This window comes from Colossoma macropomum, unplaced genomic scaffold, assembly GCF_904425465.1.
Source record: "Colossoma macropomum unplaced genomic scaffold, Colossoma_macropomum, whole genome shotgun sequence".
Lineage (NCBI taxonomy): Eukaryota > Metazoa > Chordata > Actinopteri > Characiformes > Serrasalmidae > Colossoma > Colossoma macropomum.
Genome location: NW_023494810.1, coordinates 24,131,738 through 24,264,838, shown reverse-complemented (window position 1 = coordinate 24,264,838; position 133,101 = coordinate 24,131,738). Strand labels below are relative to the sequence as shown.

The 133,101-nt window shown below is 39.4% G+C and overlaps 4 protein-coding genes across 12 annotated transcripts; 1 reads left to right on the top strand and 3 right to left on the bottom strand.

Annotated features, from left to right (window-relative positions):
• Positions 1-2,602: 2,602 nt before the first annotated feature.
• Positions 2,603-27,344, bottom strand: dido1 (death inducer-obliterator 1). 7 transcript variants are annotated; one of them, XM_036560224.1, is made up of 17 exons: positions 27,220-27,344; positions 23,301-23,382; positions 20,610-20,712; positions 19,309-20,209; positions 18,573-18,954; positions 15,757-15,978; positions 14,864-15,104; positions 11,445-12,033; positions 11,048-11,207; positions 10,804-10,920; positions 10,547-10,708; positions 9,943-10,096; positions 9,327-9,834; positions 8,501-8,648; positions 8,285-8,374; positions 7,971-8,166; positions 2,603-6,802 (listed from the first exon to the last, which is right to left on the bottom strand). In XM_036560224.1, exons 3-17 carry the CDS (start codon positions 20,689-20,691, stop codon positions 3,174-3,176), a joined length of 7,581 nt encoding a protein of 2,526 aa, XP_036416117.1. In that variant the 5' UTR covers positions 20,692-20,712; positions 23,301-23,382; positions 27,220-27,344; the 3' UTR covers positions 2,603-3,173. The 7 variants fall into 7 exon arrangements, with proteins under 7 accessions (XP_036416117.1, XP_036416116.1, XP_036416121.1 ...); XM_036560223.1 differs by having other exon boundaries at positions 20,610-20,709; XM_036560228.1 differs by having other exon boundaries at positions 10,595-10,708; positions 20,610-20,709.
• A 3,277-nt stretch (positions 27,345-30,621) lies between these two features.
• On the bottom strand, positions 30,622-47,525 carry zmynd8 (zinc finger, MYND-type containing 8). The gene is made up of 20 exons (XM_036559331.1): positions 47,418-47,525; positions 42,824-42,894; positions 41,847-41,998; positions 40,280-40,501; positions 39,729-39,842; positions 38,264-38,356; positions 38,077-38,164; positions 37,932-37,987; positions 37,752-37,829; positions 37,520-37,635; positions 36,949-37,445; positions 36,317-36,454; positions 35,731-35,901; positions 34,983-35,534; positions 34,309-34,797; positions 33,698-33,897; positions 33,383-33,463; positions 33,194-33,272; positions 32,761-33,000; positions 30,622-32,563 (listed from the first exon to the last, which is right to left on the bottom strand). Exons 1-20 carry the CDS (start codon positions 47,429-47,431, stop codon positions 32,388-32,390), a joined length of 3,627 nt encoding a protein of 1,208 aa, XP_036415224.1. The 5' UTR covers positions 47,432-47,525; the 3' UTR covers positions 30,622-32,387.
• Positions 47,526-55,160: 7,635 nt separating this feature from the next.
• On the top strand, positions 55,161-120,274 carry ncoa3 (nuclear receptor coactivator 3). Of its 3 annotated transcripts, none has more exons than XM_036559269.1 (24): positions 55,161-55,265; positions 95,410-95,490; positions 96,988-97,036; positions 102,207-102,311; positions 103,377-103,537; positions 103,948-104,048; positions 105,539-105,713; positions 106,466-106,651; positions 107,068-107,154; positions 108,019-108,162; positions 109,675-109,822; positions 110,261-110,811; positions 111,320-112,317; positions 112,487-112,616; positions 112,756-112,914; positions 113,509-113,739; positions 113,916-114,030; positions 114,269-114,440; positions 115,054-115,422; positions 116,847-116,948; positions 117,212-117,443; positions 118,006-118,183; positions 118,276-118,456; positions 119,503-120,274. In XM_036559269.1, the coding sequence occupies exons 4-24, from the start codon at positions 102,226-102,228 to the stop codon at positions 119,512-119,514; spliced, it is 4,518 nt and encodes a 1,505-aa protein (XP_036415162.1). In that variant the 5' UTR covers positions 55,161-55,265; positions 95,410-95,490; positions 96,988-97,036; positions 102,207-102,225; the 3' UTR covers positions 119,515-120,274. The 3 variants fall into 3 exon arrangements, with proteins under 3 accessions (XP_036415162.1, XP_036415160.1, XP_036415161.1); XM_036559267.1 differs by having other exon boundaries at positions 117,212-117,455; XM_036559268.1 differs by lacking the exons at positions 55,161-55,265; positions 95,410-95,490; positions 96,988-97,036 and adding an exon at positions 97,890-98,033 and having other exon boundaries at positions 117,212-117,455.
• A 4,135-nt stretch (positions 120,275-124,409) lies between these two features.
• id1 (inhibitor of DNA binding 1, HLH protein) lies at positions 124,410-125,888 on the bottom strand. Its single transcript, XM_036559935.1, has 2 exons — positions 125,418-125,888; positions 124,410-124,971 (listed from the first exon to the last, which is right to left on the bottom strand). Exons 1-2 carry the CDS (start codon positions 125,781-125,783, stop codon positions 124,939-124,941), a joined length of 399 nt encoding a protein of 132 aa, XP_036415828.1. The 5' UTR covers positions 125,784-125,888; the 3' UTR covers positions 124,410-124,938.
• Between the last annotated feature and the right edge of the window lie 7,213 nt (positions 125,889-133,101).

The window sequence follows — 133,101 nt, the reverse complement described above, 5'->3', positions numbered from 1 at the left end:
AAAATTATGTTTTTTGGGTACTATTTTGTCCTTACAACTCGTTTGTGTTGTTCAAAATGGCTCTACAACATTTTGGAAACAGATCTTATCTAAGTCCTCCACACATTTTGCCATCTTCCAAAAACAGGTAAGAAAACTGTAATAAATAGTAAACAAAATCTGGTGCCGGTGTTGTATCCGATTCAGTTCCCTCTCAAATTCACGTTCCATTTAAGAAATCAGGTCTTCGAGCACTCATTCACTGAATAGAAAACAACACCAAGCAATAAGGAAAATGGAAAGGTTCAAATAGACTGAATGGCCGCGTTTTCACTCGATCCCCAATATAAATTCACCCAAGATAACACAGCATAATTGAGATTCAGTGATAAATATTATTTTCAGTTCGAGTAAACAGTAAACAATCGTACTGATAAATGCTTTTTGTACTGTTCTTTTGTACAGGTTTGGTGAATACAGCTGCTGTACAAACCTTTTTTGAACCTTTTCGCTTTTCGTAGTTCCAGAGTTGCTTGGCGTTTTTATCTCTTCTGTGAATACACGCCCAAGGACCTGATTTGTCAAAGGGAACGTGAATTTGAGGGGGAACTGAATCGAATACAACACCGGTGGTAGTCGTGTTGAGCGGCTGTAGCTACAGGCAAGTAACTACAAACACGGTTTTGACAGAAAACAAGGAAGGAGTAATAGTTTATATTCAAAATATGTTTTAGGGCAAAACTTTATAACAAAACTATCACAAAACAATGTCTCAGGTATCAAGCAATGCATCTATAACCATTTTGTGTAAAAACTTAATGGGATGTAGCTTTTAGAGCCATTAAATGCTTCGGACGTCTGGTTCCTAGTACTATAATGGTGAACAACTTTGACTCTGTAAAATTCTTCAGAAAGGCACATTTCACACCAAACCACTAAGTGATTTTGTTTACATCTAAACCATTGAATGATTAACGAATTTTGCAACATCGGTTCCCCTTTAAGTCAGAAAAACTCTTGGTAGGACTTTAAAATAAGACTAACCTTATAAAGCATTAAAGAATGGTTTAAATTTAGTTTGTAAATGATTATGTGGTGGCAGATGACACTACAGTTATTAGTTAGATCATAAACACTTTAAAAATCATTAACATTAATAATAAGTAGTTACATTAACAAAAAGGGTACAAAGAGAGCTGTTATATCAGATGAATATGAATACATGATGAAGCTGATGAGTTTAATGCTGAATGATGAAGACAAAGTAAGATCAGTCACCATCAAAATAAATAAATTCACCATTCTTTAAATGGTTTGATTGATTTGAAAAACTTTTTCAGATTCAGACATGCTCAGAGAACATATGGACCAAAGGAAAGTTCAACATTTCAGATAAGGCTATTTATGGGCTAATAACATAAGCAGCAACTAACATACATTTTAGTGGCCACATTTGTCCTGCCAGTTAGAATTCCAGATTTGAATCTTCAAACAACCTCATTTAATTCATTTTTGTAGAAGTGTGTGGCAATGCACTTTACAGTAGAACAACACTTTCTCCACTTGAAGATGGAGATCTTCCTCATAGAGCTTCTTTTAAATCTTCATTTTTCAGATGTCCCTTTTTTCATGTCATGCACTTCTTACTCTGCCTAAATAAATGATGTTTTGCACAGAGCCTGCAAGCCTGTTCTGTGTTACTGCAGCATAACCTGTTATTTTAGCATTCACTATATCAGTATTGCAAAATCAGGTTCAAAGGTTTCATGGGGAAAACAGACCCCTGCTCACAAAATTGTGAGCCTAATTGTGAATGTATTTATTTGAGGTTCTGTCATACAAGTCTTTCTGCTGAGTTTCATTAAACATAAAAACACAGCCTTCTCCAATTGCTGTAATCTTGATAGATTTAACCAAAAGACCTATTTGTAATGTTCAGCTTCTACTCATTACTGATCAAGTCAACATGAATACAGAAACGGGGGGTGGGCTCATTGCTTGTGTGTCAACGAATTCAATTATTTTTTTAAATGTGCCAATATCATGGTCTCTTAAATCAATATAATTGTGTGTGTGTGTGTGTGTGTGTATATATATATATATATATATATATATGTATGTATGTATGTGTGTGTGTATATATATATATATATATATATATATATATATATATATATATATATATATATATATATACACACACACATATATACACACACACACACCTACCGTACATCAGATGTTTAGCTATGGTATCATTTCTATAGAATCAATAAAACAAATCTAACCAAATTGAATTCATATACTAGCGAAAAAGTGTATTACCATCTCGCCTCATCTCATTACAAGAACCAAGACAAACGTGTTGCTGCTCATGAAGGGTTTAAGGAGCACTGGTGGAAATACTACTTGTAGGCTTTGTTATTCTTTCTTTAACCACAAGATGAAGCTAACAGAGAGGGGTCTAACAAACTGTTTGTATTCTTATCCCAATACTGTCTTATCAGACTAACCCTTTTTCAGAACTGATTTATTTTAAGACTAATGACATACTAAAATTTTAGCTTTCATACATTGTTAACTTTAATGGTTAATGCAGTGATAAAGAAAGGAGAGGCTGAGGTCATACAAAGAGGGGTTTAATAGACATTTAAACAAAATCTGACAAGCTTAGTGGGAAGCTGATTGACAACAGCCTACACATATACCCTTTCAGTGCTAAACAAGCATTACCATTCAAAGACCTTATTCAGAAAGACAATTTTTTCCATTTACATGAATTTTTTAACCTATATGGCTTTACTTTTCTAGTTAGAAAAAAATGTAGTTAAAAACATACCTGTATATACACAAATACATATTTACATGTCTTTGTTTATTAAACAATGTTACTTAATGTACTCTTAAAATATATTTTAACAGGGGGGAAGTACATGTCGAAGCAACAGAATGGTATGACATTGCCTCTCTAATGAGATTCTCTAACTGAAATCAAGACCTGTGTCCTTGAATGTAATACAAAAGCATAAAATATGCAACAAGACCAGGAAAAAAGGTACCAAAAAAGCTTTGAAAAGACTTCAACACATGTAGAATACTTTGAAATCCATGCAAGTCTGTTAAAGAAAAGAAAACTCCAGGTATCAAAAACTGTGAAACATTTGTAATTATGAAAAGATACAGACTGAAGAAAATTAGGATGCACTCTCAGTATCAGCAGACTTCTCAATGTCCTTGGAGGTCTCAGATTTTTCTTTTTTTTCCTCCTTTCTATCTTTACTCCTGCTCCTCTCCCTCCTATCTCTGTCCTTTTCTCTTTCCCGGTCTCGGTCCCGCTCTCTGTCCCTCTCTCGTCTGTCTCTATCTTTTCCACGGTCTCGTTCGCGACTCCTTGAGCGTTCACGTCTTTTGTCTCTATTGTCGCGATCTCTGTCACGGTCTCGGTCCCTTTCTCTGTTCTTTCCTCTGTCTCGGTCATGGTCTTTCCTGTCCGATTCTCGATCCCTGCCACGGTCTCTATCTCGTTCTCGGTCCCGATCTCGCCTTTTGTCTCCATCTCCTTCTCTGTGTCGATCAGTGTCTCTGCGATCCCTTTCCCTGCTGCGGTCTCTCTCTCTCTCCCGCTCCCTGCTACGATCCCGATCCCTTTCTCTGTCCCTACTGCGGTCTCGCTCTCGTTCCCTGTCCCTGCTGCGGTCTCTTTCACGGTCTCTCTCCCTGCCACGATCCCATTCACGGTCTCTGTTCCAGCCCCAAGGCCGGCCCCCATGCGACCCATCCCGGTCTCGGTCTCTTCTCCTGTCCTCTGACAAGTCTCTTTGCCTCTCTTCGGACAGCCTTGATGGGCCATCTCGGTCACGGGGACCACTGTCAAATCTACTTGACCTGTCCTGAGGTTCAGAACCATCTCTAGCAGAGCTGCTGCGCCTCCTCACTTCAGGGGAGTGTCGTCGCCAGTGTTCATCACGATGGGACTCTGGGCTGTGTCCACCTATGCGGCCTGGCACTGGAAGCGGACCTTCAGGAGGCGTAGGTAACAGAGGCCCCCGTATAGGTCTAATGTCATTTGAATGGTCATCGAAGTGGTAGCGTGATGTCTGACCTCCTGCATCATTATCGGAGTACTGTCCTGGCGGAGGACCTCTTGGCCCTCCAAACTGCTGTGGTGCTGGTCCCCTATGCCTTTCAAAGTCTTGGGTTAATCCTCCCCTTGGTTCATCAAAAGATCCTCTATGCTGAGGTGAGCCACGAAACTGGTTTGGGGGAGGAAATCTGTGTCCTGACATATCCCCTACAGGACCAGGAGGGCCTCTTCGTACATCAAAGTGGTTTGGTGGAGGGGCCCTGAAGGCAGGTCCATGTGAAGGACCCTGGTTCTCTCTGTAAGAGTGTGTGGTTGTTTGAGTCTGAGGCTGCTCCATCCCCTGTTGGTATGAACTTCCACCATCATTATCATACTGATCACCAGGCCCTCTTGTGATGTTAGGTGGTGGTCCATGCTCACCAATATTTTGAAGTGGAGGTGGGCCTCTTGGCCCAGAGAAGTGAGATGGTGGTGGCGCTCTGCTATCAAAGTGGCCAAGAGGGGGACCTGTAAATGGTGGAGGTGGGCCTCTGGGTCCAGTAAAGTTGAAAGGTGGGAGGGGCCCATTAAATCTTTGTCCATCAAAAGTCGGCGGTGGTGGCCCAGCAGGTGGAGGACCGGGAAGTGGGCCTCTGGGGCCAATATGAGGCTGTGGTGGAATATTACTATTATATATCTGAGGCGGAGGTCCTCTCTGACCCATTGGTGGCACTGGTGGAGGGGGACCTCTGGGTGTAATGATTGGTGGGGGTGGTCCTCTTGAAGCATCAAACTGTGGACTATTTCCCCACTGATTCTGATAGGGTGGATATGGTCCAGGTGGTGGATACTGGGATAAATCAGTTTCTCTGTGACTTGGAGGTAGCCCTTGCATTGGTGGAGCCATCTGCATTGGAGGAGGACCCTGCATTGGAGGAGGACCCTGCAATGGAGGTGGCCCTGACACTGGAGGAGGAATATGCAGGGGTGGTGGAACAGTCATTGGTGGTGGACCAAGCATGGGCGGAGGTACAACTGGTGGTGGAAAAGACACTGGAGGTGGAATGTCTGGTGGGCCTCTGTATTCATTTTGAGAGTTCGAAGAGGTCATGTGTGGCAGATGGGAGCTATGTGAATCCATGTAAGATGAACTTACTTGAGTAACATCTTGCGACACTCCAATAGAAGTTATTGGGGTACTAATTGTTGAGATGTTATAATATGTCGTTGGAGTACATTCCACAGGCTCTCCAACAGAAGAGACAGGCTCTCCAACAGGTTCTGCTTTTAAAATGCTGGCAGAATTAGGCCAAATCTCTTCAAAACTCTTGCTTTCTGATTCAATAGGAGCATCCTTCTCTTCAGGTTTTGGTTCAGGTTCCATGTAACTATCTACTAACTCAAGGTCTATCTTCTCCCCTAAAAGTGGAATGGAAACTTCTGTGCTGTCTGCTTCTAGAAAAAGTACCTCTTCACTTTCTGCCTCCTCTTCTGGCCTGGACGTGTCTAGTTGAGAAACAGGAGTATGCAATGGTTCAGACTCCATTTTGGCCTCATCTTCTGATGCTGGTATTTCTGCGGTTGCACAGGGTTCCGTTGTTGTGTCCTCAGAAGAATGCTGTGTGGGAGTGTCTATGACCTTAGATTGCTGTGATTTTAATGTGTCTAGGATTGCAGCAATGTCAAGTGGTGGTTTATCTGCTACTGCTGTAGTAGCAGCAGCAGCAGTAGTAGTAGCAGTAGTAGTAGTAAAAGTAGTAGTAGTAATAGTAGATGTAATGTCAGATGATTCTTCCTTCTCTGCAGAATCAGAGGTTAGCCTCCTAGTAGCAGATGCCTGTCTAGGGTCCCTGCTCTGCCTTGGATCCCTTCTTTGATTAATAATTGGGTTGGCTGAGCTTTTACCAACCAACTCCTCAACCTTTTTACCAAGCTGAAGAAGCTGACTGTTGGCTAGCAGAGATTTAGCAGGCTGGGAAATTAATGCATCGGGCAGTTGTGGGTGCTGGGATTCCTCTTGCTCCTCTTGTTGTTTCTTGGAACCTGGATCAACTTTAACATCCTCAAAAATTGAGTCATCTTCAGGGTCATAAGCAATATCATCCACCACACCAGTCATGACATCTGGCTGCTTGATGGTTGCAGGTACTATGGGATCACTTGGCTTCTCTGTACCATAGCTAACACTAGGATCATACTCCTCTTCAGGGTCATAGGGTCTGTCATCCTCTTCTTCGTCTAGTTTTTTCCCTTTGGTAATTCCAAATTGTTGGACAATTGGATCTAACAGAGGGACTGAAATATCTGAACTCTGGTCTGAAGGTGACTGAGAAGCTTCAGAATCTTGCTTTTTCTTGCCAAACAGTGTCTTCAGGATGGTCTGAAGGGGGGTGGCAGAGGCGGCAGGTACTGCTGATGAAGTGGTAGCTGATGGGGAATTACTACCTGTACTTGTGACACCAGGTGCCTTGACAGAAGACAGAATAGAAAACACTGACGATGTTGGAAGCGGACCCAATGAAGACTCCAAGCTGCTGAGGGGAGGTGGAGTCCCTGGTGGTGTTGTGCTTACAGATTCCAGACTGGCTCGTATAGCTTTGTCAGTTTTGCTAACAGCGATTGGTTTTGGGAGACCAGTCTCGTCATCTCGTAGAGTTTTGGAACGTTTTTCCTCATTCTCTAGCGGGGCTCCAGTTCGTTTCTTGTCTTTCTGACAAATCAAAAGTCCAAGGAGGAGATTGGGACGAGCTGGCTCCAGCCCTGTCAAGAAAACATTAAAATATGATGCATTAGTTAATCATTAACCACAACACACTAACATTTTAAGTAGTCTTGTAGCATTATTTGCATATGACATGAGAGTTTGATCCAAACTTTCTCTCTCTCACACACAAACACACGTTTTATATATATATATATATATATATATATATATATATATATATATATATATATATATATATATATAAATATAAATATATATAAATGACAGAGAGGAAGACATGTCTAAAAGCCAAAACAAATTTGATTACATTGTATTGTATTTACATTGTAAATTATTAATCTAATTATTTAGTAGTGTCTGGTCATTATTATCGAGAAGATATCATTTCCATTTGACTTCAAATTACTCAATTTGTTAACATAAGCATTTTAATTTTAAGACAGTCATAGTTCTAACACTTTTTTCTAATCTTTCATAATTAATATCAGGTTCTTTCACTCAGTCAACTTAATACTGACTGCAATTTCATACTCTAGCAGTCATTCACAGTTAAATAACAAGTACAGGATGAAGAGGCAATCCTCTGGGCAGGCACAGGATGCAGGAACATGTCTATTAGTTGGATGATTCCTCTCAGCAGCTGCTCAGGTATTTTTTCTCCTCCTCTAGCCCTTGCTATCGTCCCTCGGATATTTTTCCATGGTCAGCTTGTTCTTATGGCTATATTCCAGCATGTGGCTTAATGTGAGTTTATCACTTTTATAGTGTAGGCCTATTGTTTCTTTATCAGTTCTATTGAAATTTTAAAAATTCTCCACGGTTCCAATGTTATTAAAAAATTATTACAAAGGAAACTATGAAACAAGGTTGAGACACATATCTACCAATTTGTTATGCATATGTTTTATTAGAAATTTTAATTACATGATTTACAAACAGGAAAGAACACAAGCCAAGTTACATATCAAACAATCATGTTCACCAGAGAACACATGCAAAAACCTTAGAAAACCATTAATTTCATGGAACAAACTCTTATTTCATATACAAGTCACCAAAAATGGTGTTCATACCCATACTTACCTGTTTCTGGAAGGATATGGAAGGCATTTATGAAACATTTAGTAGGGATAGCCATGATAATCCACAATTAAATATGGATTTCAAACAATTCTTCTGTCTTTAACATAACCTTGTTCTTACCTGGCCCATCAAAGGGTAAGAGTTTAGCAGGCAAAGGGTCCTTTGAGCTCAATGGGATGAGGTAGAGGTCTTTGATGCGCTTGTTGCTGTTAGCCACCACGCCAAAACGCTTGCGGCTGCTGAAATAAGAAAACAGGGAAACATATGCAACTTCCTCCTCTTCAGTTGCTGGATGAAAACGAATAAGACACAGCTCCTAGAAAAAAGACAGACACAGACAAGAAAGTTAAGTGTTTGGAATATTAAGCAGTAAAATGTATATACACAATGGAAAAAGTGCAAATGTCATTTTTTTAAATTCTGACTTCACATACTTTTGACAGTGAAGTCTTTAATTTGCCTACGTAGTCCCAAACCGTGTGGGGTGATATTCTACCACCAATGTGAATGGTATCAGGCAAGTCCTGTGAGACAGTAAGAAATGTGCTTCAGCATGAAGTATAAATCACACTTGACAACAACTCCTACACATACCACATTTGAGCTCTGTAACAGTAAGTATTTAGCCAGATAAAGCACAAAGAACGAACCTCTTTAAGATGCTCAAAAGACCCAGAGACGAGATATGCTTTTGTGACAAACTTTGCAACAGTATGCATATTGATAAATCCTTTCCACATCATCTCCTGTCCTGATAGGAACAGAGCCGTCTCGCCTTCTGGAGGGGGTTCAGATACGCTGCAGACACAAAAAACTGTTATTAATGATCTTAATTATTATCTTACCTTCTAACATCACTCACTGAAAGATGTGCCTCTGCAGTTACAACTGGCAGTTTCACTCTGATTATGTGCACTTAGTGCTTAGGCATGTTCAATTTTATTTATGAAATAATTACAAACAAAATTTCCTTTTTACTTGTTTTCTTAAATCCAGATCATACTAGCACACCAACAACAGAACTGCTGAGGAATTTTGTGAACATGTTTTTAACTTCACGGTAAAATTTCTAAAATGGAATTGAGAGTGTCTGCAAAGTTGCAATTTAATGCAAGTCTGTGAACTTGCTTTCAAGTAAAATGCATTACAGCCCTGCTGGAAAAACCACAGAACCCACTAAGTGTTTCGGTTGGTTCCTGATGGCTTTGTAAAGTGTTTTGGCTTTTTGAATGGGTTGATATCACAATGTAAAGGATCCCATTGGTATAGCAGGTGACCAGCGGCTGATTCTAAATGCAATTGATGGTTTCCTAGAGGGCTCTAAAGGCATTCTACAGGAAGTAGAATTAGTGATCTCTGTTGGAAACTGTTAAGCCAATTCCCATTAGAAGGCAAAACCATTAGGTTTTAATCCTACTGGTTTCTAATGGTCCCTTTCCAGCAGGGAGAACAATAAAAACTGCTGTGAAAGCACACCTGGACGTGCTGGCCCCAAAGTGTCGGGTGTCTGTTGAAGAGACAGGCTTTGGCACTGTGGATTTTGATACAGACACTGGAGCTGGAGGTGGCATGGGCAAAGGGCACTTCATCTCCACCACAGGAGGTTCAACGGATACAGGCACTCCAGTAGGCATGCTGACTGGTGCAGCAGCAGGATTTGCAACATCAGGACCCGTTTGAGACAAAGGTGCAGAAGAGCGGTGGCTGGCAGTACGGGGATCACGTCGCGTTATAGTGACAGAGGAGACAGCAGGGATAGCTGCAGGGGTATGAACAATGGGCAACATGCTGCTTGGCTCTTCCATGACACTCTGCTGGTATGCTGGCACTGGGGTCTCACTGCCAGAGTAAGAGGCTGTGGACGGGTCTGCAGGCACCTTGGATGGCCGTTGTTCTGCCTTGGGCTTTTCTGGTAGGTCTTGTTTTTTAGGAACAGACATTTTAGGTTTTTTGGCAGCTGGTTCATCATCAGCTGGTCTCTGACCTGAAGGAGAGTTGGTGACAACATGTACTGTAAATATAAAACCTAAAGCAGTATGACTTATTTGGATAATATCTAACTGTCTGTAAAACACTGTTATGGAGGTTCCACCTGTACAAATCTTGCAGTTGAGATCAAATAGGTGAGCCCTGTGTTCCGCTGTGGTGTCTTTCAGCATACTGCTCAAGATGTCTGGCACTGCGCTGCTCTTTCCTGCCAAGCCAGAGTCCTGGGCTGCAGCAGGAGGATGTGAATCCTGATGATCCTAAAAGGATAAAGATGGATCTCCAAAGTCACTCCATACAATCCATTTAATATATCTTGTACAAAGGTTCATATTCTTATTTATTCTGCTCACATGAAAGTCACAAAATGTAGAAGAAAAGAACAAATGAAGTAGTCACATTTTACAGGTTTAAGAAGTAACAATCAGTCTGAGGTATAAATTAAGTGTATAAATGACATGAGCCAACAAAGCATGCAAAAAAACATCAAACTTAAGCATTCTGTGCCGCAGCAATTAAAATTTAGAAACACTGCAAGGGTGAGTTTTGCAAAAGCATTGTAGCACCTTAGGACAGCAGTTTTTAAAGGATTCTAAAGAAGACATTCAGCCTTAAGCAGAAATGCTTTAGAAAACTGAAGTGAAAAGGAATGCAACAGAAGGGAAAAGACCAAAGGCTATGGAAAGGAAAAAGAGAAAGCCACCACTTACTGCAGCAGAAGCCAAGCGGGGAGATTGGGAAGAAGCAGAGATACATACATCTCCATCAGACATAGAAGGGGCGTCTTCCATGTCCACATCAGGGGGTGCGCCCTCTTGCTTGGATCCAGCTTTGGGCTGTCCTGAATGAGATCTTCCACCGCTATCCAGAGCCTTAAAACAGAAACCATCAGACAATAGTACTTACAGGGCTCAGCTCTTCTAAGTTTAACATTTTTCTGCATTCTGCAAAAGTATTACTGCATTACCTCAGAGGTATCTGATTTCCTCCAATCAGAAATGTCTTTAGAGAGCAACTCTTCAGGGCTTAGTCTGACCAATCGAAATGGACTGACCTCTCCACCGACCACACGATAGAAGAGGCCCTGTTAAACACGCCCCGGCAAACAGAAAAACAATTCTCAGACATAACTTCTTGATAAAGCTACAAAGATTACCCGAAAGATATTTAAATATTTTAATGCTTGATTATAACACACATTGTTGACTAACCTTATTTTTAGGGTCTTTCAGGTTGAACATGAGAGATCTGTACTTGTTCTTGTACTTGCTGTCTGTGTTCATATAGAGGTTGAACATCTCTTTCTCAATGCTAACAGCCAGCCTGCTCACCTCACCCTCAGTCATGGAGAGATCATCACTGTCACTCACCCTATGGTACAATGACATTATTGATGAATAATATAACCAGCCATAGTCACAATTGATCTGTAATTGAATCTGAATCAGTTAGCTTATTCCTTCTTCAATAACAGTTTTAAACTTTTTTTCTGATCAGTTATACTATACATATTACTTCTAAATGCCTTTTCAGAACACTATTTCATAACTCAGTGAGAAAATAAACATCACAATAACACATAGTAGCAAGTTTTTACTGGTATCTCACCTTTTGTAGAGAATGTCAGTAAGTGAGCGTCGGATGTTGGATCTCATCTGATTGTTCGGAGGTGGCAATGCAGGGGCTGCAGGCTGGGCAGGTTTGGAGGGAGGTGGGTGACCCTGGAATGTAGAAGACATGGGTGCAGAAGGTGTCCTTGTGGTGGGAGAGGGTCCAGAGCCTGCAGACTCCTTTGACCCACCCTGCGGCTGCTTTTTAGGGATGGTGAAGGTGCTTTTAGCCACACTCAAAGCTCCAGTCGCATGGATCCGTGATCCAGGTGGGCCAGAAGAAGAGAAGACTGGGATGGGGGGAGGGGGTGGCCCTGGTTTCTTGGCTTTGCCCATTTTGGTCTGGGGAGGGGGATGTTTTTTCAAGTCTTTGGCATTGCTTGCATTAGTAGTACTTGCTTTGCCTTTGGGTGTGGCTACAGGAGCAGACTTGACTGACTTCAAGCCTGGGGACTTCTTGCCTCCTTTGGGGGATTTTGTCATAGCCGGGGGTTTCTTCTCAACAGGAAGAGGGTCTTTCTTTTCTGGCTCAGTTACTTCCATTTGTTGTTCCTCTTTTTCTTTTTCCTTATCCTTCTGGGTACCTGCTAAACATAAAACACAAAAGTACATATGAAAACAAAATCTTAAGACAAAGTGAAATTAAGTAAACCCATCATGTAATCAATTGGAAAAAACACTAATGTGCATCCATGTGGTCACATCTGTTCATGGCAACACAATCAGTAACCATTTGGTTGAATTCATATTTTTTATAACACATCTTTGTGCCTTGCCTTGATTCTGTATTCACTTTCTGAAAATTTAAAAAAATGTCTAAGAGCAAAAAGGTCCATAACCATATATCTGAGGAATGGTAAGTGAAAGAAAAACATGAATCAAAAGGATCAGAAGAAAAATCTTTATTTTTGAGAATAAGATGGCACACAAATCTCAATGAGCATCCCACAAAAAGGGGATACATATGGCAGCTTCATAAATGATCAATTTAAAAAGGATTTGTTCATTGCAGTGTGCAACCTTTATGAAATACACAAATGTAAAATAAGCAATCTGAGATTATATGCCATATTGTCAGCATACCTGCCTCTGGCAGGTCAGTTATATTCATTATTACCTTCAAGGGCCTTACACTTCAAAAATATGCATACAATATGCTCTGTTGGTCAAATGACACAAAGAACATAATTAAAAAAACAGCATATTTTACAAATTCTATTCAAAATTGCCACAATGGTGAATTTGTTTGTCTCTGATATTAAACTGACAGGCTCCCCTGTTTCTGCATGTTAATACACAATACACAAAACCTAAGACAAAAAAACTAAACTGTGCCCAAATGCAAATACCTTTTATAAATTTATGCTGCAGTATGAAATGAAGCTCACAGGCCAAAAAAAGGCATGTGCAAAAAAAATGAAGACATTATTTTGATCATATGCCTACTTAATCTAAGAGAAACTACAATGTAATGTTTCAACAGTACACTGTGTGGTGCTACTTAATGCAAGTGTAGAAACCCAACCCAGGGGAGATGCCTACCTACAAAACATGCTCACATATATCCACTTCATCCAAGGCCCATCAATCACTGGTCTAAACAGAACTAGTTTTTCTCCCCCACACCTATTATGATGTCATAATGCATTTATTACTTCAATAAGGCTTGTCTTTTGTTTTCATTGTGAAGCAAGTGCTGCCATTTTAGGTTTATCCACAGGGCAATCATGTCATCCTTTGGGTTTAATGACTCTTTCATCTCTTGGACAGACAAAATTCAGGCATATCAGTATGAAGCTCATTCAAAGTCCAAAAAAACTCTTCATGCCATCTTAAGCTATTGATTAGAACTTTAATTCCCTGATTAGGTACAGTTTTCAGCAAAGCCTTTGATTGAACACCAAAATATTCTGCTACCGACAATGAAAGAGAAAATCAGTGTCATTCAGAACTTGTCAGTGAGCATCTTCATATTTTCATTGCCCAATCCAATATTACAAGGCAACAGTTTCTATTTAATGACAAAAGGACAAAAACTTTAGTCTACTGAGCTAACTCCAACAATGTACTTATAAGCAACTACTCACTTTTGTAACTAAAGCAAAGAAACACAAGTATATGAAATTGCCTGCATGTTTTTATAATCTTGGCTTGGCATTTCCTCTGTGTGTGTTGCAGTAATGAGGGCAGTGGGCTCTGCTTCTGGGTGCTGTCTGGCAGACTACCACATCTTCAGTTTTCATTTGTAGTCTTCGCAGCTTCAAACTTCATAAGCAGAGTGTCAGCTCTAGTGTCTGGACCACATGATGCGTTTCTCCCCCTCTCAGGTCAGCAGGCAAATGTTATTCCAACTGCAATGATCTGTGGTGATCAGTGGCTGGCTGTCTAGCAATGGCCAAAGCAGGCAGAGGCCATGAAATCCAAAACAAATCCATAAAAGACTTAAAATTGAAGCACGGGGCATCAGAATATTCTCTGTAATATCACTTTATTTCAAAGTCACTTGTCCAAAGTGAATTTCATAAATGCAGGGCATGCAATTCATATCAAAAATCTGTTCATTAATCATGGTGTTTATAGCAACAAATTTTGCAACGGTTGCCAAAAATGTCCCTGAGATGATGCTCTATTCTTAGAGAAAAGTGGGCACGAGATAAAGACACCGAGACCTACCTGTTCAGATGAGTGGTCAGCACTTCCATTCTTATGAAGATACTACTCCCAGATCAGAGCAGTTGGAGAGGAGGTCAACATTCCAGCATACACACACACTCAAATGCATACTCTCACACTCCACATACATGCTTATAGACCTCAGGCAGAAAGTGTAAAAGATACACATCATGGCAAGGCACGCATTAGGTATTTAAAACTAACAACTAACTCTGAACCTTTTGGGGTGGTTTTCTCAGCACAGTTTTAATTTAATTTTAGATGAAATTACCAAAATGAAGCTGCCATAGAAAATACCATACTCAATTGTGAAAAAAGTGCCCAGAAAACCCACCCTTTAAATGTGTAATACATTTTTTTCCTGGATATAAAGGCAGACTTGCAACTTCAATCACTAATACTTACCGTTTTACTTATACCCACCTGTTCACAAGCTCCTGCTTTGTATATATTATGCAAGTACTGCTGAACTTAGCAGAATTTAACCTGCCCTATTATGCCAAAATGCTCTTAAAACAGCAAGAAGTTACAAACTGTAAGGCTTACACAAGCTTACATTGTGCAGGAACAAATTTTTCCAAAGCACGTCCGAATGAAGGTTTCAGATTAATTTACAGTGTAGCAGCCTGCTTGCCTTCCTGACCTAGGCAGCAACACCAACATATTGCTCATCTGATCAGTTCTACACCTCAAGACACAAAAGGAGATCATATAAATGTGGAAAACCTTCAAAGAGATACATACACGCTTTGTTTAACACAGTTGGTGATATGGGTGTAGTCTTTTCTGGAGTTACTGCAATGTAATTATGGTCGCTGGACCAGGATGACATAGCTGGGGGTGGTGGATGTTCCTCGGCAAGTTTATCTTCTTCATCCTCATCCTCTTCATTTTCAAGGGCCTCTGACTCCGATGATTCCTCTTCAGCTTTACTGGATGATTCAGTGGACCTCCTGCTGCTCCTCCGCTCTGGGGCTGAATTCTTCTGAAGAAAAGAATATACACGTTAAAAATCAGAACAAATCAAGGAGACTTCAAAATCGCTCTTTCAGAAAGCACAGACGTACTAAAATGATCTATTCTGATTTTTCTAGTTAAACCCGTCTGCTAAAGGGAGCTGGGGTGGTGGCTCAAAGACTGTCATCACAAGTTCAAACTTTGGTCCTGGAGTAACCCCTATCTTGCACAATTTAGTGTTTTCCCTGCTCCCAACATATCCACGTCAAGTACTGAAGGGCCTGTTAATAAGCTGATTATTTTGAACAGGCATGTAGAGAGCAAAGAAAACACTAAAATATGCAGAGCACAGGCTACTCCAGGACCACGGTTAGGAACCACCGATCTACATGATGTAGGCAAGATTTCATGGTTTAACAAGAATTAACATCAAAAGGGCTTAAATTAACAACATGAATTACAGACAGAAAAGATCGACACTGTACCTGTTATTTACCTGCCATCACTACTGGCACAGCCACCTTCACCATTTACAATTCAGCACAATAGCAGTTTGCTTGTTTATGGTTCACAATTGATGCAATGCACTGCATATAAAGACATACTACTAATGCTTTAATAAATATGCCCTACTGCAGTTCCTATGCAACCTCTTGGTTATCTTGGTTGCAGTATAATACCTTGGGTGTTGACTTGGTTGCAGTCTTTTTCTGTGCTTTGGTCTTGGCCTTCTCCTTGGGTTTCGTCTCCTTGCCGTCAGTCGTGATGGTCTTCATGGCGGCAGCAGCATGTTTGAGGATGCAGTCATTTCCACAGTACACAGAGTCAGGCAGAGCATCCCTCTCGCAGCCAGGACCAATGCACTTGGGTAGAGAGGACTCCTCTGCAGTCACGATTGCCTGCTGAAAACTCGGGTTGGTAAGACCTACTGAGCTTTGCAATTATTAGAACAGTTGCTTTTGATGATGCTTCCTCTTTAGTAAAAGATGTAGGACTGCAATGCTTCCTTTCAGTAATCCTACACCAGCTCTAGCACTGTTTAACAAGTCCAAATATGGAATTTTACAATTGCTGTGCTATTGCTGTTTACATCCTAAACACCATTACAAAACATGTCCAATCCTCCTACTGGAGATCTTTCCTGGAGTGTTCAGTCCCGACTCAAATCTATCTCGCTCCCAAATATAATTGCTAGATCAAGTGCCATCAAAAATGTCTCATGGCATTTGGCTCAGGTAGGTGTGGTAGATTGTGTCTGGCACCATAAAGGACTGGGTCAGGTGATCACTGATCTTAAAGGAGCAGGTTTGATGATCACTGATCTTAAAGGTGTGGTGTGCAAGATTTAGAGAGATTTATCAGCAGAAATGGAGTGTGGCATGTACAAAACCATGTTTCATTAGTGTATTATCACCTGTAGCTACGAATCACTATGTTTTCATAGCTTTTAAATGAGCCCTTCTTATCTACATAGGGAGCAGGTCCTCTTCCAACTAAGGCCACCTTGTTGTACTGCCATGTTTCTAGAGGAGCCCAGAATGGACATACCAAACACAGTGTGCCTTTCATGTTTTATACTGATTTGACAGCTTGAATTTGGTGGCGCTATAGCACCACTTGGAAGAAGTAGAACAACCCATGGCCGCTGCTGGCTAACTGTTTTGTATTGTGAGAAGTTTAAGCACCCAAATTTTGACAAATGGAGGATCATACTTATTTAGCACAAGAAAAGGCAACGTAGGGTGAATCCTCATCGTCAAAGTGAAAACCTGACTGCCACCATAGGTTCTATTACAGACTTGGAAAGGGAGGGTGAAGGAAGGGTATTCAATTTGTTGCAATCTCGCTACTAGATGCCACTAAACCTTACACACTGCATCTTTAAGTCTGCTACTCAACTGAACGCATCATGCAGGTGTTGCATGTAATAAAACAACTGAACAACTGAGTCTTTGCATTTTTACAGCAGCACTGTCTTCATTTGAAGAAAACAGAAAACTTAAGTGACTATTTTCTGATGACAGCTTAGATCTGTACAAGTCCACTGTCTGCTGTTATATACCAGCTCAAATTATGTTTTGATCAAGGGGATAACATTCTGGCTTCACCTGCAGTTAGTCGGCTTTTCAGATATGCATCAAAATGTACAGACAATGATGAGCACTCAAGCCATATTCCCACATTTAGGCTAAAGTCCAGAGTTACAGCAGATCCACCTACCTCTTCAAGTGCAGACTTCTTCCTACATTGTCATATTTACACTACCAGTCAAAAGTTTGGACACACTTGCTCATAGAGGGGTTTTCCTAATTTTACGGTTTTGATGTCTTAGTAGTGTTATATAGTACTACAGTAGTTTCAAAGAAAAGAATAAGGGACGTGCAGAGCCACCATCACAGGGCAGACATATGCATTCACACATACATTTACATCTAGGGGCAATTTAGCATCTTCAATTAGCCTGACTGCATGTCTTTGGACTTCCATCCTTTACACAGAAAAATCCCTGGACACCCGGCCGAGGAATCAAACCTGGGCCCTTCTTTCAGTGCCGTGTAGTGGCCACAAAGTGCTACATCAAACTATCTTCTATCACAGATTCTTATAGAAATGAGGCCCCTTGTCTTGACAGTTTTACACACCTGAGGAGTCACCTGTGCCGATTTTCCAACACTTAAGATATACATTTGCTGAGACCTTGTTGCTGCTGAAAACCACCTGCTGGTGGCATTTCAAAACAATTTTCTTCATTGAACATTTGTTTTAAATCTGGAAATAAAGGTCAATTTGATCAACTTTACTGTTTCTAAGTGTCTTGGAAACAATTTTTTTTTGCATTTAAGCTTAAGCATTTACACAAAAAAAATGACAAAAATATGCATATTCACAGTTGTGTCCAAAATTCTTACTGGTAGTGCATAACTAAGAACACCATGTCCCTTTTTGCTAGTTAAATATTTAGCATTTCTTTTAGCATTTCAAATGTAATGGCTTACTGGATGACAAAGTTTACTACTATTTTAGAATGAAGGGGTGAATTTCAGAATGTAAAAGAATGAGATTATCACCAGTCATTTTCACTGGCTTTTCAAAAAAAGAAAAGAAAAAAAAACAAAAAAAAAAAAACAAGCAAATAAATCAAATGTAGATTTGCTTTTTTTTTTTTAAATACTACAAACTACTTTTAGAACGCTTACATTTCATGTTGTAAATAAATATTTCAGTAATTCTGTATTATATTGTACCTATTCTATTTATAACATTATTTAAGATCCACATACCAAGCACACGTTCACTGATTGAAAATGATCAACATTCTATTGGAAAACCTCAGACGACCTTAACCAGTGTGGTACAAAAGATTAAGGATTTACAGATTCAGGAAGTAACGTTGACGTTTCTGTGGTGTTTCTTATACACAAAATTAATAAAATATGTGAAGGACTTCAGCAAGAAAAATACTAATACCAATAAATGTACCCTACAAATAACCTACCGGCTGGAAAATCTTTATTTTCTTTTTGCCGCTTGGATTGGTGGCCTTCTCTATCCTCCCCTTAATGCCCAGGTCTTCCCCAGGTTTCTCTTCTGTGGCAGGAGCTGTATTAGCAGGAGCAGAGGTCGAAGGTGTTGGTGTGGTGGGTTGGGTAGCAGGTGCTGGACCCAGCTCTACTTTACGAGCAGTAGGGGCAGGGCGTTTGCCATTTTCAGTCACTGCTGTAGTCGCAGCAGGCTTTGGTGTCTGAACTTTCTTGCCAGTGCAGTTGGGACAAACATAATCCTCGCCATTACGTTCCATCAGACGTCCACGTGCCTCAGTAATACCCACACAATCTCCATGGAACCACTCCTCACAGCGGTCACAGCATATCATGAACCTGAGCACATGCCGCACACTTCAATCAAATACCTTTATGACCAGCTACAAGGAACTATTTCATTAAATTACTGTAAATACATTACACTAAATAAAGACACACTAAATAGTATACTAAATAGTAAAACACCACATTAAAAGTACATTTCACTCTCTTCAACTTAAAATCAAAATACATGTTGCTGCTCATGCAAAGTTTTATACAGAAATCTGATCACAAAAGATTACTCAAATGGAATGCTCCTCAATTTAAACTGCAAAAGCTATTAAATTAATGAAACTTAGATTAAGTGTGCAGTTAAAGACAAGTTAAAGCATATTATAAAACTGACATTTTATGAGCACAAATAATTACCTTTTGTTGTGTTTCTGTCTACAGATGCAATACAGTGCATTGGGGTCATAGCCATCGCTATCAGACTCGCTAGACGAAGTCTCGTCCTCATCTTCCTGTTCTTCCTTTCTGGACTTTGTTCCTGCTTTCGGCCTGGCTTCTCTCTTGGGGGGAGTGGAGTCCTTACCAGCTGCTTTAGCAGGGCTTCTAGAAGGTCGTTTGTTGGTAAGCTCCTCTGGAGGCTTCTCTTTGATCTCCTCACTCTTCTCTTCATCTTGCTTCACAGCATCCTCCTCTTCTTTCGGTTCTGTCACAGTCTCCTCTATCTTGCAGTCCTCTGTGCTGGTACTTGTTGCCTGTTCTTCTTGCACCTCTTTCAAGGTTTCACTGCTGGCCTCCTCTTCATTTTCAGAGCTGCCATCATCACTGACCGACCCACTTGGGCCTCCTTTGGGCTTGGCTGCTGCCTTCTTCCTACCCCTCCCTCTAGTCTTCTTCACTGGAGAAGGTGTTTTGTTCTCCACCGCTTTGGCCTCCACATTCCCATCAAAGCTGGCCTCTGAGGCAGTCTCTGCATCTGTTGGGGTCTGGGACGGGGGATCCCCACCTTCCAGCTGAGCGGGAGCGCTCCGCCTGCCTGCTCCTCTTCCTCGCTTAACCGTCACCAGGAACTCCTCCAGCTTGTCGGTACGTTTGGCCTGCCTGCCGCTGCGGCGCACAGGCGCGCCCTTTGCCTCAGGGCTCTCCACTGCTGTGTCTCCAGGCATGTCCCGTTTGGCGATGGTGGTTCGACGGAAACCCCAGGTTTTCTTGAACTCGCCAGAAGTCTTGGCAGATTTCTCAGCGTCTTCTACTCTGTCTTCTTGAGCAGCATCCCCTTGGTCTTTGTTGTCTTCTTCCTCCTCTGGAACAGCTGGCAGAGCTGTGGGCAATGTCAGACAAACCATTTGAAAATTTCAATGGAAAACATGTAGTACAAACTATTAATTTTGACTTTTAATTATCACAGTGACTTGATTTGAACTGAATCAATAGGAAAATCAAACAATGTGAAGCAAAGCAAGATGTATTAGGCAAGCAGCAATTATTTGATACACCTAAATGATTCAGAACCATTTGGTTCATTGTGCCAATTTCCATGAATCCAATGCAATAACAATTAATGACATCCCAATTCCAAATCCAGGGCAACAAATTGATCAGGTCTCCCATCTAGAACCATGTTCACTGACAAACAATTGCCACACTTAGAACTCCACTAAGACGCCATGAATTAGTAAAGTGGTGCTCTCATTAAGTACAGCGGTCCAAGCTGTAAGTACCTTGTGAGCTGGTATCCAAAGGATCCTGGCTGGACTCAGGCTCAGGAGCTTGAGCTAGCTCAGGACTCACACTCTCCTCCATAGCTGATGGAGTCACTCACTACTTTTCAAAACAATATTTACAGTTAAGAGAGAAGCACAACATATAATGCAGATCTGAGCTCTCTGTTGCATTTTACCACCTCGGCTAAGGCAGCAAATGTAGTAATGACAGGTAATTTAGATTTCTATGTGTAACCTGTTAGGAAATTTTTACTTTTCACACTCTTTAGTTTACTTATTGTCAAGTCTGAAACCAGTGTATGACTATTTTCTTACTTATCACTAAAACCTGCAAAAAATGCAGCCAGTTGCAGGCACATGGAAAGCAGTCATTATTAGTCAACCTGACTTAAAGTTGCTCTAGAATAATCTGTAAACAGTAAGAATGGGAGAAACCCCAACATACAGGGCGATTCATCCGATTTCAAAGCACCATATCTTTACAACTGTGAGGCGCCTACGAACCAATCACATACCAATTGAAAGAGGGGGTCACAGAGTTTCTGACTGTTAGTGGAAGATGGCTCCCTTCAGTCTGCGAGGAGACGGCCACCCCTGAAAGCGTTTTGCGTTCTTCACTTCAATAAGAGTGTATCTGTCATAACTGTGCAACGTGATTTTCGGCGGCAGTGAACCTCCAACAGCTCAGAGCATTCGTCTTTGGTTCCAGAACACTGGATGATCTCCGAAATCACATTAAGAGAGCTGTGAGTACAGTGACACCAGACATGCTCAATCGAGTATGGGATGAATTTGACCATCGTGTTGATGTCTGTACAGCTGGAGGAGGTTCATACTGAGCGCTTGTAAAATTACATAAACTTTATGCTCACTTAAACCATTGACAATTTACTCTAATGATTTACAGGTGAAACAGATCATTTTGAAATCAGATAAATCTTTTTTAATCACCCTGTATTTTAAATGATCTCCCTTAAATAAATAGAAAATAATTACCATGCTACATTTTTTCAGTTATCCTATTTTGTAAGGTAGACAAGTAACATAGAACTATTCTGCCTAAAAGTTTACAAGGTTGAAAGTGAAACCAAAATTGAGCCTCTCCTGAAATGCTGACCTCGTTGACACCTGGTCATTTCATGTGACTTGTATCTGGACTGTATCCTGACAAGATTTTAGCCACATGCATTTTTCAGGCTGACCGAAATCCGATGGCTGCGTGGGATGAAATATGCAAATCCGCTTGTTACACGGCAACCAATTACCAATTGTTTATCCTTCAGTCTCTTCCTGTGCTATGCTAAAGAGGTCTGTCCATATGGCTATTAAGCATTAAGTTTCATCCGGGCAAGAACATTGTGCATAATTATGTTCCTCACAGGCACAGATCACACACCCAGTGACGTACTGCAAGGTACTGTAAGGAGTTTCGGCTGGAGTGGGAGGGATTTTTTTTTTTTGTCGAATGTGTCTTGGAGGCACGGATGCGTTTACACTCTTCTAGCACGTGGCTCTAATGCATCTCAGAACACCTCCTAAAGTGGTTTGAAAAATCACATTTGCATCTGTTTTAAATGCGCCATGGGTGCGTTTACACTTGCACTTTTATACGTCTTGGCCTTATCCAGATATAATCCTAATACTCAAGACACATGAAGCGACCAGGTGTAAACAGACACACTGACGAATGTAGTTCATGGAATTCTTGGAATAATGGAACTCTTACTTTTTAAAAGGTAGCACCTTTGAGCATAAACCTGTGGATTGGCCATTTCTCCACACGTGAATCAATGAAGCATGCAAAGTGTGTTGCAGCTGCTGCCACAATAAACCCGGTTAGGTGTAACACTGTAAACTGCTCTAAGCCTACCAAAACACTTAGGTCCTAGAATATTTACATTTCTAGGAGTGACTGTGTGGCATCAAGCAAGCTGTTAAGGACTGTGTGGCATCAAATTAGCTATTATGGTTAAGTTCATTCATCCACCTCGAGAGGCCATCAAAATGTGAAACATTTTTGACGGATTCAACTGTTAGCCTAACATGAAAATGCATATATACGTGGGGAGATCTCTCACGAGAAATGAGAGCTAATCATTAGAGACGGCCTCTTTAGAAAAGCACTTATCTTAGTGGTAGTGTACATCCCATGAGAAGGAAGACTGTTCTTCATGCATTTTAAATCTAAAGGTTTTAAAGGTTCAAGTATAAAAATGTGCTTCAAGGTCCCACTTTCAAGCTTGTTACAAATTGGGAAAAGACATACTCCCATTTATTTCACCCCCTCAGTCCCAATTCCAATACAATCTCTCTACAAAACTCAGTATTTATCTCAAGTGCCTTTAATGTGGCCTGGTGTATTTTCAGTCTAAACATGTATGATACTGCAATGTACATTAAGGATTTCTGTGCTTAGTAAAGGTATGAATGAGGCAAACTTTGCACTTAAAAGAATCTAAAGCTGAAGAAATGTGACCTTAATTTAGTGCTCATTCACTGAAAAGCACTTGAGAGTCCGACTACATGTGCAGCCAACCTGCCTGCAACTGATGAGTGAAGGAAATTCGCAATTTTGTAACGATCAATTAATTTCTAAACACAAGGACTCCAGAACAACCCATGTTAACCTTTTGCAATACAAAACGTGAAATAAGTTGAATCAGGTGAAGCAGAACTGCTGCACTGTACCTGTCTGTCTTTCAGGCTCTGCTGAACTGGAAGCAGTGTACGATTACAGCAGGTCCTGATCCGTACACATCACAAAAGTAATCTGTGAAAGGAGAGATCAAACCTTATTAGACTATAGAATTAAAAAAAGAAGCCAAGATTATTAAAATAATCATATCCACATTAGTCATAATAGATGAACATATAGAAAAAGTAACTTTCCAAACACGTTTATTTTGGTTGAACATATCAACCTGCTTGAGAAAGAATTCTAGCTAGACTAGCTGACAGACCAACACATCTTGGGATGGATCTTAGTTCAAACTAGGAACCAGTTTCCCTAACCCAGATTAAGCTTGAGTCTAGACAAAAAACTATTTCTGATGGTGACTCAACTGTGTCAGTGCTATTTAAACCAAGGCTAATCGATTCATGAAAAGGCCATTTCAGATGTTTAGATGCGTGTCAATGTCCAAATCATCTGTATCAGGGGAGTTAAAATCAGACCTAGAGCTAAACTCTGCAGACTAGAACACAGTCTAACAGGGAGCAGAGTTGTGTATCCCTGACCTAGATCGTATCATGTGGACTGTGTGCAGCAAAACGGAACCAGTCATTCACTTTTAAGTGGTTTCCAATGGGAGCCTCCTTCCTTGAATCATTTGAACAAAAAACTACAAGATGGACAGTGAAGCATACCATCTCAATCAGCTGTTTCCATCTGCACACGCAACCCCTCCTATACTTAATTAGATCCAGGGGTCATTGCCGGAATCAAAACAATGCCTCCTTAAATACAGTATCAAGTTAAACCAGGCCTGTACATATATCAATATAAGCAAATTTTGTTTTGTCTATTAAAACTAGACAAAGCTTGCACATGAAACCTAAAACTTTATTATATATCTAATATACTGAAGTTGTAATTACATCTGTTTATCTTCATCCTTACACAAAAATATTTTAGCTAAATTAACAGAGAAGTAGAGAATCTGAGATACTCTCGAGCAAAAGAAATGGATTAACCTTTACTTGCATTTTTTTGGAAGACTAAAATAATTCCTGTAAATTCTCACAAAGTCAATATCTTAATCAAATCTATAAGCAATTTTATGATCACGTACCTCCATCCATTACAGAACCTTGCTCATCTGTGTATGAAAATTACAACCTTAAACTTCCATACAGACAAAAAATATGAACAGTGGCAAATAACTATCACTTTAATCTCATTATCTAAAACATTCTTTCCCTTTGGCTATGAAATATGCTGCACCACAAAGCCCCAAAGGCTGATCATTCCGTTGTCCCACATGCTAACTAGATAATCTACAGGATTCACACACATAACTAGACAACTACCCAACAAGATGTCGGATGTCATAAAACCCATATCCAAAAGCTACCTTCAAATCCTGCGCGGAACTCCCTACTTATGATTTTGGCAGTCGTAAGTAAGACTTGTGTTCAAGTGGTTTTGGCTGAAAACAATATAGATGCACTGAAAAAGACGTTTTTAGTTCACATTTGTTTTTGTCATTTATTACATTTATTTTACTGCAATAAAGTGAAGAGCAGAGGATGCTTTTTTAGATGAGTAATGATTTTATCTAGTTAGAAGCATCAACTGTTTTATTTTCACATGGGAATGATTTTAACCTGCATTATTCATGTGTGGCTGCTGAGTAACTGAAATACAACCAGTTTATCAGGAGCTACCACTGCTTTTTCATTGACATGCACCCAATTCAGAAACCCTGGAGCTCATTGTAAAAATTCAAGTTTCCCCCACTACAGAATACGACAATGTGGTGGCGTTCATGTGCGCTCAATATGATATTTCCAAGACGACTTGAAGGCAGCATAAACTACCTTAAAGGGGAACTCCACCGATTTTCTGAAACTGCTGCATAATTAAACAATTAACATATCAACAAAATCATCAGAGCAGATTGGTGTGAAATGCTTCAATCTAGAGAAACTTACCACTGTTTTACAGTTTTGTGATAAAGTTTTGATCTAAAACGTATTTTGCTCAGTTTATTTTAAGGGTGGTCTAAGGCAAAATAGTTCTCCAAAGAAAACTTTTTCCCCAGATTGACCATTATTTTAACATTTTCAGCATTATATATAAAAACTCAGAAAACCTGTTTAGGTTCACTGGCGGTTTCAGATAAACTGGCTATATTTGCGCAGTAGACATTGGGACGCCTGGTTCCCATCACCACCACTGTAAAGAAATCTCAGTCTGTATGTTTCTCTACTAATTAACCAAAATACTTAAGTGATTTTGTTTACATCTCAACCAGAGAATTATGCAGAAATTCAGAAAAATCTGTGGAATTCCCATGTAAAGCTAAAATAATTATTAATACACACTCAATGTGGATTAGGTGCTAGTACAGCGAGGCCCTATGCCATCAAAACATTAGACAGCTCTTGCAATGCAACTGTCGTGCAACATATATGGCTAAAACGTCGCCTTTCGACTAACTATTGGGATACAACGTATATGTACGGTTTAAATTAATAAAATGTTAATGAACATTCCTTCCTGGTGCTTTGGTTCAGTGTTCTCTCACACCAGAGCCACGTGAAATAACCGAGTATGCTGGTGGTATTATTAAAATAAATGTCTCAGCATGAAGAAACACGATTCTGAAATTGGCGTCGTCTTCGATTTTTCAGTTCCACCTTAAACGGTGCAGTAGTTTACGCCTCTGGCGCGTGTGCAGGCGCCGGAACGTAAATCCTGCACCGTTTAAGGAGGAACGGAATAGATCAATAAAAGCCCATTTCTGCTTGCTTTCACACAGCTGACCTGTTAATTAATATCTTGCGATCAAACGACCAATTTAAATGAGTTTTCACTTTAACGGATGTAAAAACGTTTGCGGATTAATACACACCCCGCTCTGTCTGCATACGCTGGAGCCTGAGCTAGCAAGCTAACGATGAAGTTAGCTTCATCAGCCGCAGTCAAATTCTTCCGCGACATGTTATTGACCCTGCTTTACATGTATTTCAGTTTACTAACGTTAATATGTAATTTCGACAGAACAAATAACATTGTTTGCCAAACACACGTCCCAGAAGCGCATTATGTAGCGTTACGTACCGTCAATGACGACGCTAAGGAACCAAACATGCACACCCCACAGAGCACGTTTAGCTAGCTGGCTAAAGGTGGCTAAACAAACAGTCGACTATGACTTCGGTGAGGACGCACAATTTACTGACGTTAACTCATAGGAAAGCTGCATATACACTGTACAACATGACGCTAAAGCTTTAACCATGTATATACAGCGCCGCAACAGCCAACAGTAGTCGCGTATTTTAAAATGGCAGGCAAATGTTTGAGATCCATCGCGAACAACCGTCGTGCTAAGACGAGGCTGAGGTCGGCTGAATTCACCAACTTCTTGTTAGTTTTCTCTTTCCACCTTAAATGGAGCCGCAGTTACATTCTTGCACCAAAATGTAAGGTGGATCATCATTTAAGGTGGAAATGGAAAATCTAAAAAGAAGTCAACATCAGCCTCGTCGTATTAAGTCTGGTAGGTTCGAGGCCAGCGCGAGCGACTACGCGAGGATCACCATAGTGACACAAACTGAAGTTCGCCAAACCCAACTGTCCCTTCAAGATTTTAATGCAACGTGACAAGCGCAGCTGTACTCCGACAACAGAGCTATTTCCAACTCCATGACTATTACTATTCGGTTCTAAACAGACAGCAAGGAATGTTTTATCCCTCATGCTGATGATAATATGGTGGCCTTCGTCCGAGGCGCCATTACCGACGTCTGGGCTCGCGTAGCTGCTCAGTTAAACCCGAGTGCGATGTTAGAGAAACGCTCACAGGCAATGAAAGACACCGTCTGAAACACAGAATTACACTTCATGCATCCATCTGCGTTCATAGTGGTGCAAACTCACTTGTGAATCTGGCGTGTCTACAACGCGGTCACCGCCACATTCTGTCCTCCATTTTCTCTCCGTGCTGATGGGGCGAATGCAGACAGACATGAGCGCCTTTCTCAGCGCTAGTGGAGGGCAACCACACAGAGCTACCGCCGCTCCTGCTACAGCACCCCCGCAGGACAGGGGGGGAAGTGCAGGCAGCGCCTAGGTGAAGATTTTGGGGACGGTTTCTATGGAAGACCAAACGTGAATGTAAACGTACATACATACATACGTAAGTAAGTAAGTAAATAAATAAATGCAGGGTAGAAATTTTAAATAAATACATATTTTTAAATAAAAAATAAATACATATTTTCTGAATTTATTTCCATTCATTTCTTTCTGTATTTCTTCTAGTTCATGCTAATAAGGTGGGCGACACTAAAAAGCTTTATAGAAAGTGAAAAGCGAAATACCCTCTGGTTTTCTGGGGGTCCCATGTTGGCTGGCTACTCCAGCATTGGCTGCTAGCTATCTCATTCACCATAGAGGCGCTAACTGTTAGCTCTTCCTCTGAAAATGCTCTTTTCAGGTCTGGTAATGCGGTCTTCCACACAATAATTGAGCTCTTACACATCTCTATTTTGCCTTCAGTTTGAGAAATGCGTAATAATTCACTCTATCCACCAAACTCTTGGGAAATTGGTCAAGCTACTCCATACTGTAAAGCTTTTCAGAGGAATCCCGCGCAGAGCATCAGTTGCTCTGCAGGCTGTGAAAGATCAACTGGGTGAACCAATTTGCTACAGCGCCACCCTGAGGCAGACCAATGCTGCATAGTGTTTTAAGAATACCACAGACAGAAGCTCGCTGATTGTGGATGAAGCAGCTAAACAATGACCTTCCCCTGCATTTGTATTTGAGTGTCTTAAGGGAGAATTTTTGACAATATGGAAAATTCTTAAGGTTAATTAAAAGTAATAAATCATAACCAATCATATATTATACTGTATGGCTCTCTTTCTGTGCATGTGCAGCTTTTCCCTCTGTGTGTGTATCTGTGGGTGACCCTGAGTATGTTGCAAATTGTAGTGGTGTGTAAACAGGCCTCATCTAGGAGAGGCACACGAGCAGAGACAAACCTGTTTGTTCCATATAAGTATTAAAATGTCTTTGAAGGAGAAAATCACAAACATAGAGATACTTAGTTGTAACCATATTGAATAAAGCAATACATGGAGTGAATAAAGTTTGAAGGCCTAGGCCTGACTGTGGCCTTGGCCTGTGATTATTTTTTTAAAAATATGTTACTGTTTGGTTTGGAAATAATGGTAGAATTCTTAAAAAGAAAAAATGATGATGTTAATGATGACATGAATAATGATGTGAATAATGACGTGAATAATGACGTGAAAGATAATCAAAAAAACAATGTAAGGTTTGGAAATAATGGTGTAAAAATCAAAAGATATAAAATATTTGGGAGGGACAAGGAGTTAGGTGATGAACCCTCCTTGCCCAGAAATGAGAATAAAATTATGGGTTTTTGTGATGGTCAGTTTTTGCCTGGGCCAACTCAGATTAACTCGTTTTTTTTAGGAAAGCCTTAATCTTGATTAAAAAATTGTGCCTTTTCCTGCCAATCCTGGTGTTTTAAGCTTTATTTTAATTGTGAACTTTTGAGCAAAGCTGCCTATTTTTGCCACAACAGTCTCTTCCCCAGCAGCATAACATTATAATAAGTTTATTTTCAGGGACCCCCCAGTATTTTGATTTTGAGACATTCAGGGGATCCAAGAGGTTCATTAGGAAGCCCTGGACCCCCCCAGCACCCCCTGTATTTTGCATCTTGTATATATACAAGACTTTGGAGCGTGAGGAATTTTTGCCCATTCATCCAGAAGAGCATTTGTGAGGTCACTGATGTTGGATGAGAGAGCCTGGCTCGCAATCTCTGTTCTCGTTCATCCCAAAGGTGTTCGATGGGGCTGAGATCAGGGCTCTGTGTGGGCCAGTCAAGTTCTTCCACACCAAACTCACCCAGCCAGGCCTTTATGGACCTTGCTTTGTGCACTGGGGCTCAGTCATGCTGGAATAGAAAAGGGCCCCAAACTGTTCCCACAAAGTTGAAAGCATAGAATTGTCCAAAATGTCTTGGTTTGCTGAAGCATTAAGATTTTCCTTCACTGGATCTAAGGGTCCTAGGCCAACCCCTGAAAAACACCCCATAGCATTATCCCTCCTCCACCAAACTTTACAGTTGGCACAGTGCAGTCAGGCAGGTAACGTTCTCCTGGCATTCACCAAACCAAGACGTCCACATCAAATGAGTAAGATAGAGAAGTATGATTCATCACTCCACAAAATACATTTCCACCACTCCAGAGTCCAGTGGTGGTGTGCTTTACACCACTCCATCCAATTCTTGGCAGTGTACTTGGTGATGTAAGGCTTGCATGCAACTGCTCAGCCATGGAAACCCATGCCATGAAGCTCCCAGTGCACAGTTGTTGCTGTGCTGATATTAATGTCGGAGGAGGCTTGGAATTCTGCAGTTATTGAGTCAGCAGAGCATTGGAGACTTTTATGCACTATGCACCTCAGCACTCAGCACCCGCTCTGTAACTTAACATGGTCCGCCACATAAGTGCTGAGTTTCTGTGGTTCCTAAACACTTCCATTTTCTTAATAATACCCCTCACAGCTGATCGTGGAATCTCTTGGAGGTAAGAAATTTTGCAAACTGACTTGTTTCAATGGTGGCATCCTACTACAGTACCATGCTCAAATTCAGTAAGCTCTTTAGAATGACCCATTTTTTCACAAATGTCTGTAAAGGCAGACTGCATAGCTAGGCACCTGATTTTATACACCTGCGGCAATGAGACTGAATCTATATAGATTAAACTTACCGGTCTGACGTGACTTCAAGGTGCCTTTACACTACCCTAAAGCTAAGATAATGATTAATGCACACACACGCTAGTATAGTGCCTAAGCCCAAAGCCACAAAAACATTACATAGAACCTGCAATGCAACTTTCTGGCTACATCTGCACACTTAAAAGAGTTGGTTCTTCAAGGATCGTTCAGTAAAGACAATGGTTCTATTTAGAACCATGGGTTTTATGTAGAACCATTTCATGCTTGAATGGTTCTTTGCATGGTGAAATGGTTTATCAGATTGATTGAGAATGTGTTGTATATGGTGTTATACAGAACTTTTTTGAAAATGGTTTTGTATAGCACCAAAAAGCATGAAAGTTGCTTTGTAAGTGCCATCTAATGTTTATATATATACATATATATAAAAGATATATTTGGAGCACAAAAACAGCCTAAAATCTACAGCGCTATATTACATCACTGTCTGTGTCCAGCAACAGATATCAATTCATATCCTCTGACCAGAAACAAAATTTAAAGACAAAGAAAAACAGTAAGACCACCAAATCTTTATTTATGTACAATATGTAAACATTTGTCTTTTCTTGTAATATATACAGCGAATCCTCTGTATAGTTTTCTTTCTTTTTTTCTTTTTTTTAGAGTTAAGAATAATGTATCCATTGTCAACAGTCAACAGTCAATGTTAAATTATGGAGGCTGCTGAAAGGGTGATATCGTCTGTGTCCTGTAATTATTCTTCAAAATCTAAATAACGGCATTTAAAAATAAACAACAGACCAGTATTTTACAGTTTCTCAATTTTGGTAACAAGATTGATCAACATATAAGCCCAATGGAAAATAAAAGGTTACGTTCAGAATTGTAACGGAATGATAAATCAGGAGTTATTTAACAGGACAGTAAGACTGCTGGCAAAAGCAGTTTTGAAATGTAGTCACTGTACTGCAATGGTTAAAACAGTATAATGTATCTGAAAAAAAGGAAAGAAAAACACAACAACAAAGCAGCCTGGTCAGATGCCATTCAGTCAGATGCGTAACATTCAAAAACAGAACACCAACATGGGCACATGAAGGAGTGCAGATAAAGGCAAAAAAATGTTCTTAGGCTTAAATGAAAAAAGATGCTTTGCATTCTGAATTATGAACAAGAATCAGACTGTTATCCAGTGATACAGTAAGGTTGTATCTTGTTGACCATATTAAATACAGTTTGGTTCAAAAGATAAAAACAACCCCCAAATAGTTGGAATCCTAATGGCCAATCTGTTCAGACAGTGGTGAAACATTTTTTATTTTCTTCAAAGAGATTTCCAAATGGTCTTAGTGATGCATAGGCAAAATAAAATATAGTCTTTAGAGCTTCATATTACCAAAAATGTTGGATAAATTAACATAAATATGAATATAAACCAGTATTCTTTAAAATCTATCAACTGTAAAAAATAAAAATAAAAATGAAATCCCATACCTTTTTCTTTGTTATCCACCCCCATATAAAGCTTATAAGGAAAGAATAGAAACTGTAATGGAAATGTAACATTAACGGTAACTGCCTCTTCACCATGACCCCTTTCACAGTGAAAGACATGACTTGTTTTAGGTCTTTATGATATAAAGCCACCTCAGTAATGGGTCTTAATTATTTGACACAGAGACATTTTTTAACCATATTTTTCATATCTGATGCTAGGTGTTCAGATCTCCACAACTTCACTCTTGCTGGTGAGGCATTAAGTGACAGTAAAATTAAGATTTATGTTCTGAGAAAAAATAGTTCTACATCAGTGAAGCAATTAATGCTGAATAGGGTTCAAATAACGCTACAAAAATCCTACTTTCATGGAGTAAGCACCATAGAATTATTACTCTTTGTGTAAAAATCAGCGATCTTTGTATGGATTCATTTTGACATTCAACGCTGGCTTTATGTGGAAAAACAGATGTAATATATTTGGTTAATGTGTACATGAGGTACACATTTGAATCAAGTAATTTCAATTCAGTACTATTTTCAGAGTAGTTAGAATGAAGTTATGGAGTCTAAAATATCCAGAATCAGTTAGGCCTCAGAAATGCTTTGTGTGGCACATGGGAGATCCAGCTGACTTCTGTTTGGAATTGTTATTGATACAGAAAAGTAAATCAGCATTCTCAAAGTTCCCAAAGCACAGACTGGCAAGACGAAAACACAAAATAAAAAATACTTTGCTGTAGTGAAGGATTCAACTATGATTTTGTACAGTTATGCAGGTGTAAGTGCTGTTCTAAAGCAGAGTTTGTGTGTCTGAGCTAGGAGAGACTGACAGTAACATTGTCCTTAGGCTTGTCCACATCGCTGTCCTTGTCTGCGGAAGGGGCTGTTGTCATCTCTCGTGGCGAGTCCTGACCATTGTTAGGATGCCCAGAACCTTTGGGAATGGTGTCTGTGCTTGATTCTGTCTCGGGCTCTTGCTGTGACGATGTTGCTGAAAAAACGAAGGGATCTTAAGAGTTATTGCCTGAAACACTTTGCAACTGTTCAATACAAAGATGTATCAGACACACTTATGCTGAAAGTATCAAAGTATAGCTGCACACATATTTAAACAATTCTGAAATGTCAAGATATGATTAGTGTATAGTTTTTAAACTGGTAATCAATGCAAACTGTGCTTTATCCCACCAGACTGTGTGCAGGACTTCATGTGTTCTGGCCAGTGGGCTTGCTGGCAGGGGTAGTCACAGTAGCTTGTGTTCCAGCAGCAATAGAAAATGGCCTCCTTCTTACAGTTGGCACACCACTGCTTCTTCTTGGTCTCATCCACGGCCTGCTGCTTCTCCACCTCCATCTGCTTCTTTACCTCCGCAACCAACCGTTCTCGCTCCTGCTCCAGACTCTGCCTCATCTCTGCCATGGTCAGTTCTGAGTGAAAACATCCACAAACACATACGCACATTATAGAAAAATAAAAAAAACCATAAACATTGTACTTGGTAATTTAGTTTCTGCTTATCATAGAGTAGTCCATTATATACAATACTAAGGAAAAAAGTGATTCTTTAAAAAAGAAGGTTTACTTGAATAAAATCAGCTTCACAGTTTGAAAATAACAAACCTAAATTGTGCTTCATCTCTGATAACTCCTGTTGATGTAGCCACTGCAGTTTTTCAATCTCAATCCGTAACCGTCTAATCTGCATGGCAAAAAAAGAGGACTTCATCATGTACTACCAGTGAAACTTGGACAACAAGCGAATATCTTATAAATATTAAATTTATTTGTCAGAGTATCAAAAATACCCACTTCTGCTATTGTATTTCCTGAGGTGCTCTTGGAGAGGTCATTGTATATTTCAGTCATCGTCCCCTTGATTGCATCCATTATCTGTAAATACATACCAAATTTACTTTCTCAACCAGTGTCATCTCAATAACACATTAGTAAGACCAGAGAGACCACACCATGAAAAACATTCATCCTCTCACTGCACACTTAGATCACTCTCTAAAATCTGAAAATAAAATATATACAACCAAATCAACTACACAGGTTTAATGTCCTAATTCCTAATAGGTCCAAAGATTCTTCATTACTTGTGGAAAAGAGAAGTCATCTTACTTTATTAGTATACTTTGCAATGTCAGCTGCCACATCAGCAGAGGTGGTGGGGATCTGGAGATCTCCTGCCATGGAGGATGCTGATGATGAGGAAGAACTAACTGTAGCACCTGCCATTATGGCTGCAGACACTGGCGCGCTGGTAACCAAGGTGACAGCAGAGGTGGAGGTGCTGTGTTGGGGGTCTTTCTGCTGCACAGCTGAAGGAAGTAAAGGCATTTTAGCTTAATTCTGCACATGGACGCTTAAAGGTCTGCTGAGCTTAATGGTGCAAGTCGAAAAGCTAAAAAAGAATGGGTAATTACATGTTAATTACAGATGCGATTGAAATACTAGCACTCAGTTACATGCCCTTAAAGACAACAGGATGGATTTATATATACTTTATTGAGTATTTTCAAATGATAACACTTTTACTTTCCACAGATGTTATGGGGATCTCAGTACTTGAGGAGTGATCGGATTATACTTTAATTCTACTTAAGTTGTTTTTCACTAGGATACATTTACTTCTACTTGAGAGTTGTTTTAATTTAAGTAACAAAACTTTTATTTAAGTATGGGTTTAGGCTACTCTACCCACCTCTACTAATGCATTGTAGTCTACCTACCTTTAACAGCCTGTCGAGTCAGATATCGTGTGCTGGATGAAGGCTGCTGTGCTGAAGATGAAGACTGCGCTTGCTGAAGCTGGCTACGCTGTGCCTGAGATAACACCTGCGTCTGAGTTGCTGGCTGTGTCTGGTTCTGCTGCTGCCGCTGCACCTTCTGCATGTGCCACTTCTGAGAGGAGGTCTGGAACTTAGCAGTGGGATTCCACACCACAGCCCGCTGCACCACAGGCACAGTCTCCCGGGGCAGCAGGGGTCGCTGTTTTTTGACTGTGCTGGTAGGGGTGGAGGAGGAGGCCGGGGCTGTTGATGGAGTGGTGTTGAGGGATGCAGAAGAGGAGAGGGAAGTGGTGCTTGGAACAGCGGGGACAGCCACTACATTTAGAGGAATAGCCATGGGAGACTGCAAGGGGTCTTTGAGGCCTGTCGTGGAGGAGGGGACTACAGGGTTTTGAGACTGGGCAAGACTACCTGTCGCAGGGGCCTTACCTATAATATAAAAGGAAAAAAAGACAAAAACACAAGACATAATAAATAAATGTTATATAAATTATTGTAAAATCAAGATAAACTTAGTCCCTAGTTACAATAACCTGTCTCTAGTTTGCCTGCCATTTTGACAGAACACAAAGTCATGAATATAATGAGAATCCAAACAGTATACAGTGACTTACCCTCCGTCTTGGAAGCTGTTGTTTCTTTGAGTGCGGTGACAGCGGCTGCGTCTTTTCTGCTTCTTTTCCTTTCTCTTCCTCCTGGTTCTTCCCCCAAATCAATCACTAGCTCTCTCTCAGAGTCTGAGTCCATGTCTACATCAACAGATGCAGATTGCCTGGCTTCCTCTGTAGCCTTGGACTTGTCTCGTGCACTCGGAGAGACTGGTGCTGCTTTGGGCACTTCTTTCTCTGAGTCGACAACTGGTTTTTCTTTCACTGGAGTGATGCTAGTTCCTGCTTTCTGCAAAGTCTCACCTTTGGTCACTGTGCTAGGAGTCCCCGAAGCTTCCATGCTGCTGTCCTTGTCTTCACTAACAGGTGGCGATGGTTTAGACTTCTTTTTAGATGGTTCTTTCTCTGTTTTATCGTCAGCACAAGTGTCCTGGCTAATTTTTGGTTTCTGTTCGTCATCGCTGGCGTATTCGGTATCGCTGGAGTCAGACTTGTCCGAGTCGTCAGAGTCGCTGTGTTCTACACCTTTATACACATCCTCAGATATCTCATCTATACCTGTGTACAGGTGAGCAAATGTAAAGTAATTTGAAGTTCAAACATTTCTAATATTATAATTTCCATTGTTAGCAATCATAATTAAAGTACTGCATTATAATAAATTCTACCTTTTCCTAATTTAATTATTCTTTACTGCATGCAAAAATAACAGGCTGTGACCTGTGAAAAGCTTTTCTGATGCCTGTGAGCTCACCCAGTTGTGCTTTGCAGCTCTCAATGGTCTTGTCGAGATTGAGCTGAAAGCGGCTTCTGATTTGCCTCTTGGGTGAAGTGAGTGAGGCCTGAGGCCCCTGCTGCTGCTGCTGCTGTTGCTGCTGTACGGTCTCACTCAGCTCTTTTAGGTCCATTTCGGCTTTACTACGGTCTGAGTAGAGTTATAAACAAAACACACATAAGTTTAAACTACATCGTTGCTGTCGGGACAAAACCTTGTATCTTCAATCTGTCGATTTTCATTTTGTTACGTAAGTGAAAAGGTCAGTCGCCCTTTATGATGTGTCCAAATTTCATGATGAACAGATCAACAGAAAAGACTCAAACTTACTTGGAATTTACTTCTATTAAAAGTTCAGAACATTTGTATGTCCTGTAAAGTAACCTTTTTGGAAATATGAGGTTTTGTTGCATACATAAACTATGACAGTCATCTGTAAAAATAAAAGTCTTATTGAAGTCTGTATGAAAAGTCTATCAGCCCTGAGTTTACTTATTACTAAGGTGTTGGATGTACACATTCATTTTACAGTATTATTCATAAAGAATCACCAGAATCAGCGTACCTAGGTTAAGATTTAGGATGCTGCCTGTGGTGGGAACTTTTTCCTGTTTAATGGGCGTGCTGGGAGCAGTAGAATGGAATGGTTTAGGGCTGTCCACTGCACTTCCCGCAGGACCCGGTCGAGGAGCAGCAGGGGACGCTGTGGGTTGAAGACCAGTAAGTTGGCTAAACTGGATGCCGACTACTTCAAACAAAAATGTTAACATGTGGCTAAATGTGGCTAAAGGTGAATGAACAGTAGAAGATATTCTGCTGTTCTCAGCCTCTGTAACACCCTACCCATCACATTTCAGTCTTTCCTGCTCTAACACAGATTCAGCTCATCAGGTATTTAGCATGTTGAGCCAGGTGTATGTATTGTGCACAAAGTATTCAGTGTAAGTATTTCAGCATAGTTAATGTTCTTGTATCTTACTGTAACTTTCTTTTATTGAAATACATAACTTGAGACAAAGCAGTCCATTATACTGCTTGTCACTGTAGATGCTACAAAATTATGTAGGATGGAATTATCATTCTAGTAGAGCTCAGATTAGAATGTGATATATCAATATGTTCACAGGTCAAACAATGTTCATCAGTTATGGAACAAAATGGCAAAGTATAGTTCAGAATCATACAGCAATCTACTACCTGTGCTTTCCAGAGGCTCTTCTCCTCCAGTGCGATGGGGTAGGGAACCTTTGGCCTGGCTCTTTTCTCCACCTTCTTGCTCTCCATCAGAGCCAGTGTGGGCTGAGGAGTTGGTGCTCATTGGTGAACGAGGTATGTCCGTCATAGAGATCCGCCTACCAGTTCCTCCTCCACCAATCCCTCCTGACATCATGCTCTTGCCCACCAGCATCTTTGGTGATGCAGTCATGTCAAAGCTGAATTTGATCTTCTCTTGTTTTTCGGGTTTGACCGAGCCGGCACCTGGATTTGCTGGGTCGAGAAGCATTTGGAACTGATTGTCGGGTGTGTAGGGAGTGCGGAATGGGGCATAATTGAAGACGGCAAATTTTTTCCGAATGTTTTCAACGTAGACTTCCATCTCCTGCATGGCACTGTTGAAAATGCTCTTGGTCTTCTTTACAGAGAAAGGAATCTCCTTAGACATGAGGTAGCAATTGTTGATCGGAACCCAGGCTCTGAAAAGAGAATAGAATAGAATAGAATAGAATAGAATAGTTTTTCTTTGTTAAGTTAATGCTCTGCTTCTCACCTGTCATGCTGCCCAAAGAATCGAGCATCCACTTGTCCATCTTTGTCTCGCAGAGCTTTGGCAGGCCAGAATGGAAACCCCTTAAGTTTGGCCCACACTAAGGGATGGGGGTTACTCTAATATAAGAAATAAGAGAAACAAAGAACAAATTATTTTAACTGTAGAAATTACAGTAAAAGGTATTCTGTATTTACAGGGAACAAGCTACAACTGGGAACTATGAACAACTTACACATGGCTCGCAAAACCAGTTGTCCCTCTTCTGACACGCTGAAAGATAGCACTCTGGACAGACCTCAATTTCATTCATCTGAAGAACAGATGATGTCTGAAACAACTGGCACCAAACTCTGTATTTTCATTTTTTTATGTTTGGATTTATAAAACAGTTCTTAAAATCTGTTTTACTCACTTCATGTTCACAGATTTTTACAATAACCTTAGCTGTTGCTGTGAGTTTATGATTTCCTGGAAGAAAATAAAACACGATTTACAATGTTTCCAACAAACCATTAACAACAGAAGATCAATATAATTGTAGGGGTGTTATGTCCAACCTCCATTGTAAATAATGCAGTTGTGCAAAATCCACTTCACATCAGCCAAGAAAGCTTCAGTAGAACCATACAGTTTCTTTTTGATATTCTAGATGAGAGTGAAAAAAAACCTTTAACATATCCAATACAGAAACAAATGCAAACCACTGCGAGATAAGTTTTTTGGAAGCTGCTGTGCTGCTCTTACCTTTTCTAATGTGCAGAGATCCATGGGATGAAAAATATACTCAGCATAATCTGGATGTTGCTCAAGACACACTGGCTTCTGAAATGGTTCTGTCTAGAGAGAGAAAAAGAAGACAGTGAACAGAGAGTCTCAGAAAGATGTGGCATTTACAGGAAGCCTTGTCTGTACTTTTTACACTGCAGTGCAGCAGAATCAAAAGGGTGTCAAACAGACCTCAGCTCCAGAGCTAGTTTCATAAAAAGTATTTGAGCATTAAAATTATCTTGCTTGTGGAGAGATTATTTAATATTAAATAAAATCCCAGTTATCACAAAGTCCAATTCTATTCCATGTAAAACAAAGTGTTATTCTGTATTATTCATTTGTCATTGAAAGTGCATTAAAACAGAGAATTTCTGTTGGAAGTTCTATTAGCAACTATCAATTGGTACTACGTTTGTGTTCCTAAGTAAAAGAACGTCTTCCCAACAATTATTCTTATTTGAATTCCTTGACGTTAAACTGACAGAAAAAGGCTGAAGTTTGATACAGAATGTTAAGTTTAATATAATATATAATAATGTAATTACAATAATTAACCGTTATCTCGCCATGTAGTTTATTATGTAATTACATAAAATGGATTAATAGTAATGTATAGCAAGTGCAGTAACTATCAATTTCCAAAGGTTAAAGCAATGCTGGTAATTACACCGTAGAGCAGGGATGCTTTTATATAACAAAGTCATGGCCAGTTACATTTTTAGTGACTTTTGGATGGTTGCCATTGCCCAAAAAACTTCAGATCACAATCCCACATAACCCATAGAACCCACAGGCCCACAAGTCTACATCAAGAACAAATGAGAACACCCTACTCAAAATGTATTAAAAGAGGAGGGTATAAAGAGGAGATTGGTTGGAATACAGTAGTGGGTGCTTTTCTCAGGGTTTGTTTACTCAATTATAAGCTTTTCTCTGAGAGCTGACAGCATGGAAGGACAGAGATGAAGTGCGTTGTTGATGCTAAAATAAAGTACGACGGTGAAGGCGTTCTGCATATTCAACCAACACATGCTCTGATACAACCAGCACCACTCTTGGCTGAGTTCCTCACACAAAAAATGCACATGGAGCTCAGCAAGCATCTAAAGTAAGAGATCAAATTTATGTTGAGGAAAACATAACTTAAAAATGCTACAAAGTTGGAGAAGAAAAAAGCAACTGGAAAACTCTTAGCTGGACTGGAACAAATAGCTAGGTTAAAAAAAAACTACACAATCCTGCTCAAGAACTGCAATAATAGAGGGAAGAAAATGTTAAGAGATTTGGGATGGAGGGACAGGAGTTAAGGGACTCCATTACTGCTAGTTAATTTGTAGAGTATTTGGAAAATGATACGGCTATCAGCAGGCAGTTGCCAAATCAAGAGACTAGCTTCCAAATGCAATCATCAATCAGTCTGAGTGGGAGACAAAACCCTTACACCAGGCTGTTTCATCTTCTGGAGAGCAAACTTGAGTAGATAAGACAGCTGGTCCAGAGTGAGCATCGTCATCGCTTTGCTCTGTGTCTCAATGCACTCTGCGACAGTTATTTTCTGAAAGGAAAAACAGGAAAGTGATGTGATTATACTGTAATGTATTTAACTGATTAAAACCTAGTGGTTGGCAATATGGCAAAAATATAATATCAGGATACCTAAAGACATTTTCACATGACATATGGCAATATTTCATTTTTTGAGAAAATAAGGTTTTGAGTTCAAGCTCTTTTAAAGTAATTTTTATCCATGGAAACAGGCACAACACTGCCCATTTTCCCATTCAGTGAGCAGTTTCAAATCAGTGACTTTTAAAAGTGAATCATTTTTATATTTTGGCTCACATACATTTTCTTAGATGGCATTTCTCTTAGGTCAACAATTCCATAGTATGCAAAACAATAACATTATGTCTTTAAATAGCACCAGTTGTCTTTGGCCTCAGGTACAGCTATTTCTTGTGTGGCAGTAGCAGTGTTAGAGTGAGCTGGTACCTCACATTCAGGGCAGAACCAGTCCCCTTCGGGCTCTGCGGCCAGTTTGAGGCACTTAGCGTGGTAGACACGCGGGCAGAGCTCACAGCAGAGCACCTGGCCCTCACGATGGCACACCCAGCAGTAGAAATCATTCCTCCCGTCCTGCGGTACAACATCAACAGGGTCTGTGGTGAGTGCGGACTGCTTCACATAGTAAAAGGGACCATGTCTTAGTTCGGACTGGAATGCAGGCGAGAAAAACACGAGAAGTGGGGTTTCAAAATACATGTACTGCAGGTTACGACACAAACAGGTAACACGCATGAAGGATGTAATTAAATGAATAATGCAGAGGATACTCCCCAGCAGAGGTGGCTAGTAACTAGTTCCATCTACTCAGTAATATATACTCAAGTAACATATTGATGGATTTATATTTTCCAGAGAATATACTTTTACTTCTATTCCTACTCCTTACTAATTCCTTTGTTTGTAAGCAGTTTCAATACATTGGTAGGAACATCTGTAGCGTTATGCGATTGGTCACACCACTGATGTTTGAAGTTTATCATTTTATTTTTTAAATTTATTTACATTCAAGCAAAAAAGAGAAAAATTTAGCAAAACAAACATCTGTTTCTAAGCTGACAGATGCTGGACATACTAAGAAGTGCTGCTGCAGTTCTTAAAGTTACTCAGTACTTAAGTAGTTTTTCTGACCTGACACATTTGTTCTTCTGCTAAAGTTGTTTAACTGGAAAGGTACTTTTACTTGAGTATAGGTTTAGGCTACTCTACCCATTTCTGCTCTACAGCATATGTAGTTTGTAATTATTTGTTTTCAGATCATAAATTCAAATTAACTAAGTATTAAGAAAGCATGATATAATATGTGAAAAGTCCACAAGAAAATCTCTCATTTTTTTCAATGACAGTTTCAATCAGTTATAATAAATATCTAAGCATGTTCTTTTATAGCATTGCAGCAACACTGACCTCACTTGCCTTATTGTGAAAATCTGCCAATCTTTATTTGGTCTTTGTAAAAGAAAAACAACCCTACACCAGGGCTTCAACTAAAAGAATAAATCAATTGCAGTTATTTTTTTATCTCTGAGTTGGCCAAGGAATTTGCCAGCCCTTTCAAAGTACAACAGACTCTCTTATCCACACACACAACTGAGAGGTATTCCAATTTAGAACTGAGGAGTATCACTAAGTACATGGAGATCCTCACAGTACTCTAGAAAATGATTTCACATATGCCCATAAGTGTGTTTCTGTTTCTTCTAAGGTTCTGAGGTGTGACTAATTGGGGAGCTAGAATACAAGCTGTCAGCACTGCTTAAAAATTAAGACAAGATTAATCTGGCATAGTGACAGAATAAATAACTTTCTTTGACACCTTTTTGTGTTTGGTATGTTTTATACTTCCATCTGCACTGGCTAGGCACAGCATTAGGATAATGACTAATATGACTGATTATAGCTTGAGGTGGTTCTATATCACCACTGAACAGTCAAGCAAAAGACAATTTAAGTAAGTTTGAACTAGTATTTTAGAGGTGAGTTAAGCAAGCCGTACCTGATCTTTGCTGTTGTTGACGGCTCCTGGTTTCTTCTTCTTTTTTACAGGGCTCGGAGACACTTCTGAAGGAGAGTGTCCATTGGAAGAGTGAGGCGGGCTGGGCACTTTGCGTTTAGTGGCAGTGCGCTCTGCGGATGCTGAATCAGACACTGTACAAAGTAAACATACATGGAAGGCTAAGATAAAAATATGTCAGGACTACTTCTGCACAGTGATATAAATATATTTCTTTAGTAATTTTAAAGAGATCGTTCAGCCAAATATCTAATTTGCACAATTTTCCTCTTACCCAAAATGTAGTTGATCAGCTAAAATTGTTGTGATTAAGTGGTTTGTGTCTTCAGTTTTGTACTAGAGCTACAGGGCTAATGTAGCTAACAAGTAATAGAAGTATATAACCACCAGTTTAGCACTGTCCAAACTGCATGCCTAAATCGTTACACACTTGTCATAAACCACACTGAGCTTGAAAAACTGACAAAAATATGAGCAAAATGGATTTTAATTGATAAACTACGTCATACAGTGTCAAAAACCACATAAGCAAGTCTGTTTGATACAACATAACTCCTTGAAACCTGAGGTTATTAATCAATTATTAACCTACTGTAATAATACCTACTTTATATTACTGTTGTACACTATAATAAATGATAAAGTCTTACCAATTTGTAAGTATTTATAAAAGAGAAAAATTTGTGTTTGCCCATATATGGTCCCTTTGATTTTATAGACAACTTGACGTTGTCTGAGCCAAGTGTGTGATGATTTAGGCATGCAGTTTGCACACTGATAAACTGTTAACTATAAGTTTTTTTACTTGTCAGCTATGTCAGCCTTGTAGCTCTAGTGCAAAACTAAAGAAGCAAACATCTGGCACCAGACATGTTCTTGTGGATCAACTGCATTTAGGGCGCAAATTTGATTTCTGGTCCAACCACATCTTTAAAAAACTGACCACATGGTCTCCTCACCTTTGGATCGTGTGGCAATCTCCATCCCTTCATTCACATCTGATTCTGCCTTCACTTCTTCTTCAGCCAAACTGCACACAAAAGAGAACTTACTCATTATAAGAGCCTTTTATTGTAGTTTTTACCATGTCTATTTTAAATAAATGTGTAAAAACCGCATTTGCTTGACTGTGCTGATCAATTAACTTTAAGTAAAATAAATAGTAAGCAATGTGATTTCAGGTTGAAGACCCAGCTGTGCCATTTTCTAAAACACAGGTGGCTGTGTTCTCACAGGGATAAAAGAATTACAGCTTTTTACATGGTCAGAATACTTGAATGCTTAGTATTCTCCTCTAAACATGTTGACACACTTGCCAATGCTTCATTACTATTACTATTAAAAGCCATATGAGGAGTCATGCGCTGACCTTTGCCCTCCCAATATCTAACTTTACTTATTATAGGCAAGGCAATTTAACATTAAATTTTATTTTCAGTGTGGTAAACACCATTATGTTACACAAAGCTTGTGACAAAATGTTTGCAAACCAGAACACAAGTCAGTTTTGCGCACTGTAGTACTTTCATTCAGAAATTTCAGTTTCACCAGTTAAGGAAGTAGGGGTACAGGAGGGGGCAGGGAGACTGAAGCTTTGATGCAGCCAAGATGTCTCATTGAATTTGTCGTCTCCGGTTTATTATTTCCACTGCTTTGAATGTGGGAGAGAGTGAAGTTTCTCAGTGAAAGAGCTCCTTTGACATAAGCTCATGGTCTCCCTCAGTGCCGTTGCAGGAGACCATTCACAGAGGTCTGTAGTCCGTGAGCAAATACTGACAAAATGAGTCCTAGTGCACAAATGGAACAATTACTTGTTTCCCATGAACAAAAGTAAATAATCCACCATCAATGAGAAAGTCTCTATTCCACAGTTGTGTCATAGGAAGGAAACCTTAGAGCCAAAACTAAAATAAAACAAACAAACAAAAAAATCCAAACAATTACATCTCTGATCCTACAGACAATTTATATGGCATAAAAATCCGGTTTTCAGATGATTACAATTTTTCATGTGGTCCACAACCTTAAACCGATAAACATAAACAATATAAACGTCAACATTATCATTAAAGTATAGAGCAACAGTGGATTTAACTGGAAACAGTACGAATAATCGCTATAGGTGATAGAGCCACTGTTAATTTAGCAGCAAAAGGCAGAATTCCCAGTGAAAACTGAATAATGTATCCAGTGGGTGGGGTTGAAATTGCCTTCTCTCACTCCAGAATGCCACCAGCAACATACAACCTAATCACGAGGACAGCCAGGGAAAAAGAAAGGTGGTATATACATAGCACTGTATTGATCTACTGTCAAAAAACATCAAATACATTTTGTTAATTCTTTGTATTGGATGCTTCCAAGCCTATTACCAAACCCAGGGATGGCCTTGCGCATGATGTCATTATTATGAGTATTTTAATTCCCTGTCCAGCATAAAGGTATAAAATCTTCAGCTATACAATTTCAGCCATGTAATAATGTCCTTGTCTGTGTCACTCTGCAGGCTGAATGGTTCCAAAATGACAGTCAGCCACCACTGCTCTGCTGTTTTTTTCCTCTTTCTCCTCCCTGTGCCCTGCTCCCTGCCACATATGCCCACCATTGCACTGCTCCATCAAGAAAACAGCCATTCGCTATCTGCAGTCAATCAGTCTAAACAAAGAATAGAAAAAAGGAGTAGCAATGTCTATTTCCACACGTCCTCCAACGACTCGGTGAAGCTCAGAGATAAAAATCTCATTCGATCATAATTATAAATATGGTATTATACGGATCAGTCGAAGGTATTTCAGCTACAGGATCCCAAATCTTGAAAAAAATAATAATATTCCTGTTGAGGCAGCAGCATCTTTGCCTTCCAAGGCAGGTCTTTTGGTCTGATTCTTGCAGTCTCTCCCCCTCTGTGCACCTTTAGGGGAGAAAATGAAAGCACACACACAAGACATCTGCAGAGGCTGTGCACTTGCCATCTTGGCCTCCTCCTCTATCCTCTTCAAACCTGCATCCACCATCTATCCTTAGCAACAGCCATTTCCCTTGCACAATCGATATCACTGCTGGCACAAAACCCTCATACAGCAAGACAGCACAATGCATATATAATCATTTTGCTCTTCCTTAAATCGCATAACACACTGACATCGCAATAAAGTTCAATGTAAAACAATTGACACATAATAACATCATACCTTATTTTTCTTTACGTGCACAGTACACAGATTCTTCAGGCAGGGCCCTTGCCTAATATCTTTTTTTCTTTTTTTTCTCAATTGCAATAGCTTTAAGGGATGAGACAAAGATGGGTGCAGAATTTTCCAGAAGGGCCTTGCTCTCCCTGCTGCTCTCAGTGCGATTGTCAATCTTTAACCTCAGCTGTGGGCTGCCGATTGGTTTGAGAGCCACACGGAGGCGCGTGATTGGGCGGTAGATGCTGTGTGGCACACTGGCTCTCCCTGCTCCTCTCTCTCTGCTCTGATCCGCTGCTGCAATGCAGGGAGGGCTGCTGCTGCCATCCACCATCAAAAATACTCTCCAAACCACACTCCACTTCTCTGTTCAAACCTTCACACAAGGCAAGCGTGTATGAGCACAAGATATGTGCTGCTGCACTACAACAAACATGTATCAGGTTGCCTCCTGTCCCTTTTTTTCCTGCTCTCTCTCTCTCTCTCTCTCTCTAATGGTTAAGAGCAATCTCGGGCGTCCATTTTGTAGATGTTGTAAGCTCGCCGTGGCAACTGTGAGAACACAAGCTTTGCCAGTACAGCGGCTCGCAGGAATGCAGAGAGGGCCTTGCGCACACACATACAAACACAGACATACAAACACATGCAGAGACAAACAACGTAACCAAAAAGAAAACATAACACGCCTCACCGACAATCTTGGAAAATACCCTTCAGCCCTTCCCTCAGGATTATTTAATGTATATACACCTCAGTAGCTATAATAACTTGGCCTACATGGATTATTATTTTTACTATTATTATGTGTAACTTCATATGGTACATTGTAAAACACAATTACTAGTGTATATTGTAATAATTAACCAACTAAGACTATTGGTGCTCTTCCTATTGCCGGGTCAAATGACCAGAGTTTCGTTATCCACTAATAAAATACAGAATGCTCTAGGAATATCCTCAAAAGGGTTAGATTCGTAATCAACTAATGAAACACAATGCTTACTTTCTAAATCATTGATTAAATGTAAAAATACAACATATAAGCGAATGTAACCTTCAATCAGGTAAGGTCAGATGATTTGCCAGGATCAGCAGCTTTAATCAATTAAGGCAACTGAGGCATCGTCAAACAGAATTGACTTGAGTCTGGGGCACCAGTGATTTTGAGGACACTCGCCATCTGTAGCTTGAGGGCTAAAAAAAGCCCAGGCTGATATTTTGGCCCCAGAGTATGCATTAAGGTTTGCATTATTTCAGGGGGATTCCCTGCTTTCTGCTTCCACCAACAGCCAAGTCACATCAGCCAACTATAAACAAAACCTTGAGTGGTGCCAGTCCAAATACTTCTGATATAAACCTGTAAAATATTGTAGTGTGCTGTTAATATCTTAGACAATCTGAACACAGTATACTGTAATATACTTTCAATGTGTTTAGTTAGTATGGATGTGTCACCCACACGTTGCAGTGTGCTCCTGTTTGTGGCCACCATGATTCAGCGATTGCATGTTTTTTATGCAAAATGATACAGCCACTTGTCCTCAATGCATGTGTACAGTACACAGGACAAGGCCTTTCAGCTACACAGCCAAAAAGGGAAGCTGTCTGAAATGGCTGCCAACTGCTACAAGTACCATGTTGACAAAAAGCACTGTATCACACAACCTACAAAGCCTAAATCAATGCAAAGAACTCTAGAACCCTATGTTGAACCCAGAAACCTCTCAGACTGAAACTGAAACTAAACACGTACAAAGATACACTATATCTGTGTGAAGAATACAGGCTACAAATTTCTATTGTGTGGGCGAAGCAAATCTATAAGCTGAAGCAAACTGTCATTGTTTTTTTTTTTTAAGAATCAGCATACATTCATGAGCAAAAGACACCGTCAGCAGTAATCTAACAAATCCAGTAGCCTATATAATGCAAGGCAGTCAATAATGCAGCTGAGTTTGGGTTTCCTCTTACAGCCTCGGCTGCTGCTGCCTGACCCACAAGGCCTTCCATTTTGAGAGGGCTGGCCTGTGACAGCACTTCACACTACTGTATTCCTCTCTCAGCCCTGCTCCCTCCAGCCTGATCAACATTACAGCTGAGAGAAAGCACAGAAGGCCACTTTTGTCATGGTCATCTGTGTACACTCACAGCTTAACCATGTGATCCAAAGGGCTCACAAATATTGCAGAGACATAGAGAGAGACTGCTGAGCCCTGTTCCTGTCAGGATCCAGCTCTATAGTGTTGGGACAGGAATCTTTCTTTTCCACCACCCCTGAATAAGAACATTATTCCTGTGTTAAGGCATTAGTCAACATTAGCAGGTATGCTAAAGAGGAAATGAAACAATAGAAAATCAACCTTACCTCTGTGGATGCATGGCTAAAAAAGACTTGTGTGAAATGTCAATGCTTATTAAAACATGGAGGACAGCCCTCAGCCCTCTCTCTCTACAGAGAGCACAGCCTCGGCACTCCAAGCCAGCCGAGCCAGCATGTTGATAAAAGCTGCACTGCGATTGGATGACACTCTCCGGCAGGATGGAAGACAGCAGCTGATTGGCTGAAACGTTTCCTGACTGAGTGCCTTTTGTTCAGCAAAGGCAGCCTATAGCTGGGTTAAGGACAGAGGGAGAGGAGCTAGGCCTTGACCAAGAAATCCACGTTTAAAAACCCAAAACAGGTCCAGAGACAACATATTTTCCAACGTCCAACATAAGAGGGAAATGTTTTTCCAACTTAATTTAACATGGGTGTTTAAAAAGCAAAGCAACAGAAGGGTTTCTCAACACAGGCCCAAAGCCATCCAGTTAAAAAGGGCCTTTGTTTTTACGGTCTTTTAAGTTAAATGAGCCACCAAGAAAAAGTCAAATACAAAAGAGTAAACAGACAGAGAGGCTACTGATCAGCTCAGTGTTACATTATGCAGACTACTTCAATGAGGCAATAATTTAATGGCTTATTTAATGGGTTATAACTGCCAATAACCTCAATATTTCACAGATGTCAGGTGTGTCAGTATAATTTGTTGTGGCAGGAGTGGTAGTTGTTACGGAAGGCAGATACTAAATGATTAAGTTAATATAACATCATAACTGAAACACTGTAACACTTTGGGGGGGGGGGCTTGAATGCACAGCCAAAGAATACACTCATTTCATAAAGTATGTACTTCACATTCTACACTTTCAAAGCCCACTATTAACTCAACATTGACAAACCAAATCTCTTCACCCATCGGTGGTAAAAACACCAGTTTAAGAACAAGAGGCAATCCGGATGACAAGCAATAATACACCAAACTATAGACACAGAACAAAATGCTACCCGCAACCTGGTAGATTTTGTGCCAGCAAACATATGTCTTCTGAACTTCTACTCAGTTTACCCTCTACTCTTTGATTTTCCTTATATGTTAAAAATGCAGCCTTTAGTAATATATATATATATATATATATATATATATATATATATATATATATATAATTAATATACATATATGTCTATATCTATCTCATCTCTCTCTCTCTCTCTCTCTATATATATATATATATATATATATATATATGTTAGTAAATAAGCACGTTTATTTACATAATACAATTAAAACTAAAGCATGTTACAATTAAAGAACGTTTGTCCACGTGTCAGTTCTCCACTTACACCTGTTTCATTTACACACAAGGAAAACACTGACAATGCTACACAAAGTCCTCAATAAGAGCAAAACTTTCAACAGTTACTAAATTTATTTAATCCTGGCCTTAAAACCAATCATTGACGGCGCTTTTTGTCTGCTAGATTGTTCCAAATTCATGGCACAGAAACAGCACAGGCAGAATCACCCTTCATTTGAACTGAGACCGCAGAACAGTCAAAAGTAACTGACAACCTAACCTTAGGGACCTTGTAGGAGCATATAGGCAAAGGATAGCAATATACATAGGTGTGAATCCATTTAACGTTTTAAAAACAAAGCCACTTGCTGCATGTTTTTGTTTGTTGCATAGCAAACTTGGGCTCTGTTCAACTTACAGGCATGATTTTACATTAAACATAAACATTATATCCAAATATACTGATAAATCCCTATTAAAATGTTCCAGCCCAAGAGTCAGGAGGCCACCTCAGTATGCAGAAGGAGCATTACAGCCAACATAACTCTTAAAAGTAAGTCACAGATTATGAATGTGACCTTAGAGGCACCAATCTGTCTGTTTGGCCACTCATCTGAAAAGACTGTTGTCAATTAACACTGCCCAGATATTTATTAACCATAACCAGCACAGTGACTAGCTATTTTAATCAGAAGTAGAAAATCAACACAGCAATTTCTATTATGCAATGCAGAAAGGAAACGTGCTTTAAGTGACATGACATGCTGTTTACGTTTCACGTTTACTGCGCCATCCAATGGTAACAGAAAGAAATACAATAGACACGTAGATCACATTTCAAATGAATGTTGGGTTCCAAGTGACCTAAAAAGCATGTTTTTCGGGTGTTGTTTTCGCCTGTCTCGGTTTATGGCTTCAATATTTCTAACTGCTCAGTCTCAAATGTACATGTTTATGTGCATTCTGCCAAATCATATTCAGTCCGCAGTATGAATAATACTTGTTTGCTTATTAATTAATAAATTAATTAATTTCTTAATCTGTCCTCTCCCTGTTAAATATAAACTTCTTGACTTTTACCAATTAAAAGACTTTTTTGTTTAACTCTTATGAGAGTGGCAGCCCATATGGGAAATTATATATGACCATATTTGCACATATATCATAAAGGATCAGGCATATGTTTCAGAACATATGTACATATATGTTATGTATGATGTAACGTTGTTGCGTTATGTTGATAGATGACTGAAATAACGCTACATGTCCCGTACTTGAAAATTGCCAATTTCAAATACGTTGGCTTACATGTCACATATATAACGCTAACTGTTGTCCATATGTAACTATTATAAAACGGATATAAGGGAAATCCATATATGCCCATTTATGTCTTATATTTGAAATCTACAGCTATATTGCCATTTATCAGATTTCCGTATGAGAAGTGAGCTAATATATGAAGACTTTGAGCCAAATTTCTGTAACAAAGAAAAACGTGTGGTAAACTATGTATGGGTCACTGAATATGGCTACCCGGCACAAAATTATCTGGACAAATGGCTGTCAAAACATTATTTAAACCGGACACATCTCTACAGCTCACGGTGCGGGTTCTGTCTACCCTAGCGTTAGCTAGCTAGGTTAACTAGGTTAGCTAACAGTGAGGTACGTTAGCGAGTTAGCTCACTTAGCCTACCTCTCGCACGTTACCTGTGAGAGACAACAGCTTAGCCAGTACAATGTAGCTACTTAAATAACTTACAAGCCTAATATGCTTTCTCTGCGTACATAACGGCAAAAATAAAATAATTTCAGTATTTGGGGCATTAAAACTTGTTTAGGTACGTATTGTGAATCTGCTCGCTAACTCTATCTGCTAACGTTAGCATACCTTATCTTTCCCTCAGAGTCCAGAAACTTTGAGCAGGAGCGCTGGAGAGAAACTTACTTTATTTTCAGACGCCAGACAGCCAGTCTGCCTATACGAGGTTTTCCTAATCTCACGAAAGGCTGTTTAATATTAATACTGTCCATAATGAGGTGAAGTTTTGAGGGTGTTACCACAAAAGCGGCTACTCCAACGTTTAGCTACCTCAGTGCACGTGCCGCGTTGGGGTCACACTAGAACTGCTGTAGAGAACTGCACATATAGCCAACGTTACCGTATTTTACTGTAAGATAATTTACAGTCAGGGTGTTTGAGAAACTTAACCAACTCGGATTTCTTTACAATCGATGGTGATAATAGGAACCAGGAGTCACAATGTCTACAGTGCAAGCAGTCATTTTATATACTATCCAAAATAAACAGTGTTTTTGTGTAATGTTATGTTAATAGCGGTAAAGTAAAAAAAAGTCAATCACTTTAAGGTTGTCTGGGTACGTTTTTGCCTTATAACGCCCTGCACGCACCTTTCAGCCATTAATGGCTTATTTTAAAAATAAGTTTTAGGCCAAAACCTAATAATGCATTAGGCATCAGGCAACATATTCATAACCATTTCAAGAAAAATACTTCTGCGGTATCTTTTAGCCATTAAACGCCTCAGACTTCTGGTTCTTATCACCACTGCTTGGAATAATTATAGCACTGCCCAATTTTCTATTATTTCTAATCTATTTGAACTTTACATATACAGTAAATCATATTTTCATTAAATCTTACTTATTTTGTGTTAATCTTGTAGAATTTCAAGCTACCATTGTACTTCTTTTACATATATTTTAAAGAAACTTACTGTAAATTAGCAGAGTTAAGATTAGACATCAGCTCGCAAAATACATAACAAGCACTGTTATAAGGTAAATAGTGTTATTGTAAACTTTATTGTACATTTACTGTAGAATTATAGCAGTTGTTTCCAGCACAGGGCAAATGCAGACCCTTATTCAGAAGATCTCAAATTGCAGTGTCTGACCTTAGGAGCTGGAGCTCAAGTCTTGGTGACTCCCTGGAAACCTTGGATTTCCAAGGTCAGATGGCAGCACCACCACAGGCCTGGTCACAGCACAACGTTTACTTCCAGAGGATTTCGCTAGACAAACTCTCATCGCAAAGCATAATATCACTGGACATAAGACAGTTTGGATATGTGGCATCAGAATTTGAGAGTCAGACCACAAACGTTTATTCCACTGTCACTGATTCATGCATGTGTTAAGCTTTGGTGCCACCCATCTTAATCTTTTAGTGTCTCTTGTTGTTCTAATGCAATTTTAGTCCAGGGTTAAATCTCTATTTCAGTGTCAGTACCTATTAGTGGCAGACTATAAGAGCATCTCAGCTCAGAAGAGAAGCTCAGCCTCTAAGTGATTTTCACTTGAGTAGTGTTGGTTGGTCTTATTTGTTAGAGTGAAGAGAGAGCTGCAGTGACATCTGTACCATGCAACAGATCCTCCAGACTGTACAATGAGAAACTCTAAGATTTCTGTAATGCTATGTAATACTTCTGTAATTATATATATTTTCATCGTTGTAAAATATTTTTGTCATAATATCTAGTAATCTATACTACTCGTGTAGTACCTTGTAGTAAACTATACCTATTGTCCCAATTTACTTTAAAATTTCTGCATAATTTACTCATTAAGATGTAAGTTAAGACATTCAGAGTGGTTTGATGTGAAATATTCAGTTCTCGAGAACCTTACCCAAGTCAGAATTATTCACACCTGTGGTGATAGGAACCAGACGTCTAAAGTGTTTAATGCCTTTGAATGCTGCATCATAGAAAGCAATTGCATGAAGTGCTTATGAATACCTGATGGTATTCATGAGCATTCTGTTTTGGCCAGTAATGTATTTTTAAAAAGCCAATCATTGTCGACGGGTACATGCATGGCATTGTGAGGCAAAATATTACTTTACCATTATAAAGATCACAAATAAAAACACACTCAGAAGACGTGTAGATTCACTGGTCGTTTTTGATAGTAAATAAAATTTACTGTAATTCATATTTGCATTGTAGACATTGCAACGCCTTGTTCCTATTACCACCATTGTAAAGATATCAGTAGGTTTCAGTACAAGGCACCATTTCACATCAAAATCACTCTAAATGACTCGATTCTCAGTTATTATTTTAAAAAATGTATTGAATTCCCTTTTAAGATTCCAATAGATCTTCTACAGAAATTATTGTAGTACTTCTGTAGTTCTTTTCAATGGGGGCAGAATTGTATCATTCCAAGCTGAGCAGTCACTAGAAAAGATGAGTGGTGAAGATGAAGCTGATGTCTTCAAATCTCCCTGCTGATCGGAACAAGCCACACTTATAGACAGAGTTAATGTGATCCATTTTACTACAAAACAATGTTTTCCTGTTGAGATTTGTGCTTGATTGCCTTCTCATGTTCTAAGAGGACCACTAGAGGGAGCTGTTCAGCTTGCTGGCTCTTCTTGCTCCTGAGAGCTTTGCTGAGGACAGCTGTCTGTGAGGCTCCCTGCTGCATTAATAAATCAAAATACACATACACAGGAGGAGTCTAAGCCAGGGAAACATCTTGATGATAGACAGAGCAATGTGTTACATACTGAGCATTGGTTTTTACCCACCCATACGTTTAAGAAAATATAGAAATTCAAACAAATTAACACAAGGAGTGACTTTCTAGTGATAATCAGAATCTGCTCCATTGTGTTTGTGTCAGGTACCTGCAAGGAACTCATAGACAGTAAAGGAGAACAAATTTGATTTGTTTACACTGTTGAGGTTTTATAAAACATATACTGTGGGAAAAAAACAATAGCAATGGCAATGCCTCATTTAAATATCTAACTTTGGACCGATCCTATCTTTACAATTAGTCAGGGGACTTGACTTGTTTTCTCAATGGTCTTTTTTGCATATTAGGGCTAGATGTGATCCTCTCTCAGACTCTGCCAATCACTTAAGCCGGTTGGGGGGATGGGTGAGGAGAAGAAGAGCCGAATGATTGGGTGTTTGCAGGTAGGCGATGTATAGGCGCAGGCGATTAGGGGCTATCTCCTGTCCTTTCAAACTGCTATCTCCTGTCCTTTTCAAAGCAGGGTGGGGGGTTGGAGGGGAAAGCATCTCTCACTCATGGGGGGTTTGGTAAGGGTTTTTTTTTTTGCCGGCAAGTGGGGGGAGGGGCACAAACAGGTCTGTGGGCCTCTGTTGGGTCTCTGAGGAATGTTATTGAGGCGTTCTCATTCTTTTTTCACACATACACACACACATTGAGATCCTCACGCACCAGACATGGAGCTGATTTCATATGAATGTCACAGAACTGATAAATCAGAAGTTCTATCTGAACTCTCTTTTAATCTCCTGTCGGATATATAGTATAAATATGATTTATAGTATAAATCACATGAAAATGAAGCTCTGAATTTAAGAGGAAATAGAAGTTTTTTTCTGCTGTAGATCGGGTTACTAAGTTTAATGCACCATTTGTATATCCACATTCTTGCTGAGATGAGATTAGAGGCCTGTGTTGCAGTCATGACAGGAAACAGCAAGCAATGAGCTAATTACAACAGCTCCCCACTCAATTCTTTCCCTTCCCCCTCCTGCCTCCCTCCTTCCACCCATGTCCATGCTCTCTCTCTCTCTCTCTCTCTCTCTCTCTCTCTCTCTCTCTCTCTCTCTCTCTCTCTCTCCCCTTGTGTGTCTCTCTCCCTTCCTCCCTCTTTAGCACTGTCTCCTTCTCCAACAGTTGAAATTCAACACTGGTATGCCTAAGAGGTCACCATGGAGACGAGTCTGAGTCTGGTCTCTGGAGGCCATGGCATCTGCAACATCAGTGGATCCTGTAGATATCAGTGATCTTTACCCAACATGCTTTGACAAATGAAAGAAAACAAATGCACAGTAACATACACATGCCTCCATAAGGCCAAAGTCCATGTTGCCTCTTGTATAAGGCTTACCTTATGTACTCTTTTGACTGATACTGTGCAACATATTATTGCTGTTTTTATTACTTGGCTAGTAACTTTGCATTAAATGTTCATTACAGAAAGTTGTATATTTATTACTATGTAACTTCAGCAGAGACAATTCCATATTACTTGCATATAGTTAATTATTATTATTATTGTTGTTGTTGTTGTTGTTGTTGTTGTTGTTGTTTAAAGGTATATTTACATTTCTAATAGGTGGAAAAGTGACCAAATGATAGACTAGGTTTTATTACAACCAAGAAGTTCAACATTCTGCAGTATGCAAATTCGCGCATAGTCACTGTGGATAGGCTGTCCTACGAGACGATTCTCTTTACGAGCTAAAAATAAACCCACGTTAAATATATATCTACATAAATATATTTATATATTCTGTGATATCGCTACAACTTCGCATCTCCTAGTGGCTATCTGTTTTCATTCCGAGGGGGTTCGTGAACTTGTAGTTTTTTTGTCCCCGAAGCGCTAACGCAGACGGAGCGGCTCTGCTGCTATGAAAGACGACATTACCCAGAATGCCAAGGGCCGCGGCCGGAGTAAGGGCTTCTCTGCGCTTTGGGAGTGTTTCCCATTTAAACAAACACAGCTAGTGCTGAAGATGGCGGAGCTTTCAGAAGTGGCTTAAAGGAGCTGGCGTGTTTCGGTGGACGCATATTTTAACCGGTAAGTGTTCGAGGTGGCAAATGAAAAACGTCCAAGCTGCAGCGACGTTGCCATAACAGTTTAAAGCCGTTCGGGATGTGCTTTTCAATGCGGCTGCTCTTGTTTCGAGCTCGACATCTTGATACTCAGTTGCTGCTGGCTGAGACCGAAAGCCGGAGTAGTCCGACAGTGTTAACAGACCTTTACAAACACGGTTGTCTGTTTTTGACGCTTTGTGTTTCACCACAACACCGCTTGTTGGACCAGGCTGAAGTTGGCTTCTTATTTGAATTTTCCGTTCCACCTTAAATTGTGCAGTAGTTACATTCTGGCGCCTGAGGCTCCTGAATGTAACTGCTGCACGGTTTAAGGTGGAACGGGAAATTCGAATAAGAAACTAACTTCAGCTTCGTGCCTGTTGGTTCCTGCTCCTGGTTTTCTCTCGCCGTTATGTCGTTTTTTAAGTTTTGGTCTTTTCGTTTTCCAAATAGCGGAGTCACTAACACTAAAACAGGGTATGTAAAGTTCATTGCCGTCAGGTAGCTACCCGCTTCAGCAACACGAAGATCGGAACTCAACTCTTTTTTCATATCTGCATTCGAGGTTGAATTTATTTTATTCAACGATAGTTTCCTCCAGATGTAGCTCAGTTGACTGTGCCGCCTGCTTTTCTGTTGTGGAGCAAGTTAAGGATTTAAAGGGCAGTGCTGTGTTTTGAAGTTTTGAATGGCAGATGACTCTCTGATTGGTTATAGCTACTGTAATAACCTCTTGTCCAGCTCTGTACTATCATCGCTTTACTTTACAAGTTCAGACAGTAACGATAAGTAGAGAAATCGGTCTTGGTCACAAGTCAGCTGCCTAACGAGCCACATTACTTATCGTAATGTAACTTATCGTAATCGTCTTATCGTCAGTGTGACAACAGCTCAGTCCAGCTTTTTGTGCTGGGAGTGCTTTAACCAGCCATTCTTAAAGGGGAGTTCCACCGCTTTTTCAAAAATATCAGCAGAATTAAGTAAACTCATTCAGAGTGTTTTGATGTGAAACGCTCAGTTTTAGAGGAACTTGCCGGGTCAGATTTGTTCACAGTGGTGGTGATGGGAACCAGACGTCCGAAGTGTTTTCATGTCTCTGATCCCTCACAGAAAGTTATTACCTGAAATGCTTATGAATGCAGTACCTGAACATTGTTTTATAATAGTTTTGAGATAGTTTTGGCCAGAAAGTGATTTTTAAGAAGCCATTTAAGGCATAAAAGACCTAAAGAAAATAGTCACTAAAGCAATTTTTTTTCAGATTTTCCACTATTTTACCATCATCAACATTACATATATAAAACAAACTCAGGAGCATAGGTTCACTGGAGTTTTGGATAATAAATAAAATGGCTATATTTGTTTAGAGATTGCAGCTTCTGGTTCCTATAACAGACCACTCTGAATGACTTTGTTTACATTTTGATGATTGAATTATGCAGATTCTAAAAATGTAAGGAAATTTGAAAATAACGGTGAAATTCTCCTTTAAAGCAAATGGACATAAATATTAAAATAATCAATAAATTAGGAACTTTTGGAGACTGATACCTATGCTTATTTTTGAAAAGCAAAAAATCTGACCCTGCTTTTCACTAAAATTGAAATGATTCAGAACTACATTGCACTCCCTTCAGTTATGCAGATGCCAAATAAATAAATAGCAAACAAACTAAGCCCGTAAACTTGATTTTTATTTATTTATTTATTTATTTGCACTTTTATAGCTAATATAGCCATAAAAGTTGTTGGATGATAATTGGCAAGAAAAGTTGCTGTGAGTTCTTGTGGGAGGGGTAAAAAGGAAAAAATCAATCACGTGTCTGAGACTGTGGCTTTGAGTTCCGCTTAACAGAAGCACTACCATTGAGAAAATGTTCAGTCAGATAGGTTGAGTGTAAGTTTGTGTCTGGGAAACAGAAATCTTATTTAGACTGAAAAAAACAGCCTGAATTTGCACAGCATGTTGTATGGTGATATTGCTGTAAACTGGGAATTCTGTGTAGAGGAAGTACCTCGTTATCGTTTGTTTATTAAATAGGGTTATTTGTTGACCTCTTTTCATGTGGCGTGTGTATATACACCAGCAGTAGCGTGGGGTTAGATCCACTGCAGTTCTTTGGGATAAGGTGGTTTATATTCAAGCCATTCTGGATCTATATTGATACATATATACACTATATGTTCAAAAGTATACAGACATTCCTTCTAACTTTAAGATGCACCCATTGCTGACACAGGTGTTCAGTTGTATACATAAAGCTTGTATATTCTCCATAGAAAAGCACTGACAGTAGAATGAGATGCTCTGGAGCAGCCATACATGATCCTAAGGCCACCATACCAAGTGCCAAGCGTCTGCTAGAGGGGTATAAATCCCCCATCACTGGGCTGTGGAGCCATGGAACTGCATTCTCTGGAGGGATGGAGCTCACTCCTCTAGCTTTGGGCTGAGTTGGAGTGGTGTTTGGGATTCAGAACATCAGTACCTGACCTTAGTAATGCTATGGCTGAATACAGTTGAATCTTCACAGCAATGTTACAACAGTTAGTTTAAAGCTTTCCCAGAAAAGTAAAGGGGACAAACTCCCTATTAATACCATTGATTTCAGAAGAAACGTTGGATGAGAAGGTGTCTACAAACTTTTGGACATGTACTGTATCTCTCTCTCTCTCTCTCTCTCTCTCTCTCTCTCTCTCTCTCTCTCTCTCTCTCTCTCTGATTGCCTACCTTATCTGTGACACATGGAGGTGCAGATAGATGATGCCTCGGTTTTGATGTGACAGAGGCCTCGTCAGTAAGATGTACAGCTCTGTCTGTTTTTTGTCATAGATCTTGATGATTCACTTATGTTTTAAGGATCGTGTGGAGCAAAGGATTCAAACAGTTGACTGACTAATATGGATATATTTATCACTTATTTTTTGCCGCCTGTAAGAAAAAAGCCTGCCGCTTCACCCGGCCTTGAAGCTTTAGCTACAGAGGAGTTTATTTTTGGCGCATTGCTGTTTGTTTACCTGAAAGTTAGAAAGTTTAGGTAAGCATATGTGTAGTTGATACATGACAGCCTTGATACTTTAAATCCTTACTACATTATAATTTGTGCATCTGGCTGCCACGTCTAGGACTGTCACAGTCATTATGTAATTAGCTGATAGCAATTATTTAATGTGATCAGTTTTTTTCCACAGTTGTTAGCTTTTTTATGTCACATCAAACAGAATGTGAATGAAGTGTTTTCTCATCAGCTGGGTATGGGATGTTCATGAAGGATAGTTTGTGAACACATATCTGTTTAACTGCAGAGAAGGAAAGAAACAACAGCAAAAAATAAAAAAGGCTTTTGTCTGAAATAACATAGGGCTGTAGTTTTATCTTTTTAGGTGACAGCACTGGTGTTGCTCAAAAAGCAGCTCACATGAAACCATCTGTTGATCAAAAACAGCCAAGGGGCATTGGTACATTTTTGTGTTGGATTAGTAATGGAGGCTGCCTCTTCAGATGAGTTAACCGGTGCGACACTGGATGCTGAAGAAGACTTGGAATATTTTCCAATCAGCAGATGACGTGCCAACATGTTTCTTGTCAAAGAAACTGTTTGTGGACATAGCTAACCTCAGCTAGAGTAGCTAGCCTAGTAAATGATAGTCTGTATCTCTGCCTTCTCAGTCACATCCTTAACAACACGTCCTTGACAGTGCGCTCACGTTTCAGCGCTCGGGAGTAGCACAGTTTAACAGAACATGCTTACTCACAAACATGAACAAAATCAATGTTTCCCTGAAGTGTTAGCCTGTATATTTTCTATGCCTTGCCATCATTAAATGTAAAGGATACCTGAATACTGGTTTTAGTATTTGAATACTGCTGCCTTGAACGGTTAACTGAGCACTCAGGTACCTCTGCACATCTTTAGTTGAGGCAAATACATGTAAATAAAGAAAAGGAGAAAACACAATTATTAGGACATATCATGAGTCTTCCAAAAACTTCTCACTGGTGCTATAACACCATTAGAGAGCAGTGATGAGTAATGTTTGTTTATCTGAGCTTGAGCTGTGTCTGTCGTTAAGGCGCTGCTAAGTATCAACAGCTAAGAAACAGGATAGCTAATCAGCCAGTTTGGCCACTTATGTTTGTACTTTAATAGCTGCACATAATGAAGAAAAAAAGGAATTGAAATATTGTGATTATTCGTATGGCACAGTCAGAATCAGTGTTTAAATCCTTTTTCACAGAATTTGTAAAACACCAGCGGCCTTTGAAAATTTATTGATTTCATGATGAATAAATCGATAGAAATGATCCAGAACTATTTGGGGAAAAAATAGTCTTGTTCCATTAACTTCCCACCACAGGTAAACTTTTTTTTCTCCTCCCGTGAAGTTACTGTTTTGTTTTGTCACGACCACGACAAATTAATCGTTACAATTTTGTGATTGACAGGCCTAGCCACATCACATCTCTTAGCACTTGTCCTTAAAGAAGCAGTACTAACATGTCTAATCGATGTTAGACAGTAGAATTACGAGATTTGTTCTGCGAGAGTCAGGTCCTCTTTCTGTCTGTCCCAGCTTTATCTGTTGATGTCTGCGCTCACTGAGAACTAAGCATCTCTCTTTCTGTTTCTCTTTCCTCTCTCTCTCTCGGTGTGTGGGAAAAGACCTTCTGAACTCTTCCTCGCACTGACCGCAAGCAGAGCCCCCTCCTCCTTCTCTCTCTCCCTTTATCGCTTCTTTTCTCTGCCTCCCTCTCTCACAGTCATAGGGGTGTCAGGCTGCATTAACTATGAATCAATCTTGTGTCGGACTCTTTGACTGTAGCTGGGGGTCGTGGGGAGAGGGCATTCGTGGATGCTTTGGCCTGAGGCAGCTCAATATATTGTTTGTTAATTGTTATCGCAATATTGGCTTTTTCAATGTGATGTGACAGAAAGCTGTAATACACAAATGTGCTTTCTAAGAAGTCGCTAAATGTAAGCATCTTGACCAATCACAAGCCTTCAAGGCTAGTGGTTTTGATGAAACGAGGCATTTGCATGTTGTTGTGATGTCAAAAAGATCAACATGTTTTCATATATATGCCTATTTAGCCTACAGCACTTTAGTTCCGCCCATTCCTATTGAAGTTATAAGGGTTGTTTTTTAAATGAGGCACAATACAGGACAGCCTATCAGAGGAGAGTCCACTTGCATCATTCTGTCTTAAAGGCACAGTAAACAAAACAGCCTATTTAATTCTAAAAGATCAATAGAGGCTGGGAAATGGTCATGTAAAAATGAATTAAGACAGTTTTTGGTGCATACACCTGCACATATTTTATAAGTGGAGCTCATGGTTAAAGAATAATAGAAAAAATGTAGGACATAGGACCTGTAAAAAATTTCAGACAGATGTTTAGTTTTGACTCATATCTCAAACTGGTATTTGATGATGTATTTATTGTACACTGGAAGAGCAAAATGTTTAGGTGGTTGTGTGACTGCTAAAATATCTGTACTTTATTCATGTGAACCACTACTGATGTTATATTTCTTATATTATTTTATAAATGTTTATGTGTCGGCATCCAAAGATATGTATGTGAAAAATATCGGTCAATGGCAATGACCCACAAATCCCGTATCGGGGCTTTCCTACCACTAAGCATGTTTTATTTCACAATGTTCGATAACTTTTAACCAGTTGAAGACATCCTTACATTTGCTAACTTGCTAAATTTACCCTTTAGCTTGTCATCCTCCTCACTTCAAGTAACTTCTGTTGCTTGAGCACTCCATGGGTTCCATTTTAATGATGATTTAAAACAGTTACGTTCGAATACTGAAATCACTATTTGGGTATTAGTGGCGATGGCAAAAATGCTAATAATTCAGTAAAATGGTAATTTTACATTTTAACCTAACTGTAAAACGTGAAGTTTTGTTTTGCGAGTAAATATTTTACACCAGAGACGTTATAAAGGAGGAGACAGGTTGCTGGTTGAAATATGAATGGGAAAGCTTGTACCGCTCAATATGGCGTCTGTTTGCGGAGAAAGTCCCACCCTTCAAGTAAAAGAGCCAGTCGGCTTGCTGGTTACGCAGTGAGTGCGGAAAGCCCCTCACCCCCCCCATCGTTGTCGAGCTCTGTGTAAGCTCAGTAGCAAGAACAACCAGAAAAAAACACATTTTTTAATGTGTTATGGAGCCAAACACTTCAACCTGTTTGTTAGGTTTTTGTCAGATTTTTACAGTGATTTCGAATATGCTTTTGAAACGGTAATTTGGCTTTTAGTTTCAAGTTTTTTGGGTCTCTTCCCATTCACAGAGATAAGAACCTGGTCTTGTATGACTGGAAATAACTGCCTAGGTCTGTTGCAAAGATGGCTGCCTGTATGACTTTCCTATAAGGATTTTGGTTATACTTTGCTACTCTGAAACATGAGTGCCTTAACATTAATGGATTGAGAAGGACGTGTTGTTTTATCAGAAACAGTTAAAATATGTTTCTCTGACAAAATAACATATTGGCACATCATCCATTTAAGAATTAAAACAAAAAACAAAAAAACACTGGTTGTAATATGACAAATCCTTTTTAGCATCCAGTGTTTGCTGTACTTTTAGCTCATTAGCTCATCTGAGGTAGTCTCTGTTATGTTGCTCATCTGACACTGTTTTCACTATTCGCTATTTTTGAATAAATAAACATGTTTTAAAATGTATTCCCCTGTGCGATGCTAAATGTTTGTCAGGAAAAAAGAAATTAAGCCACAGCTTTACATTTTGGCTGAAGTCAGGCAAAATCTTTTGTTTCCAAAAGCCAAAAGCCTTTTTTTTTTTCCACCTTCCCTGTGGTTAACCGGATATCCGTTCATAAACTCTTATGGATACCCAAATCTCAGAATTAGTTGGAATGCGCATCTACATTAGCTATAACATTGGCTTTCTGGCTTCCTTCTACAGCAGCCCAATGGCATTAGCTAGTGAGCCAGCTAACAACAAATTAAAGTAGCCTATCCCGAAGAATTAACCCGAAAGAGCTTGTAGCCTTTAATAGTTTACTCAGAAGGGGGCTTTCCAGAATTCAAACAAGGAAATGCTCTAGAGACTACTGCGTCACCACTGTAGGAGTTGAGTAGGCATGTTTCCAACAGATGTATCGATAGTTATATTTTTAGACATTGGCCAGAGTGTCGCTTTTACCATGACACATCAAGGTTGTGTTTATGATGTACCGTGATGTATATCACAAGTTCGCAGTTGCAGTGTGTAGCAGTGAAGCTGCGATGTGGTATTTTGTCCTGCCCTGTCTTCCTCAATGCTTCTGCCAGTCATTAATGCTACGTTTCTCTCTCTCTCTCTCATGCTGGGGACAAGGTGCCTCTCTTGGTTTCAGAGTTAGTTTCAGTCTGGTAGGGCTGCAGCTGACAGACCAGTTTTTTGGTGTTTGCGTCAACATCACAAGAACACGCCCGCTCGAATTGTAGCAGACGTGAGTTCAGAGCGCTGCACGGTACTAAACTCGACTCTGGTCTTGGCCTGATGTGGCGGTGCGCTGCGTTGTTGAGTGTTTTTAAGCTGATTGTGTGTTGGAGGACGCTGTACAGTTTGAGTATTGATTGGAGCATGTTGAGAGCAGTAGCAGCAAAAAGAGCTGAGTGAAAAGTGGATGTCTCATCATCCCTCTTTGGCAGACTGTCTGTCTGCGTAAGCACCGTTCGAGAGCTTGAATCGGTGGCATTCTTTTGGTGTGGAGTCAGAGCTTTCGTGTCTGTGTATGAGTGAGTGAGAGAGAGAGGGAGAGAAAGAGAGAAAAATATGTGTATGGGAGACAATTGGTTGGAGAGGAGGGAAAACGTTTCAGGCGTATGAGGTTTGTGTGTTAAATGTAGAAAGTGCAGCGTGGCTGTGTGAGGGCTGCTGATGACAGTCTGCTGAAACAACAGCTTGATTGTTGCCCCAATTGAAATCTGATACTCTGGCCTTGGGGGTGGCGTTTTGCCTCAGGCAAGTTAAAGGTGTCGATGCAGACCACTGTTCTGGCTCTTGGAGTGTTCTGTGATGTGGGCAGTAGAGGTGGACAGTAAGGCAACATGTAATATCGTGATACTTCAGGAAAGTTTTTGCATACACAGTATGTGACCATATATATTTTTTCTGCGTCTGATAAGGTAGAACTGAAAAATTAGTGCCAAATTTAAAAAATCCTATCATAATTATGGATGTTCTTATTTACATTCAGCATTTCACACACTGTGCTGCACTAAATCCAATTAAACAGCACTAATTATGTTCTTTTTTTTAATCAAACATGCAGTTGGGAAGTGGTTTGTAAGTACTAGCACAATATGCTTAGAAAAGCCAGTTGTGACATATTGTGATGGAGTTTATCATGATAATGATAAACATTGTCATATTGCCTAGCTCTAATGGGCAGTGTAGCATTTAGGTATGTATAGTGTATGTCAGTATGTAGTGCTGAACAATTATTATTTTTATTTAAAATTGAAGGCAATTTTCAAAATGCAAAACTGGCTATTTTAATTATACCTTACCTTATGTTAAGTTGTCTCATCAAGATTTAACTTTGAAAATGTAACCTAGTAGTGCAGAGCTTGTGAACCTGCAGTCTGGCATATTGCATCCAGCATTCAAGTCTGAAAAAATGGATGTGGTAGTCTTCGTAGAAAACAACTGCATTTAAATTGCAGTATTAGGTAGAAAATGTAGTTATTTTAGGTAATTTAGGTATTAAGTGAAAGTAAGTTTTGAGCTCAGTTTTTATTTGCTGAATTTAATAAAATAAAACGCAATGCATCCAATGTGACATAACTTTTGCCATGTTATGTTTCATGTTTTATTTTTGTTTTTTCCCAATATGTTAAATTTAGCAAGAAACAGTGTTTGTGTATTTAAATATGTGGAAGTATGTAGAATATGTACTAACTTATTTTTACTTAGAAAATCAATAGACGTGGAATTTGGCCTGTGCAGCAAAAACATTTGCAGGCTGTGTCAATATGTTCACCACCTTTGAAAAGTTTGGAATCACTTGTCATAATAAAGGGCCATTATGAAATTTGTGTAGTTTTATGTACCAAAAACAGTCGTCATTCAAATGACCATTTTCCAACCTCTCTCTATCTCTCAGAATTAAACAGGCTGTTCTTGTTACTGTGCCCTTTAAGGCTATTTATATGTACATTACCTCTGCTCTGATTGGATGCTCTATATTGTGTCTCATTTTAAAGGCAGTCTGAGCTGAAACACTCCTTATCACTTCAGCATGAACAGGCAGAGCTAAACTGTTGTAGGCCAAATAGTTGGATATATGTAAACACACTGGTTTTTGTGACATCACAAAAGCAGTGAAGTCAAAACTGTTTTTGCTGCTTAGTTTCCATGTATGGGAAAGTACCTTTAACAGTCTTCACACACTGCGTCAAACGTTTCATTTCACAAAAATGAGGTGAGGTTTTTTTTATGATAGACAGTAGACCCCAGAAAGTATTTCAAAGCTAGATTAGTTTTACCTGAGTAGATGCTGGTAATATGACCTATTAAAGATGACATTCATGATCTGAATCCCGTACAAATCTGTAATGTCTGTAGTTTTTACAAGTCTACTAAATAATAATTCCAGAAGGTATGACCTTCTGAAATTTGCCAAACCTGGAGCTCCCTCAATAATGGTAGTCTTGTTCGACTCAACCTCACAGTAATGTGATAACAAAGCCTGCTAATAGACAACAGCACCTCTATTTTTAGCAACCGGAAGGCAAGGCTAACCGCTAAAATGGAGCTTGACTTGGCGCAGTTCCATTAACCTCAAGTTCAAAACAGGACTACTGTAATCTACTTTTTATATGATGGCCTAATTAGACGGCGACAGAGAAGGTGTACCTCTCGGAGCAATGGGATTTCTGTCTTGTTTGTGGCCATTTGGTAGATTGAATGAGCCCATTTTACTAGCCTAATGATAATTTAATATCTAGCAGTAACTGGAAGTTATTTTATTGTTGTTTGTTTTTTTGGAGCTGTTTCATTTTGATCTTAATGCTGAAGTGAGCATTCAGGCTATAGCACATCGATCTGGGCTGTCTGAGGAAATTTGGGGAAGTTTCACAGTTACTTTATCCCATACAAATCAGGCAGTCAGATTACTTAGAACTGACATTTTTAGATCTCATGTGGAAGCACTAGAGGTAATCCAGCGCATTTAGAGCTTAATATGATTTAAAGTTTTTTTGGAACAGCAATGATACATAATATACTGTAATCATCTGTAATTTCTTGAAGGTTTTTGCCTGGAGATTCGTTCACCACATTTCAAATACAAGGCGTTCTAGATCAAAGTTTCATTATTGTTATAATGTTATTTTTGTGAACAACTAAGACAACTAAACAACTAAACAACACCACTCCAGCCAATCAGCAACAAGGGGTGTTCATGCTCATGCATGCAACCCACAACCAAGCTAACACAAGTTACATTACTTGCTGTATGGTTGTTTGCTCCGATGTTATATCATGGCATTAGTCTGTACCACATTTGCGAAGGGCTTTATTCTGAAGGAGCACTGAAGGGAGGGTGTATTTATTTTGCTGTTGGGTTCAAATATCAACATCCGTTCTCCAGAATCACTTACTGTGCCTTTAAGTGTATTTGTTTTTTAGTCTTTTTTTACAGTCTCTGAATTCCTGATTTTGTTGCATCATCAAAATGATCAGTACTGCAGACTTGATTGCTAATATAATTGATAGTGATGACCAGAGATGGGGACTCGAGTCACATGTAGACCGGCTCATAACTCTCCACTTGACTTGGACTCGTCATTTATGACTTGAATTTTTAAAAACGCAAAACAAGGACTTAACAAATACTAAGAAATTGTAAAATTCATGGTAAAATCCTACTTTTCATTTAAATTGTCATACTGATAGTAGAATTTGTAATGAAAATCTCTCCAATAATATGTTATAACATATGTTATTCAGCTTTCTCAGACATTGAGAAATCATCTACAGCTCTGTTTGTCATTCTGAACACATCTAATTGCTTCCTTTTTTTTTCACCACTTCCTACTAATTATTTGAGAGCTATAAAGTTGTAGAGTGGTAGAGTCATAATAATCACTTAATATATTTATTTGCAACAATATTAACGAAAACAGTGATTCCAAACTTTTAAATAATTGTGTATAATATACCAAAGTCTTCAAAACCATTGGTTTTTGACCATTTTTGATGAGTGGACCAATAGAAATGCTCCAAAATGATGTGGATTAAAATTTCTTCACATCAATGTACATTAATTTTAAAAACATACTTTTACTTCTCCTGTAAAATTACTTTTTCTGAAGTGAGAACATATGTGTATATTTGTGTTTAGATAAACATGAAAGTACTGGTTCAACTGTATCAATTTTAGAATGTTAGACTAAGGGCTGTCACGATTGGGCCACTTTAACTGACGATTAAGTGTCATAAATAATTGCTATTAAACATTTATCTGTCTTTTTTTTTGTTAATTGTCTACAACTATTAACGTACAAGTGTAAAGTGACCAAATTGGCTGATTATCCATCTTACGTCTTAGTTGTTCACAAAAATAAATGTCTATGGTTACACAGAGTCACGTCAGAGCTTAAGCAAAAAGTACCCACTCATTCTGCTAGCATACTTGCTTAGAAGTTATAATTGGCTACATAGCTAACAAATAAACAAACATTACCTACACTACCCTCTAAACATGTTACAGCACCAAGTTAGGTCTTTTTTTTCTTAAGTCCCTGATGTCTCAGTGATTGTGTTTACTGCTTTCTTTTATGTACATTTATTTGCCTCAACTCAGTTCACGTTTTGCTTGCTGCGGCATATGATTGTAAAATATAACGACTGTGGGAAACGATTCTAGTCAGCTTCAGTAATTGCAGTCATCTCAAATTGGCTGTTGTGTAATAATGGTGACAGGCCTTATAATGTTATTCTTTAAAATATGTGCTGTTTAGCCAAAGTAAAAAGGCTACTTTTCAAATGTGAAATATTGATTAGTTTAGAAATTTCACACTCAGTTTGTCCCCACCCTAATAAGTCTACATTCCCACCTACATTCAACTCTACATTTCTCGTCTGGTCCCGCAGGACTACCAATCCTGTGACAGAGCTGTCCCGAAATAGCACACTCTCATGTTGTTGTGTGGTGTGATGTCATTAGCCATGTCTTTCTTCCTGTGGGGTAGTAGAGTGATTCAGTAGTTGGAGCATGATAGCCTACGTTTAGATGCTCTGAAGTGAAGTCCTTTTAATCAATTGAAGCTTAGTAGTTTTATAGAAAATTATGTATTGAAAGGAGAAAAAAGTGGTATCATGCCATCTTTAGTTACAACAGTTTCTATGGTATAAATCAGGGGTGTCAAACTCAACCAGTAAAAGGGCCTCATTAAAAAAATATCACCAAATCTGTAGGCCGGAGAATTTTTTTTTATTTTCTTTCATTTTTAATTAATGTTGTGCTATAACCCAAACTGGACATTGTATATTCAAAATATGCTAAAACATCAGCAGTAAAATACAGGCACTTGTAGTAGACCTTGAAATATTACAGGGACATTTGAAATATTCAAAATTTAAATGCCCCCAGGTGCTCAGTCTTTTTCTTCCCTATTTGCTTGAACTAGATACCCAGCATCCTTTCTTTGATGCAAGTTCATTAAGACTTGGGCTCAGTTTCTGAGCTGCTGAGCTGACGTTAGGTGTTTTTATTGGTTGAACTGCAGCTGACATGCAGCTAGTGTGTTTGGGGATATGACTGGTGTGGAGTTGCACAGAATTGTGTAGAATTTAGGTGTAACCGCTGTCCCAAAGATTGTTGCTGGGGTAGGAGAGTCAGAGCGCACGCTATGTTGCAGTGTATGCTGGGGACTGTAGTGCAGCACATTGTGAAACGGGCTAATGTTAATAGAAAATTGAAATACTTTTGCGGGTTGATAGGGTTGTGTGGCGGGCCTGATCTGGCCCGCAGACCTTGTGTTTAACACATGGGGTGTAAATGGTCATTCCAGTCACATTTGTGTATCCAGTGTATTTTTTTGCAAATAATTCTGAAGTATACCAAATTAATGGAATCACATTGTTGCAAAATTTGAGATGCCATGATGCCGTGAGTCATGTCCCAGAGAGTCATATTCAAATCGTCGAGGTGTGAGAGAGAGTGATAGTGAAAATGGTTAACTTAGGCAGTTTCTTAACATGAAAATTGGCTGAATCTTGACAAACAGCTTGCTCAATCACTGGTTGTGTTTGTGGTTTTGCACAAGCTAAACAACTCTGCAGATGCAGGAATCTTCAGTTCACAGTAGAGTACACAGTGTATTCAAAACAGTAGCATGTATTGTGCATTGATGTGTAAAAATCATGTTGTATGATCACGATGTAAAAAATGTTAAAAAAGACTTCTGATGTAATTTTACTGGAAACTTTACCTAAATTTCTTTACCTACCTCACTGCAGTCGTGTGTAGCTTGTAATAATGTGTTGCATCCTTATTGTGCCCTCTGACTTTTTACTTCTTGTCTGTACAGCAGGTGAGAGAAAGGGGAAATGTTAATAGTCCTGAATGAAGTCTGCAGAGGGTGATAAATTCAGTTCCTTTGCCATTCTTTCTTCCATCACTGTACACCTTCAGGCAGTGCCGTGAATGGAATCCAGATGGGTTTTGTTCCTAAGTTTTGCTGTTTGGCTCTTTGAAGACACCTCTCTACTTCCCTTTCTGTCACTTTTTGTGAGTGGCTTGTCCACAAAATGTTCTTTGTTTTTTTTGTTTTTTTTTCAGGCCTGGATCTCTGGTCTAAAAAGTAACACCACTTATTTAACTTTTTAATAGACTGCTGTTGATTAGTTATGAATATGCATGATAATGCAAAATTTAAAAGGCCCATATCCTGCATTTTTCTTCTATTTTATTTTTTCCTTCTAAATTCCTCTTATAAGGTTTGTATGGGTTTAAGAACCAAACCAAACCGTTTTTAGCCCTCAGTAATACTAAGAATGTTTTTGTTACTATGCCTATATGTATGTAAATTATCTATGTTCTGATTGGTTGTATTGTGCTTTATTCAAAAAGTCCAGCCTGAAACTTCTTTTCAGTGGTTAAAGGTGCAGTAAGCGATTTTAATCCAATACACTTTTTGTAAAATTTAGCAAATATCTCCTCACGGTCTGCTAGCTATCTGCTCTGTGTGCACGCTGGAAAAAATCTGATGTTTGTAGACAGCCCTGCCTCATGGGAAACAAATAAAGTGGCTCGGGCCGAGCCACACAACACCACTCCAGCCAATCAGCAACAAGGGGTGTTCATGCTCATGCATGCAACCCACAACCAAGCTAACACAAGTTACATTACTTGCTGTATGGTTGTTTGCTCCGATGTTATATCATGGCATTAGTCTGTACCACATTTGCGAAGGGCTTTATTCTGGAGCACTGAAGGGAGGGTGTATTTATTTTGCTGTTGGGTTCAAATATCAACATCCGTTCTCCAGAATCACTTACTGTGCCTTTAAGTGTATTTGTTTTTTAGTCTTTTTTTACAGTCTCTGAATTCCTGATTTTGTTGCATCATCAAAATAATCAGTACTGCACACTTGATTGCTAATATAATTGATAGTGATGACCAGAGATGGGGACTCGAGTCACGGCTCATAACTCTCCACTTGGCTTGGACTCGTCATTTATGACTTGAATTTTTAAAAACGCAAAACAAGGACTTAACAAATACTAAGAAATTGTAAAATTCATGGTAAAATCCTACTTTTCATTTAAATTGTCATACTGATAGTAGAATTTGTAATGAAAATCTCTCCAATAAATTAGAAAGGAATGCAAAACAGAAGCATTTTCTCTAGCGGTCTCAGAGTTTTGAACACCACTGTATGTAGGACAAAACATATCTGGTTGGTACCGTTTGTTTATCACAGGGGGCGATAGCAGTGATTTTTGAAAATGCCATTCATTTCCCCCATAGAGAAATCTACTTGGACCCGGAGTTCCTAATATGGGCATGATGCCGACTACAGAATGGTGCTTGACTTCAGAGGTCGATATCTAAAGGCTTGTTATTCAGAGCCCACTGGTTTTTAGTGGGGCTTTACTTTTGTAAAAAAAACAATGACTGCAGGTAAAAAAAAAGCGACTAAACCATAATTCTCTACTAAACTCAAGACTTGACTCACACTAGCATTAATCGACTTGCAGGCATCTCAGGTGTCAGCTCTACTTGTAACAAAATTCATCCATGGTTGTATATGTGACAAACACTGGTTGGAAATTCAAATGTGTGACTCACTGAGGCTCTGCATGGCATGTGTGAAGTGTGAGTGTGTGTGTGCGCGCATTGAAGTTTATGGCTCCCGTTAGTGTACTACAGCGCAGCTCAAATTTAAGAGGAATGTGTAAGTTGCATCCAGCTGTGGTTGCTTGTGTAAAGCCACGTTGCCATGACGACACTCCTGTATGCCCCGCTCAAGGTCACGTAGGCAGTGACGATAAACTGGATGTGCCTGAAGACGTCTGTACATATCACAGACACAAGGAAACACACAGTAACATATGTAGAACAGTGCACGTCACACACATGCTTTGTTTTGGTCCGGTCTGGTCAGAGAGCCTCACTGTTCAGCAGTTATAGTCACATGCTGCAAGCACATACATGTCTGTGACTGAGCTGCTGAATGTATGTTTATATTTGCAATGCAATATTCTTGTGAGTATCCGGTTACCTTTTACTTCCGATTTAGCTCTTTATTTGATTTGTGTTATTTAAATAGGCAACTGATTTTTCATTTAAGAATTTAAAATGCCAATTTGGCCAATTAAAGAGCAAATAATGCAAGTATTGTTAGTCGTATGCAAAGGTTTGAACATCGCCAGTCAAATTGTGTATAATTTTCTAGGTGAAAATAAGTTGATACGTCCTTTACAGGGAACTAAATTTGACATGTTTCTGCAAATGTTAGTGCACGATTTCAATTCATTTGCTGAGTTTAACATATTGGACAAAAATAAAACATACAAAATGTGGCACATAACTTTTGCAAAGGCCACATTTTATCTTTTACATCACATTTTATTTGTTCCTTTTTGTCCCCCAAAATAGTTAAATTCAGCAAATTGTGCATTGATTCTGCATTAAAGCTGCACTGTGTAAGACTTCTTTTGTTAAAATTGAAAGGAGTAGTATGACTGAGTCAGGAGGGGGGACACGCTAAAATAGAGGTGTCGGGTCGGATTTTTGGAGTTTTTCGGATCGCGACGTACATCTTTGTGTTAACATCACAAGCACAGAGTCAAAAGGGAGGTTTGGCTCAATGTTTAGGTCTCAAATCCAAAATCAGCATTATACTGATCAAGATAAGATTTCAAAAGTAGATAGCTCACTCACATCCTCTGAAGACACGTCCTTCACCAAGTTTTGACTGAGTTTGGCTGCTTTTTCAACCCAATTATATTGGTGCATTGTATTGAATTAAGTTGCATGCCTTAGCGGTAAAAGTGGGCAATATGACGATATTTTATATAATAGTAATACATTTTGGCACATAATGCCACAGTTTGCTTTTCTGAGCTTGTTGTGAATATAGTCAGTACTTAAGGAACACTGATCAACTGCATGTTTCATTATAAAAGAGCATAATTTGTCCAATTTAGTATGTAAAACAGTGATTAAGAATCATTGTACTCAGTTTTTGATAGTATTAGTACATAAAGTGCCTAAAAGCATCATGTAGTTAGTTTTGTTTGCTATGTTGCAAATCCCTGCTTAAGATCATGGTCAAGTTCCGCTGTAGTAGATTGTAGGCTGAAGTGTTCTGCATCTGCAGGGTTGTTTAGCTTGTGCAAAACCACAGACACAACCAGTGATTGAGAAAGCTGTTTGTCAAGATGCAGTTGATTTTCCATGGTACGAAACTGCGTAAATTAATCATTTTAACTGTGTTTTTTTTGGTTGTTGTTAATCTAAAGCACAGAATGTTCTTTACAGTTAGGTTTTTATGGCTGTCAGAATAGACTAGTTTAAATTCTTCTTTATTTTTTCTTTTTGCTTTCTCTCTTCTTTATCTATATTTGTTTCTGTCTTTCAATTTCTGTTTCTGCTTTCTCTCTCTTTCAATTTTTTCTCCCTTCTCTCTCTCTCTCTCTCTCTCTCTCTCTCTCTCTCTCTTTCTCTCTCTCTCTCTCCCTCCCATATTTTCTGCTTTCTCTCGCTCGGCTGAAGAATGCTCGTAAAATGGGTTCACCTGAATGAGTCCCCAGCAGTGCAAGGTTCTGGCCTGGTCCTGTTACCGTTGTAAAAAAGGTAGCAAGGCTCGCTGTGTGTTTGTGTTGCGTTTAGGGCCCCCTTGTATAAAAGGAGAGAAAAGTTTGGAGTACGGGGCTAAACGTTACCAGATGCTTTCTTTGTCTGTCAGTCCGCATGAAGAGAGAAGAGAAGGAGAGAGAAAGAAGAAACGAAAAAGAGCGAGATCGTCAACTCTGGGTGAACTTTTCAACTACTTAGCAGCCACCTTGTTTTCATTCTGCTAACCTCCCCACCCCCTTCTTGAAGCTTTGCTCCGCCCCCTTCTACAGCACAAGCTTGCTATACAGAGGAACTCTGAATTCCACTCAGCTTGGCTGGAAAGTTCTAGAATGCGCTTTTGGAAGTCCGAGGCTGAAAAGTTCTAGAATGCACTTTTGAAAGTCAGAGGCTGGAAAATTCTAGAATGCACTTTTGGAAGTGCTAGACTGGATGTGCAAGGCTAAAAGTTCTAGAATCTTTTGGAAGCGTGAGGCTGGATAGTTCTAAAATGCGCATTTGGAAATGTGAGGCTGGAAAGTTCTAGAATGCATTTTTGGAAGTTTACATTGTGTGTGTGTTTATAATTGAATTTGAGGAGTGTTTTAATTGTTTATTTTTATTTATTGATTTATTTGTATTTATATTTTTATTTAGCTAGTGCGAGTTTTTTTTTCCTCCGATAATTCCCTTTCTTCTTCCTCTTGTTTTATTTCAGTGTAATCTAACTTTGTCGTACTGAAGTTTTCTCTCCCTCTTTCTCTCTTTGTGTAATTGCCTTTCTCTTTTTACCTCGGGGTCCATATTTATTAAACGTATCTGTGCAAGACTGCTGGTATAGTATCAGCCTATTCCTGTTATATAACACTGAACAGAAATGCAGGAACTGATGAAACTTGGGCCTGTGTTCATTAAGTTCCTCAGCGTGCTGATCCAGGATCAGATTCCTCTGTTATTTATAATTCCCTTACTGACAGTAGCAGATCCTAGGTCTGCACTTCTACTCTGGGAAGCTTTATGAATATGAACCCTGATGTTATGTCAGTGTTCTCACTTTGAAATACGTGATAAATAGGCATCTTCTTTTAGCTGGAAGTCTGTTGGTTTTTCTATAGAACCACAGCAATCTGATCTCACTTTTCTGGTTATGTGTGTTATCAGGTTAGTATTGAGGGACACATGCACATAGAGTGTGGTGTTTCTTCCAGAGGTTCAGGATGTACTGGTAGTTTTTTTCCAGGTCATAAAGACATCACTTTATAATCACCTGCAGTTCTCAAAAATCATGCACTCAGAACTCCACCTTTTCAGTGAAGATGTACCAGCAGTCCTCCTCTGCTTCTGTTTCTGTCACCATCATTAAAGGTTAGGCTAGATGAGTTGAGGAGTTGTCCAGAAATTTCCATAAATAATTCCTGAGCCTAAGGTGCTGTTTCACCGATTGCCATTCAGCCAGTCCTGACCTCAGAAGGCCTCTCACGAAAGAACACACTGAACCCACCAAGTGCTGGAGCAGCACAAGCCTTAATTGAATCTGAAATTTCATAAAAAGAAGTCAATAGTTTACGGTAATTGAATTGCGTAATATAGCAATATGACCTACATTGCCGTCAATAGGGGAATTACGGCCACTTCTGCGTAATGGTTGAGGTGCAGTGGTAAGATGTAAACAGTCATTCAGAGTAGTCTGATGTGAATTCATGTGATTAATTGTAGAGAAACTCTCCAACTCTGAATTCTTTACATTGGTAGTGATAGTAACCAGGGATTGCAATGTCTATAACATGAGTATGGCCATATTATTTACTACACAAAGCAATCAGTGAACCTATGTGTGTCTTTTGAGTTTTTATGTGTAGTTTTGATAATGGTAAAAATAGTGGTAAATTTGATAAAGTTCTTTGGGGGGCTCTTTTGCCTTAGAATGGCCTGCATGTATCCTCCGCCATGTATGAGTTTTAAAAATATGTTTTAAGACAAAACTTTATCAATTTTTGGTGTAGCTTTTAGTAGAGGCATTAAATTCTTCAAACGTCTGGTTCCCAGCATCACCGCTGTAAGGCTTTCTGACTTAGTAAGTTTGTTTCACAGCAATTAGAATGACTTTGTTTACTTCTTAGTATTTAGTTATGCAAAGCTTAAAAAAAATTAGTGGAACTCCTCATTAACTGTCCTATGAGTAAAGTTCACAGAATATGAATTTTAAACACTAAAAGTGAACTATTTGGCACCAAGGATGATTTTATTTTATGAATATTACAGCATGTTATTACAGTTATATTATATGAACAATATTACAGTTCGTATAATAACTTTATAAATGTAATATTATATGAACATATCATAGTGCTATTATCACTAAATCTGAGAAGCAGTGTCATAATGTTCCCATATAGGTGGTAGATAGGTGACCACCCAGCCCTGTCTGTTATGACAGTGACATGAACAAATAAATGTTTTGACGATTTTTGGAGCGAGGAGTCTAGAGACTACATGCACACATAACGCACATAACTCATTCCACTGACTGGCTCTCAGTGCTTTGTGGTAAACTAGATTATTTCCTGGTCTTACGTCTGTCTGCCTGTCTCCATGGCGTCACTCTTGTTTGTGGCCTGTCGCCAAGGCAACGAGGCGGGCAGTACACTGCACTCAGTCGTGATAATTAAAAGAAAGGTGGTGCGATGATCACCCTCCTCCCTCTGAACGTCGGGACGTCCAGTCGGCTCTTTATAGCACAAAATGAAAAATAGAATGAGCTTTTTATCATTACCTAACCTCAATCAGGAGATACGATAACCTGGACTGAAAGAACCACTGCAGTGGAATGAGTCCTCCTTCATTTTTTCTCCCCCATGGGCAAATTATGGTCATATAGATTGTGATTGGATTCAAACAAGGATTGGTGTTTGTTTTGAAAAATATTTCCTACAAAATATGATTTGAAGGAAGCTGTAAAAAAGTTTTTTAGATGTGTCCAAAATGGACAGAGCAGTCAACGATTGGTCTGATTGACCTTTTTTCTCTAAAATTGCTTATTATGATCATACAGATTGACATTTGTATCAAATAGCAGTAGTTTAGCTCTCTACACTTTCACACAATTCAGCACAAGTTCTTTACAGCTCACTGAATTTTTATTGCCGCAAGTTTTAAGGATATAAACTCGAATCTGAGTGGGTAAACTTGTGTTTTTTTGTGTCTGGAACTGTTAGCTTATGCTGCTTTTGCCTTAATGTCCTTGTTAGCACTGGACTGGAATGGGGTGCCCAGTCCTGGTCTTGGAGATCTGCTGCCCTGCAGAGTTTAGCCTCACCTCTAATATAACCCCCCTTGATTTAGGTAATGAAGACCTTTAGGGACATCTGAACATTAGAGCCAGGTGTGCTAGATCTGAACTGTCCAAGATGGTAGATCTCCTGAAACAGGACTGAGTTCACCTGCACTGGAAGCATAGCGTTAGCTTATGCTGAAATCAGACTACACAGTATATTTTTTTTCTGCAGTGGTCACTGTCCGATTAGGCAATCATACATAAATTTGTGCCATGTCTTGGTTGGGAGACTGGCAACGCTACAGTCTGACGCTACCAATCACCGTTCACGTTCACCGTGCAGGTTCATAGGTCATCAGGGAGGCAGGTCAAGAAACTGAGTCATGGCTACGGAAGTGCTATGTGTGATGCTGGCAGTTTTGTGTTCTGAAAAGAAAAAGATAAGAAAGCAGAAAATGATTGTGACCCCTTCTTGTGTGTCATGAGGAGGTCAGTATGCGCTGTCTATCCTTCAAAGAGAACCTGAGGTAATGAATTTGTTAACATATCAAGAACATTACACAAATGTAAACATTACACAAACCTTTCCTCTGTTTCATGGTTCCACCTGACAGCTGCAACAACAGCGTCCCTCTTTCTCTTCACTGTCTTTACATATGTGCACCTGACAGTGCTGTGTCGTCCTGTTGGTTAACGTTAAGGAGCACAGCGTGGGAGATGTCAGACTAGGCAGGAAAATACAAAAATTTCTGGCATGCTAGACTTTTTGTGAGGGTGTCATGGGGCGTTCCAGATGCCACATCGCTGTTCTTTGATTATGTCACACTACAAGACCCGTTCATCGTTTCCGACGCTCATGTTCGGGCCGGACGCTGGAAATTTGTCAGCTGCGACAAAATTGTGTCAAACTTTAGCTGAATTTGTGTAGTTTAATTCCAGTATTAGAGAGAATACTTAAATAACCACACAGGTTTATTTCAGCTCACTGAAGCATCACTGACATAAGTTTAGAAAACAAAGACTCAAATCTGATCGGTAAACCTGTGGAGCTTTTAGCTTAAGCTACTTTTGCTTCAGTATCCTTGTTAGCACTGAAAACTAGCGGTAGCTTAGCGAGAAGGCTTAAGCTTCACAACAGGGGTGCACAACTCCGGTCCTGGAGGGCCAGTGTCCAGCAAAGTTTGGAGGTTTCCCTGTACTAACACACTCACTAAACTTGGCAAATAATAAGTGTAAACAGGTGTGTTTGAGTAGGTAAATCACCAAACTCTGCTGGCCACCGGCCCTCCAGGACCGGAGTTTTGTACCCACTGCTTTACAGTCAACCACTGAGTTTCATTCCAGCTCACTGAAGCCTCACTGACACAAGTTTAGAAGATAAAAACTAAAATCTGAGTTAGCAAACCTCTGTCTTTGTGTGTGGAGCTGTTAGCACAAGCTACTTTAAATTCATATCCTTCTTTGCACGAATATTTGAGGCGAATGTTTGCTTAGCAAGAAGGTAAAACCAACATTTTGGCTCACTGTCGCTGCACTGAGGCAAGTTTAGAATAAAGACTCTAAGTGTCTTTAGAAATCTAAGTGAGTGAAATTAAGTGACTTGTAACCGACAGAATCTTTCTGATAATTAAAGGGGAGGGGTTTAGAAACGGGGCAGCAAGGGGTTGTTTACAATTAACAAAATAGTACGTATTCATAGATCTTCTCATTCTTAATGAGTGCTAAAGTTTACTCCTGTGACGTTTTTAGTCATTTCTTGGGCATAACAATAATACATAAAAATGTTTAACAAATTCTTATTCAACATAGAATGCTGTAACTGATGACTGTAGGTTTACTTTAATAATTGAGAAAGTAGTTATAGTTATACGTGGTTATGAAGTTGTAATAAAATTTACATTCAGTGTGATTCATATTTTAAAAGACAAGACAATGAATACATGACAATTTCTATTAATATATAATTGCAATATATTATTTGTTAATTCACAACATCTTGGTTTTCTCATTAAAGGGGACTATGCAGCAAAAATGAAAAATATAACAGTCCCTGCTAGTGATGTACAATGATATCCGAGTTGCATTGATTTTGCCAGATCTCAGTTAACAAATTAAATATTGATATACACTGTAAAAAATGGCTTCTCAGATCTACCTAAAAAGAATTACTTCATGTGGTAACAAGCAGTTGAACTCATCTGTCCACAATTCCCATATCAACGCGTCCCTAATCACTACACACAGTGATAAATAATTATAAGCATGCTTACTTGCTTTTGACAGTGGTGCAGTAATAGTGAATGACTCTAGAGTGATGTTGCCAGTTTAAAGACTAGGAAAATCCCCTTTTGATGAGGCGTTTTAAAGGTGGGAGGAACTTTTGGAAACCTAAAAGCACTTTGGGGTAAATCCTGGTAGTAAGCAGAATATGGCAGTGGTATTTATTAGTCTATGCTTGCAGTTAGGATTTCTTTATCACCATGCCCAGTATTTTGTATGAGGTATGTGTGTAATGCATGCAGGGTTTTGTAGTGAGAGAACATTGGCTAGAATGCAAAAACAATATAAAATTGGGAATGTCAAACCAACAAAGCTGAGGGATGCAATGCTGTGCTATTGAGTATAAAATAACACAGCAAGTAACATATGAAATGTTACATATGAAAAGTTTTAGGCCAGAATATTAAAATGTTAAATAAAACCTCTAAAAAATTACCATCTGACATGGAGTTTGTAGTATTTCAATCTACACTACAGAGGTTATTATTGAATAAAATGATTATTGGTATGACAAGTGATTCCAAACTTCTGAATGATATGTAGTGATATGTTCTGAGTTATATGTACTGAGTGTGCATTATTTTCCCTGTTGGTCTGTGATGCCGTCACTATTAAATAAAGCTGCCATACGCTAGAGTTGTGATATTGAGCACATTGATTGGTGAAAAACATTAGCAGAGGAAGCCTTACTGGCAGGCAGCCCCATGTTCTCCTTACAACCTCTCTGCCTCTTGGCAAATACTGTAAAGCTTTTTGATGAACTACAGTGGCCAGTGTATGCTTTAGGTTTGCTGACTTCAGAAATGTATTGAGCTGAACAGTGACCTCACCAGTTGACTTTCTTTTTGAACTCCTAGAACTAATATTAATAGAATATGATTGTACCATTATGTACCAGGTGACCTTTATCAGTGTATTGATGTTTTTATTCGGGTTCCCTCTCACTCATCTTTATCTCACGACCCAGTCAATGTGATAATTGTACGATATATATCCAAATGTATTTTAATTAGTGAATTCAGCTACTTGTGCACCCACAGCTGAGACTTTCAACATTCAGCATGTATAACCTCCATAAACAACCATTGCTAGTACATGAGCCTAAGGTCACCATGCCCAATGCCAAGTATCTGTTAGAGGGGTATAATGTCCCTCAGCGTTGGGCTGAGGAGCAGTAGAACTGTGTTCTCTGGAGTGATGGAGCACCGTCCAATACCTTTTGGAATGAATTGAAGTGGCATTTGTAATCCACAACAGATCATCCAGCATCAGTACCTGACCTCACTAATGCTCATGTAGCTGAATGCAATTAAATCCTCACAGTTACAACATCTGTGTGTAAAGTCTTCCCAGAATAGAGGCTTTTTTGCAGCAAAAACGTAGCAGTCTCCCCATTAATACTTTCGATTTTGGAAGAAACGTTGGATGAGCAGGTGTCTACAGATTTTTGAACATATAGTCTGTTTCAGGCAGCGTTCAGCTTCGGGAAGGTCCTCCTCACTCATCGTCTCCCTGTGAAGAAGGTGATCTGTTTAACAGCAGAACAAAAGTGATGTCCACAACACTGGCATCTGACCTTCTGACCCGATACCTGTGCTTTCCTCCATCAGCCTTCTTGCCAAACACTGTTCCGGCTCATTTCAGTGTCCACTTTCTCACTCAGCACCCAATCTGACATCGTCAGCAGTGCATGCAGTTCCACTGTCTCCAAAAGGGGTCAGAGGTTATCTTTAAGCGCAGAAATAAAAGCTAACAAAACAGCCACCCTTTAACCTGCCTGATTATTTTCCTAGATTATGAAGTGTTGAACTGTCACTTTATGGCTTCTGTTGGTTCTAGAATGTTCCAGTGTTCTGTTGGTTCTCTGAAGGGATAGTGAAAATATTAGTGGATGCTGCTGTTGTTGATGTGAGACTTTTTACTATTGACACAACATTCCTTAAAAGGAAAGGTGCAATGTTTTGTGGTGGGCCGAGGGCCAAAAAACAAAACAAAACAATATGCACATAAAGAAGGTGAGTAAGTTTCAAATATGTGTTTTATGACATGACAGTATATTTCATTACTAGACTAGGATAAAAAAAGAAAGTCATTACAGTTAAATATACAGTACAAAAACATGTTTATTCTCTCATTGGGTGAGTGGGTGGGGTAACTTTCTGGCAGGCCAAATCAAACGTCCTTGCAGGCTACACTTCGGCTGACACTGCTTTAAAGGAATAGTTCAAATATGTGTTTTGCAGTTTTCTGAAACTTTTATGTATCACTAATATACAGTATTCTCTACCAGTTGGGTTATTAATTCCATCTTTTAGAAAGACCTCACAAACAACAGGACATGTTTAGTCTTATAACACTCCTCAGATGAGAAGTTGTTAAACTTGATGACACTGAGCTGTTTTTATGTTTGCGGTTGTACAAGACCAGGAACAAGATTTTGGACCAGGAACTGAATTCAGTTCTACGCCCTCTGGAAGCTTGTTTGTTTATTGACTTACTTTTGTGCCCAGTATCTTAGTGTAAAAAGTCTTGCATTACCAGTGTTTAACAGGTGTGTGGACATAGATAAAAGTGGCGAAATTTTGTTATGGGAAAAACCCAGGGTTGCAGTTATTTTTCCAACATTTTGAATATCTCCCAAAAATGTAACAATGCATGAAATTCATCAAAAGAAAGTGGTTCCATATAGAACCATAAACATTCAAAGAATCCTTTGCATTATTAAATGTTTCTTTCCATCCTGAAAGTGTTTTTCAGATTGACGGAGAATGTGTTGAATATGGTTCTATATAGAATAGAAAAGGTTCTCTATAAAGCACCAAAAAAGGTTCTTCTGTTGTTACAAACTTGACATTGTAACAAGAACTCTTGTTGGTGCTATATAGAACTCTTTTCAAAAAGGTTTTTTTACAGAACAAAGTACAGCACATTCTCCATCTATCTGAAGAACTCTTTCAGGATGCATAGAACCCTTTAATAATGCAAAAGAACCCTTGAAGAACCATCTGTTTTTAAGAGTGTAGTTTACTTGATTGGGGAGGAACGGTACACCTAATGCTCAGGCTAAAATAAGTATGCTAATATTAGGGTTATACCAACACATCATATTGTATTGAACAGTGTCACAGAGTATTGTATTGTGATTAGCATTATGGCTATTGTGTTATCTCAGGACATAATTAAATGCAGTTTATGAAGATTATTAATACATTTTTATAGACTAATAATGGATATTAAATAAAACAGATGCAAATGTAAAATATTCATATTAGGAAAAAATTTAAGCTAGGTAATTAGACCTGTCACCAGTTAACCAAGACATTAGTTGATCACTAAAATAATCATTTTCTGCAGACATGTGTCCTGCTCTCAATCATTTGCTCTACTTTCATTAGAGTTATTCCAGTGTCTGTGTTTACGTGCAGTGCTTTTTGCCAATCTGATTGAATACGTTCCCGATTAAAGATTAAGACTGAGGTGTTTATATGTTCAGTCTGCTCAACAATCTGATGGAAAATCTTCGATTACATGCACACTACAAGTAATCAGATCTAAAATTATGCGCATGCGTAGAGAACCACATAGTGTAGGCGTCACCTTAACAACGAGCATCACGTGTGTCCAGTCAGAGTGAGACGAACGGCAGTGTGTTACCTGAATTTTCAGTTGGCGCACTTGCGTTTTTAATTGCTTTAAAATGACGTCAGACTCAGGAAAATGTCCTTCGCATTTACTTATTAAAGAAGGGCGAGAGGAAGACGTCATGTTCTGAGACACATAAGCTGGACGCCCGTCCCACCGCCGTATTTCGTCTCCTCTGCAGACCAGTTTTTGCTCCCACCATGTTGAACATTATAAACTTTCGCTTGACGTAACGCACATGATCAGAACATACTTAAACTGTCTGATTGGGAATGTAATCAGAGTTTACTTGGTTATTATTCGTCTGTTTAACAGATTATTTACAGGATTACCCACCTCATTCAATCGGATAGAAATTGTATTCCGAATGACCTCTATTGGACTAGTCTACAGTGATCGAGGCGTATATGTGGCTGTATTGTATTCCGATTGAGCTCTTAGTCTGATTAGTAACGGATTATCAGGCTGCATGTGAACGTGGCTAATGTGGATCATTTAAAAGAGAACCCTTTTTGACTGATTACTACAAGAAAATGATTAAATAAAAAGTATTTATGTATTACTACTTCAGTACTTTAGTAATTTCTTTCAGATTTGCCAACAATAGAATCTGGAGTGAAAGGTTAACTTTTTATGAGTGTCCTACACTTCCGTGTTATGTGGCAAGATGCACAATAACTGTTTGTGTGCGTGCACGTGTTAACCTCTACTTAACCTCTTGCTCTCACTCACATTACAGCTGTACGATAAGAGTTCAGAATTCCCAGCCGGATTCATTCTGAGGTGCACTTTGCGTAGCTTTGTGCCATCTGACTGCTTCCTCATGGCTCAATTAATTTTCAAGAGGGACCAGATTGCAAGCCTTAAAAGGTTCAGAGAAAAACCTGTTTAACCCGTCCGAAGCATTTCGGACCATATTGGCAGAGCAAACTTGATTAGTTAATTTTAAAGCAGCTCTATCAGAGGCCTATCGGAGCGTTCCCTGGCCGAGAGTCTCTCGAGGGTGCCTGCCCCATGCGACCCTTCTGTTCTCTCAGCGTTCATAAGTCATTTAAACATGCTTTTAATAGTGTTAGCCTGCGTTGAGCCAGCACTGGGGCAGCGGGGAGGGGGGTTGGGAAGCTTGAGAACAGAGGAGGTCACGGGCTGAGGTCACCCCCACAGGGTCAGCGCAGGGCACTCGGCTCACTCCGCTATGAAAACTCTATAATTCGATTTGTGAATAGAGAAGATAAAGGAGTTAAAAGCATTCAGAGTCTACAGAGAAGCAGGTGCTGGATGTGCGAGATAAGAAAAGAAACTGAGAGGGTTTTGTTAAATTACTAGATGAAGAATGTTTTAACTGGCCTTAGATGTGTTTTTTTTAAATAAACACAAATTAGTGCAATGAAGGTAAGCTTTTAAAGTAATTAGTGGTGAGTATTGATGAAAATGTATATTTTAAAATATTTTTCAATCATTAGATGTTACTTAAGTTTGCATTAATAAAGATAGTAAATCTGCTTTGTGCTACTCGAATGTCAAATTTGTTATAGCTTGCTTTGATTGGGCTTATGTCTGCATTATATTACCTTTGTTGCACTTTTAACCCTTTAAAAATAAATATAATATTTCTTGATGATGCTAATCCAGGTGGATTTAGTCCAAATTTGTAGATTATATAAATGATAATAAATCAATATTGGTTGTCAGCAGGGCTATACAATATTGACATAAAATGTGATATTCAATAAAGCTGTCTGATATCATGATAACGATATGAGAGGCAATAAAACTATTATTAAAACAGTTTGCCTCTGACTGGATATGATGCTCAGTCCCAGCGCAGAGAAGCACTTGTTAGGCGTCTCACAGTTTGTGGCAGCGATGTAATGACATCTCTCTGGTGCTGCATGTATGAGGTCATTTAATCTGTTCTGTCACTGCAACTCACATCACGATAATGATAAAATACGATTTATTGTGCAGCCCTAGTTGTCAGATAAAATGTGAGCCCAGAATTCCCATATCAGTCTTTTCATTTTTATGTATTTTGAAATTTGAAATTCTTTCAAAACAGTCTAAAGCACCCAGTAAATCCTCTACATTAGTTATGGCACCTTTTTATATATTTTTTTCCAGTAAATAAATAAAAAATTGTGCACTAAAATTGGCAGTAAATTGCAATGTTTACGTTTGTCCCCTGTAGAGGATGTATTAACATACTTTCACTTAGAAAATCAACAAAAGTGACCGTTTGACCAAGGACATATAAAAGGTATATCGGCATAGACTATTTGTTTTCCGCTATATATATATATATATATATATATATATATATATATATATATAGACAAGTTAGCTATGTATAGTTATGCTATTAAATAAATCAGTCGCTTAAGTTAGCGGTCAAATAAATCAGCATTTGTGTCATAAAGCAAACAACTTCTTTGTCTCTTTAGGATGGAAAGGCAATCTTTTTGTGTCAGGTCATGTGGCTTAACCTGCTTTTTGTTTTGGAAGCCCTCCCTCTTTGGTTGTTTTAAAACAAATGTGACCTTGAGAGAGAGAGACAGAGAGAGCGACAGAGACGGAGAGGAGGCAAAAAGAAAGGTAGCAGCAGCAGTGGGGTGGGTGAGCGAGTGAGAGAGGGAAAACAGAGAGCGACAGAGAGCGCCAACGCGGTCCTGCTGCCAGTTGAATTCTTTTGTAGGGGTCAGGGTTCAGCCGCTGCGCTGCGATTGGCTGAGAAAAGGTGAAATCAAAACCACTGTAAACTTTTGACCCTGCAGGAGGCGCGCGGGAACGCCCAGCAGCAGAGAGGAGCCGAATCGGCGCAAGCTCAGCCTTCCATACGAGAGGGAGAGAGATAGGGAGAGAGAGGGAGAGAGAAGGAGATGAGGAGGGGTGGAGAGAAAGGAATCGGCACAACTGAAATGAATAAGAGCTTTTCAACACTAGAGCAGTCAACACCGACTGGAAAAAAGAGCAGGGAAAAGAGGAAATGCAGTGTTTTTCCTTTTGTTTTTTGCTATCTTCCTTGTGCATTTTCCCCTCATTTTCTTTCTCTCTCCCTCTCTCGAATGGGTGAAGCAAGTCTCTTAAAATGGGCTTTTTATGAGGAAAATGAGGCCCACCCTCTGCCTTTTCCATTTGCTTCCTAACTAACTAAAGAGGTAATGCTACATTAGCTCACTGGGTAAAACTGAGGCCAGGCTGCAAGCTTGCTCTTTTTTCTGCTTCGGTCCCCTCATTTTTTTTTTTTTTCGTTTTCTTTCTTAGGCTCTCTCTTCTGCCTTTTCCACCCCGTTCCCTCACCCTCTTTTCTTTTTCTTCTCCTTTTCTCTCCGTCGCTCCTTTCTCCTGTCAGGCTGATGAAAGCGACCTCTGTCATAGATTAATGAACGAATCTGCATAAAATAGACTCTGGCGTTCGAATGCGGTTCGCCTCCTCCCCCCTTCCCCTCTGTCCCTCTCTCCATCCATCCCTTGCTCATGCAGAGGCGATTGTGCCAGGGTTGCCCCTCTCTCTCTCTCTCTCTCTCTCTCTCTCTCTCTCTCTCTCTCTCTCTCTCTCTCTCTGTCTCTCTCTCTCTCTCTCTGTGCTGGTTTTCCTGCAGTCTGCAGTTTCAGCAGAGGGAGGGAGTCCACGAGTGGCTGTTTAACAGAGGGATGGAGAGAGAAAGGTACTTACCTGCTCTATATGCAGGAGCAATCACTAACAAGGGAGAGTATGAATTTCTCCTCCTTACCCTTCACTCCTGCAGATCGTTTAAATAGATATTTAGTCAGAAATTCAAAAATTGACAGTTTTTCCCTTACTCTAAATGTAGTCGATTGGCCAAAATTTGTGTCTTTCAGTTTGCTTCCTTTAGCTTTTAGGGTAATGCAGCAAGCAAACAATGGAAGATTATGCCACACCAATTAGCATCACGCAAATTTAGCATCAAACTGTGTTGTTAATTGATATCAAATAGACCTTCTAATTTGTTTTCTGATACCTATAAAATGTGTTTTCTGTTACCTATAAAAATGGATGAAAGCACCTAACAGTTAAAACAGTAGCAGCTGCCTTGAAGCCTGCATTTTGTCCACACTTATGTCTATTTTTATTTCAAATCCAATGTTATTTGAGAAGACTTAACAACTCCATGCAGTTTGAGGTGAGTGTGTAATAATTTAGGCATGCATGATGCTAATTGGTTGAGTATAGACGTCTGTTGCTTTTTTAGCTTCATTAACACAAGTCTATTGCCCAAACCAAATTTTCGACCATCTAATCCCAAATAATTACGTAGGAACATGGCTGATTTTCAGCTGCTCAGTGACAGTCAGACTGAGGCTGTTCTTCATGTCCGTTTCGGTTGTTTCACTATTTGCAGTTTGGAGAAGCTGTATTCACACTAAGCCTTTTTTGTGTCGTAAGGTACTGGCACTTTTTGCACTCTTATGAAAATAAAATGTCTGCAGCTACCACTTAGTACATCACTGGTCGCTTTTTCGGAATAGATGATACTTCAACTTTCAAAAGCGTTAAGAAAAAAATACCAGCAACTCTTTTCTGAGAACCTTGCGGCCACTTGATATAGGTTTGAAAGTAAAACTTGCACTGACAGTTGAGGAAAATATGCCCAACATGGAACACTTTCAGCATTATTTAATTGAAAACTAGTGATGGTAGAAACGTGCCGATCACAATCTGTTTTCGCTGTCTGTAGGCTGGGGTAGCTAGTAGTTTGTCTAAATGAGTGAAAATAGAAATAAAAATGACCAAAAATTGTTTATTATTTATTCAATGTAAAACGATACATTATGGTTTTACAAATAGTTTACTGATTTCTGGAGGTTTGTCTGCGTAGATGGCCCACTGAAGCTCCACTGTAGGCAGTACTATTTAATCATAAAATTGCTATATTGCAATAAAATACAATATTGAAATTAAATAGTTAGCCTGTATGTTTTTTAGTCTTCCCATAATGAAACACAATGAATACCTGAAAGGTGATTTCCGTTTGCTTGAATTTAGTATTTGTGCACCCATACACGTCCATATCCACAGAAATGGTCCTGCAAAATGTGTTGTCTAGTCGACTGTATTTGGGGTAAAGTGGGCAAAATTATATTTTTTTTCAAGCCTTTCGCTTTAAGGGGTGTATGTGTGTGTTGGAGTCATTTTGCACAGCAGGGATCCACTGCCTATCTGCTGGTTGCACACCTTAATGTGCCGCATGCATTAACCTAGAATGGTGAAGGTGCAAGCATTTTTTACACACGTTTACACTTGGCCACTTTTGGGGGGGGGTTGGTGCATCTGAGCATTTCAGCAGGACAGAGCTGTTAGGATGGAAAGACAAAAGGAATAAATGGAATGAACAGATATCCAGTAGATTCAGTAGATATCCAGTAGAACAGATATTCTTATTATACCCAGGATTCATTTCAAAGGTGATCATCTCTTGGTTGCATCAGATCTATTAAACCATTGTGAGCGTCATAATTAAGACCTTATCATAACCTCCTAATCGCACGCTTCATATCAGATGGGTTGCATGTATAAATAACTAATAAATAAGTAAAGGCCAGGCTTTTTCTCTGTTTTCTTTCTTGGTGTGGAGTCTGTGTTGAGCAGATGGTGTGTGTGTGTGCGTGTAGTGTGGGTGCGTGTGCTGTTAATGGAACCACATTCGGAACATGTAACAGCCTGCCTGTGTACACACTAGAGTGGCCACTATCATTTGTTAGTAATCGAGTAATCCACTGATTATTTTGAATAATTAAGAAATTACTTTTTTTTACTTTTTTTTTTAAAAAGGCCAAACAATTAACTGAATAATAACAAACCATGTATAGCTTTTCAGAGGCACCAAAATTCTCTATTGGAAAGAAAGATGAACAAGGAAACTTTTAAAAGACTTAATTTTAAAAGGAAAGTTTAAACAAAACAAAAAATGCCTGTTGGGAGATCACAAGTTCAAGCGACAGTGAAGCCATAGCCATCCGTGGCTGAGAGTCCAAGACTGCATAATGGGTGTGATGGTCCTCACTCTTCCCCCATCACTGAACGCAGTGGTGGCCAACACAGGGCTGACCTAACAGTGCCGCATTGGAATCACGTTCTAGCCTTCACCCTCCCAGCTTGGTAGCATCGTCACATTGGAGGAAACCTTAATTAGTGGGTGGGAACTGGCTTGCAGAGAGAAATTGGTTGAACCAATGAAAAAACAAATATATGGATGTGTTTATCAGACTCTTTCATACTGTAAGAGAGAATAGTAGGGGCAATTTCATGTATGCATCATCATTATGCTAGTGTTCCAAGGGATATTCAGTAACATTTGATACAATTGATAGTTAAACACTGGTTTGAAATAGATTCTTTTAGTAAAAGTGAAAGAAGTGGCATTACTGAGTCAGGAAAAGGAAAAACAATGGTAAAATATGATAATCTGTGCGCTGCAGTGAGTCGGCCTGCAAAGCCTGAAATAATAATTTAAAAGTCAGTGGTGTTGGGTTGGATTTTGAGTTTTTTGGACTAATTCTTTACGTATTAACTTCACACACAGAGGCTCAAAAAGAAGGTTCAGCTCAATGTTTAGGGTTTAAATGCAAAAGCAACATTATACTAATGAAGATATGACGACAATAGTAGATATTTCACTTATATCATTGGAAGACACAGTCTTCACCAGATTTTGGTTGGAGTCTGTTTGATAACTCAACATGCTCACAATCATCACATTCATCCGCTCAGGGAAATGGGTCTGAAGCACAGCCGATGTTAAAAAAATGTTCTTCTGCACATTGCATGCATTTACACAAATCCACCAGAGAGGTCTCCATATTCCCATAACCTACATAATCTGGCTTTAAAAATATTTAAAAACGGAAAAGCAATGCAAATAACTAGGATGTACCTGTTTTATGAAAGCAAGTGCTTCAGTACACCGTCTATCAGTCTAACAGTAGCGCACAGTAGCCGCATATATATAAAGAGCAAGGAAATCTTCCTTCATATAATGCAAAAATAGCGATTTATGGTTACCTTTTTTAATGTCAGTGAAATAGTTCTTTCCGGTCAAAGCCAGGGTGAAAACTCAGCATTAGTCAGTGGTCGGACTAAAGACACTCTGTTGCTAACTGTCTGTATTAGAGCTCTAATTTGAGCCGATAATGTTGGTTTTAATTGCATAGTGCAGTTCCACTGCTTTTCCTACTGCTTTAGATTGCTGGCTAGCATGGTCTTCTCTGTTTTTCCCCCAGAATAAACGACAGCGTGCTGACTAGTGAGCCGTCCATGCTGAGCAGTCGGGGGCATGGTAGAACTGCACTAGGTGTTAAGACTAAAACGGTTGAGTTTTGCACATACTCTTGTATAAAGTGGTTTTCGAGTGACTTAAAATGTTAGGTCCAAAACTTTGATCACCCCCTCACTCACCGACAAGAGTTGACCAAAAAGCTGTTTTCAGTGTTTAAGACGATTAAAAAGATGCTGTTTCCTTTGTTCACCTGCACTGCTCATCACGTTCAGTCTCTGCAACGTGGTCAGGGTTGCCATATTCGGCAGGGTCCCTCGGAATAGCAGTTTATGCTATTTGCTGTGACCATTACCTTGAAGTATTTCAGTTTTATTAATAAGTAATGAGAAGATTTTAAACAAACATAATCATGAAAGTGAAACCCATATTGAGCGTTCCTTTTTCTTAGAATGTTTACATATTCCAGAATATTTGATGGTATATTTGAAATTAAAATTCAAGAAGATCAAGAAAATCATTGTCCAAAATGTATCGTGTCCTCACTGATTTGTTGGCAATTTGGACAATGCAGGGCTGCAACTATCGAACAGTTAACGTTTTGAATATTCTATTGAATATTATCTGAAATATTTGAATGTTCTAAGAATAAGGAAAGTAGTAATTACACCTGTAGTACACACGTTTGGCACATGTTAGCATGTCTGGAATACAATCTATTGTCTTCTCCAGTTGTTATTTCTCTTGTTCTCTCCCTCCCTCACTCTCTCCCTTCTCCCCTCCCTTCCTCCCTGCAGAGAGAGTGATGACAAGGGCTGTTATTTGGTGAAAAAGGTTGATAAGGTGTTAAATGTCTGTACCGCACTCAAGAAAACTTTTGCCCTCTATTTTTTCCTCTCATTTTTTATGATGGTTGATTACTATGTTGTTAATTTTGTTCCAAATAGGGGGGAAAAATGGACAGTACATTGTTTCCAGAGGTTTATGCTTGTGGATGGCAGTCTCGTGTGTGTGTGTGTGTGTGTGTGTGTGTGTGTGTGTGTGTGTGTTTGCGTGTAATTGTGTGAGATGTTTGTTGTTCAGCAAGTGTGTCTCAGAGCTCACATTTCATTCTGTATTTCAGGCTCTGCCAGAATGTCCTGGTTATTCTGGGCCTGAATGAGCTCCACACCACAGCAGGACACGCACACAGACATACGCCGCCCTCTTCTTCTTCCACTCCTCTTTTTTATTTCTCTCTTTCTCTCTTTGCTTTCCCCTTGATCATCTCCGTATTATTTGCCCTTGATCCTCCGTCTTAAGAACACTTACGGCCATGTGGTCAGCATCTGCCACACATGCTAATATTTATTCCATAAATCTGTGATTTACACCAGATGACTGTGTGATTCAGTATGACAGTGTCAATAAGTTTCACTAACCCTGTAAAAAATCGGTTGTAATAGCACATTAATATCATGTGGTCAGATGCCAGGGACACAAGCAGGGCTGGATATCAGAGTTTCTGAATACCGATGCCTTGACTTTGATACCGACTTCTGAACGATACCTTGTTGATGCTTTTTTTTAAATTAAAGACCAAAGAGAGGGTGTGGCTTAAGTCTGAAATGAGTGCCAGTTGGAGGAAGTGGGTATATTTTAGGGATGCACCAAAATTTTGGACAAAAAAGGAAAAAAATGCTTTCTTAAAATTGGTAAAGTTGGTGCACAGACACGTTCAAACAGTTTGAGCATCGTCTGATAAACAGTGAAAATGTTGGCCATGTAGAACTCTTCCATGGTTCCTATGAGGGATGTTAGACAAGCAGTTTGTAATCACTATTCGTGTCAGGTATCGAGGAGATGTCACCCAAGAAGCTATGTTTTTTTGGTTTTCGCTACAAGATTTTCATTTTAGTGCATCACTAGTATATTTACTGACTACACTGGATTGTGTGCTAATCAAGAAACACTGATAACATGCATACAGAATGTAATTTAGACAGCTAATCAGCACACGTTTCAGAAAGACATACGTGCACCTATTTAAAGTCAACCTGAAATCAGAATGGACCTTTTTATTACCTTGTTACTTGATCATATTATGCATCATTTATTGTATCATTTAAAGGACAAAAGTCTTGTTTTTCTACAATTATTCATCAAAATCCAATGACTTTTTCTCACCACTAAAACATCATCTGATTTTTGCTTATGTCAGTGGGCAGTGAATAATAATATTAACCAATAATATGTTTCACCTCCCTCTCCTACTACCCCCACCTCTCATCCATCCACATTGTAATAAAAAGTCTCTCACTTACATTGTTTTTGAATATGCAATTTTGGCAGAACTTTCCTGCTTGAGTGAGAAACAGTTAGAAAATATTTTATCACTGATAACTGCAACTTCTGAAGGTTACATTTTTCTTGAAATCTAAAAACAGTGAATCTGAATATATTTAAAAACAGTATTTAAATGTAGTAGGATTTTGCCTCTGAAAACCAAAATGGAGTAGAAGTGTGCAGCTTGGGTCAGTCTATTCCAGACAGTGTCTTTTCAATAATGCAGCTCATCCTTTAGCTCAGTGTTCTGACTCTGCATGGCCCATTGGAGTTCAGCAGTGATCTGCTTGAAAAGGGTCCCTAAGGCGCCAATGGAGTGTATGTATGTGTGTGAGCACAATGACAGGAAGCAGCCTCATAAAAAATGCATGTACACTCTGTGGCACCAAGGCATGATGGGAAATGAGGACCATTTAGCCTACATGCTAGCATTTAGTCCAGTGCATATAATGGCCAACGCTGAAATACCTGAAATACAAGGTTATACCAGACCGATTAGCATTCATAGCTCTGGCATGAGGAACATGCTGAAAGAAAAGGAGAGGGATGGGAATAGAGACAAAAGTGAAAACGAGAGTCAGTCACAAGGATGCACTTCATTTCATCATGCTGCACATTGTTATCATAAAAAGCTAAATAGCTGGCAAGCTTTTAAAGAAATAGTTCAGCAAGACCAAATTTACAGTTTCTCCTCTCATCCCAAATGTAGTCAGCCAGCCATGACTTGCCTTTCTAACTTGATAGTTCACAATCAAATGTATCATATCTAGGACCACATATGAAAATGGCTCAGGCTCAGGTCAGATTGAGAAACAATCAGATTTGCATGTCCACACAGCTCTGAAGACAACAGATCTGTGTCACACAAGGCAAAAAATTGGATCTGCGCCACTTCAACCTGGTAACATGAATGTACCCTAAACTTTGCTCCTGTAGCTGCGCTGCACTGGAGCCTCAAGGCTAATGTGGCCTGTAGGCAAAATGTTGCTCAAAAAATGAATCATTCCACTGAGCACTGTTGCTAAGTAACAACTCACTTTACACTGTGGCTTAAATTCTAATGAATGATTATCATAAATTATAAATTTTAGATATTAACATGTAATATTATATAATATATTATGTAATATTTAGTAATACATAACATTAAACAATATAAGAAATTGTGTGTATATACATATATAACATTTATTATTTATATTATAGCCCTATTCAAGCTGGATTAGTTTTTCCAGAGGAGGTCTGGTAATGTAATAGGTGCGTGATTTGACTGGCGAATTCATATAGAATAAAGGATCTCTGTAATTTCCCCAAATTACCCTAAATAGCCTGGATTGAAATATCATCATGTGGATGTGTACCGTAGCAATGATTATGCAACAGACACCACGCTTCCGAATAATAACAATTTCTCAGTAACTGCTGCACCATGTAAGGTGAAATGGGAAAATTTGAACAAGAAGCTGGTGAATAGGAAAATGTACTTTTCCCTTTTTCTTCAGGAAATTTGGAAATCCTGTTGAATATGGGACTCCAAGTGTAATATTGATGAGGCAAAAATGGCCCCCTATTTGTGGAGTCAACCTGCTATTTTATTCTTAGCATTAGCTCCAGTGCACAACTAAAGAAACAAATTTCAGACATCAAACAGACTTTTTTATTTATTTTTTTTTTTTTGCTCGATCAAAAAAGAATGTGTGTGTGTGTGTGTGTGTGTGTGTGTGTGTGTGAGTGAAGAAGACACAAACAGGATGCCTGGTTTTACTTCTTCCTGTTTTGGATGTTCTGGATATTTCTCCCCCAAAGACCTTGACCGTTACTGTGGCCATTCAGAAACTCCAGTAGTATATTTCACAGTGTATTGTGCTGTTACTTCAAATCAAGAAGAGGAGCTTGAATCTGTTCTCCACACTTTATGAAATATTTTCAAGAAAAGGCTGAATTACATTTTAAAGGACTCATCATGTTTTGAAGCAGTTTGAAGTACTCCGTAAACATTGTTAAGGTTCCTAAATGTACCACTGTCCATGCAGTCCATATATGGTCTAGCTAAGCTGAGCTGCAAAAACATGCCTGTTTTAAATTCATTGTTTCTGTGATGTCAGAAGAACCAACTCATTTACATATATGCACCTATTCAGCCTGTAACAGTTTTATCCTGCCCAATCATCCAAGAGAGATCATTTACATACAGTCAGGTCCATAAGTATTTGGACAATGACACAAATTTTGTAATTTTGCCTCTGTACACCACCAGAATGGATTTGAAATGAAGCAGTCAGGATGTGATTAAAATGTAGACTTCCAGCTTGAATTCAAGGTATTTATTGAAAATATTGCCTTAACCATATAGGAATTACAGCCATTTTTTACATGGTACCTCCATTTTTACAAGTAATTGGACAAACTAACAATTATAAATAATAATTATAAATAATAAAGGATTATTTTTAATACGTGGATGACTAAATCCATGACTGCCTGAAGTCTGGAACCCGTATATGTCACCAAATGCTGAGTTTCCTTTCTTGAGATGCTTTGCCAGGGCTTTACTGCAGCCACCATCAGTTGCTGCTTGTTTGTGGGTCTTTCTGCCTTCAGTTTTGTCTTCAGTAAGTGAAAGCATGCTCAGTTGGGTTGAGGTCAGGTGACTGATTTGGTCATTTAAGAACATTCTATTTATTTGCCTTAAGAAGCTCTTGGGTTGCTTTCGTGGTATGTTTTGGGTTATTATCCATCTGTACTGTGAAGTGCTGTCCTATCAGTTTTGGAGCATTTGACTGAATCTGAGCAGAAAGTATAGCTCTATACAATTCAGAATCCATCCTGCTACTTCTATCAAGAGCCACATCATCAATAAACACCAGCGACCCAGTTCCATTGGCAACCGTACATGCCCATGCCATTACACTGCCTCCACCATGTTTGATAGATGATGTGGTCTGCTTTGGATCATGAGCCCTTCCTTTCCTTCTCCATACTTTTCCCTTCCCATCATTCTGGTATAAGTTAATCTTGGTTTCATCTGTCCACAAATCTTGTTCCAGAACTGAACTGGCTTTTTTAGATGTTTTTTAATGAAGTCTAATCTGGCCTTTCAGTTCTTGAGTGTTACCAGTGTTTCGCTTCTTAAGGTAAACCTTCTGTATTTACATTTATGAAGGCGTCTCTTGATTGTAGATTTTGACAGTGATTCATCAACCTCCTCTAGAATGTACTTGACTAGATGTTGTTAAGGGTTTTTCTTTCATTATGGATTAAGTTCTACGATGATCCGCTTCAGTTGTCTTCCATGTTCCTTCAGGCCTTTTGGTGGTGTTGAACCCATCAGTGCATTCCTTCTTTTAAGAATGGACCAAATTGATGATTTGGCTACTCCTGAAGTTTCTGCTATCTCTCTGGATTTGGGTTTTTTGGCCTAATTATGGCCCCCTTCACTTGTATCAACACCTGTTTGGACCACATATCGAGAGTTCCTATGAAGAGCTACCAAATTTGGAATCAACTCAAGACCTTTTATGTCCTTAATTTGTCATGAAATAATGAGGGAACAGGCCACACCTGGCCATGAAACTGCTTATCAGTCAACTGTCCGATTACTTTTGAGCCTGTGCAAATGGAGGGACTATGGGGAAAAAATGTTTTTGTTAACCCCCTTTGAATTAAAGCCGAAAGTCTACACTTCAATCATATTTTGATTGCTGCATTTCAAATCTGTTGCAGTGGTGTACAGAGGCCAAATTACAAAAATTGTCTCTGTTCATATACATATGGACCTGACTGTATGTCAGTCTTAAAGGCTCAGCAACAAAAACAGCCTTTTTATTTCAAAGGGATAAAGAGATGTTGGAAAATGGTCATGTAAAAATGAATTATAGTCAATTTTGATCTATAAAACCACACAAAAGTGGAACTGAGGGGACAGGGGTAAAATAAATTACAAGAAAAATGTAGGATATGGGCCCTTTGAGACAAAAATAAATGTAACTGACAAGTCAGTGCTCTTTCAGAATTGATTAAAATAGTGCTGATTCTCTCTCTCTCTCTTTCTCAGGTGCTGTTGTGGCCTTGCTGAACACATACATGCACTCCTTGACTGGATTTTTAAGTAGAGCTTCCACAGTGTCACAGAAAGGTGAGTAAAAATTTGATGTTTCTTCAAGTAGTGTACTTGGCTGCTGTTTATAATGCTGGGTCAGGTTTTTTGATTTACATGCTGATCGCCGTCACTTTGTGAACACAATCAAAATTGCTGTCTGGCACTGTAATTGCTTACTAACATATAATTGGATTGGTGCCCATTACAAGATAAAATGCAAACAAAGATCCTTTTTATATACAAGTACAACCTGTATAATGGAGCTGTATGTAGAAACTGTGCAACTGTATGCTGAGGAGCTTTAAGTTTGACTTACTCCCCTTGGGCCAATGTTACAGAATAACTCCAAGAAAACAAGAAGGTCTACAGGAGATCTTTTGTTCCTTTTTATTGTTCTGCAATTTATTAATTATTCCGTGGTCATTTCCTGTTGTAAATGTAATTTATTCATCTGCTACCAAATCATCAAACCATATGACTGGTTAAATGGATCAGTGCTAGTCAATGCTAGAATGTCATGTTATTAACACGCACACAAATGATTTTGCTGTAGAATAAATTGCCAAATCTGGCCTAAATTGTGTACATGTTTCTATGAAAACACAAATTTTGGATCAGTTTGGTATAAGCTTATAGTATTAAAGGGTCCATATCACGTAAAACCCAGTTTTTCCTGTTTTAAATAAGAGTTTGATGTAGAACGCAAACAAAGTTTAAAAACATACCGTTCAGTCCCCAGTTTGAACAATTCATATGTGGAAACTATGCTGCAAAACACTTTGCTGTGATGTCACGAAAACCAGCGTATTGCTGTTGTCGGAACAAAGCTTTACAGGAAAAGGAAAAAAACTACTTATAATGTAAGTCAATGTAACCAGACTTTTTTCCAAGTCATTTTGGCCATTTGTTTTGGGCCATTTATCATGACATTTTTAGATAATGTAAAGGGCCACAGTCGTTTTCAAAATATGTCAAAAAGTGAAAAGCACCAAAAATGGACATCCGAGGTTTTGTCCTGACAGCAGCGATATTTACATAGATATACCCACACAGCATATATATACCAACAGCAGTTTAGCCCTGCCCATTTATGTTGAAGCTGTAAATAGTGCTTTTTAAAGGCACAATGCAGGGCAGTCAATTAGAACAGAGATCATTTACGTGTATTAGTATTAAACACATGGGTATGGTTGTGCTGTTATCTGGACACCTCATCTTAGTATGCAAATAAGACATGTTGGGGAAAAATAAATTGCATCAATCAAATCAACTGGCAGAGTATGTTAAATTACATGCTCCCAGAATATAAAAATGACTCACCATATTAATCGATTAGCCCTTCTGCTAACTGCACACAATGAACCTCTCTTTGTTAAACCTTCCATGTTTTATTTATAACAAAATGAACTTTTCATTAGCATATTTGAACAGTATTACTTCTATTAATATTAAAGCATTAAATTAAAAATGTAAAAAAGTGAAATGGCAAAAAAGTCCCTAGTCAGAGCTCAACTGTGTGTGTTTGTGTTGCAGGATGTGAAGAGGAGCGGAGTGGATGTCATCATTCTACACTACTGCAAAAGTGAGGATGAGGGAGAAGGAGGATGAGAGGATGGGTGACTAGAGCTGTGAATTGCTAGGAGAGAGAGGGGAAAAAGACTTTGAGAATGTGTGTGATACACAGATGTGTGTGTGTGTGTGTGTCGGTACTGTACATGTCTGGGCAGGCATTGCAGTATGTTGCATAACGTGGCTGTTTCGTCCTGCAGTTTGGCTCGGGAATGATGAGCTCATACAGGAATGTGTGCCTCTGTAAGAAAAAGGGAAGGGTGTGTGTGTGTGTGTGTTTGTATGTGTGTGAGTGAGAGTGTGTGTGTGTGTGTGTGTGTGTGTGTGAGAGAGTGTGTGTGTGAGAGTGTGTGCGTGAGAGTGTGAGAGAGGCTGAGGGGAAAGGCGTGTGACCTGATGGCCCGATCTTGGAGGTTTCCGCTGAACTCTGAGAGGGGTCAGTCAAACATGCACACCCGAGAAGCTGGACCAGGCTGCAAGAGAAGGTCAGAGAAGAGAACACTGTGGAAGAGGAGGGAAAGAAAGAGAAAGGGCTGCTGAGGTGATAAAAATTCTGTATGAGGTGTGCAGACAAGAGAAAGAAATAAAACTGAGAGAGAGAGCTTAAGGCGGAAGGAGGAAAATGAGATAGATGGAGGGAGAAAGAGGTGTGTCCATGGAATCATAGTAAACAACAGAATAAGGCATGTGCATATTTTGTTTTTGAGCATTTTCAGGACAAACATCTTGCAACCAGAGGGGAAAAAAAGACCAACCTGCAATACCAGTAACAAGACAAGCAATATAGTCCTGACTTTGTAATAAATAATGTTTGTAATTTAACAAAGAATTTTTTTTAACTGAAAGTGCTGCTGACAGGTGGTGATAATTCTGTGTGCAGAACAGAGCAAAAGGAATAAACATTAGAGAGAGAGGAGGGAAAGAGAGGAAGGAGGAAATTCAGGAGGGAGAGAAGAGAGAAAGAATGGAAAGAGGAAGGAGGAAAGTCGTCTAGAAGCGGAGAGAAAAAGGTGTGTCTGGAATGATAGTAAACAACAGAATAAAATGTGTGTTTGGGTGTGTGTGTTTGTGTGCATTGGTCTGTGTGTGTGTTTGCCTTTGTGTTTGTCTCTGTGTCTGTCTCTGTATGTGCTTATCTGTGTGTTTTTGTCTATATATGTGTCTGTGTGTGTTTTTGTGTTGTCTATATGATTGTGTGAATCTTTGTGTTTGTCTGCATGTAAATGTGTATTTGTGTTCATCTGTATTTTTTTTGTGCATGTCTGTGTGTGTTTGTGTGTGTGTTTATGTTTATGCATATGTGTGTTTTTTGTGTGTGTGTCCGTTGTTTGTGTGTGTCTGCATGATTATTAGTATTTATTTATTTATTTATTTATTTATTTTACCAGAAGGGGCAAAGCCATTTCTTTTTGGTTACTTAGGTCAAGATTATTGTTTGGTTTATACTTAGGCGTAGAACTTTCTATGCCCCTGCCCCCGTCCCTGCCCCAGCATGAGCCCCTGCCCCCGTCCCTGCCCCAGCATAAGCCCCTGCCCCCTTTGTCTCAAGATTAATAATAATGCCCTTTTTTTAATGCCTCTTAATACTTGTGCTGCTGTGTAAGTCCAGAAACGTACTTAACGCAAGTACACAAACACAAATGACAGCGCCCAGCCAGCGCATTGCGAACACCCGGCCCGTCTGTACAAATTCTCCATGCATTCTTACGTTGCTCTGGTGGTTCAGCATTTAGGACTCAGGGTGGCGATAGAGGACGAAAAGAACAGGCTTTACTTTCCAACAGTCGCAACAACTGACAGTGGACAGTAGAGAAGTTGTGTTGCGATATCAGTTGCGATGTGACATGTGAGAGCAGGCACAGTTTAGTTGCATCGGTAAAATTACGAAAGGTCTTTAACAACACCTGCCTGATTGCACAGTGCTGCTCATTAAAGTTCGTGTTTACATACTTCTTAGCAGAGATTCCAGCCAATAAGGGAAAAAAACAAGGCATAAAATGTCTCCAGTGCAAAAAATATAGCACATTTGATATGATGTATTTGTTTTTTCCAGTATGTTAAAGCTGCACTATGTAAAATTTGCTTGTTAAAATTAAAAGAAGACGCATTACTGAGTCAGGAGAAGAAAAATACATGCTGGAATATGGTGTCTTTGCAGTGCTGCGAGTCACTATATGTTACCATATAAAGAGGCATCGAGTCGGATTCTGCAGGAGTTTTTCTGCACCGCGTCATACGTCTTTATGAATTAAAGTCACTTGCACAGGCTTATTAAGAAGGTTTGCCTTGATGTTTAAGATTTTTTTTTTACAAATTTGGATTACAGAAGCAAGGCTAATGAGGGGGATGTGGTGTGTGAGGTTTCTGGATTTTTTAAAAAAAGAACAACACCTCAAAATTGAAACCATGATTTTGCAACATACATTAACGTAACATCAATGTGCTAGTAATAAACAATGCTGCCTGTCACAGTTGCCTAAAAACGATACAAATAAGTGGTTAAATAGAAGTTAGAACACCACTAGAGTTATCTCAAAGTTAGGACAATACTGAGGAAATTTTGTCTAGTTAGGCCAGGGGTCGGCAACCCAAATGTTAAGGAGAGCCATTTTGTCCTTTCAATAAAAATCAAACCACCTTGGGAGCCACAACATTTTATATCCATTTTACCATCCTGGCTGTAAATATGTCTCAGTATGTGCTGATGTACTATTGTAGGCTAAAAGATATAATAGTAACGAAAACGCAGACTTACTTTCCTCTGCTTTAAGCTTCAGCTCAGCTAAGTGATGCTTGATGTCCGTTTTAAATCTTTCTCTTTGCCTTTTTCTTAGCTTCTAGCTAGGCAAGATTGTTTTCTGAATTTCAGGGTTAAAGGTTGGAGAATTAGCAGTTGTAAGCTACATTAGCTCCAGCGTTTAAGACCGTAAAACTGTGTTAGAGTGATCAGCAGAGATTTCTTTTACTGAGGATTATTTTATTTTACCTAAAAATCTAATTCTGCTGTGGAGCCACAACAGAGCATTAAAAGAGCCGGATGTTGCCGACCCCTGAGTTACGATGTTTCTGAAATACTTAAAAACTGTTGTTCTATATTAGCTTTTGTCCTAAATTCAATCTCAACTGAAGTTGTCAAGATGACTAAACAGATTTCAGAGTTAAGATTTTTCTGTAATACAGCTTTTGGCTCATAGCTCTTTGAATGGGGAGAGACCTTTCAAACTGAAAATAAAAGGCTTAATATTTTAAAAGCATATTTGAAATCACTAATAAAATCTGACAAAAACAGCATAAATAGTTTGTTGCGTTTGGCTCAAATATCGCACAAAAACATGATTTTTCAGCTTGTTCTGGCTGCTGCTCATGCGCATATCTCCACAAGAGCGTGGAGATGGAGGGTTTCACACTTGCTGCTTAAACAGCAAGCTCATTGGCTTATGGTATTGAAGGGCGGGGCTTTTGTTATAAGCAATCCCATTCTTATTTCAACCAGTGACCTGCCTCCTTCTTTATAACAGCTCTGTTTATACTCAACAAAGATATAGGGGTCAGAAGAAATAAATAGAAATTGTGCACAACAGATGACATGTTTAGGTTTTTTGCATATGACTGTAAGTAGAAACAGAGATGATGTTGTGCGAGGATCTTGCAGGCATTTGTTTCACCATTGCTGATAAAAGGTGTTGATGGTTTAAAGGAAAGGCTAGAGCTTTTTTGTATTTTATTAAATATTGGTTCCTGGCAGTTTTCATACATTGTTTTTTAATGATATTGATTCCTTTGACACTGGCTCATTATGAGAATATACACCTTCTCTTTGGACTACAGCAGGGTATTGACCCACTCCATACTGCAGAGACACACACACGCGCGCACACACACACACACACACACACACACACACACACACACACTGAACGAGGGATGACCCATTTCTCCTGGGGCCCTGGTTCAGTCCATCATCAGTGTATATACTCTCTCTCTCTCTTTTTCTCTCTCTCTCTCTCTCTCTCTCTCTCTCTCTCTCTCTTTCTCTCTCTCTGCTGCGGCTGAGGCCTGGAACATTCCACGCATTCAGCTGAATGTGGAAATCCTCAAAAATAAGCTCTCAGTCTTGCGCACACACACACACACACACACACTTTCTTCATTCACGTTGTCATGAAAGTGTGAAAAGGGGCAGAACTTTCCAAGGTGTGCAGTGAGTAGTGTAAGGGTCATATGTAGTACTGTCAGAGTCGGTACCCAAAGTTCATTCATTCAGGAATGTGTGCGCATGCGTGTACAGTGCTGAGCACAGAAAAAGAGACTAATCTTAGTCTATTTAATTTCCAGTCATTAAGTACAAGTTATTCATTTTTCAGGAGATATTTCTCAAGAAATTAGATATGATGATCCACTTGCAAAAGAAGTAAAAGAAGGGGGAGTTTAAAAAAATAATTTAAAGCCCTAAAATGAATCTAATAACCATGCAAGACCTGTTAGAGAGAAGAGAAAATCAAGCCCCACTCTTGCTTCAGATATGAAAAAATCCAAGTGTTTCTGTCCATCCTACTGTGAGAAACTCAGCGCTGTGAGTCTGAAAGGATGTGTAGCTGTCAAGAAGCCATTATTGAGAAAGGAAAAGAAGAAATGTGCAAATCGAACAAAGCAGATTGTTATTGCTGGTGTTCTCAAAACCACCCCAGACCTCAACATCACTGGAATGTGTTTGGGATTATTTGGATTATGGGAAGCAGAAAAGTGCAACCAACTCCTAAGACAGAACTTTGGAGGTGTGAAAAAATATCCCTGCAGATTTCTTTAAAAAACTGAAAGCAAGTCTCCTGAAAAGAATGAAAACTGTAATAAAGGCAAAGAGTGGACACAATAAATATTGAAGTCTTTGATATATAGTTGAGGTAATAGTTCTGTGTAATGTTCTGTTAAATAATGTTTTGTGTATTTTTCCTGGTACTGAAAAATGAACAATCTGTACTTAATGACTGTTTTGACTAGAAATGAAATGAATGAATGTGCTCTGTGACTTCTGCACAGTACTGTATACAAGAATAAAATGTATCAAAAATGAATCTTATCATGAAATCTGTTCTATCCTTACAGTATTATTCCGGATGAAAGTGTCACCATGTTTAACTTGTGTATCTGTAACTAAGCAGTTGAGAATCGTGTGTGTGTTTCAGGTGCTGATATGTGTTGAAGATGAGTGGAGTTGGAGAGAACTCTCTGGAGCCGCTGTGCTCTGACCGAAAACGCAAACTCTCCACATGTGACACACCTGGACTGGGGTAAGTGTATGTGTGTGAAAAACGCATGTAAATTAGAAATGCGTGATTGAAATTGCCGAATTTTTGCTTCAGTTGGCCAATTTTAAATAAATTTTGCATAATTATTATGTATTACATAATATGTGACTTATTGTGCTAAAAAACTATTCACCTCTCACTTCTAATGCATTTAATTTAAAATATTTTTTCGTGTAAGAATTTAAAATGCCGGTTTGGCTCATTAAAGGGCAAATAATGTTACTTATATTGTGACTTCAGCCAGTAGAAAGTGCTGGATACGTATTAGCATATACATAGTATATTTCATGTGTTCATTTAGCAATGACAGTGTTTGGTTTAAGAAATAAAAAGGTCAATTTGGCTATAAAGAAATCTGAATCTGCCATAAACATTCATGGTAGATGCATCCCTAGTGTAAATCACTGACCACGCAGTGAGTCGGTTATGATTCTGTCAAAAATAATGTATGGCAACATGAAATCTCTTATATTCTCTACAGTTTGATTTAGTTTGTTTCTTTGGTACAGTTCGAAATTAATTTTAAAAATACACTGAATATATAAATGTGACGAAGAACTATTTACAACAAATGTTACAGTTTACTGTAGAATATAGATTAAAGCAGTATATTAATCTTTTTGGGGGATATTATGAAAAAAGCCAGATAATGACCTTATTCCTCAGTACTAATGAATTGTAGCATCAATGCAATGGAAAACTGATGCAGTTTAAACAACAGGCAGGCAGTATGACGATATTTATCATTATGGTAATAAATTGTCACAATATTTTTTTTCTGTGCATATTCTCACAGCGTTGATGGTATTTTTTTGTAGTAAATGTGTGATCCACACATTTGTCTTTCAAATTTCAGGAAAACTAAGAATTGTGATGCATGTTGTGTACCATGAAAATGTCTTGAAGTATCATGATATTATATTATTGCATACTTTGAACTGATGCATCAAGAGGCCTTTTTGCAGCCCTAGAAACGAGCTTTATACCAATCATGTTCTGTTACCTTTTGCTAACATCTACCTGTCATGCGTGCGTGTCTTTCTCCAGGTGTGATAAGCGTCGGAGAGAGCAGGAGTGCAAGTACATTGAGGAACTGGCCGAGCTGATCTCTGCCAACCTCAGTGACATTGACAGCTTCAATGTCAAACCGGACAAATGCGCCATCCTTAAGGAGACAGTGCGGCAGATACGGCAGATCAAAGAGCAAGGTAGAAGCACAGCTGCAGCTTTATTTCACTGTGCTTGTCATTAGTAATCAGGAGAATGTTAAAAAAAGTCCTGAAAGCCAGTGATTGTGTGCAGTGCTGCCATCTGGTGGTAGGGTGCAGCACTTAACTTGTGCAGCTGTTTATACAAATATGTTTGTACAATGGTTATTTTGTTTTGTAATTCAGTTTTAGTAACTGCACTACATTAAAATATAAATGCAACATTTGTGTGTTGCATGTATGTTTTCAGTATACTTATAATTTCAGTAGCTACTTATTAAATATTATGTCACAGACGTTTGGTTAGATTTGTCTGTCACTATCTCTCCTTTTTTTTCCCCTTTTTGGAGAACTTTTTAGTGATTTGTCTGTGATTATTTGTTGCGACAAGTCTTTGGTGTGTTTTGCAGGAAAAGGCTCATGTGGCGACGACGATGTCCAGAAGGCGGACGTGTCCTCTACAGGTCAGGGGGTCATTGACAAGGACCATCTGGGCCCTCTACTATTACAGGTGAGTCATATGAAAGATTATTAAGGATATCAGTAGAGCATATGCCTTTTCTGATTGTTTGAGAGATGGACAAATACAAAAGAAAAAACATAAGCTTTGTTTTGAAGACAGAAGAATTCAATTGAAAGTGGTCAGTGCAAATATTACAGCTTACCACATAGACAAAGCTAGTTATAACAGTCTGAGGGGCTAGTTGTAGCATTTGCTCAAAAAGCGTGATAAGTTGGCACAAAATTTATTTAGTACAGTTCTGTTTTGTCTGAACTATGTCAGATGTCCACCCTAAGTGTCTAAAAATGTATGCAAGAAAATAAGTGTTAGTATAAAGAGACTGTGTGTCAAACACTGGGAGATTTATTTTTGACTACAAGCTATTTATTTTATTCATATGGCATCTATAGTATGTTTTTGTTGAATCTGTCAATAAAAAGTTTACTCATGAATTTATAAGGAGGATATGGAGGTCTCTCAGTGTTTACATTGGAAGGCTTAGTCGTAACACCATTTTAAAGCGCAGAAGTTGTACTTCAGCCTAGCTAATTCTTGCTGTTAGTTGTTTATATTCTTTAAAATGTTGCTTTGTTACAGCTGCCAAGACGGTGGTTAAAATAATATAGGTGTAGATTCTGTGGTTTATATATAACTCAGTAATTGAACAACACTTAAAATTATATGAAAACTAGCAGTCGTTATTGCTATTGGAATATGAGAAAGTGGTTAGAAGTCACTTTGAGTTTGCATTCAGGCAGATGTAGTTTACACTTATTGCAGTGTTACTCCTATGCCTGAAAAAATATATGTTTTATATCAGAATTGCAATTTTAAATATTGGTTATATTATCAACAATGATGTCTTAGTTTAAAAAGGGTGTTGTAAGTCTGACAGTCTGACAACAATTCTGGCATACAGGCTTTTATACTATGTATTTCCTCTGCAACTCTTTGTATATCTGCTAATACAGGACATAAACAGCATGGGGAAATTTAACCTAATAACATGAAGTTTGTGATTTGCCTGCAAATGAGTTGACCAATCAAAAGCAACCAAACACCCATGTGCTGTGCACATGACAACACAACCAAAACTCTGACGCACTATGTCCAGTGTTTAAGCCTCAAAACAGTAAAGGTGTATAATGTAGTGTTCTTGGTCAAAATAACAGGCCTGGACATTAATTTATAGAAAATAATCGCAATAACAATATTGGTCAGAATACTCACAATTATATATTTTCCCATATCGGTCAGCCCAAGTTGCAACGCTACACCTGTGCATATCATTATTTGTTAATTGTGTGGTATTTCTGAAATCTTATTTTGCAAGTGTTCTCTTCTTTTGCACTTTATTATTAACTTTGTTTATTGCCGACTTACGAACACAGAGCAGTACCCAATACAAATACAATTTGTTGTATCTCAAATGAAGCTTTCCAATTCTAGTAACAGTTAAATAACAACTCCCTCTGTCTTTCTGTCTCTCTGTTTCTCAGGCTCTGGATGGGTTCCTGTTTGTGGTGAATCGTGAGGGCAACATTGTTTTTGTGTCTGATAATGTGACTCAGTACCTGCAGTACAAACAGGAGGAGCTCATCAACACCAGCGTCTACAACATCCTGCATCAGGATGACAGAGAAGAGCTCCAGAAAAACCTGCCCAAAGCCAATGGTGCACAGCTTTCCATTTGCATCCAGTTATTTAGTCGATGCTTTTAGCCAAAGTAACTTCTGTTAAACTCCTCAGCAAAGGGGTCTCGAACTGAGATTATCTGGGAGCCACTAGCCAAGTGGTCTTCTCCAAGGCGGTCCAGTTCAAAAAATGCAGGGGGAAAAAAGCAAATGTGAATTTTAACTACATAACATTCACTTTGGACTTAACTGCAGAATTATATGGGACCCTTGTTGTGGTAAATGTGGTGTTCCTGCTGAATTGTGAGTGAAGCTTGAGAGCAGATGAATCATTCCCGTTTGAAGATTCTTTTCATTTATGAATTCTGATATGTGGTATCTACCATTGTCATGAATGAATCCACGGGGGCAGACTTAAGTAACTATCTGCATAAACTAGAATAGTAGCTAAGTTAGTTATAGCTAAATTATATTCATGTCTGCTCTCTGTGCAGCGTTGGGTTTTTTGTTTGAATGCTTCCTCTTCCATGCAGCATTCTGTTTTTGCTTTTAACAGCCTACATTGATTTTATGCAGCTTATGCTAGATAATCAGCCACGATTATGCAGTTATTATTCTTAAGGCTTGCTATTTAATAACTGCTTTAAATTATTCGTTAACTACTGTGAAACTGATATGCAAGTTATATAACTATGAGATTGAATTCACATGTGGGCCCACTTATAGGCCTTTGCAGTTTAATGGGTTAATTAGCTATTAGAACAGTGCTGACTGATGTATGTATGCGTATAGGACCTAATGGCATTTCGTGGGCTGGGGACGCCTCTCGCCAGAAGAGCCACACCTTTAACTGCCGCATGCTGATGAAGTTTGGACATGGAGGTCCTGGTGGAGAGGAGGTTGCTGGCAGGTCGCGTTATGAGACCATGCAGTGTTTCGCCCTCACACAGCCTAAGGCCATGATGGAGGAAGGGGAAGGTGTGACCCTGCTTCACGCACATATGCACATACACTCACACTTGCACTAGACTGCACAATTTTATTTTATTTTTTTTGGAATAAAGTGTTTTCAAATGTAATCCCCAAAGTGTTGTGGTAATTTTTACTACTGAACTTGAATAACAGCACCCAAAAAAGTAAGCATACAGCACTGTTAATAGTGGCCAAAGTCTTTTTTTTCCCCTCTTATTTTTCCCCGCTCACTAAGTTTTATGGACAATATTAGATGTGGCCATCCCTATCAACTACATTAGTTAGGTCACTGCAGTGAAAAACTAAAGAAACAAACTCCTAATACCACACATAGCTTATTGGCTACAGACAGGCTTATACGATCACTGTTTCACCTCACAGTTTCTGTTTCACCCTATTTAAAAAGATGTTGTATGTTTCAGACCTGCAGTCGTGTATGATCTGTGTGGCACGAAGAGTGACTGCAGTGGAGCGGACGGAGAGATTCACCACCAGACACGAGCTCTCAGGTGAGCATACTGTCTCTTGACCCCTCACAGTGCCGGCTTTTTAAGCAACCTGTCAGAGAAAAGATCCGTTAAGGCACAGTCACACTGCGCAAATTTCCCCAAACAGCAAATTTCCGCGAGTGAGATTGCATTCATTTTAGTGTAATTCTCTGAGATGAGAGCTGTACTGACCTCTGAAAGGGTGCTTTGTTTAAAAACGGTCCACCTCTTATAACTTCAGTGTGAATGGGTGGGGCTAAACTGCTGTAGGCTGAATAGGTGGATATATTTAAACACACTGGTTTCTGTGAGATCACAAAAACTGTTTCAAAACTTTTTGCAGCGAAGTTTCATATATAGAATGTATAAACTGGGGAGTGAACAGTACGTTTTGAAGCTAGTACTTAGATTTTGTATCAAACTTATTTCAAGATTTCATAGAAGAGAGGAAAATTTAGTATTTTCATGATATGGATCTTTTATCCAATGTCTCAGCACGATATGTAAACTTTCTCCAGTGTCTAAGCACAACAGTTTTTTGGCTACAGATCAGTGTGCTGCACTGTGTTCTCGAGTAAATGATGATGTTTATATTATTACCTTCCCTTTATTGTCATTACCCTTTATAGTTAGCAAGTTAGCTAGCTTACTAGATGCACAGGGAGATTTTTTTTGTCAGCAATCTTCCAGATCAGCTTCTGTCACACCCATTTCTCAAGGTGATGTCAACTGCGCATGTCCAGAGTGACTGTAGCTATAAATTGTGATCATTGCCTTTAAAGGATAAAATGTTAAAATGTGAGTTTTTTTATGACTTTGTTTGTAAATATGTGTGTGTGTGTGTGTGTGTGTGTGTGTGTGTGTGTGTGTGTGTGTGTAATACAGGCAAGCTGATTGAAATAGAGCAGCAGAATACATTACATACCACCATGCGCCCTGGCTGGGAGGATCTGGTGCGCAGGTGTATGCAGATGTTTCTCAATCGCAGTGAAGGCCAGCCCTGGTCCTACAAACGGCATTACCAGGAGGGTATGTGCTTTAGTGCATGTGTTGCAGTGTGTGCTGGAAGGTGTTGGGTGCAGAGTCAGAATTTTTGCTGGTTATTTGTGAGAGTTACGTGGAAAAAACAGAAGCAGAGCGGTTGTGAGCGTGGTGCACATTCTGATATACATTCATACATATGTTAGGGTTGGACGGTCTCCTCTTTTTGAATACCTTCAAACTATCTGCAAATAATACTGCAGTATATGGTAGTATATAGTATACAGTATAAAGGTATAGTAAGTGATGCAAAAGCTGCTTAATTTTAAAATCTAAAAAAAGAGTACTTCACTTACATGGTCACCATATAAGTGAACACTGCACAGTTTAAGGCATTATTCAATGAATGTCAGACCATCTATCTAATAATTACCAAATGTTAAACTGTTGTGAACTAGAGAGAGGAGCTGATTGACATTAGCTTTTTTGGCATGATAACAGCTCTGCTCGCTAAAGAAACATATTCCCTTCTGGCTAAGTAAAGCTAACTGGCATAGTGATAACAAGATGATGGACCAGCTGTGTCTCAGCAACTGAAACTTCTTCCCAAATTTTACAAGGATTCAAATCTCCAGAAAGCAGCTCAAACGGGCCTCAAACTGGGCTAAAAATATCTAAGTTGTATGTGGAAGAACTCAAGAAAGAAATCAGTTTTTTTACCCTCTGCAGTGGCAGATTTTGTTCATATGATAAAGAAGAAAGATATTATAAACAATTAATGTAATGACACAAAATAATCAGTGGTTACAGTACAGTAAATAAGTGTGGCAAACAATTTAAATGATAAAGGCAGAGAAGGTCAGTGTTTCTTTTCTCTATTCTGTTACATTTAATACTCTTAAAAACATTTAATGAATTTAATAACTTTCGGTTACAGCAATTCTGTGCTATTTAAACACCAGTAGCTAATCAGACTCGTGTTCTTGAACTCCTCAAGGTAAACAGCCAAGATAAATATTTTAATGGTAGACAGTGCTGATGCGCAGTTCTCAATCTCAAGCCGAGACCACAGTATCACTAGTGTGGGAGACTTTGTGGGAAAGTCACTCTCAAATCAATAATAAAGACTGTGTACTTTTGTGACAGTCATCCCAAGACCCCCAAACCTATTTGACTTAATTTTGCACCAGTTCACAAGAACCTGTGTATGTGTAATTCTACATGTGCAGCAGCAGTTGTACTTTCAGTAAACCATATGTGCAGCAGTTGTCACTCACATTCACAAAAAAAAAGTAAAAATTTCTCAGTGTATTTTCACTAATGTCTACCTTAAAACTGGCAGAACATCCAAACTCTTTTCAACCTTTCGCCTTATTTTAGTGTGCTTTAAGACCAGGACCTCTATATCCATCAAGTCAACAATGAAAAGTTCACTGTTGACCTGAGGAGCCCTTTTCCTGACTTCATTCCCTACTTTGAAGTGTAAAGTGGGAAATGTACTACTGTCTACTATCTAAAAGTCATTAATGCTCCTTTCTCTCTCCCTATTTCTCTGTCTAGCTTACCTACATGGTCGAGCAGAGACTCCATTGTATCACTTCTCTCTGTCAGACGGAACACCAGTAACAGCACAGACTCGCAGTGAACTCTGCCGAAACCCCAACACCAACGATCCACTCACCTTCCTTTCAACTCACCTATTGCAGAGGTTTGTTATCTTGACTCATATTGTCCCTTTAACAGAAATATCAGGGTGCTATATTCCTATTTGTTATAGACGTATTGCACTTACCTCTCATTTTGTTATAATATACATAATTATCTCCCATTCTTGTTTCCTTACTAAACACATAGTATACTTCACACTTCTTATTAAAGACATAGTATACTGCCCACATGCTAGTAATTTTGCACTTGTTAGTGCTCACACTGTGTATTACATTATAGATGTTAGTTGCTCTACTAGGATACCTTTTGTGCTTTTTTTGTACTTTTCCACCTTTTGATCACTTCTTTAGTGTACTTCCTTTGCGTGCATTAATTTACTGTGCATGTTGTACATGTTTATTTGGTAATGTGTTAGTTGTAGAATGCTGTACTCTCTTCCCTCACTCTTTTTTCCCGCTCTCTTATTTTATGTTTTTAGGGAGCAGAACAGCTACAGGCCAAACCAGGGAGGTGTAATGCGGGCCCAGGGGATAGGAGGTGCCAACCATAATTCCCAAATGAACATGGCTCCTGGTGGGCAGATGGGCATGGGCAGTGCCAGAGGCTACGGCATGAATGACCCAGGGCATATGGGACCCAGAGGAGGCCCCATGTATGGACCTGGCAACAGAATGAATCAGATGAATTCAATGCACCAGATGAATCAAATGAACCAGATGAACTCTATGAACCAGATGGGTGCAATGAATCAGATGAATCAGATGAACCAGATGAATCAAATGAACCAAATGGGTTCTATAAATCAGATGAATCAAATGAATCAGATGAATCAAATGAACCAGATGAATCAGATGGGACACCCAGGAATGAATCAGCACCAGCAACACTTCCACGGTGGGGGGTATGGCCTAGGCATGACAAGTCCATCCCATAGCAGCCCAGGTATGAATCCCTCTCAGCAGAACATTATGGGTTCTCCACGGATACGAGGAAGCCCCAAGATGGGAGCCAGCCCCTTCTCTCCAGGAGGTATTTATATATATGTACTTTATATAAATTTACATATATATCTCCTTTATTTAAACTAAATTTATGCAAATTATTTGGACTGTAAGGATCAATGTGATATCCAAACATGATGGAAATACATAGATTTTTTTTTTCAAACTAAAACTAAAATGTATACATTTTTAAACAGACAAAACTGAGGAATAAGCCAGGCCTAAATAGGCAGTAATGTTGTCTTCTTGGTATAGCCTGTCCAGTCATTAGTGCTAATTAATCAGAAATTAGTGCTTGATTAGTCTAGCAGTTAAGAGTTCTCCACTGACATCTGTTTCCCAAGCAATTTCACTTCAAAATGCATTTCCATTGCACTATGCCTGTCTGTCCAGGCAATACATTGCCTACTATGCTGTTGTGCAGTTATGCTAGTGGTGGTTACTAGCTTCCTTTCATCACTAGCCACATATAACATGTCTGGTCGAGCCAATCCTTTTTGTTGTATACGTTACTATATTTGTTGTTTGATTGGCAGGTATGCATTCTCCCATGGGTCCTGTGAGCATGGGTGCCAGTACTGGCTCCTCAGGTCCACCAGGTGGCAGCACTTTTTCAAGCAGCTCACTCAATGCCTTGCAGGCCATTAGTGAAGGAGTGGGCTCTTCCCTCCAGTCTGCTCTCACGTCCCCTCCACACAAATCCGACAGTTCCCCCAGCATCAACTCCACTCAGTCCAGTCAGCCGAACCAGTCCGGGGCAAGCAAAGGCACTAGTACTGGCGATTTGAAAAGCCCCGGTGTTGCTCACAGCTCGGGAGCCGACCAGCAACAAGCTACTCCATCTGAGACCGCAATGGATAAGCCAGATAGCCAGTCCAGTAAAGATGGTGGACCCGGGGCCGACAGCAGTCGGAGGGCTGCAGACGGAAAGGGCCATAAGAAGCTGCTCCAGCTGCTAACATCCCCACCAGAAGAGCTCACACTGGCAGCAGGAAGTGGCGGACCTCCTGGCCATGCTTCCACACCCATGGGTATAGATTCAAAAGAACCAGGCGGCTGCATGACCAGCCCTACTTCCACGGGTGTATCTTCATCGTCTTCAGCTTCGTCATCAGGACAACAGGGTTCTGGATGTGTGTCCTCTACTGGCTGCATGGGAGGACACCTCTCGTCCCACTCACTGCAGGAGAAGCACAAGATCCTCCACAAGCTGCTGCAGAATGGCAACACCCCGGACGATGTAGCCCGCATCACAGCCGAGGCCACAGGGAAGGTCAGCCTGGGTTCCGACCATCCGGGCACGGAGAGCACCGGCCCAGAGATAAAGCAGGAGCAGCATAGTCCGAAAAAGACACACGCTCTGCTCCACTACCTCCTGAACAAGGACGACTCCAAGGAGCCCAACCTTGGTGAGGGCAAGCCAGGACTGGATGAGCTAGAGACTCGAGGTGTTGGTGTGGGGCCTGGGTCAGGAGTCACAACCTCTAATTCAAGGTGTCAGGATGCCAAAATCAAGATTGAGCCGTCTGATGAGGTACATGAAAATTTAAGCGGAATCAGACACCCTGGAGTTCGAATCATTCAAAATTACATTATTATGTGTCTTCAATTCTACTTCGGTACCTTTTTGATTAACTAATAGTAGTGGAGTTTATGTGAAAATGCCAGACACCTTTACTAATACAGCCCTCTTTTCCGTTCAGCTGGAGAGCCTGGAGAGCATTCTTGGAAGCCAGACGAAACCTGGTTCTGGAATGTTTGCTGATTCTAGACCTGGAAGTGGGTCAGATGGAGAAACCAAGAAAGGGAATGGACCCAACAACACTGCACATGGTAAGACCTGATTCTCATTTGACATTAACAGTGTGTACAGAACATAACCAAGAGGCTTAGTAATATTGTAAGTTTTGACTGTTGGGAATGTGTAATGTATAGTGTTTATTGTGATGACAATACCTAATTTTCGGTGTAGATCGAGATGGTGGAGGAATGGGGCCAGGAACTCGTGTGCCCTTTCAGAGGGCAGCATCTATGGACAGTAAACCGCTCAGTGGGGCAGGAGTAACGGGCAGGAGAAGTGCCCCTTCCTCTCTCATCAAACAGGAGAGCTTGGACAGCCATATCGGCATGGGTAAGGCGCAAAGTCAGTTAGTCTTATCAAAGCTATACTTGCACACTTTCCCCTTTCCTTGATCAGCCAAGACTTGTTTGGTGTCCGAGGTTTGGTTAATTAATTTTAGAGACTTTTCAGCGATAACAAGTATAGCTAATAAAAATCAGACATTTATAACCTCCTAGTAGCATAATACAAACATAGCATCTCAAAGTTACTTTAAACTACGTTGAGCTGTAAAGTAATCTCAAAGGACTTGTATAATTTTTACCACTGTAGTTACATTCTGTTATCTATAAAAATGGACAGAAGAATACATAAACAAAAGAAGAAAGACAAAAGGCAGCATCTTGAATCCTGAATTTTTAACCATGGATTTATTTATATTTTATTCAAATTTATACAAATGTAGTTTTATGAAAACTATCATGTTAAGAATGAGTTAAATAACCACAAGCAAAAAACCAAAAAGTTTATTCACAGATGATGAAAACTTTGTGTATGTGTAATTCAAATCTTGAAACAAGTTATTTATGATGCATTTCACTTCCTTAAAGTGTTCTTTCGGTTCTGTTTAATCCTGCGTTATCCATGTTTTCATCTTGTCCACAGGAGGTCCCAACAGGCAAATGGGCATGAATCAAATGCCACCCATTATGGGGTCAGGTGACTGGAGGATGCAGGGCCCCAGTGGCAGCCCAGGGGGCTCCAACGGTCACCCTGGTATGGGCTGCCCAGGTGTGGATCCAAATCCCAAGGGAATGATGGGAGGTCCATTGATTAACAGATCCAACAGTGTACCTGCTCCCAGATCCATGCTACAGCAGCAGCTAATGGACATGGGTATGTTGCAACATGCTTGCATGTTTGTGTATGCAAACATTGCAGAGGCCTGATTACTGATCGTAACTTTGAGGACACAGGAAGAATAGCATATTATTTAATATCTTACTGAGGCATTTTTAAAATTGTGTAAGCTTCGAACTGATCTTGTATATTTAATGGCTCGCTCTGTGCAGGTCCAAATGATATGGGTATAGGTGTCAATGCATTCAGAGGGCATCCGCACCCCCCTCGATCTCCCTCATGGCCTGACTGCGGGATGGGTCTGGAGGGAGGTCACAATGCTAACAGGTACGAGTAAACAGAGCAATTTTAATAAAATCCAGTTTATCTATACAGTCATATGCAAAAGTTGGAACACCCCTGGTCAAATTACCTGCTTTCTTGATTTTTCTAAGTGACAATAAGTTAACACGTCCCCTACAGAGGACACACAAATATGGCATTTTCCTGCAAAATTGAGTGCACATTTTCTGTTTATTTCTAAAGGAAATAACTAGTAACTTACCCTCTGGTTTCTTGTATGCAGCATGCCGTTTGGCAACCCACTGGATGATCTTCTGGTTCCTCCAGCAACCAGTGAAGGGCAGAGTGATGAGCGGGCTCTGTTAGACCAGCTGAACTCTCTCCTCAACAACACAGACGTCATCGCCCTGGAGGAAATTGACCGGGCGCTCGGGATACCGGACCTAGTCAGCCAGGTTGGAGGAGAACATTGATGTTTACCTGCGTCGTGTGTGGATCTTAGGATTCATACACTGGAGATATTTAGTTTGTAATATTAGTGGTGCATGGAAAAAGATAGGACAGGGGTTTCCAGCTGTGGTCCTGGAGGGCCTTAGTCCCAGCAAGACCAGCTAAGACCAGCACATTGACCACTGAATATAGTGCGTTAGACTGCAAGTTAGTTGTGGTTGTTTTGTCATATACAATTCAGGCATGTTTGGTTGCTTCTGATTGGTCTAACTCATTTACAGGGCATTTACAGGCTCAGTGTCACTAGGTTAAATTTCCTCAGTTAAAACTGGACAACATTGTTGATAGTGGAAACATTACTGTGGTGATGGCATTAGCATTGAAACTTAGTTATTTATCAAAGTAGAGCTTTAGTGGTGTTGATTGTTTATTTAAGGTGGAAAAGTCAGAAATATGCACAGTTCCGTTCCTTTTTGTTGCATATTTTGTAGAATTTAACACCCCTTTCTTAATCTCTTAATTTTACCGTTCATTCTAGCCTTATAAATCTTACCACTGATAATGTGCTAGCATTCCATTAATTTAAACTACATCACACTCTGTCTCCTCTCTTTGCAGGGCCACAGTGCAGACCAACCGTCGACTCCCACAGACACCTTCCCTGGCCCTGACTCAGCCATGGGTATGGACCCTAAAGCCATGTATGGGGCAGGTTACCCAGATCCCCCTTCCATGGGCATGCAAGGAGGCTATGGGCCCGGACCCAGCCCTGGTCCTGGTGCTGGTCCTGGCCCTGGCCCTGGCCCTGGCCCCGGCCCCGGCCCCGGCCCCATGCAGGGCCACCCTGGGCCTGGCTTTAACCCCATGATGGCTCAAATGGGCGGGATGGGGGGCATGCACCCCCGCGCTGCTATGATGCGTCCACGAATGGTGAACGCAACTAAGCCTCTCAGATTGCAGCTTCAGCAGAGGCTACAGGGACAACAGGTGAGAGTTCATGCAAGTTTGTTCCTCTGTGATTCTTAATATTGGGTCAGTGTTTTATCTTTTATTCCTGCATATAATGATATAAACAGTGGTGGAAAGTAACTACTCCCACTGTTCTTGAGTACATTTTTTACTAGCAGCAGGTTTTTTTTTTAGTGTAAGTAAATCATATTTTCATATTTTAATTAGATCACATTTTACTTTTGAGTTTACCTTTTTAGTTCATTTGTAATAAAGTATTCAACTGTTTTGTTTCAACTTTTTAGCTAATTTTTTAATTAAGTCGCTGAAGGAGAAAAGTCTTTTCACAGCCTGATGAAGGAATTGGCAATTCATTTAACTTTGTTATTTTGGAAAAGCAAGCACAACTGCTCTTCATTAAATATAAAGCTGTTGCTTAAATGTCATACTGTGAGTGTCTGTTAGTGAGCTCATTTAACTAATGTAGACTAACAATAATCAGATAATCTAAAGGATTTTAGGTAGAGGGTGAAACATTGAGCACTGGATCTAACGAATATTAATGAATACTGAAATTAATAATGAAGTTCTGTATTTGTATTTGAGTTATTTTCTTATTTACTACTTTTATTTGTATTCTAGTGAATTATCGCTTCAGTAGCAGTGTTGTTATGTATTGATTTTCTTAGAATTTCCAAGGCCATAGCTACAGTTCCCAAAAGCTGGTAAATGTAATGATACATGGTAGAATTCATGTTAAGAAGAATAATTGTATTACAACACAAACATGCTATATTGGTATCAGCATATTGCACTGCCACTAGACCTGTCAGAACATAAAATATTAGCTGATGATTAATTTTGATTAATTTAATTGTCTTTTTTGTTCATTTTATGCAACTGTTAAAGTGTATAAAGCAGCTAAATCGGCTGATAAGCTGTCTTGTGTTCTAGCTACCTTTATTTTGCTGTGAACTCCAGGTTGTACTGACAAAAAATGTTACATTGCACTGTGAACACAATAACAAGTGTCTACAGTTTCACACACACGTGTAAAGCCAGCCAAAACTTTTACATTTTCCTTCAGACTGTGTAAATATGAGACAAAAACACTTGTTCTGCAAGCATACCTGCTTATCTAGCTAATAAACACCCCCTAAACATGTTGTAGCAACCGGTTAAAAGTTAAAACTAAACTGTCCCACCCTTTTCTTTTTCTGCTTATTGTGATAAAAATGTATTATTTATTGCGGTCAGATTAAGTAATTTAGATTATCTCAGATAATTGAGGTTATCTTAAAAATTGCAATCAGACGATGATGTAGTCATTGTGATAGAACCTAAATGCCATTGTATTTTCAGTCATAATAATGATTTGAAAAGCACTTACAACAAAAAAAATGTGGGTAAATGGGGGAATGGGTGGTCTGTGTTAAGTAATGCTAAATTGTGTTATTTTGCAGTTTATGAACCAGACCCGACAGGGAATGGCAATGAAGATGGAGAATGCACCTGGAGCAAACCCTGGAGTGAGGCCTGGCATGCAGCCCGGCATGGGGGGACAGGTACTTTACTATTCACTGCTTAAATCAATGAAGAAAGCCCAGTACAAACACTCTAATCTGGGTGCCTGGCTACGGATGAAGTGAAAAGCCATTTACGTTTAGCAGCAGATGACTCTGACATGCTGAAACTAATAGTGGAAGTTATTCTTAGTTGTTTTATGGCCATTTGTACATGCTGTTGGGCTTTAAGTTTAATGCCCTATGCCTTATGCCTGGCTTATTGACAGCACCCCACTCTCTCTCTCTCTTTCTCTCTGTCTCAGCCTGGTTTTCTGAATGCTCAGATGATGGCTCAGCGGAGTCGAGAGATGATGACTCTGCAGATGAGGAGGCACAGGATGATAATGATGATGCAGCAGCAACAGCAGCAGCAGCAGCAGCAGGCTGCTTCTGGAGGCTTCAGCCCCCCTCCCAACGTCACCGCCCCTACAGGCATGGACAACCCCATGGGAGGAGCCTCCATGAACCAGCCGGGCCAGCAGCCGTTTAACTATGGTGCGAACTATGGTGGGTTAAGATATGTTTAAATCGATGTCTGGGCATAAATCAGATTTTCACAATTTCCCTTTTTTAAAACATCTAAAAAAAATCTGCAAAACTGACAAACATTTTAATAATATTCAGGCTTTAAAATCAGTGTTAGGCCTGTTTTCAGCTATGCTGTGCACTTTTGTCTGTTTTTACTGATAATAGTGCGTCACTCAGTTCAAGAAACCACATAAGTTAGTCTGATTTTCTTTAGAAATTGCACTATAACGTGATGCAAAGCAAAAGTGTGATTATGTGTAGCTCCAGTGCAAAAGTAAAGATGCAAACCTGCCAGACACCAAACATGTCTTGGCTCATCAATAGTATTTGGGGAATGGGAACATTTTAATTATTGTTTTGCAATTGTTGTGTTTATATGCTCTGTAATGAGGTTTAGAGCAAGAAGAAATAAAGGAAATCAGCCAAAACATAGTATATGACAGCTGAAAAAATTGGTTGCAAGTTAATTGAAAGATTTATACATACAAAAAATACTTATAATAAAAACAAATTAATTGTGTAAATGCAGGGATGGGCCAACAAGGGGACCCTTCCTTCGTGGGAACTGGCAATAGCCCTCCTAATATGATGCCTGGCCGCATGGGAGGCCCTCAGAATCCCATGATGCAACAGCACCCTCAGAGCGGCCCCATGTACCAGTCAGCAGAGATGAAGGGCTGGGGACAAGGAGGCATGCCCATGAACAGGTGAGTGGCCTATGATAAGGTGTAGCTACATGACCCATGAAGTACAGCTCTTAAACTCAGTCGTCTGCCTGTTTTTTTTTTTCTTAATCCAGTTCATACCCTCAGCAGCAGCAGCATTTCCCCCAGCAGGGGGCGCCATCGCAATATGGAGGGATGATGATGAACGGGGCCATGCAGGCAGGAGTGAACGGGCCAGGACAGATGCCTCCGATGCAAGGGCAAATGGGCATGAATGCCATGGGCATGGGTCGCATGCCACTGGGACCTGAACAGGTGCACCGTGTCAATTAATAACATGCATTAATAGCTCTTTCTGTATAACTGCTTCCTTGCTTACCACGAAAACATATCCAACTTAGATCGGAGTTAGTTAACTTTATTGTCCACAATAGACTTTATTTTTTTTTCATTATTTAAAATGTTTATATATATATATATATATATATATATATATATATATATATATGTGTGTGTGTGTATATTATTAAGGCTTTGCCTTAATATTACAACTCCCTGTAATATTTCTAATCTGTGGTTAGTTAGAAAATGTATACAATAGAAAAAATGCACTTAATTATAGGCTGTACAAACAGAACTAGACACATTACATACGTTGAAAACCTTTGCCACTTTTCCTTTCTGCTATCCTGCACTACCAGAACACAGTGTGAGCTGACTGACAGGCTATGGTTTCGTAGTTCTTGCTATAGGTTTGTCTCGCAATAATGAAATGATAAAATGGCTAAAACTTCCTGAGAAACTGGCCTATAGGCTTCTTTTATTGTAGCTGTATTTGTACTGTTATTTTGCATTATTATTGTTGTTTTCAGGCTGTTAATAATGATAGTACGCTTTCTCTTTCTTTGTTTTTATGTAAATTTGATGTAAACACATCAAAATCTAAGCCCTCGTTCATGTTTCGTAAGGGGGAAACGTTCCATGCTTGAAGTAAAATAAAGCACTAAAAGTAATCAAAGGCAAATATGTTTACTTAGGTGCATCTTAAAGGTGCGGACGACACGTTGCCTGATATTTAAATTATCTAACTGGAGTGGCTGTCGCAATAGATTATATCGCCGAAGCTTGATACTATCGCCACTCGGCTCTAGCCTAGTTAAGAACAATTTTTCCTTATATAACATTGAGTTTTGTTACGACAGCAACCATGTGCACAATACCCTACATCAAAACACAACATAAACACGTTAAATGCATGAGACAGTTAGCAGTGCATATTAGCAGTTTGAGCAGCAACATAAATCTGAAATGTTGTTTCTGCTACTGACATCATGTTGGATTTTGTGCTGTGTCTTTTGCAGAAGTACTTGTAGCAGAAAGCCACCTCAGTGAGAGTAAAGGAGAAGGAAGTCCTAATCACTCATCAGAGCAGCAGCCGAGAGTGGACACGCAGCACTGCCGAGCTGCTGCTGTGAATGGACGAGCGACCCTTGCAATGATCAAGCTGGGACTATGAGAGAGAGACTGAAATGGACTCCTTCCCAGCTCAGTGTGTGAAGTGTGTGTGTGTGTGTGTGTGTGCACGTGCGTGCGCGCGCAATAGAGTGTGAGAGCAAAGGGGATGTCCATCTGCAGCCAAGTCCCCACGAGTATGTGTGGCTGTAAACGCAGTACTTGACGTAACCACCAGAAGGCGCTTCTCTTTTGCTGTGGAACTGAATAGGGGTGGGTTATGGTACAGCAGCTGAATGGGTGGGGATGCACTTTATCACTAATAAGGCTAATAAGAAAAAGGATGTTTGCAATATTTCTTGCTCATTCTAGCCTTATCGAAAGACTCAATATGTTTAGCATTGACTTTCTAAAATCCTTTGTTTTTTTTTTTCCCCAACTGGTTTTATTAGAATTCTTGCTTTCAGGGCAGGCCTACTTCAGTTTTACACTATATGCAGATCTGAGCAATAAACCTCTTCTCTATGCCATACATGCTAAATGGTGCGTCAGTCAAAAAAGCAAAAGGTACTGCAGTATTAAATGGGCTTTCTTTTTTTTTTTTTGTTTTATATGTGAATAAGACTGGACTTGTACATGCTGTGCGCTCCAGATGTATCATACATGCTCTTATTATATACTGTAAATATGCACAGATTTTGGTCCACATTTGGTCCATTCTATTATTTTAGGTCAATATTCGCTTTGGGTTTAATGCTGTTTTACTTTTTGTCAAAGGGAGAGCATTTTATGAATGCGGTGGAGAATCTGGGTAGAGGAAAGGTGATTTTTCCCAATCTTTCTCTGCAAGCTACCTGTTACTATTGTTAACGTTTTCTCGTTTCAACTGCATTTTACCGCTGGGGTCTTCATAAATCTACCTTTAAGAAACTTGCACAATCCAAAGATATATTTCATTGTTTTGCTGAGTTCTTGGCTTTGACAATAGTTGTTTGTTGTGCGAATGCACAGAGTGCTGGTACATATCATATAAACTGATTATGATTTGTACTACATGTACACAGAACCAAGTGTAACTATTTTAATTTCAAGGCCAGTTCATATAGCAGTGTTTGTGCGTGTGGAGGCTTTCTGTTTTTTTTTTGTTTTTGTTTTTTTTTTCTTAAATAACAATCAAATGAACTACAACGTGCAACATATCAGTCATTTTCTTTTCCCGGAATGTTCTTAACCTTTTCAGTCAGGAAGACAGCTTTTGTTTTGTGTTTATTTTTGATAGCCTAGATTGTCGGATCACGATGAAATATATTTAGAAATGAGAAATGCAGAAATGGTCTTTCTGTTTTGTTTGAGTCATGGGAAGGGGTCTAACTTATGTAGAGGAGGGGGGCAGATAAACTGACGTTTTACAGGATGTAAATTACTATACATTTTGTTTTCCTCGATGTTGATATTGTTGTAAATAAAATTTATATTTAAACATGACCAACTGGCTGCTGCTTCTGTGGTACTGACAATCTGCTGTCGTGTTGAGTTTCATGTTAATCTTAAAGGGGAATTCCACCGATTTTTCAGAATTTGTGCATAATTCCACTGTTATGATATAAACAGTCACTCAGAGTAGTTTGATGTAAAATGGTTAATTGCACAGGCACTTACCGACTCAGATTTTTTTACAGTGGTCTTGATAAGAACCAGGAGTCGCGATGTCTGCAACACAAACATAGCCATTTTAATAACTATCCAAAACAACCAAGTTATATGTAATGTTAATGATGGTAAACTACTGGAAAATCTGGGAAAAAGGTTTTCTTTGGGGACTATGTATGTATCTCTCTGCTATGAATGGTTTTTAAGAGTATGTTTTAGACAAAAAGCCTTCTCAGAACAAAGTGTCTCGGACATCAGGTAGCGTATTCATACACCTTCACGTCATAACGTTCTGTGTAGGAGCTTTATGGGGCAGATGTCTGGTTTCTATCACCACAACTGCGATTGTGCCTCTGCCAATTTCTCTGGAACTGAGCTTTTCACATCAAATCTTTTTGAATGACTATGCTTACATCTCAGCCATTTAATTATGTAGAAGATTTGAAAAGCTGGTGAAATTCCCCTTTAATCCACCATGCTTGATCTGACGGTTGTCTTCAGAAGTCCTGAATTACCTGGATGAGGTATGTTACATTAGGTGTGGTGGTAAAACCTAGATGGAGCTGGTCCGTGTTTTCCTTGTGTGGCCACAAGAGGGCGCCAAAGTGCTCAGTTTACGTGTGTGCTGTTATTGTAGCATATTCTGCGACTGAAACCATCCTTAATACAGACATAATAAATATTAAAAGTCAATAAATATTTAGCGAAACGTTATTCACTTGGTGGAAAATGCAAAAAAAAGGCATTTACATCATTATGCATCATTATGAACACACGTTATGAAAAAAGTGTGTATCTTCCCATATTCATATCTTCGAATTTATAGGATTATTATGTTCATAGTATAACTTTTCAAAACGTGTCTACCCCAAAGACTGTTTTTAAGTGATTATAAAAGTTTTTATGACATGCATTACTTTTAGATAAGGTCATTTTACCAAATATGTCCACATAAACTTAGGCTATTGTCTCTCTCTGTACAGCCTGGTGTTTATTATTAGTAGACAATAGGCCTATTTCAGTATTTACCACAGTTTTGAGGTCTTTTCGGTAGTGTCTTGCCCTTTTGAGCCAGCAGGGGCATGTGGACAGCTCTGGGTTGGCCGACTTTCGCTTTTTCATTTTTTTTTTTCCTTGTTATTTTTATTATTATTGTGAAAAGAAGTTTCGTTTCGTGTGTGAGGGCCTAGGCAGAGGGAGTAGAGCTGTTTTCTGGCCCTCTTCCCTGCCCATCTGCGGCCTGGGCTTGCGGATTACTGTTTGTTAATGTTTCAATCAGCTGTGTGCTGAGGAATGTGGAGCGATTTAACCTGAACTTCCCCAGGTGCGCAGTGGCGCCGCTCTGTCTGCAGCCTCCCCCTCCCTCCCCCTCCTCCTCCTCCTCCTCCACTACTCCCTCCTCCCTTCCCTCTCTCCCTCCTCTGCCCTCCCGCTCTCCCCTCAGCGCGTACTCTTTATTTCCCACCCGTATTCCGACACTCGCCTACTGTGCTGCTACTGCTAAGACTGATTACTGCTGCTACTAAATGATTATAGCCTTATTTAGCCTGTATAACAACTCCTAGGAGTAAGTGTGACACAACTACTACCACTACTAAACTAAAACTAATACTATTACTACTGCTAGTATTACTATTAGGCCTACAACTAATATTAATATTACTACAACATGTAGTACTACTGCTACTACTACTGCTGCTACTATTATTATTGTTACTACAATAACATGTACTACTACTACTACTATTGCTACTATTACTAATACTACAGGTCCTACTATTATTATTATTATTATTACAACACTTACTACTACTATTGTTATCAGTAGTAGTAGTAAGTATTGTAATACTATTGATAACAATCGTAGTAGTAAGTGTTATCAATATTACTATGTTTAATATTATTATTAGTCATATTATTAGTACTACTACTACAACTATGGGTTCTGTTACAACTACTAATCTTACTACTATTGTTAGTATTTCTTCCACTACTATTGTTACTATTACTAATATTTTTACTATTACTGCTAATACTAGTATAACTACTATTACAACTCCTACTACTATTAGTATTATTACTACTATTTTTACTATTACTACTACTACTAATGTTACAACTACTACTACTGTAAAAACAGCTACCATTATTACTACTATTACTATTACTACCACCACTATTACAACTATTACTACTCTTATTACAAATACTACTGCTACTAATACTATTACTACTCACTCTATTTAGCCTATATATTGTACACACAGCTCATTGCGCTTAACTAAAAAATGGGATGGTTGAATAATCAAAAGTCTAAATAGAAATATGAGCAAAAGTAATTAAGAAGCTTATAAACACTACTAAAACACATAAAAGCAGTATTAGGACACTATAATTGATATCAAGAGTTGAAAAAGATGTTTGGAGTGGCCTTATAAAGATGTCATGGAATTTGTGTCCATACTCATGGATTTACTGAGATGGGCTTGTATGAATATAGGTGGGAATAAAACACTTGGCTTGAAGCGATCACACATACACACACCCCTGATCCCACCACATCGCGCAGCCCTGCAGCTGCAGAGCGCATCACACCGCAGGGAAATAGGGGAGAAAAACACACACACACACACACACACACACACACTGCACCAGGGAGAGTGAATAAATCTTAAACTGCTTTCTTAACTCAGGACAAATTTAACCCTTACCAAGCTAAAAAAAGAAGCAATATATTCCCAGTTTAAGCCTTTTTTTAAATATATATTATACAGTTGTGTATAAACCACCCAACAGTGGAGATACAGGCTATAGTATCTCCACTGAATAATAAGCATCTATCCAATTATCCATTTTAATTGTTTGAGTTTTGTCACTGCTTAGGTCTGGCATGCTTTAGATTTAAGCTCCTCAGATTGGAGGATAAGTGTTAACTTTAGCTTTAAATTATGAACGAAACACTTTGAACATGTACAAAAGTCTTATTTTTCCCCCACAAGTTCACTTTATGTTAAACTCATCTATGATTTTTCCCTTTTACAGTGAACACAGTTAAATAGGCTCTCATCTCCATCCATCCTTCATTTTCCCCACTTTTCCTTCAGCTGACACGCACATCCAGTCCATGACACATTTGAGACACACAAAGATTAGACAGAGTCGTGAATAAAGTTGGTTTTGTTTTAATAAAAAAACCCACCAAACAGGTACATTGTAAAAAACACAATAAGGACGTCCAATATCATGTCATTGTAATATACAATACATTCATTTTGCTCAGCAATCTGAGAAATCAACCTTTATAACAAAATATAAAACTTTCTAAAGGTATGCCAATATAAAACGAGAGAAACTCTGACCGTAAGAACACATATGCAATGTTGGTGGGGTAACAACGTAATTTGCCATGGATTCCACAGCAAACCCACCCAACCATGATGAATCTGCAACCCTCCCAAAAATAACATTTAGATGGAGAATCACAGTTCAGTTTGGTCACGGAATGAATGAATGTCCTCGCAGTGGGTGAACCACAAAATTAAAGTCTCTTCCACACCAGAAGTCAGGGTGAACCTCCCCTCTGAAGAGCTCAAGGCCTCAGCAGGAGGAGAAAAGCACTGCTGATGACTTTCTGACCATTTTCTGTGATGTTTATCTCTCTTTGCTCTCATTCTTCTGGTAGCCTGTATGGTCTTCTAGCGGCACATGATTCTGTCGTCCGAGCTGTTCTGTAAGATAGAAGAAAGAGACGTTTAGACACTTCAGATATCTTTCATCACAGTATCACAGTTAATGAACAAATAAGAACGTACACAAATTTTGCCTGAGTTGCTTATTCATATATTCCTTTAAAACAAACACTTTTGAGAAAATAAGCCTTTTCATACATAGATAAGTCTACTTCGACCCATGAATGAACAAGAAAGTGTAGCTTTAGACACTTTTAGACTTGTTTTGGCTCAGACAGGCATTTGTATAGTCGACTAAGTCATATCTCAAAAGAATTAAACCTAGGTGTTTAATGTTTTGACAGATGAACATGACATAAACGACTAGCTTCGACAAACTGCCTCGTCTTCTTTCAAAGCAAGCAACTTCTGACTAAAAATGAGTCCAAAAACAAGTCCAACAGTCTACAAAAGCTCACTGAGTTAACATGCTAACAAGTGTTTACCTCGACAGAGATGCTGGCTAGCTCGGCGTTGAGTGTGGAAAGAGGGGCGCGGGCGGGCGCTGACGCCTGGCCGTGCTGGCTCTTTTTCCCCGGCTCGTCCAGCTCCACCTGGAGGTCCCAGATGTAGTCGATGACGTGCTGCAGGATCTCCACCTTGCTGGCCTTCTTGTTGGCGGGCAGCGTGGGCACCAGCTCCTTCAGCTTGCTATAGCAGCTGTTCATGTCGTGCAGGAAGGCGCTCATGTGCTCGTCCAGCAGCGGCAGTTTGCACTTGGAGATGGAGAGGCTCTGCTCGGAGAGACACCGCACCACGTCGTCGCCGCCAGTCTTGCTCTTCAGCGCGCAGGTCGGTCCGACAACCTTCATTTTCGCTGTTTCCGTCTGTTTAAAGAAGCTGCAGAGACTCGCTCGTAGTCCTTTAGCTCGAGTTGGGTCGACTCTCGAATGACAGATCGTCACATGCTCACACTGAGCCACCCACCGGCTTTTTATAGAGTTGTAGGGGCGGGGGGCGGGGCCTCAACGGTCGCGCTCGCAACTGCGGGCCAATAAGCATCCAGCGCTGCCGCTCTGTTTTCTGTTTGAGCCAATAAGAAGGAAGCTGTGGTTATCGAGTTTACAATCTGCGTCTTTTCTCTTTTTTGAGCAGGGTAGAGGAGGGGAGGAGGATGGTGTTACAAATGGAAACAAATGTGTGTGTTTTATACGGATGATTGGTGGAAATCCAGCTGTCCGTGGGCCTCTGCAGGTGGGGAGAGAGAGAGAGAGAGAGAGCATCCAGGGCTCACTTTACCACCCAAAGATCAACACTCATCACTTTCACATGAAACGGTCCTCCTACATCTGTGGCAAATTCCAAGAAACAACACATGGGAAACATAGGTTGTATCTCCAATTGTTCCCTGTCCTCTATATGGTACACTACACATGTAATACAATTTTAAATAATGTCCTATATGTCAAGACATTTGGGATCCAGCCTTGGTCCAAATCCGCATCCTATACTGTCATACATGCTATACTTACTATAGTAATTAATGTACTAATAATGATGGTGTACTATTTTGGCATACTATTTAGTACTGTAGTGTGCGGTTTGGGACACAGCCTCTTTATTACTTTCATACATAGAGTAATATCAAACTGGTTTTAAACAGTTGATTTTAATGCTTCTTAATAGGCTAAGAGACCATTGTTCCTCTGTGGTGCCTAATCATACAATTTAAGCACACTTATGGGCCTTTCAGTTTTAATGCGAACTATTTTGAGCCATTTGAAAGGGAAAAGTTTAATATTTACGCACGAATGTCATTAACATACAGCGTTCATTACAGCGCTATAAAGTCTGAATAAACGGTGTAATTAGACCAGTTGCTCAAAACATGTTTTAAAGTTTAAGTTAAATATTCCTAAATGTGCACAAAAGCTCTCTTTTTTACTGAAAATGCTCGGAACAAACTCGTGAATTCCTTCACACGCCGTCCATGTGTGTGTGTGTGTGTGTGTTGTGCTCCTTCTTCCCCCCAGATTGTCCAAACAAACCGACGCAGACTGGCAGGCGCCAGCGCCGTGACGTCACCCATTCATCCTGTCAGCCCGGCGCCGCGCGGGCGGTCACCAGGGCAACCAGCGACAACAGGCGCGCGCTCCCCGCTATCACCTGCAGCATTCAGAGAGAGAGAGAGAGAAAGAGAAAGAAAGAAAGAAAGAAAGAAAGAAAGAAAGAAAGAGCAAGACAAAGTGAGAGAAAGAAAGAGAGTGAGAGTTTCAAGAGTAAGAGAAACACTCGAGTGCGCATTTGAAGCAAATTCCTGAAGCGTTTCTTTTTTTTCACGCGCCTTTTTTAGATAAGTAAGGCTATGCTTGCATTCCATCACACAGGGCTACTTTTCTGCGCAATGTTAGCGTTACGTTTCTGCACGTTTGCACACGTTTTTAGCGCAACTTATGCGCTAAAACTGTCAGTATTATTATTATTTTTTTAATTATGTTTTAATTATATTTTGCATAACAGTAAGCCAGGTGTGTTGTCAGGGAAAGAAACATCAGCAAAGTTTTAAAATAACTTTTTTAACCCGTAATACAAATATTAATGACTTCCCCTGTTAAATCTACCAGCATAGACAGCATAGCTGGTCACCAGCATAGCCTACGTTGTGTTTTGGATGCTGGCATGCTGGTCAACCATCATGACCACACCTGGTGGCACGCTAAACCAGCACCAGACCAGTACTAGACTAGCATTAACCAACGGATAAACCAGCTAAGACCAGCATGGAATTCATTTTGGTCTGTGCTGTTTTTTCACGTTTTTTAGAACAAAAAGCGAGCGAAGGGAAAGCGCAATTGAAAAGCGTGCACGAGCTTTTGCTTTTAGCGCCCCGTTTATTTGCTGTTAACTTTTAGCACTCTTTGCATTGCTCTGGAGTGCTCAGAAAGGTTAAAGCGCTGCAGAATGGCTTGCAGCTGAGGAGGAGGCAGAGTAGGGGGGTTTGGAGGGAGGCGGGGGAGGAGGCTGCAGGACAATGGGCTCGCAGTGCCCGGGACTGTGAGAGAGAATCTCGGCTGGAGCCAGCGAGTCTGGAGCTCCCTCATGCAGCTTTTGTTCAGCTGCACAAGCTCGCGCTTCCTACAGAGCTCTAACAATCAGCCCCACAGCTGGCCTGCACACAGCCTGTTTACTGCACATCAAGGCAGAGAGGGAGGGAGGGTGGGGGGAGTGTGAGAGAAAAGTGAAACATATTGCATGAAGTGCAGCCACCCCTTGCACCCATATGAACCCAGTCAAAGCGTTAGCAAACAAGAGAATTTAATTTAAAGAGGAAAAAGTGGGAAGAAGACAGTGTTGGAAAAGAACGTTTGTCATATGTACTTTAAGGTATATTCAATTGCTTCTGATTATATGTATACAGCTGATGACATCTCAGTGTCTTTGGAAGTGCATATGAACTACACTATATGCAAAAGTAGACGCCTACTCATCCAGCGTTTCCTCCGAAATCAAGGGTATTCATAGGGACTTTGTCCCCCTTTGCTGTAGTAACAGCCTCTACCCTTCTGGGAAGCCTTTTGTCTAGATGATGGAACATTTCTGTGAGGATTTGATTGCATTCAGTCAGTGAGATCAGGTACTCATGTTGAAAGATAGTTCTGGATCACAAACGCCACTCCAACCCATCTCAAAGGTAGTGGATGCTGCGCCATCACTGCAGAGAACTTTCCCTGCTATATATATATATAAATTCATTACTTGTATTTTTGTTGTATTCATTAACTATTTTTTCTTTTCCAAATGCTCAGAGAATGACCCAAATAATAGCTATGAAAACACTATAAGAGTCTAGAATGGGCCCAGACCCTCTAGCATTAAATGATTAAAAAAAAGGGGGGGGGGTTAAAAAAGTTTGCTTAATTCTGTTATGTAAAAATCATAAACTGATCTCAGATCAGAAGTTGTGGGCAATTCTTTATATAGTATGAGTTCATACAGTAGCTGTTGCCACATAACTGTCACATGGGCCTAACATCTTCACCAGTAGGCTGATAATGTGAAGGATGATAGGCCTCAATAGTGAAATAGTGTTTATTGTGTCTGGCCTTTGAATTCCAGGAATGACTCACACTGCTTCTTTGACCAGTTCAGTAAAGCGACGCCTCTGTCCCCCTCTCATGGGAAGAGCGTGGTCAGTGATAATCATCCTCTGGGGAATCATATCCTGTGTGATTATTCGAGGAGCTGACTGTCTGAGGAGCGGCAGTGTTCAGAGCTGTGTCATACTTAAACACAGACACACAGATATTGTTTTGTTCCTAGTTCAAAGTTTGATGCTTTTTTCTATATAAAGCTATTATAACAGAAATACTTGCTGAACACTTACTATTCAGATATTAGGGCTTATTACTTAGTAACTACTGTAAATTACGCGGTAACTGTGATGAAACTAAAATGTGAGTTCTGTAGTTGTGAGAGTGATGAACTGAAATGTGGGCTCTTGATAAAGAACTAGGGCACAGAAATTTCCTCACTTTAGTTTTTTTTAATAAATGTGTTTATGTAGTGTACAAACATTGTTATAAGTTTCAAAATTTACAGTATACCTCTCAGTCCATATCATATTCCATATCATAAAACACATATGTCCATATCATAAAACACATTTACATATCTCATTTACATATTCAGCCTATAACAGTTTCACGCTAAAGTTATAGGGAGTCTTTCAGCCTGGGCTGCTTTATGAATGAGACACAATATAGGGCAGCCAAAAAGAACAGAGGTCATTTACATATACAGTTGCATGCAAAAGTTTGGGTGCCCCTGGTCAAATAACACACCTCATTGATTTTCTAAGGGAAAATAAGTTCTCTACAGAAAACACTTTGCATATTTTAATGGACAGTTACTCTTTATATGCTTTTAACATATTAAAAAAAAACATAAGATGTTTCCTGTGAAAAAGTTATGGCACATGTAGTATTTTATGTTTTATTGTTGTCCAGTATGTTGAACTCAAATAAAGCAAAACAAAGCAAATAAAAAATGCCATATTTGTTTCTAGTAGAAGACGTGTTTACTTATTTTTCACTGGTGTGAATTCAGGGGGGACAGGGAGAGGGACATTGAATTGCTGTATGTAGGCCTCCTCACACTGGTCCCCCACCCCTCACTTGTCAGATCAAATTTGCACCCCAGTTATTTTCACTTAGAAAATGCAATTTGAATGGGGATGTTCAAAGTTTTGCATTAAGGCTATATCAGTCTTAAAAGTACAGTAATAAAACAGCGTGTTTTGTTCTTAGGGATAAAGAGACGTTGGAAAATTTTAATGTTAAAATGAATTATGATGATTTGGACGATTTTTGTGATGAAAAATTACTTTATTTTTAAAAATGCAAGAAAATGTAGGATATAGGTCCTTACATATAGTTCATATATTGTGAAATGCAGAAATATAATTATGATATGGCATGTCATGCGGCCCTCCTCTGTAACCTCCTTATCCATGGCTGTGGCTCTCTCCAGGCCATGTCCAGCCAAGTGGAAACTATCCCGCTGCACAATGGCCACTCCCTGAATAGGGCTCCAGCGGGCCACCGGCACTCTGTCACCAGTAGATTGGGAGCTAATTAGAAGCCATTAAGAGCCTTTGATAGTATGTGGGAGCCAGGGGAAATGGGGCTTGGAGAGTATATGTGGGTGAGAAGCTGGCTTAGGGGAAGACTGCCGCTCGCAAGCTGTTGCTCCTGCTGGCCCACACTGTGAGCTCAAGGGAGGGAGGGGAAGTGAAGGTCAGGTGGTCAGCTGTGGATGGCACAGAGAGAACCTTCAAGTACCATTGCAGAGACAGCAGAGGCTTCTCCAACAGTATCTGCTAGTATCAGTGTCATGTGAATGTGAAATGTTGCAAGAACAATAGTCAATAGATTTATGATTGTAAATTTCCAAATGTAAACATAATATTAGCTGATAAAAATGCATTAGCAAATCCTCAACATGACATGTTGCTCATTGACACTGTTGTATCAATTAAATGTGTGGATTCATTGATGGTTAGATGGCTCATTTGCATATTGAAACATTCTAGCAAGGGCCAACAATTAGGAATGCAGGTTTGCACAATGCTAATTAGTGGGCTGTCCATATCATTGTAGTGCACCATGATGCTTTGAGTGATTTATGGACCGAACGTCTGGAGAAGTGTAAACAGACAATATGTTAAACATCCCAACATGACAGAAATGTATAAAAAATGCAAATAATCTTTATTGTTGGGAATCCTTATTGTTCTTAAATGTTCATGTGCAGATGTTTGTAATCAATCTGTCAACAGAAGTCTAAATCTTTAAAATGCAGTATTACATTAACTCCTTCTTTAAAAGCTTCAGCTCGAAGTCTGTCTTGTATTATCGGAGCATTTCCTGCTAGAAAACTCAGCATAGACTAGCATGCCTCGCCACCAGCAAGACCAGCAAATGTTGTGTTTTCGATGCTGGTATGCTAGTCAACCAGCATGACCATGCTGGGTGACTAGTTAAACCAGCACCAGACCAGCATAAACCATCTTAGACCAGCACAGAATTTGTGCTAGTCTGTGCTGTTTATTTCAGCAGGGTTAGCCTGTTAGCTGGCTAGCTTTCTGCCAACCTGCTTGGCCTACTCTAGACAGGGCATCCAGTTATATATCCAGTTATGAAGAAAATATAATAAGTTTTAATAAAGCAATTTGTCATCTGGTTTGACATTATTGGCACAGATTTCAGTGATAACAACTAGGGGTTTTCAAGAAGCAACGTTTATATGAGGTTTATGCTTGTAAGATTCCTGTTCTTGCCACAATTTCATCTCCACTCGGTTGTAGTGACAGCTGCAAAGTACGTGTTATCCTAAAAACGCTTCAGAGACATTTAATGAGACATAAAACAACAACCAGATAGCTGAAAGAGTAAGCACACTTTCTTTTACTATTCTATGGGGAAATTGTTTAAATTTGGTAATTATTCTATTCTTTTAACCTAACATTTGTTAGTATAGCTTAAGGTTTTTGTATTAGAGTCATGTATTTATAAGGTTCATTTGCATATGACAACCTTAAGAATATCAGTATTTTAAGTGCCAATATTGCAATAATGATTAACAAGTGATATATTGTGTGGCCCCTGAGGGCTTTGTGGGTGGACAGATAGGGTGGGGTGGACTAGGGGCTGTGAAGGAGCATTACAATAGAAGACAGTGTTGCAGCTTGTTGCAAATCTAATAATGCAGGAGTCTTTTCCGTCAGCTGGATGCCCCCGCTCCCCACCCTGCTTGCATCGTTCATGTCTTTCTCAGGCCTTCATTGGCAACTGCTCTTCCTCTTGAAGTTAATCTGCGACTGCATCGTCCTCTGGGAACAGGCCATTTAGACTTTGGAGCATGTAATTAGTGTCTGCGAGCAAGGGTCATAAATGCTATCAGATAAAGTACTGTGTTTACGGCCGTCCGGCTTAATGGAGTGGATCAGCAGGATTATTGACTAGCTTTAGAGAATTCTGGTTTTACCTGTATCTATATTAACAGGTGCAGTAGATTAAAATGTTGTTGGAGTAAATCATTGGTTGTCATTCATTTTTAACCCTTTAACCTCTAAGGCCCTGTATGTGTGCACACACTTCATAGCTGGACAACTTGCATTAGTTTCACAGTAGTTACTGAATTATGTGTAGTAGTTACTGAGTAATAGGTCTTAAAGAGATACTCTAGATGCTTTTCAGCTTCATCTCTATCTCGCACATCTTGCATTGTTTAGTTAATTAGCATGGACAATAAATTTCAATTGTCCTCCTGTAGTTAGTAAAAGTCAGAGGCAGTAAACTTGTTTCAGCATCTGCCCATTGGCTTTTATTGTAAGTGTTTTTTTCTCCAAGTCTGTGAGTTTTTGTTATTTGCTTAGTACAGAGAAATGTGTCAAAGTATTGTCTGTAGTGTCTGACCATATGCTACAGATGTGGTATTACCTTAATAACTTTAGGAAGTTTACTTCCATTATGTCTGTTTTGCTGAATTACAGATCATAATGATGAAATTGTACATTGCAATACAATCTTCAGGGGACAAATCGTGTATAGTAGTAAAGGTAGAAGAGCTCTATTTGTTTTTTCTACTTGAGTTAAGGCTAAAAAGCAATTGCTTTTTAAATGTACTTAT

Bases quoted from the DNA above. Each gene is read 5' to 3' on its own strand.
- id1 (XM_036559935.1), bottom strand. From the start codon at position 125,783: ATGAAGGTTGTCGGACCGACCTGCGCGCTGAAGAGCAAGACTGGCGGC. The intron at 124,972-125,417 runs GTAAACACTTGT...TCTATCTTACAG, and splicing joins TAGCCAGCATCTCTGTCGAG to AACAGCTCGGACGACAGAAT.
- ncoa3 (XM_036559267.1), top strand. From the start codon at position 102,226: ATGAGTGGAGTTGGAGAGAACTCTCTGGAGCCGCTGTGCTCTGACCGA. The intron at 107,155-108,018 runs GTGAGCATACTG...TGTGTAATACAG, and splicing joins CACCAGACACGAGCTCTCAG to GCAAGCTGATTGAAATAGAG. The intron at 112,318-112,486 runs GTACATGAAAAT...TTTTCCGTTCAG, and splicing joins AGATTGAGCCGTCTGATGAG to CTGGAGAGCCTGGAGAGCAT.
- zmynd8 (XM_036559331.1), bottom strand. The intron at 37,988-38,076 runs GTTGGACATAAC...ATTTTCTTCCAG, and splicing joins CTGCATTATTTACAATGGAG to GAAATCATAAACTCACAGCA. The intron at 36,455-36,948 runs GTAGTAGATTGC...TTCAACCCACAG, and splicing joins AGAGCCTCTGGAAAGCACAG to CGTCCCCTGCTGCTCCTCGA.
- dido1 (XM_036560224.1), bottom strand. From the start codon at position 20,691: ATGGAGGAGAGTGTGAGTCCTGAGCTAGCTCAAGCTCCTGAGCCTGAG. The intron at 10,709-10,803 runs GTAATGCAGTAA...TTCTGTTTTAAG, and splicing joins GGAAATCAGATACCTCTGAG to GCTCTGGATAGCGGTGGAAG. The intron at 6,803-7,970 runs GTAAGAACAAGG...TTTTCTTGACAG, and splicing joins CTTACCCTTTGATGGGCCAG to GGCTGGAGCCAGCTCGTCCC.